Here is a 144,179-nt window from a genome sequence, read left to right on the forward strand (position 1 = left end):
ACCACAGCATCAACAGATTTAGTGGTTGGGGATTTGAACAAACTCTTTCAGCATTTAACTCCTTATCTTATAGTTGAAGGTGGATTTTTGACATATGAGTGAATATGCAACTGCATATCAACTCCCTAAAAAACTACTCAAAGCACCTTAGCATCCGCATTGCACGTTCAAATTAAATGGCAATTTTTGCACAGGTGTTTTTCATAAATGTGCAGTACAAACGCTGTATCTCTGTATTCGAGTTGCACAAATTTCTCCCAGATATTTTCTGGCCTGTGCTGTAACAGGTCAAAGAGCCGCTGCTGAAAATAGAGCAGGATTGTGTAATTCCTGCTTTTGACTTCAGAAGTCAATCAATAAGCCTTCATCACGTACTGTACGGAGAGAGAAAGAAGCATATTTCTCATGCATGGATCACTATGTGACTCACTAGCAAACAGAGACTGATGACAAATAAGACGGATGAGGGTCACAACGAGGCCAAAAGACACATAAGACAGTGAAAATGTGTTGCTGTGAAGCCTAAAGAGCTGTTAATGCCTGAAAAATGACCCTATTCTGACCAATTAACGGAAGCACCAGTCGTGTTTTGCACAAAAGTCAGCATTAAGCCAATCTTGCGTTGATTTTAATATCTGATAATAGATTAATGCAGGATTAAACAGTGCGCTCACCTTAACTAAACTGTAATTTCGTTACCTTGCCATCTTGTTTTTATTCTAGTCAAAGTCATTGATGTGCTGCCCAGATTGTCTTATATAACACAAGAGCATCTTTCTGTTTAACCCCTTGTGCAATAAATTGAACTGAGTGTTTGTAGTTGTAGGTTGTTTATGTACCATTACGGTGATGTATTCTACACTTATGGTACATCATTTGTTATAAAAATGATCTAGTGATGCTAAAAGTTTCCAGAGCATGTATGTACATTACTAAAAATACGTTTACATGGATATTTGCACATACCTGAGCATCGACACAGGTTCCTCTAACATAAGAATCCTGATTAAATTGGTTAACAGGTTTAGTTGAAATGCATGCAAGCTTTTAGAGTTGTTATTTTAAAAGCTTGTCCCCATCCCACCCCCCCACCCAAAAATGAATGGCTGTTCGAATCAAGGCATTGAGCGCAATGGACAGTCGCTTCGGATGAGTGTTTCCTATACAAAGGTTTTACGCTCCTCATATATCAACTGCAAGGAGATGCCGAGTATTAAGGCGAAACAAAACAGGTTATATATGAAGGGTTAAACACTATCAGAGCCTCTGCTATATAGGCTATGCGTCGGCCTCGTCCCGGCCTGTGAACGTTTCCAACGATCAGCAACGTTTCCAAGTCTCAAACTTAGGTCTTAGGTTTTTCTGGGCCCGTTATTTGAGTGAGTTTGTCTAGAGTCGTCCTCAAGCGACGCTGCGCGCTCGTTCCAGCGCGTCTCCGGTTGCGCGTCTCCAGTCTGCTTTCTCCTGGAGGACTGTGTTTTCTCTGCAGTCTGGCTGTCTGAGATGATGTCGCTGGGCATGTATGTGTAGAGATCCGCGGGTTCGGAGTGCGCACTTTTGGAGAGGGACCTGGCTGTCCGATCCAGAGACGCGTTGGTGCCGGTGGCGTTGATGTGGATCGGTGTCGCCAGCGTGCTGTTGCTCTCCGTTCCGTTGCCACTGTCGGTGGTGGGGATGGCGGTGGAGGTGTTGTTGGACTTGTTTGGTGACCAAAAGAAGCTGTAGTAGATGGCCAGGATGATCGCGGCCAGAGACACAGATAAAACATAGGCGAACACGGTGGCCAGTCTTACCCACTTCTTATTGGTCTTTGCAGCCATCTTTGCCTTCTTGTCGCCTGTGTAGGTGGCTGGTTTGCCCCTTTCCATGTTGGGCATGACGTCTCGGTCCCGATTGGCCCGGGTTTTCCCTCGATACTCCACGACTCCGTCCGTTTTGAAGGATGTTGAGGCTCTTTTACGCGCAGGTTAAATCGAGTCGCGTTCATCCATGGCGCTTGAGCCGACTCAGAAATCCGTCAGGATCATGCTGCGGCTCGGTGTGGTGCTGCTGATGCTTCTGGTGTTTTCCAGCATCCAGCACAGCTATTTTTTTCCCAAGGGCTGAGATGTTTCTGATCCAAATATCACGAGATGGATTAGAGAGGGCTGAGAATGAAGAGACGGATCATCATACTGTACACACATCTGCATGTGTGTGTGTGTTATTCAACTGAAGAAGAGGCTTCATCAGCTAAAAATACAGGAGAGGAGGAGGAGGAGGCTCTTAAAGGACCAGCGGAGACTGAAGAGAGAAAACACACCAACATCATGATCCTCATCACTTCACTCGAGGTCTGGAAACACTTTATGATAACTTTCATCAAAATGCATTTGAAAAATATTATAAAATGCTGTTCTGTGCATTCAGATATAAGAACGTATTTTATGAATCAAATATATATACAATTAATGACAAAATAAAACTGAAACAACTATTTAAAACATCTTAGCATCTGCATTCGAATTAAATGACAATTTTTGCACAGGTGTTTTCTTAATTAATTAAAACTGAAATAAAAAATAAAATAAATACTTTATTTAAAAAGCAAATACTACTAAAAATGACAAAATAGCACGACAAAATTATTAAAATTTTAACTAAAATTAAAATAAACACGGAAAATAATGAAACTGATTCAAAATGTATAGTTGATAACACTGGTAACATCTCAGATAACTGTTTAAAAAAATCATATCAACTTGAATGCAATAATTTTAATAACAGTCAAGAATAATGTTTTTTAGTGGAACACTTTACATATTAGACCTACATTTAATATTGATAAATATTATTATTATTATTAAATAAATAAATTATAAATAAAAATATTCTCACTTTGTACATCCGTTAATGATCTGTTATGACACATAATATTTGTTAAATACCTTTATTATAGATGACCAGATCTCGCTTCGGATGAATCCATCAGAACTCAACACCTGATGGACAAATGTGATCTGTCAATCAAACAATATCCCACTGCCCAAATACCTTAAAAATCATATCATTTTATTCAAAATAACCTGCAAAATAATATTATTTTAAATATGTTAATAATATAGGTCTAATATATATTGTGTGTTAACTCATTAAAATAAGAAAGCAGTGTTTTTATGACATTTATGATATCCACACCATTGCTGATACTTATAGAAATCCTACCACTAGGGCTTTTGATAAATAATAAATCATTTGTAAATGTGCAATGAATATTTGATATGAAATATTGAAGCCTTCTGATGTTATTTTCATTTACATCATTTATAGATCCATTAAAATAAATTATCTACTACATTATGCATCGACTGTATGTTTTGTTCTATGATAAATCATTTGTTTCCTTCATTTTGGATGAAAGCAAAATGATTTAACATTTGCAGTGAATGCAAATGTTTGTTTAATTGAACATGAAGTTGCATAAAGATGCATTTCCCTTAAGCATCCTCACTGATGGACTAAACATGCATAATCATTTGTTATTGATAATAGTCTGCTGTACTGACCTCTTTAACCCATCAGTTGCAGACCCCTCCCATCAGTAATTAAGTGGTTAATTGTGACATTCGAACAGATTCTCCTGCAGGGGCTGCTGGATGTTCGCCTGACTGTCCTCTGATGCCACAGGACCTGATTGACACCACATCACCTGGAAGTGCTGCTGCTGCAGGAGCCAATCCTGCACCATGATGTCCTGCTCTGATTGGCCGGCCGGTAGGAGCCAATCACTGCTGTCCAGCACTGATGGTCTGGTTCATCTCACTGAGCCGCTGTGAGACACTCTCAACCTCGTTCTAAAGGTGTATGATTATACCAAACCAAACATATGTTGCTTTATTACAGTATTTATGATTACCAGTAATTAGTTAACAGCTTTATTTTATAAATCTGTGTTTGTATTTATGTACTTACTACTAAAGCCACAACATTTAAATGATTATTTTATTGATTTTTGTTATTATTTTATGTTATTTTAGTGAACTTTTTTTGTTGAAGATTTAGGTCATGTGTGTGTGTGTAATATAAAGTGTATATATTAGCGCTGTCAAACGATTAATCATGATTAATTGCATCCAAAATAAAGGTTTTTGTTCACATAATATATTTGTGTGTACTGTGTATTTTTATAATGTATATATAAATATAAACACATGCATGTATATATTTAAGAGAAATATGTCATGTTTATATATTAATATAAATATATACATGTAAATACAAATACATATTTTATTTTATTGTAAATATTTTCTAAATATATGTGTGTGCTTTTATATATACATAATAAATGTACACACACATATATTATGTAAACAAAAACTTTTGGATGCGATTAATCGTTTGATATTTATATATATAAATGGCAGAAATAAATACTAAAATACATATAATAAAAAAGAATAATGTTATGTAAACAACAAAATATAATAAAAATGTTAAAAGTTTCTTTGTAGGGGTATGAACTTGTATATTGTATTTGTATTTTTTGTCTTTTAGGATTAAGATTGGGGTGGATTATATACACACACACATATAGAGTGTATAATTATATACATACAAAATAATAATAAAAATACAAAATTCATCATTTTTTAAAAGTAACCATTTTTATTACATTTTATTTAAAACAAAGCTTTATTTTAACACAGTTCAACTCTGTCATATCCATATTTGGCTAGATAAATGTGTATATGTGTGGCCACATAAAAGTATAATATTAATGAACACAACATCCTATTTAATAAAATGTGTACTTGACTCTTCTGATGTATTCTTGTTAAGTGAATATGTGTAGTTTAGGAAACAGCCTCATGTTAATGTGTTCTGTGATGATTTCCATGTGTCAGCTCATATTTGACTATTAGCCAAACGACATGAACATTGTTCTGAACCACAGTCCTAGACCAGATTCATCTCTAAACACTGATTTTACTCAAACTGAGCAGCTGAATGAACTCAAAGTATGAATGAATATAGTAATGAATCTATTTAACGTCAATCTGTGTGTCAAACCCATCAACGAGAGCCATGCTAATATTTACATATTCTAATCTTACATCATTAATATTGTCAAACCTTGTTCACGCAGGTGAAATTTGGTGCTTGCCATATGCTTGTCAAATAATAATCAATCATATACACTTTCAGAACGTTCTGGCAAAGTTATGAACAAACATTCCAGTAAATGTTCGCTCAGACACAATGTTACCACAGAAACATTATTTACACATTCTTTAAATGTAGCTACTTGTTTCAGAACGTTAAAAAGTAACATTCCAAATGTTTAGAAAGTTATAAAATGGAATGTTCCTTTAATATTCACATAACCAAGGCAAACATTTTAAAAAATTTGGAAGTTTTCAATAGTTAGAGAAATAATGCTTTCATAACTTGATTGTAACATTACCGAAACGTTGTTAGAACATACATTGTAAAAAAAAAATTGTTTCACCTTAAAAAAATGACTTAAAATATTTAGTTTAGTCAACTAAAATATCCCTTAAATTAACGTCAAGTTGCCTAAACTAAACATTAGTTTATTATTAGCTCACTTATTATTTATGCCTTGATTTAATATTTATTTATTTGAATTATATATAAATATGATGCATATTTTGTAAGTCATATGAAACAGGTCCGATTTCTGTAATAGTACTAATAAACTGAATGTGTTTTAAACACACAACAACCAGATTTATATATTTATTTATCATCAATAAATCTAATTTGTTTCAGTCTAACTAACTATAGCTTATTCCATATTTTAATTAAGTTCATACTTTTTAACTGAATACATTCATTTAATTTAATTTCACCGTGAACTGATTTATGCTGATTATTTAAATAAAATCAAATAGATGTAAATAGTTAATAATAAATTATAACATGAAGTATGACCTGTTTCATTTATGTATGACTGACAAATATGCATCACAAATGTATAAGTTTGTTTAGTTAAAAGTGTGTAATCCAAATGCATGGAAATTGATATTAAATTCATATACACAAATCTTATGAATCTATACATTCAATTCCGTCCTATGCTGCTCTATAGTTAGATTTTTGACATGCTAGCACAGATAAATGGTGTAAACGTGAGCAGGGTGGGTCCGGGCCGCTCTCGACGCTCATTTGCAATGCATATTGAAGGCTGGACGTCCTGCCAGCTCATTTTAGCCGAGTATCCCCAAACTCCATCATTCTCACCGGGGACAATGAGTTCAGGACTGAAGCTTTAGACCACATTAGTGTGGTGATCCGTCCAAAATGAACCGAAACCGCTACTCGCTTCAGGAGCCTGATGTCAAAGAGTATCTGGTGAAGGGAGACAGGTTCACAAAATGGAAAGAAGTAAGTGGACGGGATCAGAATTAGGATTCATATAAACATATGAGATTCTAGTCAATATTGGGTAATGGATTCATATTTGACTGCGCAACAGGCTGAAAATGATCCAGTGTTTTGGATAAAAACACATAATTCTTATGGGACAAAATAGTTTTTTTTATATATTTGTTTTTAATGAAAATGGGCCTCTTGAACAGTCAGATTTGTGTTTATGGTCCATTTCTGTGGTGTATGTTTTTCATTTGTATTATGTTGAGATATATTTTATAGTTCTATAATAAAAACTCTTGACAGGACTCCAAGAAAACCATACCAGTCACCATGAAGATGGATTCGAAAGGATTTTACCTGTACTGGATCAATCAGAGCAAGGTAAAATAGGAATTCAACTTTGTTTTTCTGCTGCTTCTACCAAAAAATAAAAACTTATACTCTATATTCAATATATGTGACCCTGGACAACAAAACCAGTCATAAGTAGACATTTTTTCGAAATTGAGATTTATGCATCATCTGAAAGCTGAATAAATAATCTTTCCATTGATGTATGGTTTGTTAGGACAATATTTGGCTGAGATGCAACTATTTGAAAATCTGGAATCTGAGGGTGCAAAAAAATCTAAATATTGAGAAAATCTCCTTTAAAGTTGTTCAAATGAAGTTCTTAGCAATGCATATTACTAATCAAAAATGAAGTTTTGATATATTTACAGTAGGAAATTGATAAAATATCTTCATGGAACATGATCTTTACTTAATACCCTCATGATTTTTGGCATAAAAGAAAAATGGATAATTTTGACCCATACAGTGTATTGTTGGCTATTGCTACAAATATACCTGTGCTACTCATGACTATATGATATAAAAACTAAGAATATTTCATCATATTTCACTTCTTACATTTATGCATTTTTGTTTTATGTTTATTAGTTAATGTAATTTGCAAGCCTTTCTTTGTCAGCTGAAACAAAATATATTAAATTATTACCTGAAATCCCACTTACACTCACAAAAATTACTGTACTACAGTACAGTGCTGGTAATACCACAGCATTTTGACATTTACTATGATACAGTATGATTACCATATCCATGTACCACAGTATTTACATGGTAATTCAAAGAGCACCATCATACTACCATGGTAGCATTTGCTCTAATAGCTGAAAAAATCATAATTTGATCATGTAATGATAATGTATATATTTTACATTTTAAATATACATGTATTAGATTAATTTTGCAATGCCCTGCCTGTTATGAGAGTAGCATCATTCAAACATAATATTCATAATAGCTGCAGGCCTCGCGCGCGCGCGCGTGTGTGTGTGTGTGTGTGTGTGTGTGTGTGTGTGTGTGTGTGAATATTGATTTGTGCTGATGAAGGTTTGCAGTGTGTCAGATCTTCTTCTGTGGGCAGAGAAACATTCTGGGCTGCTGGATATAAACATGCACAGATCTGACAGCATATTGTGTGAAAATGTACATTCAAACGCATCGAGCTCATAATCATCAACTTTATGTTTTTATCCATTTTTATCAATCAAGTTCACTTGGGTTTATATAATCACTCCTTTACCTTAAACAAAAAGCATATTTGGGGGTCAATATAATCCAGACCCAAAATCAGATTTTATTGTATGTATTACTAAAATATTAGTAGTAGTAGAGTAATAAAATTAAGTAAAACTGAAATAAAAATAAATGAAAGCTAAATAAATATTCAAAAATACATTATATATATATATATATGTGTGTGTGTGTGTGTGTGTGTGTGTGTGTGTGTGTGTGTGTGTGCATTTTAGTATTATATAAAATAGTGTGTATACTGTGTGTATGCGTGTGTGTGTATTATAGTATTTATTCATGTTTTGAATGAGCTTGTATTTTTATATGTTTAAATTTTAATTTGAAGTATTTGTATGTGTGTTATGTGCTTTTGTCATATTTATTTATTTATATTTAGTTGTTTTTATTTTGGTTTTAGTCATTTTAATTTTACTTCAACCTAAACCAAGGCAACATTTCTACGTTCCAATTTTTACATTTTAAGGTTCATTTATTATTATTTTTTAATGTAATATTTTAGCTTCATGTCAATTAACAAGAACGATTTGTAATAGTTTTAGTTTTATATTTTAGTTTTAGTTAACAATAAGACAATTTTACACAATATAATGTGATTTGTAAGGTCTTGTTTGTCGTTTTCTGTCTCCTCAACCCTTACATTTATGCTTTAAGCAGATGCTTTTCTTAAAACATGAAATTATACATTTGATCAGTTCATGTTTTCTCTAGAATCGAATTCATGACCTTGGTGTTGCTAACATCACGCTCTAGTGTTAGAACAACAGAAATTATGTATCCCGCATTATCTGTGATGTCACATCCTGTGTCTCTCCGTCCTGCAGGAAACTGAGTTTTTGGATATCGCCACCATCAGGGACACAAGAGCAGGAAAATATGCCAAACTCCCTAAAGTATGTGCCCTATCCATGTTATGTAATGTGTTTGTTGTTGCATGACTCAGAACTTTCTTTATGACTAAACAGACCTGCCGGCCTTCAGACGGAGTGTCAGTGTTTGAGGTCTCTGTTGCATTGAGCATTTGTGTGAATTTGCCTTGCAAACAGCAGCGTTCAGCAGAAACATCCACTTACACAGCAATCACATCAACCACAGCGGACTCATGTTCACATCGAAGAACCACAGCAACTACTGACATACAGCATTAACATACAAAAATACATTTAGATGTATGCATTTAGCAGATGCATTATCCAAAGCATCTCGCATCAGAGGAGCATTTTTGGCATGCACATTTTAAAATACTATTAGATAGGATGTTATTGAGATGTTATATTTGATATATGAATTTTTCTATATAAATGAAATGGTGTTCTTTGTCTCTCCACACACACACAGCTGTTCTCCCTTCACACATTTGCATGAAGCCGGATTTGTTTGCCAGTCTGGGTTTTTCTTGTTGATAGGTCATGTATGGAAAGCAGATGTCATGAATGAAATGTTTAGAGTTTCTAGAGCTTTCCCTCTTAAACGTCACTTGCTTTAATATTTTAACGTTTGATGGAGTGACTTTCAGAAATCTGAAGTGCTGTTTTAGTGTTCAGGTACTTTTTAGACAACGTTTCATATTCTCAAGCAATGTCGTATGATTGTCTTCCTCTTTCAGCATCCAAAGATTCGTAACGTCTTCAACATGGATTTCCCTGACAGCCATCATCTGGCCAAAGCGCTGACCATCGTGACAGGACCAGATACAGTCAACCTCACCTATCACAACTTCTTCGCTGCTAAAGAAGTGTCTCAGGTAGCATACTTCATAAATGTGTTTCATTTAACCATAATCACATACTTCAATACACTTGATAGATAGATAGATAGATAGATAGATAGATAGATAGATAGATAGATAGATAGATAGATAGATAGATAGATAGATAGATAGATAGATAGATAGATAGATAGATAGATAGATAGATAGATAGATAGATAGATAGATAGATAGATAGATAGATAGATAGATAGATAGATAGTGCACTCATAATGGTCTCTCGTGCTCTTGAGTGTTGAATGACTGCAGCCACATGTTTATCAGGACTAATGTTCCAATCAAAGCAGCCGCTGGTCTTTGTGGTTCGGAAATGGGTTTTATGAGTCTATGATTTTCATATCCTGCCACTAATAAGCTGCAGTGCAGATGAATTATGTTATTTCTGTGTGCCTCAAAGGTTTATCATACGCCCTCTGGTGGGTGAATGCATTATAAACACATCTGACTGAACTGAACGCAGGCTGGGTTTGTTATTAGTGCTGTTTGTTCAGTAAAGCAACACTATTGTTATTGATTTAAACAAAGTATTAAAGGAATAGTTCACTCCAAAATAAAATTTGGCTGAGCTTTTACTCACTCTAAGGCCTTCCAAGAGTTTGTTTCTTCATCAGATTTGGAGAAATGTAGCATTGCATCACTTGCTCTGCAGTGAATGGGTGCCGTCAGAATGAGAGTCCAAACAGCTGATAAAAACATCACAATAATCCACACCACTCCAGTCCATCAGTTAACATCTGGAGAAGACAAAAGCTGAAACAAATCCAGCATTAAGAGGTTTTTAACTAAAATATGAGTCCATAATCCATAATAACGCTTCCTCCACACTGTAAAAAAAAAAAGTTGAGCAAACTTAAAAATTTAAGGCAATCAGCTTCAGTAGATTTTTTAGTTCTCTCAACTTATTGTTGTATAAACTTAAAACAACAAGTTGAGAAAACAATACTGTAAAAAATCAGAAGTTGAGAGAACTTTAAAGCAACCAGCTTTAGCAGATTTTTGAGTTTTCTCAACTTGTTGTTTTAACTTTATACAACAAAAAGTTGAGAGAACTCAAAAAATTCTCAACTTTTTTTTTTTTTTTTTTTTTTTTTTTTTTTTTTTTTTTCAGTGCAATGTAAAAGTGGTTTGGCCTGAATCAGGAGAGAAATCTGCACAGATCAATTTACAAGCCAAAACAGCTCTAAACAAATATGTGGCTGGATTGTGGTGTGAGAGACAACGGGAGATGGACTTTTTCACTGGAGGAAGCATTATTATGGAATATGCACTCATCATTTTAGACAGAAGCGATGGTTTAAAGTTAAAACGTCTTGATGGATTTGTTTCTTACTGGAGTGTGTGGTTTATTGTGATGTTTTATCAGCTGTTTGGACTCTCATTCTGACGGCACCCATTCACTGCAGAGGACCATTTTCAGATGATCATGTTTTTCTAATCTAAGTTTCTTTGTGGCACAGACATGGGCAGATGACATCCTGGCGATAGCATATAACACAATGAGAGCAAACGCCTGCAGACAGGTCTTCCTGGAGAAAGTGTGAGGATCAATTTCAGACTAGTCATGACATGACAAATATTCCTGATAGGCTTCTGATAATTATTACATTGACGTTTTTCTTGTTTCTGTCTTCTTTATAGGTATGTCCGCCTTTCATTGCAGACCAACAAAGATGGAAAAATTCCTGTTAAAAAGTAAGAAAAATATTGCTAATAATCAGAAATGTTTCTTGAGCAGTAAATCAGTATATTATTATGATTTCTGAAGATCATGTGACACTGAAGACTGGAGTAATGATGCTGGAAATACAGCTTTGATCACAGCAATCAATTATACTTGACATAATATTATTCACATAGAAAACCGTTCTTCTATAATAATTTCATTATTGTTGTTTTTGTCTTTTTTTTTTATCAAATAAATGCAACGTTGGTGAGCATAAAAATCTTACTGACCCCAAACTTTTGAACGGTACAGCATTTGGGATTCAAGTTTCTCTTAGGAAAATGTGCTAATGGGTTTATTGTCGCTCATTAAAATGATACTTGTCATATCAGGTTAATATTTTATGTGAGATCTTCTCATAATGATCTTTCATCTCAGCATCTTAAAGATGTTTCCAGCAGACAAGAAAAGAGTGGAAGCTGCTCTGGCTGCAGCAAATCTCCCGAAAGGAAAGGTGTGTGTGTGTGTGTGTGTGTGCGCGCGCGCGCGTGTGTGTGTGTTTATATTATGTTTGTATATGAGTGTGTTTATACAGTATTTAACCATCAGTCGTCTTGTGTTGTCAGTTTGACACCATTAAGCCTGATGTGTTCACTGAAGCGGCGTTCAAGACCTTCATCCTGAATCTCTGTCCCAGACCTGAAATCAATGAAATCTTCACATCCTTGTGAGTGAATACACTGCATATGTTCATTTGACACATGCACAATTAAAAAAATTCTCATGAATCAGTGTTTGATTACGACCTCCATAGCACCAAAGGAAAGGGTTTCATGACGAAGGAGATGATGACCAAGTTTCTGAACGAGAAACAGCGAGATTCCCGTCTCAATGAGGAGCTGTTTCCACTCATCAGAACCGAGCAGGTGAAGAATCTCATAGACAAATATGAACCGAGCTCGTCCAACGCCAGCCGCGGTGAGTTCAGTTTAATTATTCATTTTTTACAATAAAACATATCTAAACATGCAAGATGAATGTATCTGAGATGCAGTGTTACTTTAGTATTATTGATTTAATTAATCATTAATTTTGAATTAGCTTTTTTATGTTTTCAGTTTTATTTATTTTTGTGCCTTTGTCTGATTTTTTTATATAGCTTTAATTTTAATTTAGTAATTTTTTATTTATGTTTTTAATGTATCTTTCATTAACATTACAATTCTTACATTTATAGTATTCTTACATTTATGGATTTATGATCCACTGGCAACACTTTTATTCATGTTTAAAATAAAATATAATAAATTAAAATACAATACAATACAAATAAAATTAAATAATAAAATAAAAATATTTTTCCAAAATTTAAAATGTAAAATTTGAATATACTGTAACAGCTCCAAATATTAATAAATATTATAATACAGTATAAAATAATAATAATAATAATATAAAATTTATGAAAACTATATATACATTTAAAGAACATAACTAATAAAATGACAAAAATACACAATAAAATTAATAAAACTTTAACATAAAATTAAAATAAAATAAAAACTATAATAATATAATATAATATAATAAAAAAACTGTATAAAAGATCCGTGAATTATCAGCCTGTAAGCCAGTCAGCTTAAAAAACAAAACTGAGCCTGGTTGAACCAGAGGCTGTGTGACTGTATATTTGTGAAGATTCATTCAAGCTTTTGCTGCTGCTGCAGGTCAGATTTCTCCAGAGGGTTTGATGTTTTACCTGATGGGATCTGAGACATCAGTGGTGAAACTGGACAAACTGGCCCAAAGTCATGATATGACCCAACCAATCCCACATTACTTCGTCAAATCCTCCCACAACACCTATCTCACAGGTGAGGAAAAAAACTAAACACTGAGGATTTTACAGACATTGATTTGAAACTGATTGCTTTTATTGTTTTTAACTTGAAATGTGAAATTTCACAATCCTTGATACCCATTTATGATAACAGAAATAACTAATACATATAAAGTTCAAACACTAAAGACAAGTATACAGTTAATAATAAAAAATGAGAACAAATAAACTTATTACAAGCACTAACACAAATAAATACAATAAACAAAGATAGCTTAAATAAACAGTACTCTACAATGCTTGTGAAAACTGTATTACTGTATGAAGTAAATATACACAGATACCTATTAAAGCTACATAAGACCAGAGAGAGATTCTTCCTTTTCTTTTATTGTTTGATTAACTTTAAGGAAACAGAAGGAGGCTGCTGTACGAATGCACGGATATTGACACATTTTCTTAACTGTTTACATTCACTTAAGTCATTACTGACAGTGTTTACATGGATACTCATTGAGACGTGCATTTTCGCTCAATTTTGTCTGTATTTGCTCAAAAAGACGTAACAGAGACTTCAACTCAGTACGTGAGCGCACAGAAATCTTGCACTTGAATGGCTTAAAATCACTATAAAATCACATTAATGTTTAAACTGAAGACTTAAAAACACTTATGTAATCAGATTACTTTTTTAAAGTAACTAGTAAAGTAATGCATTAATTTTTAATTTAGAAGGAAATATCTGAGTTACTTTTTCAAAAAAATAATGACAGCTCTTGTGTTGCCATATTGAGAGAAATCAGGAGTAAGTGCAGAGCGTTGTGTGTGAACATGATCATATTTAGTCTAGAACTACAGTAAGATCATGTATTTAATCATCTCACTTGCACAAAAACACATTCAGTATTCCTCAAAATCAATAAAAACAGTCAAATGCAAACTCGTAATGTTATACAAACCTGCGATAATTAAATATGTTAAATAAGACAAATATCATTGTGTATTTAATCCCATTATATTAACCCATGTCTTTGCTACTGACCTTCGATGATCATATTCTTCATGAGCTGCGTCTTCTACTGTACAGATGTGAATCTACATTTCCTTCAGCCTGAGGCGCATTCATTTCACTTTTGGTGTGAAAGGGCTTTTACATTTGTAAAAGAATAACTTTTTTATATTAAAAACAAACAAGCAAGACCTGCCCAGATTTAAAAAGTAACTCAAAAGTAATGTAACTCATTACTTTCCATAAAAAGTAACTAAGTAATATAATTAGTTACATTTTAGGGAGCAATGCACTGTTGTAATGCATTACTTTTAAAAGTAACTTTCTCCGACACTGATTATAAACACTTGAAAATGATAAATTTTTCTGATTGAGTTCAGATAGGTGATTATAGTTTCAAAATGATGATAGATTCAAAAGTTTGGGATAATTAAGACTTTTACCCCCAGTTTCACAGGCAAGGCTTAAGCCTTGTCCCTGACTAAAATGTAAGTCTGAGCTGTTTTAACTGAAAGAAACTTGTACTGATTGATCTTGAAATATGTCAGTGCCCTTGTTTTGTCTCAAGATGCACACCAGTAATGTTTTTTTTCTAAGGCATGTCTATAAAAATTACTTTAAAATCCTAATTGAAATATGGCCTAGTCCTGGCTTAAGTTAAGCCCTGTCTGTCAAACCGGGACCTTAATGTTTTTAATGGAGTCTCTTATGCTCAACAAGGCTGTATTTATTTGATCAAAAATAGAGAAAAAAACTGTAATATTATGAAATATTATTGCAATTTCTAACATTGGTTTCCCATTTTAATATACTTATGATTATATAATTAAATTAAAATATAATTTATTCCTGTGATCAAAGCTGAATTTTCAGCATCATTACTCCAGTCTTCAGTGTCATATGATCCTTCAGAAATAATAATATGCTGATTTATTATCAGTGTTGAAATTTATGTGCTGCTTAATTTTTCTCTTTTTTTGAACCAGTGATACTTTTTTCTTAAAAAGAACAGCATTTATTAAAAATTCTAACAATATAAGGCTTTACTATCACTTATGATCCATTTAGCACATCCTTGCTGAATAAAAGTTAATTTCTTTAAAAAAAAAGAAAAAAGAAAAAAATAAATAAAACATTTAATGACCGCAAACATTTGAATAGTAGTGTATATTGTAACACAAAATTTATATTTTGAGTAAATTCTGTTCTTTTTAACTTTTTATTTATCAAAGAATCCTAAAAGAAGTATTACAGGTACCCAAAAAATATTAAGCGGCACAAATGCTTCCAACACTGATTATAAATCAGTATATTAGAATTATTTCTGAAGGATCATGTGACAATGAAGACTGGACTAATGATGCTGAAAATTCAGCTTTGATAACAGAAATAAATTACATTTAAAATGGAAAACCGTTATTTTAAATTGCAATAATTTTTCACAAAATTGCAGTTTTTGATCAAATAGATACAGCCTTGATGAGCATAAAAAGCTTCTTTAAAACACATAAAATATCTTACTGATCTCAAACTTTTGAACAGCAGTGTACCTCTGGCCCTGGCTTTAACACTTCTTCAGCAGGTACCGTTAGTTTAGTTTTTTGATAAATAAATAGATCAAACCCAGTAAAGCGTGTGTTGTGTGCAGCGGGGCAGCTGACGGGCGTCTCGTCTCCGGAGATGTACCGCCAGTGTCTCCTCGCCGGGTGCCGCTGTCTGGAGCTCGACTGCTGGAAGGGCAAACCGCCGGATGAAGAGCCAATCATCACCCACGGCTTCACCATGACAACCGAGATCCTCTTCAAGGTCGGTTCCTCCAATCAGAGCTCTCGCTGTGATTATGGGATGCACAGTGGAGGCTCATTATAAAAAGTAGAAGCTACATTTGACAGAAATCAAGACAGGTCAACTACAGCTTTACAGCAGATTATTAATTGCTTTGATTTACTGAATCAAAACCTAAATATGCATAAATTACCTCAGGAAGAAGAAGCACCCTTTAGAATACTTTTCAAAAGAGTACTTATTATAGAAATAACATACTTTAAAGAAATATACTTAAGTGCAAAATAAGTGCATTGTTTTTGGGCATTTAATTTACATGTTAGTTGCACCGGTAACACTTTACAGTAGGCTTCCATTTGTTAACATTAGTTAACTATATTAGTTAACATCAACTAACAGTAAAAAGATACTTCAAAGCACTTATTTATCTTAGTTATTTTTAATTTGAACATTTATTAAAACATTAAAATCAAAATCATTAAAACATAGCTATTTAAAATGTCCTTTAAAATAAAAAACCTAATTTGACATATTATGGTTTTTAAGTATACTTAAGTTTGTTAAGAAACAATCATGAAAGTGTCTCTTTTTTAGTTACTTAACTGACCTTTCATTTCATTAATATTATACTATCTAATTTTTTTTTTTTTTAAATATACTTTTTAACATTTGTTATCTCTCTATTGTAACTATTGTATCTCTCTCTATTAGTGCTACTGGGTATTAACGCTGCGTTCGACACTATCAACCACAACATTCTTTTGAATAGACTAGAACACTTTGTTGGCATTAGTGGAAGTGCATTTGCATGGTTCAAATCGTACTTATCTGACCGCCATCAATTCATAGCAGTGAATGAAGAGGTATCATATCGATCACAAGTGCAGTATGGAGTACCTCAAGGCTCAGTACTAGGGCCGGTACTTTTTCACGCTTTACATGTTACCCTTGGGAGATATTATCAGGAAGACATGGTGTTAGCTTTCACTGTTATGCTAGCATCTGTAAAACTGCATTTTTCAATCTCAAAAATATATCTAAATTGCGACCTATGCTCTCATTGTCAAATGTATAAACGTTAATTCATGCGTTCATGACCTCGAGGCTAGATTATTGCGATGCTTTATTGGGTGGTTGTTCTGCACGCTTAATAAACAAACTCCAGCTGGTCCAAAAATACAGCAGCTAGAGTCCTTACTAGAACCAGGAAGTATGGTTCTGTCAACACTGGCCCCCTATTAAACGTCGTATAGATTTTAAAATCTTGCTAATTACTTATAAAACCCTGAATGGTTTAGCACCTCAGTAGTTGAGCAAGGTCTTATCACATTATATTTATATACTTTACTTTATTTGACATTTGAACAAGTGCACATTCAATATGATTAAGCACACTCCTTTTTCACAATGATGAGGAAGGAAATTTAATTAAAATGTTCTTATTTTATGACTTTAGGATGTGATTGAAGCGATTGCTGAGAGTGCCTTCAAAACATCCAAGTATCCTGTTGTCCTTTCGTTTGAGAACCACGTTGATTCGTAAGACACGTTTTTCTCCTCATACGGCAGGTTTGATGCGGTGATATTTCTGATATGATATAAATGAGATCACGTGTTTGTTTCAGAGTGAAGCAGCAGGAGAAGATGGCCAGCTACTGCAGGACGATCTTTGGAGACGCTCTGCTCGTTGATGTACTGGAAAAATATCCTGTGAGTTCAGATGTGGAGACACATTTTGTTGGATTCAAACTAGTGCTGTCAAACTATTAATCACATCCAAAATAAAAGTTTTTATTTACATAGTAAATGTGTATGTACTGTGTATATTTATTATATACACATGCATGTATATATTTAAGAAAAATGTTACATTTATATATTAAATATATTTATATATAATATAAATTATATGAATAGAAATATATACATGTAAATATTTTCAAAATATATACTGTATGGGTGTGTATTTATATATACATAATAACTATACACAGTATACACAGATATATACGGAAGTTCTAAGCGGCCATGCATTATTATAATTTTTCTGTCTTGTTTTCTCGTGATCACGACTTAATTTTCTCGTGATCTCGACATAACGAAAGTTGTTTTGTCGTTATCACGACTTAATTTTCTCGTGATCTCGACATAACGAAAGTTGTTTTGTCGTTATCACGACTTAATTTTCTCTGTGTATTCGGCATGAGAAAATGCTATAGAAGCAGCAGCATCATCGCAGCATCATGGATGATCGTATTCGCTTTTACTTTGATCAGGGACTCACTCAAACTGAAATAATAAAAATATGGTATAAGTACCATCCCAAATATTGAAGGTGTTGTGTGTGTGACCGACTACATTGATCCATGATAGAATAGTACTTGTCATGCATATTCATACTCGGACATTTTAGCTCTGTGTCTGTCAGTGATTGAGGACTTACACATAAGTGTTCGACACTTGAGAAGGAGGCTGTCGGGTCTGCAACTTTATCGTCGAAGACAATTATAGCAACCCTGATTTTCTCATGATAGCTACAATTACGTCGTGAGAAAACGGTTTTTAGGTTGAGATCAACAACTTTCGTTATGTCCAGATAACCACAAAACAAATTTCGTTATGTCGAGATCACGAGAAAATTAAGTCGTGATAACGACAAAACAACTTTCGTTATGTCGAGATCACGAGAAAATTAAGTCGTGATAACGACAAAACAACTTTCGTTATGTCGAGATCACGAGAAAATTAAGTCGTGATAACGACAAAACAACTTTCTTTATGTCGAGATCACGAGAAATTTAAGTCGTGATAACGACAAAACAACTTTCGTTATGTCGAGATCACGAGAAAATTAAGTCGTGATAACGACAAAACAACTTTCGTTATGTCGAGATCACGAGAAAATTAAGTCGTGATAACGACAAAACAACTTTCTTTATGTCGAGATCACGAGAAAATTAAGTCGTGATAACGACAAAACAACTTTCGTTATGTCGAGATCACGAGAAAATTAAGTCGTGATAACGACAAAACAACTTTCGTTATGTCGAGATCACGAGAAAATTAAGTCGTGATAACGACAAAACAACTTTCTTTATGTCGAGATCACGAGAAAATTAAGTCGTGATAACGACAAAACAACTTTCGTTATGTCGAGATCACGAGAAAATTAAGTCGTGATAACGACAAAACAACTTTCGTTATGTCGAGATCACGAGAAAATTAAGTCGTGATAACGACAAAACAACTTTCGTTATGTCGAGATCACGAGAAAATTAAGTCGTGATAACGACAAAACAACTTTCGTTATGTCGAGATCACGAGAAAATTAAGTCGTGATAACGACAAAACAACTTTCGTTATGTCGAGATCACGAGAAAATTAAGTCGTGATAACGACAAAACAACTTTCGTTATGTCGAGATCACGAGAAAATTAAGTCGTGATAACGACAAAACAACTTTCGTTATGTCGAGATCACGAGAAAATTAAGTCGTGATAACGACAAAACAACTTTCGTTATGTCGAGATCACGAGAAAATTAAGTCGTGATAACGACAAAACAACTTTCGTTATGTCGAGATCACGAGAAAATTAAGTCGTGATAATGACAAAACAACTCGTTATGTCGTGATCACGAGAAAACAAGACAGAAAAATTATAATAATGCATGGCCGCTTAGAACTTCCGTAGATATATTATGTAAACAGAAACTTTTATTTTGGATGCAATTAATTGTTTGGCAGCACTAATTCAAACACTTGTGATATATACAGTATATCTACACTGGGCCAATTATTATTTTAACGTTATTCAGCAAATATATAAAGAGTTGAAATACATTTAGAAAGTTGATGTTATACTCCACCTAATACTATTTAAAAAAAGCATTTGAACAATTCTGTTATATGAGCTCAAATTAATTGAGAGACAACACAGAACATCTGAAAATTATTTTTATTAATAAAAAATGTAATTTGTCACACCACAGGATCATTTGAGATTGAGTGGTGAAGATAAAAATGTGATTAAAAATAATAAAATAGACCACTTTTCAAGAAGGATCCATTTTCTGACTATAAGAGTTAACATGAACTACAAATAAAAAATAATAATTCTAAGGTATTGACAAGTGGTGCCAAAAAATGTGATCAAAAATGAGAAAAAAAACAAAGGGGAACCAGTTTACATTAAGGTTCTGTTTGTTAACATTAGATAAGTTAACTATATTAGTTAATATGAACTAACAATAAAAAATACTTCTAAAGTAAAATAAATGGTGATCAGTTGCATTAACTAAAATGAACAATGTACAATAAAGATCCATTAGTTAACTACATTAGTTAATATGAGCTAATAATAAAAACATTTATAAAGCATTTCATATGGACTAGTGGAGAAGAAAATGTGAACAGAAATTATAAATTAAATAAAATACAATACTAAAATAAAATATAAAATTCAATAAAAGGTAACCAGTTAGAAAAATAAACCAGTAACACTTTGCAATGAGGTTAAATTTGTTTATATTAGTTAACTATATTAGTCAATGGATGATGCTTATAAAGCAATCGTTAATCTTCGTTGTTGTTGAATTAAATGTTCATTAAAACATAATTAAAAGTTTTATTTTTAATATTTTTCAACAGACCTGGGCTAACAATGAATGGTTGTGCTTTTATTAATTAACGTTAACAAAGATGAATAAATACTGTAAGTTAATGAACATTAACTAATGGGACCTTACTGTAAAGTGTTATCAATAATGTTGTATTACACGCTGTTAGTAGTAATTCTGTTTACTATCTCATCTGATCTTCTGTGGTTTTGTTTTTCAGCTGAAGGCAGGTCATCCAGTGCCGAGTCCATCTGAGCTGATGGGTAAAATACTGATCAAGAACAAGAAAAGCAGCGCACCTCCCAGCAAACCAGAACAGGCCAAGAAACCGTCCGGTCCAGAACAAGCAAACGGACCTGCGGACGATTCTGAGTCCAACCAACCCGCCGATCCAAACCAACCCGCTCCAGCTAACCCAGAGGCCAGCGACCCGCCGCATGCAACCGGTCAGTTCATCCATTAACCAGTCCTCAGACTAGTTTTCTATGAAGCGTCCAAATACTTTTGGTGCTTGCTGTGTTTGTGAAGATTATTTGATGGGCCGGCTTTAGTGTCAAAAAACAAAAAGGCAGGAAATAACAGTATTTTGTGTCTAACCGATCTAACAGATGACCATCATGAAGAGCATGATGACCACGATGATCAGGACGAAGAGAAGATGAAGAACTCTGATGAGGTGAAGTAGATCACTTCTGGCCTCTTTTGAGGAACTTTTGAGGCTGATAATTATAAGATTGAAGGCTCAAATCCCAGAAATTCAGAAATGCACATTTTAAAGCTTATAAATGTCTCCTCTGCTCACCAAGGCTGCATTTATTTGACCAAAATAAAAACAGCACAATTTGTGAAATATTATTACAATTTAAAATAACCTTTTCTATGTGAATATCTGATAAAGTGTAATTTATTTCTGTGATCAAAGCTGAATTTTCAGCATCATTCCTCCAGTCTTCAGTGTCACATGATCTTCAGAAATCATCCTAATATGATGATTTTCTGCTCAAGAAACATTTCTGATTATTATCAATGTTGAAAACAGTTATATTTTTGTGAAACCTGTGATACATGTTATTCTTCAAGATTCTTTGATGAATAGAAAGCTCAAAAGAACAGCAATTATTTTGTCTTTTATTATGCAATTTATTATGTATTTATTGGCACTTTTTGATCATTTTAATGCATCCTTGCTGAATAAAATTATTAATTTATATATAATTAATAAAAATTTAAAAAGCAGTGTATGCTGCAGTGAAACTGTCCATGCAGTAAAGACACTCCAATTTGCTTTTCATAAGTAATCGTTTGCTAAAAGAAATCAACATCTATTGAGTCTGCATTATTTGTCCTTGCCTCTCAGGGAACCGCTGGACAGGAAGTGACCGCGTACGAGGAGATGTCCGCTCTGGTCAATTACGTACAGCCTAACAAATTCATCTCTTTTGAGAATGCAGCCAGTGAGTTCACGCTCATATGTGTGTGATGAATACATAAATGCACCTGAAACCTTCTCTTAGGCCATATTACACAATAAATATGAGCTTTTTTGGCAAATGATTCCCCTTTGAGCTATAAATATGCTAAATCAAATGTATAAACCAATAAAATGTAGTGAAATGATTTAAAGGTGCTGTATATTTATATATATATATATATATATATATATATATATATATATATTTACTTTACTTTTATTATAAGACATGAAAATGTGCTGCATAGTAGGACTGGATCTGTTGTTTTTCTTTCCATCCCATGATGCTTGTATAAAGCTGACAAATCTCTAAACTTGTAAAAAAAAGTATTTCATATTGATGTGTTTTCACCATCTGATTCTGTCCCAATTTAGAAAAAAACAAGAGTTTTGTCATCTCTTCCTTCGTGGAAACCAAAGGGGAGAGTCTGATCGCTAAGAACGCTGTGGACTGGGTGGAGTATCCTTTTCTCTCAGTTAGACTTAGATTCAGTGTTTTCTGGTGTTTGGATGTCAGTGCTTTCCTAAACTGATGACTGTAGATATAATAAGAGGCAGATGAGCCGTATCTACCCTAAAGGAACCCGTGTGGACTCTTCAAACTACAGTCCTCAGCCCTTCTGGACCGCCGGCTGCCAGTTTGTGGCGCTCAACTACCAGACTATGGGTGAGACGAGCCAAATCACAGCGAACACTGGCAGTTTGTGTCCATAAAATGATTTGTTCTTGTAAAAACGTCATTACATTAGCACAGGGTTTCCCAAAACTGGGGTTCTTGAGTTGATGAAAAGTAATATTTACTACTATTTAACTTTAATATAACTACATTTACATTTATTCATTTAGCTGACGCTTTTATCCAAAGCGACTTACAATTGCTATATATGTCAGAGGTCGCACGCCTCTGGAGCAACTAGGGGGTTAAGTGTCTTGCTCAGGGACACATTGGTGTCTCACAGTGGATTCGAACCCGGGTCTCTCACACCAACGGCATGTGTCTTATCCACTGCGCCATCACCACCCCTAACTAATATTTAGTTAAATCATAAAAATGTAGAATACCAAAAATTATTTAAAATAACTATCACAATTATAAAAAAAAATAAACATATATATTTAAAATGTATTTTTTAGTAATTTGTAATATTTCTACATTTTATAAAACTATTTTTATTTGTTCACCTGAAAGTCATGTGACCATCAACTGAATTGTGAGCATGCATATGTGTTGTTAAATTATTGAAATATTACATTTCAGGGATTTTACAAGTAAATATTTTAGGTCAAAGGGATTGAGCTGATAGAAAAGTTTGAAAATCCCTGCAAATCTTTTCTCTTTGTTAACCTTCACTTGTCTTTAATATTTTAATATGACGAGTAACCACAAGTGTAAAATGTATAATTTGCAAATTTGTGCATTTAAAAGCTGTCCACCAAGCACATGAACTCTTTGTTATTAATAAGACTGATGTGTCTGTGGGTTTAATGGTGTGATCTGTATTTGGTGCTATAGATTTCCCCATGCAGCTCAACATGGCTCTGTTTGAGTTTAACGGCAGGACGGGTTACATCCTCAAACATGACGTGATCCGTCGCAGCGATAAGAAGTTTGATCCCTTCTGTGACAGAATTGACACCATTATCGCCAGCACTCTCACCATTAAGGTAATGCAGAAAAATGCATTGGGACTTGTATAGAGGATTCTATAATATATCGATACTTTGGCAGGTATATATATATATATATATATATATATATATATATATATACAAGTATCTGCCAAATGCATTGTTATAGAATATATTATATTTATATATTATATTATATTTATATTTTATATTTTTTTATTTATTTTTTTACTATTATAATTATTTAAAAAAATATATATAATATATATATATAAATAGTTACGTTTATGTGTCTGCTTAGTTTCCTGTTTGCCCTTATTTGGTTTGTTCCCTGTCATTAGTTAATTATCGTTCAGTCTGTTCACCTGAGTTTTCCTGTTTGCTCCTTTGTTCCATGTCTTTATAAGCCTTCAGTTTCTGTCTAGTCTTTGTTTCGGTTTAATGTTGTTGTTTAATTGGAATATGTGTGTTGATGCCTATTAAAACTCTTTTCGTCTACTCCTTCGTCTTCGTGCTGTATCTACAACCACATCCCGTAACAGAACCCGAGAACCTGTCTTACTGACAGTAAGACAGCGCTTCTTTTTTCCCCGTGTTTGTTTTCCGGGGTTTTTTTTTTTTTTGCCTTTTCCCTCCTTTCTGCGGCATGGAAGTCGCCGAACTGTTCTCCGCTCTGGCTCGCAGTGTGTACAGCTCTTGATGACGTCACCCTCAACTCCCTGTTCTGCCCCGATCCAGAACCAGCTCGCTGTCCAGTCTGTCTTCCATTCCCCAGTCAAGCCTGTCAGTCGCCGCTCACTAAAGCCCGCTGCCGTTTGCGGCGAAATCGCCGCCGCCGTCCGCGGCTCCCTCAAGCCCGCCGTCCACGAGGAAATCCCTGCCGCCGTCCACGGCTCCCTCAAGCCCACCGTCCGTGGCCACCACAAGCAAGCCGTCCGTGAGGAAGTCAACCTGCCGTTCATGGCTCATGTGGCCCGTCGTCCACCATACATGTGCCCCTGGGACTATTAATTCAATTTGAGAGGATGTCTTGGAGTCCTGTTGCCGCTCCTCCAGTTCCCACTCCTCCAATGCCTGCTCCTCCAGTGCCCACTCCTAGAAAGCGCCCTCCAGTGCCTGCCTCTCCAGGGCCTGTTCCTCCAGTGCCAGCTTCTCCAGGGCCCGTTCCTCCAGTGCCCGCTTCTCCAGTGCCTGCTCCTCACAAGCGCCCTCCAGTGCCCGCTCCTCACGGGCCCGCTTCTCCAGTGCCCACCCCTTGCAAGCACCCTCCAGTGCCCGCCTCTCCTCTAGTGCACACTCCTAGCAAGCGCCTTCCAGTGCCCGCTCCTCGTGGGCCCGTTCCTCCAGGGCCCGTTCCTCCAGGGCCCGCTTCTCCAGTGCCCGCTTCTCCAGTGCCCACTCCTAGCAAGCGCCCTCCAGTGCCTGCCTCTCCATGGCCCGTTCCTCCAGTGCCCACTCCTCGCAAGCGACCTCCAGTGCCCGCTCCTCGCGGGCCCATTCCTCCAGGTGCCCATAGTGGCCGGGCTATATGGCTCCCCGAGACCCCTGATCTGCCATGGCCACCTGAATCCTCTGATCCGCCCTGGAGGCCTCCCTTGTGCTCGCCCCCCCTCCCCGATGGGACCGTTACGGCGGGATACGCGTCCTCCGGGAGAGGGGTGATATCTGTAACATATATATATATTTTTTTATAGCTTTATATTTTGTTAGTAAGCTTTAATGGTTCCCTGCATTTTTTTGTTTGGTGGTTTAATGTTTAATGTAATAAATTAGGAAATTAGAAGTATTGTTATTATACAATATGCAGTGTAAAATAAAAAGACGATTATTATTATTTTCTTCAATACTTGATTTTTAGTTTTACAGTGAAATATTAAAGTAGTAATAAAAGATAATAATTAAATCACAAAAATTTTTAATTAAAAAGAAAATTATAATATAAATAGTAATTTAAAAGAAAAGTAATGCAATTTAATTTATTTTCGTAAATATTAGATTCTTTATTTTACAATAGTAATAAAGCAGCAATACAATATATAAATATTTGTATTGTCATTTAATAATAATAATAATAATAATAGCCATATTTTTATTTTTTAATCCAAATTATGCAGCTCTACATATCAAACCTGGAATTTATTTTAGCGCATTTTAAATCTAAATCACAATCAGAATCTTTTTTTTTTTTTGCATGGAAATCCTAAAAAAGGATGGCCTTTGTTTTATTTTTTTAGTTATTATTATCTATCTATATATATATATGTTTTATTCAAGCAAATAAGTTGCTATAATGTACCTATGGACACACAAAAATACTAAATGAATATATATATATATATATATATATAATTAACTTATTTAACTTATCTTAATAATTTACACACACCATTAAGAACAAAAAATTTCCAATTCATTATGTGCAGTCTTTTCGCTACCAGTGAATATCTTCACGTCTAATTTGATCTCATCTTTCTTGACTTGTACATGTACATGTGACTGTCAACTGTTACCTGTGTTCAGATTTACTCCGGTCAGTTCCTGTCGGATAAGAATGTGAAAACCGGAGTGGAGGTCGAGCTCATCGGTTTGCCCAAAGACCCCAAACGCAAATACCGCACCAAATGGAGCACGACGCCCAACGCCATCAACCCCGAGTGGAACGAGGAGCCTTTTGTCTTCGAGAAGGTCAGATCCCACAGCTCTCATATCGTTCATGACTCAGGTGTGTTTGAGCTGCCCAGAGACTGAAGTCTGTGTGATGTTGAGCAGATCTTGCTGCCAGAGATGGCCTACCTCAGATTTGTGGTTCAGGAGGAGGGCGGCAAGTTCTTGGGTCACCGAATCATCCCTCTGGATGCTCTGCAGACAGGTGAGACCAGCACATCTGTGACCCTGGAGCACAAAAGCAGTCATGAGTAGCACAGGTATATTTGTAGCAATAGCCAACAATACATTTTATGGGTCAAAATTATCCATTTTTCTTTTATGCCAAAAATTATTAGGATATTAAGTAGATATCATGTTCCATGAAGATATTTTGTAAATTTCTTACCGTAAATATATCAAAACTGTTTTTATTAGTAATATTAGATTAGATTAGATTAGATTAGATTAGATTAGATTAGATTCAACTTTATTGTCTTTGCACATGTGGGTACAAGGCAACGAAATACAATAGAGAAGAAGAATACAGCATAACATGAGGAAGGAGAGGAGAAAAAAATAATCCCCATACTATGCTCCTTCGGGAGTACAGTGTGAGAACAAGAAAAACACCTCAGCAACAAAAGCACAATCAATACAGAGACACAGGACTTGCAAGAGGAGGGGGAGGTAATCCAGCTCAGACGAGCAGCCATCCGGACCTGCAGCCTCTCAGCGCTAATCACAGACCCGCTTGTCAGACTGGCAGTACAAAGCGGCAAAGGCGTTGGATGGGGGTTTGGGAGGTGAATGCATATCTGTATATATGTGCGTATGTGTGTGTGTATGTTAGTTCGTGTATTTGTAGGCCTGGAGATCCGCCACGCTGGTATTCAAAACAAGTTGTCTCAGTCCGCAGATTGTGATAGCGACACAGCAAATGCCATGGAAACGGCCTTGATCGGGACCCAGACGGAGTCGACAATCACCAGGTGTCTCTGTGGGAGGGGTCAGGAAGCAAGAGACAATAGACAAGACGAGACGAGAAAGCAAGCAGGGAAGATAAGGGGAGGAGAGGAGAGAAAAAGCGTCCGCCTTCGCAGAGAGCCAAACTCCATTAATTTGCATTGCTAAGAACTTCATTTGAACAACTTTAAAGGAGATTTTCTGAATATTTAGATTTTTTTGCACCCTCAGATTCCAGATTTTCAAATAGTTGTATCTCAGACAAATATTATCCTATCCTAACAAACCATACATCAATGGAAAGCGCATTTATTAAGCTTCAGATGATTTTTAAATCTCAATTAAAAATAATTGACCCTTATGACTGGTTTTGTGGTCCAGAGTCACATATGAGGAAAAAACAAGTTTGTCAAATGCTGTGATGGTTTGCAGGTTTCCAGCACATCTGTCTGCGCAGCGAGAGCAACATGCCGCTCACGCTGCCGTCTCTGTTCGTTCACATCGAGGTGAAGGACTACATCCCCGCTGCGTTTGCCGGTACTGACCTACAAACCTACAGTAACATGCTTTTATTGAACGCAACATCAAATAACCTCTCAATGATTGTGTTTCTGCTAGATTTCTCGGATGCACTTTTCAATCCTGTGAAGACTTCAAAGCCACCGAAGACTGAGGTAGAATTAAATGCACAGATAGTAATAGATGCATGTTCAAGTGCTCTCCAAAGGCATTAGTGCACTATTGAGTCAAGCAGTTTCTTTGGGTTGACCTGCAATGTACAAACATGAAGGATCTCCTATAAAAACCTGAATATAAATTAACTGCTGCATTTTTTGTGTAACAACCAGGATTATTATAGTTAACTAAAACTAAAAGTCAACTGAAACAAAATACAGAAAATGTATGTTATTTTAGCTTGATGCCAAGGCAACATTTCTTATTTCATGTAGTTTAACTTGATGTACTAAAATAATAATAATAAAAAAAAAAAAATTATAAAAACTATATAGACATTTAAAGAAAATAAAAACTAATAAAAATCACACAAAAAACACCACTACAAAATTACTAAAAATGTAATTAAATTTAAAGTGAAAACTAATTCAAAATAATAGTATAGTAGTATAAGAAGATCTCAATGATACCAAAATGACATTGATAACTACCACAGTTATTATAGTTAACTAAAATTAAAACAAACAAAAATATTTTGAATAAACATTAGCTGAAATAAAATAGAATATGAAAAACTTAGAAGTATTTTATGTCAGCTAGTTGCCAAGGCAACATTTCTCATTTTATTTATATTAAGTTAAAATAACTAAAACTAAAATGGAAATTAAATGTATAAAAAATTATGTAGACATTTAAAAATAATTAATACAAATGATAAAAACATACAAAAAATACTAAAACTAAAATATAAAAATAAAAACTAATTTAAAATAATAAGAACTATATTCTTATTAAGATCATAAGATAAGATATTATGATGCTAAAATAACACTGATGACAACCAAGGTTATTACAGTTATAACTCAAACTAAATATGAATAAATTATGTAAAAATAAAAAGTAATAAAAAATGATAAAAACACAAATTACTTAAACTTTAATAAAAAAGAAAAAAACGCAATAATAATAAAAAACAATAATTGTACCTCTGATATTAAAATAATATTGATAACTTCTAAACCGCATAATTGACTATTAACTGAGATAATTGATTTCCTTCATAGCTGTGCTAAATTTTATATATCTTGTAATAATTCAAATCTAGTATTTCATGAATTTATTTGTTAAGAAGCCATGTAAAAAGTGTGATAGTACAATCATTCAGTAATTTTTGAAAAATACACACAATCGTCCTGTGCTTCACGTCGGGCTCCTGATCTTTCTGTCTATCTCTGCGCTGTCTCTGGCTTAACCATGTAATCTTCAGCTGTTGTAAATGCTAAAAGATGGAAAAGCACGTCTCACACAGATCTCACTGTACTCTCGTCTTCAGAGTTTAACATACGTGTGTGAATATGAGCTACCTCTCGCTGACGGAGCTCAGACGCCGGCCGCTCCTGCAGCTGCTGCAGGTGAATAACACACACGTGATGACATCATCTCTTACACAAACACTGACAGGCTGTGGTTTCTAACAAATCCATCATAGTACTCTATGAAATACCTGACTCTACTAATAAATATAAACTAATTAACAATTTGACTGGACTCGTGTGAGTGGGGGAGAACATATATATATTTGTTTTCTCTTTTGAATTTGATTTTAATTTATTTTTAAATGTAATGTTAGTCATTTTAGTTCTTAAACTTATTTTATTTCATTTTATTTTTGTGTTGTGTGTTTTGTCAGTTTTAGTATTTTTTTAAAGTATTTTAATACATTTTCTATGAATTAACTTTAATTTTATATTTGCACTTTTCAGTTTTAATTTTTTATAATTTTATCTGATTTTGCCGTTTTTATTTTTAGATTTTTTTATTTGCTTTTGTCATTTTTATTATTTTATTATTATTTTAATTGAGCTAAATAACAACACTATTGTTTTCTGTAGAACTACACCTAAAACTAAAGACCTTCGAATTCATTGAATTTGTTTCATAATTTATGCATTTTACTCCATTAACAATTTGACTGCTTTAAAAAAATCTGAATTATATAAAGCGCAATATAAAAAATAATGTGACTTATGAATTACATATGAATTTGGTACCAAACATATTAAAGTATGATGGTAATTGTATCTGATACCATCACTGTACTGATTTGTCATATTTATTGAAGTGAAATGGATGATAATTTATACTTGTCTATCTGTCTATGACTCTATCATATAATAAGAACCGAAGGCCGCAGAAGCAGCTCCAGCATCATCAGAGGCTGAACCTGCAGAGACTCCAGCAGAGGGCGACGCTGCACCTCCGGCTGAACCAAAACCAGAGGAAAAAACAGAACCTGAGCCCAAACCAGAGGAAAAACCAGAACCTGAGCCCAAACCAGAGGAAAAACCAGAGCCAGAACCCAAACCAGAGGAAAAACCAGAACCTGAGCCCAAACCAGAGGAAAAACCAGAGCCAGAACCCAAACCAGAGGAAAAACCAGAACCTGAGCCCAAACCAGAGGAAAAACCAGAGCCAGAACCCAAACCAGAGGAAAAACCAGAGCCAGAACCCAAACCAGAGGAAAAACCAGAACCTGAGCCCGAAGCCAAACCAGAGGAGAAAACTGAACCAGACCCTGAACCAAAATCAGAAGAAAACACAGAAGCAGCTGCAGATGCTGTCGTCACGGAGACCAAAGAATCCAGTGAGGAAACCTCATCTGATGCATCAGGTGATCTGCATCTGTCACATGACTTTACATGATACACTAGGTGCGTTCGACTTCATGCAGCACTTAGCAGACCGATCGGCGGCTGACTTGAAGCAGTGCATGCCGGTTAGAAATTTAGTCCGACTTGAACCGGCGCCGACCACACGTCACTGTCACGTGTGGCATCAAAGTACCGCGATAGCGTTTCGAGAGCAGCCGGCTGACTCAGCCGGCGCAATTTCTCCAGAGCGACTGCGGGAGCGCTGATGACGACACAGCTGTTTCACGATTGGCCAAATTCATCACATGACAACAAGGACGTGTATTTCGGGTTTATTCTGACAACTTCAGTCCCACTAATGCTCATATACGGACTTTCAAAAAAAAAAAAAAAAATTAACTTTTCATGTCATCTTCATCTCGTAAATCATGTTTATTAAAAGATTACAATTATTTTTACTGCAATCACTTTTTTGTTAATTCGTTTATATAGGTTTTGTGCATAGGTTTATTTTAGACCTTTTTCATACAGACCCTTTACAGTATTAAGCTGCATAACCTATTTAGATACTTTTTTTATGGAATAAATCAAGTGTCAATCTTACAGACTTTTAATATAATGTGGTCATCATGGATTCTGATTGATACTAATTGTCTAGTTGCTGGGTTCATCCATCTTCACTTGCATGTGATTACTACCAACAACTCTGGCTGGATGTCAACTTAATACAACATTCAGACCACTTTCATAAGATGGTATAAATCATAATAGAAAGGCAAATAAATTGGGCTTATCCGTAGGCCTGTTCATGGTGTTCACGTATGTTCATGGTGTTTTGTCTTACTAAAATGTGCTTACCTAACTGGAGAAATAGTAAAATAAGTAAACAAATATGTAACATCCTAATTCTTTTATCTGTAATGAAAACCACATTTAGTACATACAATTATTATCTTCATAGATTATTTTTATTAAGTTGCAGTAGCAAAAACACACATAATGAATCATACTGCACAAGTCAAATTTTCAATATGTTCTATTTATTTACTTAAAACTTGTTTCTGTCGTGATGACACCCTTTCAAAATATTACATACATCTTAAAGGTTTATTAAAACATAAACCAACATAGTAATAAAAAAAGAATCACTTCTAATGAAAATTGTTAAGTATAATTGCATTGATTGGTTAGTATTAGAAATAACGAGTCACACTGGTGTTGGGTATGGTCCCATGTCCCTTTGGATATATAAAAACAATACTTATTACATTGAACCTTTACTCACTTTCGTTGCTCATTGTGCTCAATTTCATACAACAATAACGGCAATTCTATAGCTTCCAGTTCGTCTGCAATAAAGCAAGCAAACGCCACGTGATCTGCCATGACTGAGGTAGATGCAGCAAACTACGAGAGCCCCGAAGTGTCCGACTTGACGACTCCGTTTTCAACTCCGCCCCTGACTGCAAGCGGCTACTCTCGTTGACCACCGTCTGCAGCCGTGCTTCAAGTCGAACGCACCTATTATAACATCATCACACTGACTCGCCAAAATACAACTCATCCACAACTATCATCAAAACATTACAAAATCTTCATTTCAATATAAATTCTAATTTTAAAATTGCTTCATTTTATAATATGTAATATTTCTATTCCTTTAAAACAATTGCTTTATTCTGTTAATACTCTTAAAAAGGTTTAAAAAAACAATTTATTTTTTAAATACACATATTTACACCCACACAGATTATGTACAGTATACATTATAGAAACATTAAAATAATAAGTATTGTTTTTTTTATGAAAATAGAAACTTCCGTGGTGTTAACAAACAAACAAACGAGCTCTGCAGTAAAGAGAATTCAGTCTGATTGATGGGGTTGTTTTTCAGATATCACCTCTGTGACCTGTGAAGAACTGCAGCAGCACAAGAACTTCCTGAAAGTCACCAAGAAACAGGAGAAAGACCTGAAAGACATGGAGAAGAAGTTTCAGAAGAAACGAGAAGAACTGATTCAGCAATACAGCGACCAGTTCAAAGCCTTGAAGAAGAAGAACGCGGGCAAGAAGTAAATATTTTGTTTAATTTTTTTGTAATTTTGTGATTTGCTTTTGTCATTTTTATTTTTAAAATACTATTTAGCTTTCATTTTTATTTGTTTTAGTTGACAACTACTGAGAAGCAAAACTATGTAAGATAAGTCTTTTTCAGATGATATATCTTATATATTCAAGATTCAAGATTCAAGATTTTTATTTGTCACATACACAATTATACAGAGTATAACCAGCAGAGAAATGTAGATCAGGTCCACTCCAAGGACAGTGCAATTATATAGAATACAAAAAAAAAAAAAAAAAAAAGTCAAAGATAAAAAATATAAATATAAATGTGCAGGTCAGTATGTTGTTGACTTAGATAGTAATATAAGAGGAATGTGCAAAAAGAATGTACAAAAAGTTGTACAGGGTATTTAAATAGCTGCAATATGAGGTAGAAAAAATTATGAATAGCTTATTGATATAGTGATATTTACATGGAGTCAAGTGATGTTATGACACAGAGTTAGAGTTTAGGAGCCTGATGGCCTGGGGGAAGAAGCTCCTCCTAAGTCTCTCAGTTTTTGCCATCAGGCTACGGAAGCGCTTACCAGATGGAAGCAAAGTGAATAGACGGTTACCAGGGTGATTTGAGTCCTTGATTATTTTGACAGCTCTATTTTTGCAGCGTTTGAGGTAGATGTCCTGCAGAGAGGGGAGAGCAGACCCTGAGATGCGCTTAGCTAAGCGCACAACTCTCTGTAGTGCTTTGCAGTCCTGATTGGAGCTGTTTCCATACCACACTGAGATGCACTGAGTCAATACACTTTCTATGGTCCCTGAATAGAAAGTTTTCAGGATTGCTGGTGAGACCCTGAATTTTCTCAGCTGTCGCAGATGGTACAGTCTTTGCCTGGCTTTCTTGACCTGTGTTTGGATGTGTGTAGTCCAAGTCAGGTTCTCGGAAATGTTTACACCGAGGTACTTGAAGCTACTCACCCTCTCCACAGGGGTCCCACTGATCATAAGAGGAGTGTAGGGCTGCTGCTGTCTCTTCCTAAAGTCCATGATCAGCTCTTTAGTTTTGCTCACGTGCAGAGAGACACAGTTGTCCTGGCACCATGATGTGAGACTCTCTACCTCATCCAAGTATGCAGTCTCATCGTTGTTGGAGATGAGGCCCAGAACCACAGTATCATCAGCGAATTTGACAATAGATGTGGAGCTGTGAGAGGACACGCAGTCATGCGTGTAGAGAGAGTAGAGTAGGGGACTCAGGACACAGCCCTGTGGGGCTCCTACGTTCAGAGTGATGAGTTTGAGATGAACTGGCCATAATATTAGTTTAAGTTTTTATATATATATATATATTATTTTAAGTCATTTTGTTATCTACATTTGTGATTTTTATTCGTTTTTGATTTTTAAATATTGCTTTTTCTCATCATTTTAGTACTTAATCTTATTTTATTTCATTTAGTTGCCACAGCAGCATTTCTCATTTTTATTTAAGTTTAAGTTTTTCATCTAATATTTACTTTCCATTTCAGTTTTATTTCAATTAAAGAAAAGTATTTTTTAACAGGTTTGTTTTAGTTAACAGTATGCATACTGATGATCGGCTGGTTCTCTCCAGATCAGTTGACCTAGGAAGTCTTGCTGGTTAAACTGGAAAAGAAATCCAGTATGCATCTACTTTTGAGCCGGGAAACACATCTGTTGAACTTTAATATTTCATGTTTATGTCCCTGAGATGTGTGTTGGGTGTTGATCTCTGGTTAAGTGTTTGTTTCCATGTGATTGTCCAGGTCTGGAGATGATCCAGGTGACCAGATGAATGAACTCAAGCAGAAGCTGAAGTCGGAGCTCAGGGCTATGCTGGTGGAGCAACACGATCAAATCAAGAAGAAGAAAGAACAACACAACACTGAGGTACAGACACAGACATTATGACTGTACAGTGTAGCTAATGATCGACAATCTTGATGAGGTGTTTTAAGAGTCACACAGACATGCTTTTATTCCCACTGCTGTAAGGTTTTTAAATTTGTAGGATGTTGTGTCTGCCGTTTGTTTTGTTTGTGTGTTTTGTATGATATGTCAACAAACTTGATGCTGCACCAAAAATTGCAGCCATACTGAGGAGCGTCTTGCTGCAGCCCACAAGATCCAGATCCAACTCCTCCCACCTTACATATACCTAAACCTACCCATCTCCACCCACTGATCCCTAAACCCACCCCATCTCTACCCCTAAACCTACCAATCTCCACCCCCTGATCCCTAAACCCACCCCATCTCTACCCCTAAACCTACCCATCTCCACCCACTGATCCCTAAACCCACCCCATCTCTACCCCTAAACCTACCCATCTCCACCCACTGATCCCTAAACCCACCCCATCTCTACGCCTAAACTTACCAATCTCCACCCCCTGATCCCTAAACCCACCCCATCTCTACCCCTAAACCTACCAATCTCCACCCCCTGATCCCTAAACCCACCCCATCTCTACCCCTAAACCTACCCATCTCCACCAACTGATCCCTAAACCCACCCCATCTCTACCCCTAAACCTACCCCTCTCCACCCACTGATCCCTAAACCCACCCCATCTCTACCCCTAAACCTACCAATCTCCACCCACTGATCCCTAAACCCACCCCATCTCTACCCCTAAACCTACCCATCTCCACCCACTGATCCCTAAACCCACCCCATCTCTACCCCTAAACCTACCAATCTCCACCCCCTGATCCCTAAACCCACCCCATCTCTACCCCTAAACATATCAATCTCCACCCACTGATCCCTAAACCCACCCCATCTCTACCCCTAAACCTACCCATCTCCACCCACTGATCCCTAAACCCACCCCATCTCTACCCCTAAACCTACCCATCTCCACCCACTGATCCGTAAACCCACCCCATCTCTACCCCTAAACCTACCAATCTCCACCCACTGATCCCTAAACCCACCCCATCTCTACCCCTAAACCTACCCATCTCCACCCCCTGATCCCTAAACCCACCCCATCTCTACCCCTAAACCTACCAATCTCCACCCCCTGATCCCTAAACCCACCCCATCTCTACCCCTAAACCTACCAATCTCCACCCACTGATCCCTAAACCCACCCCATCTCTACCCCTAAACCTACCCATCTCCACCCACTGATCCCTAAACCCACCCCATCTCTACCCCTAAACCTACCCATCTCCACCCACTGATCCCTAAACCCACCCCATCTCTACCCCTAAACCTACCAATCTCCACCCCCTGATCCCTAAACCCACCCCATCTCTACCTCTAAACCTACCAATCTCCACCCACTGATCCCTAAACCCACCCCATCTCTACCCCTAAACCTACCCATCTCCACCCACTGATCCCTAAACCCACCCCATCTCTACCCCTAAACCTACCCATCTCCACCCACTGATCCCTAAACCCACCCCATCTCTACCCCTAAACCTACCAATCTCCACCCCCTGATCCCTAAACCCACCCCATCTCTACCCCTAAACCTACCAATCTCCACCCACTGATCCCTAAACCCACCCCATCTCTACCCCTAAACCTACCCATCTCCACCCACTGATCCCTAAACCCACCCCATCTCTACCCCTAAACCTACCAATCTCCACCCCCTGATCCCTAAACCCACCCCATCTCTACCCCTAAACCTACCAATCTCCACCCACTGATCCCTAAACCTACCCCATCTCTACCCCTAAACCTACCAATCTCCACCCCTAGATATGGATGCAACCACGCCTCCTGGATCTTGTGGACTGCAGCGAGCCCTACTTGGCCATACTGAGTGTTTCAATGAGCTAAATACTATTATTATATTATTAATTTTTTTTCTTGTATTAAGAATGTCAATTTATTATTATTATTATTAATCAGATTTTATTATTGCAGCCATACTGTGTTACAGTGATCTAAATACAATTATTCTTTTATTTTAATTTATTAATGATTTTTTTGTACTAAGAATTTCAATGTATAATTATTATTATTATTATTATCATCTGATTTTATATTGCAGCCATACTGAGTGTTTCAATTAGCCAAATACTATTATTTTATTTCTTATTTAATTCTTGTACTACGAATTTCAATTTATTATTACTATTATTATTATTATCATTATTATATGAAATCTTTTTTTCAGCCATACTGAGCATTTCAATTATTCAATTACTATTATTTTTTAATTTAATTTTTTGATTGATTTCAGCCATGATGAGCATTTTATTTTATTTTTTTATTTTATTATTTTTAACAAATTCTTGTTTGATTTTGGCCATACTGAGCATTTCAATGAGCCAATGAGCTGACAGTCCTACACTGTTCCTGCTGGTCGTGAGCCAGGACTCTCTCAGGTATTGATTAGCCATCAGCACTCTGCTGCTCTGTGTAGTCAGTTGATCTGCCTAGATCAGGGGTCAATCATGTCCCGTACTGGGAGAGCAAACCTGACTGGACCCACGACACCCTCTTACACTCATATCGACCACAGTCACCTCTGAACGGATCTGTGCTCGTGCTCCGAGGAAAGACAAAAGCCTCCTGCTTATATTTAATCAGTCATGATCTGGTACTAGTGCTCCTGTGATGTGATGAAACTGCTGACAAACACTAAGTATTAAAGTTCAGTGTATGCGTTACCCAGCAGCGTTTGTGCTCCAGACATAAGATTTCTCAAATCATGTGTCCTGTTAGGGAGACACCCTAGCAACAACACATCAACACTCCGAAACACTTAGAACAACCTAAAAACCACATGGCAACACTCTGAAATAGTAAGAATAACCTAGAAACCCCATAGCAACACTCAGAAAATAGCAATCGCACAGTAATGTTCTAAAATACTCAAAGTAACCTAGCAACCACATAGCAACACTCTAAAACACACAGAACAACATAGAAACTGCATAGCAACACTTCAAAACACTCAAAATATCCTAGCAACCACATAGCAACACTCAATAAAACACAGAAACTGACTAGCAACACATCAGAGCACCCAGAATAACCTAGCAACTGCATAGCAACACTCTATAGCACTCGGAAAAACACAAAAACTGAATGGCAACTCTAGAACACTCTAGAACAACATAGAAACTGCATAGCAACACTGTAAAACATTCAAAATATCCTAGCAACCATATAGCAACACTTTAAAACGCTCATTACAACACAGAAACTGATTAGCAACACCCAGAATAACCATAGCAACATTCAGAACATCATAGAAATCACATAGCAACACTTTAAAACCACTCAGAACAACTTAGCAACCCCATAGCAACACTCTAAAAATGTAAAACATATCAACTGCATAGCCAAACTCTAAAACCATCTCAACAACCGTATGACTACACTCATAACTTTATACTGCATAGCAACACTCAGAACAACAAAGAGACCGCATCACAGCACTCGACAGCACTCAGAATATCCTAGCAACACTTTAAAACACTCAAAGTAACCTAGAACCCGCATAACAACACTCTAATACACTCAGAACAATACAGAAACTGCACAGCAACATTCGGAATAACCTGGCAACTGCATTGCAACACTCTAAAACACTCAGAACAATGTAGCAACCACATACTAACACTCTACAATACTCAGAACAAGTTAGTAACATTCTGGAATGTCTAGAACATCATAGAATAATGTAGAAACTGCAAAGCAACACTGTAAACCACTCAGAATAACCAAGCAACCACATAGCAACAGTCTAAAACCACTCAAACAACTTAAAACACTCAGAATAACCTAGCAACCACATAGCAACAGTCTAAAAGCATGAGTGGCATTTCCATAAGTGATCAGATGCATCATTTTCACCTGCTGGAGCAGAAAACAGGTGCTAAAGATTTCTTTCTTGGAAGTGACAGGAAGTGCTTGCATTCATTTCCTCTGTGTGTCAGCGCAGCAGAGCTCAGAGCGAGGGCCAGCTGGTGCGTTCTGTTCTGATATGTGTAAGTGACACTTCCTGTGTTCTCTCCTGTATTTCCTGTGTGACAGCAATTGACCAAACTCCTGGAAATGGCCACAGAGAAGCACTGCAGTGAGACCAAGGCGCTCAACAGGTGTGTGTGTGTGTGTGTGTGTGTGTGTGTGTGTGTGTGTGTGTGTGTGTGTGTGTGTATGTGTGTGTGCATGTTTATGTGGTTTATGAGGACACAAATTTGTATAATGACATGGGTATGACAGAGGTATAACAATATGAAGGTGGTTTATGAGGACACTGCCTATGTCCCCGTAATTCAAAAGGCTTAAAAACATACTAAATGGTGTTTTTTTGAAAATCTAAAAATGCACAAAGTCTCCTGTGAGGGCTAAGTTTAGGTGTAGGGTTGGTGTAGGGCAATAGCACACACAGTTTGTTCAGTATAAAAACCATTACGCCTATGGAGAGTCCCCATAAACCACAAAAACCAACATGTGTGTGTGTGTGTGTGTGTGTGTGTGTGTGTGTGTGTGTTTGCCTTGGGATTCATAATGATGTTTCACGTCTAACCAAACCAGGGGGCGGTGACCTTTTCTACATGGAGCGCAGTTTGTTTGTTAATTATTCGGTTAATGATTATTGTTCTGAGAGCAGAAGCAGAGTAAATGAGCGCCGTGAGCATGAGTGGGACTGATCACATCTGTTTACCTACACAAACCACTGACAGAAACAAACCAAACTTGTCTGCTGCTCAGTATCTGGATCTTTAGTAGCTTTGCTTCTCAAAATGAAATAAAACAGCTCGTATGAGGAATGACTGTTGTATGAGATTATTTGGCTTGATGGGATGTAAATATTTCTAATATAAACTACTAACAACAACTAAATTAAATAAAATGCATGTAATATTCATGATATCGCCATCCTTATAATCTGTTTTTTTCTTTTTCAGTGAGCCCAAGAAGAAAGACAAGTAAGTTTTTACATAAAAAGTACAATTAAAATAAATAAATAATAATTTATTTATAATTTATGTTTTAATGTTTTAGAAAGAAGTATTTTATGTTCACCAGGGCTGCATTTATTTGTTTATAAAAAGGTGAAATTAATGTAAAAAAAAGTCTTTAATGTTAAAATAATTGATTTTGAATCAATCAAAATAAAATGATTATTAGTAATAATTTAAATCATAAAAATGTAAAATAAAAATAATATTTTTGGTTTTGAAAGACATCCCTCACCAACAATCCATTTATTTAATCATAAAAAAAATTAAATGAATGTAAAATAAAAATGTAAAACCAAAATAAGTAATTTTAAATTAGTCAAAATAAAACACTTACTATTAATTAATTAATTATTAATCTTAAAAATGTTAAATTAAAATAAATAATTAGATGAATCTTTAGCTCACAAAGGCTGCATTTATGTAAAATTAATGTAAAATAAAAATATCAAAATGACCCTTATTAATAATTAATTAAATAATAAAAAGGGAAAATTAAAATAAAGAAAAATCTTTTTTTTTTAAATGTCTCATCAAGATGTCTCACTGAGACTGCGTTAATTTTATCAAAATTACAATAAAAACAGGAATATTGTGAAATATTATTACAATTTAAAATAACTTTTATGTGAATATAGTGTAAAATGTAATTTATTGCAGTGATCAAAGCTGAATTTTCAGCATCCAGTCTTCAGTGTCACATGATATACGTTGATATATGTTGAAATATGTTGTAAAAGTATTCATTAAAAAAACTGACCCTATACCCTTCTGGAATAATGTATAGAATTTATACATTTATAATTTTTAGGAGAACTATAGCATTTTAGCTTTACTAGACCTAGTTTGTATTGCATTAAACATGATTATTATTGTTTAATGTACAAATCTTCATGTTTCTCTATTTCAGAATGAAGAAATGCAAAAGTACGGAGCAGCTTGACAATGATAGCGCTCAGGTAAAACACCACATGAACGCAGATCGAGCATGTCGAACACACGAGGAAAAATAGATGGACGGCAGCTGAATGAGAAGCACAATTGAGATGAGAGCCGTAACCATGGCGACGGTCGGACACAAAGCCGTGGTTTAGGTTGAGTTTTAACAAACGCAGACTAACATGTGCTCGCTCTCTCTCTCATGATGTTTACAGCAGGCGAGCGATTGAAACATGTGCGTAATGACTCACTCACTTCTGTTCACATGCGGCCCCTCCAAATTCATCCACTCTTCTGTTTATTTCAGAACAGAATGTCATTAGAGTTTCAGATGCAAAGATCATAGAAAATGTGTTTACAGATGTATTTATAAAGCCAGAGACTCTGAAAATACTCTACGTGAGTATATGTGAGCGCAAACGCTCAGCTTCATGCATCATTCCGTTAATTAATATAATTAAAAACTCTTATACTCAATATTTATGCTTTTTAGAGTATTGTGTCATCAGTTGACCAACATACTAATGTCAACCTCTACAACGGGTAATAATTCAAAAATTTAAATGAATAATTATAAACCAAAAAGACTCTAAATAAAACACTTACTAATATTTAAATGTAAAATTAAAATAAATATATAATTTTTATTTTGAATAAAAACTAAACCTATCCAAATGGAGCGGTTAATTAAATCATACAAATGTAAAGTTAATATAAATAATTTTAAAGTAAGCAATCAATTTAAAACATCTACTAATAATTAATTAAATATTTTAAAAAATATCAAAATAAATCACTTACTAATAATTCCTTCAATCATTTTAAAATAAAAACAATCCAAATAAAAGATGAAATAATTTATTTGTTTGATGAAAAGTTTTATTTTTTAACCTGCATGTTGTGAACATTATCCAACAGTAGAGAACCATAAACATGCAAATTTGTTAAGTTATTGAAATATGAACTATATTGAAATGAATTAACTTTAAATCTCAGTGGGACTTCACATAAATATTTTAGCTCAAAGACTGATGAAGTTTTGTTCCTGATCTGTAAGAATAAATTGTGAGTTGAAACTCATGAGTCTTTATGGTTTTGTAACAGATGCATAGTCTAGGAATGAGCTTTGGTTTGGTGCAGCTGCACAAAGCACCTCAAGTTAAAGTGAAAGGTCGCTGTAGTTTATCTTTTCCACTATAATTGAGCTTCAGAACTGAGTCACAGAGTCTCCTCAGATGTTCAGCAGCTGTATGGAGTGTCGGCTCAACGTGATGTGCGAATAATAGAAGCACATGGACTCTCTTTTCTCTTCTGTCTCACTGACACACACACGTTCATGCGCATAACCTGGAGAGCAATGCAACACGCCTGTTGAACACTGGATATTACCATGCATATGTGCTGCACATGTATGTATGCGCACATGACGTCAAGGTGTGCTCAGTTGTGTGATCATGTGATGCTGGCAGATGTGGTTTGAACACGTGTGTGTGTGTGTGTGTGTGTGTGTGTGTGTGCTGATAAGGCATGTAATGTCACACTCGTTCAGTCGGCAGATAACAGCAGCGCTGATGGTTCACTTCAGGAACAGAGTCTGAAGAAGAAACAGGCCGCAACGCTGGCCAGCATCAGAGAACTGATCAGTCAGGTAAATACTGAGCCTGTTTTCTGTCCTGCAACATGCTGCTGTCTGAATCTGAATCTGTACATTACACACAGCCGTTTAAAAGTTTGGGGTCAAAGATTTTTTTCATAAGAAATCAGTCATTTTATTCAGCAAAGGTGCATTAAATTGATCAAAAGTGACCAAAAATAAAATGTGTAATGTTACAAAATATTTATATTTACATTTCATTGACTTGAAGAGAAGGTATAGCAATTAATTAAATCCTAAAAATGTCAAATTAAAATAAATTATTAATTTAAAAATAAATAATAATAATAATAAAGCAATTACTGATCATTAATTAAATCCTAAAAAAAATTAAATTAATCGATTTAAAAAAAAAATTGGATTCAGAAAGGATGCATTAAATTGATCAAAACTGAAAATGAAATTATGTTACAAAAATGTTACTATTTCCATTTCAGTGACTTGAAAAGGTAATAATTAATGAAATTATAAAAATGCAAATAATTTTAAAAACAATCAAAATAAAACACTAATAATTGATTAAATCATAAATATGTAAAATTAAATGTTTTATTTTTGTTATTATTTTATGCAGCTCTAAATCGCTCTTTAATTGCTCTAAAAAACAGTAAAGACATTTATAATATTGCAAAAGATTTCTATTTCAAGTAAATGCTGTTCTTTAGAACTTTCCCTTTATCTGTGAATCCTGAAAAATAAAAATGCATCAATGTATTAATAAATATTTTTTGTGTTCAGCATTGATGATAATCAGAAATGTTTCTTGAGCAGCAAATCAGCATATAAGACTGGAGTAATGATGCTGAAAATTCAGCTGCAGATCACAACAGTCAATTACATTTGAACAGATATTCACACAGAAAACAGCTATTTTTAAATTGTAACAATATTTCACAATATTACTGTTTTATTGCAATTTTTATCAAATAGATGCAGCCTTGATGAGCAGAAGAGTCTTCATTAAAAACCAAACTTTTGGGGACTTTTATTATAATTACATAAAGGGGATTTTATTTTAACCAGACTTTATTAAAACCATCAAAATAACTTTCTCTGCCTATTCCCACTGAATATCAGTTTTCACTCAGAATTGTGTCAGATTATGAAAGTTAAATGCATTAACCATGCCGTTTCATTAAGTCAGATTTGGCCTTTTCATTTTTCAGGAAAGAGATTTCTGAATTTAATAATGCTGTAATGCTGGAAGAGAAGCCAATGACTAATTGAGCATCTGAATCATACAGCTGGATAGTGAATGGAGTTTTTCTCCTGCAGATGTGTTTTAGTTTGACATGTTTTGGTCTCAGACTCTTGCTGACGTGTGTTTCTGTAGGACGGGTTTTTAAATCTCTCAGGACTTATAGATCTGGAGCTGCTCGTGACACTTCAGATGAACCATCTGTCTTCAGAGCACTTTAAGCTTGCTGTCATCAGCTCCTCACAGTTTTTTGTGATCATTTCAGAATTTTAACAAGTATTTAAGACTTTAAGGATGGCCTTAGCAACCACATAGCAACCACATAGCAGTACACTAAAACCACTTTGCAACTATAGATATTAATAATATTATTTAGCGAAGCTGCATTAATTTGATCAAAAATATGAAATACAAACAATAAAAATTATACAATTACTAATCATTTATTCAATCATAAAAAATTTAATTAATTTATAAATAAATAATTTTAAAACAAAAACTATCGAAATCAAACACTTTTAATAATCAAATTATAAATATGTCAAATTCAAATAAATAAATAAATATATTTAAATAAATGTTTTCTGATTTCAAATAAATGCTTTTAAACATTTTTATACAAATTTAGGTATTAAGGAATATTTTGTTGCTTTACTAAGTGAACAGACTTTGGGATAGTTTACCCAAAAATGAAAATTCTCTCTTCATTTACTCACCCTCAAGTTTCCTGAATGAGTTTCTTTTTTGTTGTTGTTGTTGAACACAAAAGATGGGACACAAACAGTTGCCGGTAGCCATCGACTTGCATAGTACAGAAAAAATACTATGGAAGTCAATGGGTACCGTCAACTGTTTAGTTACCAACATTCTTCAAAACATCTTCTGATGTGTTCAACAGAAGAAAGAAACTCATACAGGTTTGGAACAACTTTGAGAGTAGAGTAAATGACTCTTTATTCCTCCTGTGAGGTTTGTCTTTAGATCCCGTTGATGCTAAGGTAGCTCATTTCTTGACCTCTGTGTGCAGCTGAATAAAGACACCGTGGCCGTGCACGCGAAGAAGATGTGGTCTCTGCCCGGTGACCTGTCCGAGGCCGTCAACTCCTGCATCCAGCCGCATTTCCCAGAGCATGTGGAGAAGGCCAGCGAGAGCCGCTCGGAAAACACCGGACAGTACAGCCATGTGTTCGTAGGATAAGCTCCATCATAACAGGAGTTCAAATGAACTCAACATTATTATTTATCAATTTAATTTCATTGACATTTGTTTGTATTTTAGTATATACTTTAGTATAGACAAAACTAAGGGCATGTTTGCTTTAATGCAAATTAGTACTCAAAATCAGGAGAAAATTAGTGTATAAAATAAAAAATCTCATGAGATCACAGGGCCGTATTTCACTTCAAAATAAAGAGGAAAAAACAAGAAATTTTGCTATGAAAATTACGGGAGTTTTAGAACTTTTTTGCATTGTGGCTGATATTTTTAGATTTTTTCCCACCAAATTCTCATTACTATAATACAAAAATAAATATATTTAATACATCATCTATGTGATAGGTTTTTATATGTATTCTTCTTATTCTATATATTCTTCTTCTTACTTTATTTTATTGTATTAGATGAAATTATGCCTGTTTTAGGACAGGATTGATATTTCTTGCATTGTGATTCATGTTTTAGATTTTGCCCACTAATTGTCATACATATATGTATATATGTGTATATATATATACATGTGTGTAGATTTTATTAGATTTCTTTTCTTTTTCTGCTTATTATGAAGTGAAAAATTATTTTAAATTAAATTAACCCTGTTTTAAGATAAGTTTATTTATTTATTAATTTTAACTATAAGGTGAAATATGATTTTAAAATCATTTAAGCTTGTTTAGGACCATACATTTTTTTTGCATTTTGACATTTTCTCATTTTGCCCACCAATTGTTGTACTGTAATACATATACATACACACATTTATATTTTATACTTATATGTAATATTTATTACATGAGCTTAAGTCGAAGAGATCAGTCTAATGTAATTTAAGGCTATATGTCATTGACATTTATTTGAGCAACCAAATTCACATAAACAAATATACTTTTCTGAGACATGCACTTTGGTTTGTAGGAGTATTGTCCTGGTGGAGGTGATGTAAAAATGTAAAAATGGGCATTGACAGCAAGCATATTCACTCTGGTGTGGTACAGTATCTGCTTTTAGTGGCAAGACTTCAAGTAATGATGTTCAGGTAGTTTGATTGAGCTGGAGTGAGGAAATGAGTTCAGTACTTGTGTTTTCACTCAGAAAATGATAAGGAGAGGACAGGGAATGACAGTGAGTCAGTCCGTCCATCAGCGATCGACCCACACGCTATTATTCAGATGATTTGGTTGAGTCTGTGTCCTAAATAACACTTACAGTTCACAGTTGGACAGTCAATATCACTAAATAAACCCGCTGACTGTATCTCGCTTTTACACACATACTGACCCAATAAATAAATGTGAAATACTGAAGTGAGTGAAAATGGTTTTATTATGCAAGTATAGAGCATGTGGAGTGATGCTTTCCGCCTCTAATTTTACAGCTGTGAAGATTTCAATGAGGGTCTTAAAATAGCAGAATGGATTCTGGATGGACGGGGGGTTTATTTTTGGCGGAGACCGGGTATTATAGTTAACTCAAACTAAAACCATAAAAACAATATTGAAAAACTTTTCTTAAATTGAAATAAAATATATCTAAAAAAAAAAAACAATTATATTCATATTATTCATTTTAATTCAGCTAGTTGCCAAGCAACATTTCTTTTTCATTTTTTTATTTTGTTTAACCTGATGTCCCAAAATAAGTAAAACTGTATAACGTTTTTTTCTTTCTTGAAATAAAATAAACTTTAACTGAAATAAGATCATTTTAAAATTTTACCTCCGCCAAGGCAACATTTCTCATTTTCATTTAGTTTAACTTTGTGTACTAAAATGAATAATAAAAATAAATAAATAATGAAACAAAAACATTCCATAATTAAAACTGAAATGAATAAAAAACTAAAATCAAAAAAATATTTTTTTAAATAAAAAAATAAAAATAAATAAAAATATATCAAGATAAAACAAAAAATATTAAAAACTATAATAGTATCTCTATGATACTTTAGTAGTTTTATTGTATCTCACGAAGACAAGATCACATCCATCCGTGTGTGTGTATATACAGTATATATATATAAATTATTGATTTTTCTTATTAGGATATTAAGTAAAGATCATGTTCCATGGAGATATTTTGTAATTTTCCTACCGTAAATATATAAAAACTTAATTTTTGATTAGTAATATGCATTGCTAAGAACTTAATTTGAACAACTTTAAAGGAGATTTTCTCAATATTTAGATTTTTTTGTATTTTTCAAATAGTTGTATCTCAGACAAATATTGTCCGATCATAACAAACCATACATCAATGGAAAGATTATTTATTCAGATGTTGTATAAATCTCAATTGTGGTCCAGGGTCACATATGAGGTCAAATATGATTTGAAATCAAATTAAGCATGTTTTAGGACCATTCATATTTTTTTGCTTTGTGACATATTTCAATGATACTAAAACTCCCCTGGGCTGGACTAACCTATCAGATATAAGAGCAATAGCTAGTTCTCCTTTGTGATGAAGTGTTTGGTGATGTTTGTGAACTCTGACACACGGATGTGTGATTGAATGTCCTCACACACTCACACTCACACTGAGATCTTCACTGACTCATGATGGGCTCTCCTGCCCGCTGTCAGATAAAATACTCATCTAGTCTGGTGCATGTGTGAGCGAGAACGAGATAGTACAGAGGAGAACGGCTATGCTTTAACTTTAACCACATGAAAATGTAAAAATTGTAACTTGAATGCAATGTAAGTCGCTTTGGATAAAAGCGTCTGCTAAATGCATAAATGTAAATGTAAATGTAAATGAACTCTGCTTATAACTGGATCATATTTGATACATTCATTTCTAAGGCCTCTAAACGATCAAACTTTGCTGGTAAATGTTTCGCACACAATCTCCTCCATGCCTTCAGTCGTCAGTTTTATCCAGTACAAGCTCTTTTAATGTAGTTGTACAAATGTCCAGATTCAGCTGGTGCTTCTCGTGTCAAATCTTGACTGATTTTTATCAAGTAAACATCAGAATAACTGTAGTCATATTTCCAGATGAACTCTTACTGGACTGAAGCAGCTCAGCTTTACTTGATTCTCCATCAATCATTTTTTAGTAAAATCAGTGCGTCTCAAATCTGACCATCAGGATCTTTTGAGGAGCGTTTGTTTCCAGAAGCTTTACTTTCACTGTTCCTCAGCGGAGGAATGATCTTCACAAGCCTCCAAAACATCTCACATCTTCTGAGAAAAAGGGAAAGGGAAGTGGAGTGTGGCCAAGTATGGTACTCTGAATTTGTGCTCTGCATTTAACCCATCCAAGTGTGCACACAGTAGTGAACATACACCTGGAGCAGTTTATTTCTTCATCTCTCAACCAGCATTGCATTGTTATATGTTTGGATCATTTCAATCTCATCTTACTAAGACATTACTGGAGATATAGAATGATTATTTTGTGTCAGTATCTGCTCTACTGTTATAAAGATCTCATTGATTTACACTACAAGCATCCGAGTTTCACCATATAAGTCTCTGAATAACACATATGCATATAATAATAAACACACACAAATACAACTTGTGTGTGTGTGTGTGTGTGTGTGTGTGTACTTTTATGCTACATTGTAAGGACCAAATGTCCCCACAAGGATAGTAAAACCTGAAATTCTTGACTGCGGTCCCCACGAGGGAATTTTATATCTGAAAGTGTAAAAATGCAAATAGGTTTCTTGTAAGAGGTAGGTTTAGGGTTAGGGGATAGAAAATATTGTTTGGTCAGTATAAAAGTAATAGAAGTCTATGGAAAGTCCCCACAATTCACAGAAACGCGTGTGTGTGTGTGCGTGCGTGCGTGCATGTGTGTGTGTTGAAGGCAGTGATAGTCTGTTTTGTGCTGGAATGTGTGTGTTATCAGTCGGTCCGTTGGCACTGGGCTTCACATGTTAATATTCACATGCACAGAGGAGTGAAGTGTGTAATGAACTAATTAGCATGTCCGTCTGATCGCTCTGCCCACACACACACAGAGATCTCCCATCTGCCCTTCACTCATGTCTCTTCTCACAGGCCGTTTTAAGTCTCACTATCATTTGTGCACTAATCGTCCACAGGACTGGAGTTGATTTTCATGTTCAGGTTTATTTGCATTTTTTATGCATAGAAATTAATATTCAGTCGTATCCGTAGCCAAATATAATGTTCTGTTATATTTAGTAGTTCACATCATATATATATGTGTGTGTGTGTGTGTGTGTGTGTGTGTGTGTGTGTGTGTGTGTGTGTGTGTGTGTGTGTGCCTTTTATTTAATTTCAAGGAATTTAGTTTTTTTTTATGGTTTTAGTTTTATTGATAATAACCCTGGTGTGGAAAAGAGCAGCATGATGTATGTATATGTACACACACACACACACACACATACACACATACTGTATATATATATATATATATATATACACAGAATTATATGGCAATGTTTACTAAATTCATATTTGTGTAATGAAAAAGCATTAATTTGCGATTTTTGTTTTCGTTAATTTAATTTACTTAGAATGTCAAGTAACGTTACTAAATAATATGTGTTTATAAAGCACATTTAAGATTTTTGAAAAACTATTAGTCTACTATAGCATTACTGAATATAATGAAAATATTTGAAATAATTGAAAACATTACTGTTGTAACCTTTTAAAGAAATCGCCTAAACCTGTTGTATTACTTTTTATTAATATTCTATTATTATTATTTTTCCATTTAATTCCTAGTTTCACATCATTATCGGGTGCTTTAATTATATAATTGGGTATGTGACAGCATTGCATGATTGCATAAATGAGCTAGTGAACTGAAACGAATCAGATTCCCCGTTTGTCTGAGGCTCTGGATTACAGGTAATAATGCTGTAAATAATGTTCAGTTTCTTGCACAGACTGATCATTTAATTTCATAAGACATCAATATATCATCAGGAGTCACGGGTATTCATTTTGTGTTCCTTGGAATGCTTTTTTATTCTCAATAACAGGCAGCCGCTGACTTGCATTTTATGAATCACCTAGGAGCACAGATTCAGCTAAAAAATCTTCTACTGAAGAATAAAGTCATCTACATCTTGGATGAACTGAGGGTGAGTAAATTAACAGCAGATTTACATTTTGGGGTGAACTGTCCCTTTAAATGATCAGAAACAGCCAGGTTTGTAATAACACGAGGGCATTTTCCTGATGTGGGTAAACTGTTCCTTTAAGAGTTAGGCATATCCATTAATATTTGTATTTTATGCTACCATCTAAAGAATCCGTTAACGTGTGTAATGCCTGATGAGAATCTGATATGATGTCTATCCGAGAACTGAACTAAAAATTCTTCCTCTTTTTGTTCATAGGCCTGAAATGACGGGAATCTGTGCAAACAACTGCATGTACCGTGGTGCCCTCCAAGCCATTAGAGTAAATCTGAGTATTTTCTGGGAAATAAGCATGTAATTTGCGAAGCAAGGCGGCGCTGAGTCACCGGCCTCAGTTTCCCTGTAAACGCATGTGATCTGCTGCTCCTGATGCTCCTCCAGACCTCCAGCCACCTGCTCAGATCCTCCCACCTCCTCCAGCGGCTCCGCTTCTTGCTCCGAATCCCCGCGTCGTATCCCGGGACACTAATGCAGGGTTTCTGCCAGATTGGCGCATGTCGAAAGGGTTTGCCTCTTCCATTAGAGCGGCCGCCCCGGTGCCATCTGCTCCCGCTGATGCCTCCCAAATTATTTCACATTTCACTCCATCTCTGAGGCAGGGACACATTAAACACTAAAATTGCATCAGTTTAATTTTCAGATTGACGCTGCATGATTTCTGACAAGAGGTCATGTTAGATATTAAGTGAGGTGATTCCTGTTTTACATGCTTATGTGATATTAATATGAAGTGAAGTGACATACTGCCAAGTATGGTGGCCCATACTCGGAATTCGTGCTCTGCATTTAACCCATCCAACGTGCACACACACAGCAGTGAACACACACAGCAGTGAACACACACACACAGCAGTGAACACACACACACCGTGAACACACACCCGGAGCAGTGGGGGTTCGGTGCCTTGCTCAAGGGCACCTCAGTCGTGGTATTGAGGGTGGAGAGAGCGCTGGACATTCACTCCCCCCACCTACAATCCCTGCCGGCCCGAGACTCGAACCCACAACCTTTGGATTACGAGTCCGACTCTCTAACCATTAGGCCATGACTTCCCCTGTGTGTCTGTCAATATGTCTGTCAGGTTGCAGTATGTCAAGCATCTTTTAGAGTTAAAGTAGGCCTATAAAACTTTAGTATGCAACTAGTTCAAATCAAATTGAATGAAGAAGTTTTAAAAACAACCACAGAGCAACATCCTGGCAACCACCCACAACAACCCAAGAACTGTATCATTGCATTAAGGACCACTCAAGTTACTGACCTGTGAGGTCAGTATAAGATTTATTTGTAATGACTTTTATTATGCATTAATGTCGGTTTCCGCCACAGAATTTTTAAAAAGTAAATGTAATTGCCACATTTTACCTCTCAATTCTGACTTCTTTCTCGCAATTCTGAAATAATTGTCAGAAAAAGTCTGAATTGTGAGAGAAAACGTCACAATTACTTTGTGTTGGAAATAAAATAAGAATTGCAAGATGTAAACTCAGAATTCAGATTTTCTCTCAATTCTTTTTCTGCCACAAAATAAAAAAATTAAATAGGTAATTGCAACCTTTTTATCTCATCGTTCTGACTCGTTTTCTCATAATTGGAGATTTATATCTCACAATTCAAACTCAGAACTCAGAATTGTGAAGCAAAACTCGCAATTTCCTTTATTTTTTATCCCTCTGCTCACCAAGGGTGCGTTTATTTATTCAAATATGCATTAAAAATTTGAAATATTATAAAATTTTTAAAGAACTTTTTTCTATGCAAATTGTAACGGAGCCGAAGAGACATGAGGCAAACGGATCCAAGTGCAAGCTTTTATTAATAAACATCACAGGCAGGGTCAAACAACAGCAAACGGGTATGGCACGGGCAAGACACGGGTAATTCTAGGGCAAGCGTGGGTCTTTGATCGGCAAACAATATCCAGAGGGCTTGAAAAGAGGGGTAATCCGAGTACACGAGCAATAGTCCAAACAGGGGCAAACAGTCCAAACAGAAAGACAAAGGGTAAATCCAAGATACACAGGCAGGAATCAGGAAACAGGAAACACGGAATGACAAGACTAACTAGAACTGGACACTAGACTCAGTAAAGCAGCTATCACTAGGTGAATGATAAACGCAGAACATTACATGAGACTAAACAGAAACACAGAATGGCTCGGTAAGGCAGCTAACACTAGGGGAGTGCTATACGCAGAACAATACTCGGCAATGACAGAGATGAAGTCCAAGGCTTATAAAGCATGTGTGATTGTGTGATCAGCTGTGTAATCAGTGCAATCAGCTGTGTGCGTGTTGTCAGTGCAATGGATGATGGGAACTGTAGTCCAATGGTGAAGTGCAACAGTAGTATAGTGCAAGAGTCCATACGGTGAGCGGGTGACCTCTGGTGGTGAGTGAACGGAAGTTCATGGACCGGATTCGTGACAGAAATATACTGTAAAATGTAATGGATTTCTGTGATCAAAGCTGAATTTTCAGCATCATTACTCCAGTCTTCAGTGTCACATGATTCAGAATTCATTCTAATATGCTGCTCAAGAAACATTTCTGATTATTATCAATGTTGTAAACAGTTGAAACGGATATTTATGTTTTTTATCTCATAATTATAGTATATAACATTTTTTACTTATCTCATTATGATTTATTATGTCATAATTTCACATTTTTATTTAATAATTATGTCTTAGTATATTGGAGCTTTTATATCAGAATTTTTACTTTTTATCTCATAATTTCGACTTTATCTCATAATTATGACTTTTTATCATTACTATGGCATTTTGTATTATAATTTTAACTTTTTATCTCATGTTTTGAACAGGCATTTTTTAGGATTCTCTGAAGTTTATTTGAAATAGAAGTCTTTAGCAACACAACAAATGTCTTTACTGTCACGTGAACAACATGGTTTGTAATAAATTAAGAATTTATTACAATTCCCATCCCAGTGTCCATCTGTGAGTCAGCGCTTATGATCACAAGGCCAGAATATTCTTAGAAGCAGAGATTGAACCCTACAATCCTTCAGAAAGTAACTTCAGTTATCTGTGACCTGAATTGTTCAATAATTGTGTCCTTCGGAGAAGCTGAAGCTAAAGATGTGTGAAAGGACAGGGTCTGCAGGAATAAAAGCTATTTTACGCGGGCAAGCTTTTATTCTTTATTCAAGGTTCTGTCAGACTGTGAAAGTGAGCGCTTCTGCTATAAAAAGCAACTTGCTTTTGTGTCCGAACTGCTTGAGTGGCTCTCTGGCAAAATAACCACAGCATCTGGTCTCAGCGAGGGTCCTGACGAGCCAAAAATACATCCACCGAGAAAAACATATTCCATGACAATGTACCAAGTATTCTGCTGGATTGATCTGAGAATGTGAATTCATGTTTTCATGTCATCTGTCGCTCGAGGTTTCAACACCAGCGTTTAAAAGAAGAAGGTCACCGACTTCACAGCCACATGCAGCACAGTAAAAGAACAACAAAGTAAAAATACTAAGTCATCATTGTGAGATAAAAAGTTGAAAACATGACATACTAAGTCATAATTATGACATAAATTGAAATTGAAGCTAGAATTGTGGCATACTACATCAATTTTTGAGTTTTTATGAGAAAGATGAAATTGACAAGTCATAATTATGACATACTAAGTCATTAGATAAAAATTTGCTATCATGACATTAAGTCATAATTATGAGATAAAAAGTCGAAACTGACATACTAAGTTGTAATTATGAGATAAAGTCAAAATCATGACATAGTAAGTCATAATTGTGACATAAATCGAAGTTCTGACATAGAAAGTCATAATTATGAGATGTCGAAATTGACAAAATGTTATATTTATGACATACTACATCATAATTGAGATAAAAAGTCAAAATTATTACATACTATGTCATAATTTTGAAAGGACATACCAGGTTATAATGAGATAGAAAAAAAGTTCAAATGACTATATAAAAAATTACAGTTGTGACATAGAAAGTAATAATTATGGGGGAAAAAATCAAAATCATGACATACTAAGTCTTTATTCAGACATAAAAAGTTATAATAATGACATTAGGACATAAGTCATGATTATGAAATAAAATGTCAAAATACTGACATAATGAGATAAAGTTGAAATTATGATAAAACGTTACAGTTGTTACATTGTGATAATTATGAGATAAAAAGCTGAAATTATAACATGAAGTGATAATTAAAATATAATAAAAAGTTGAAATTATGATATAAAATGTTATAATTATGGCATAAAAATAATTATGGCATACTAAATCAAGTTAAAATTATGATATGGTAAAACCTAAGTATGAGATAAAAAAGGCACAATTACATACTAAGCCATAATTATGGGATTAAATTAGAACTTTTTTCCATAATTTTGCTTTTTATCTCATAATTATGATTTAATAAGCCACAATTTTTAAAATGTCATAATTACAATTCACCAAAGCATTTTTTTTTATGTGGTGGAAATAGGCCTCCATAACCTTGTAATACATTGAATAACGCTCAGAACTCAGATGCCCAACTTCAAAACTAATGTGGACGGACCTCAAACCTCTATAATATCCGAGGAAATGTATACTGCATCCCTGCTCTTGTTTGCTTTACCCAGAATTCCACCTGTTTTTAATAGCTAAATTAGATGGCTTTATTACTTCGTTCTTTTGGACGCACCTGTTGATCCTTGGCTCTGCGCGGGAGTCCTCATCCCTTAAGTGTTCATTTCCAGTTGCATCACCCCAGCGGCTTTTTCCTTAAAAACAATTTAGTATCCCCAATGACTTCACAGAACAAAACAAGGCACTGAGCAGTAACAGCGCTCTGTTGCTTTATGGCCAATTATAGTTCATTTTTGCATCTATAAACAGTGAGTGTTACATGAGTTCAAATGCAGAGAAACGTGAGGCCTGGAAGTGTGTTGCAGGGAAATGCGAGTCCTGTGACTCGTTCAGCGGAGCTTTTCAATCCGTGCAAAGGATTAGGTTCTCACATCTCGCATTTTGTTCGAGTTTTAAACAGAATTATTTTGCCTTCTTAAAAAAATCTGATTTAATTTAGTCATGATTATGAGATAAAAGTTACAATTATTACATATTAAGCCATAATTATGAGATAAAATGTTGAAATCATGACAAACTAAGTCATAATGAGATTAAAAAATGGTAATGAAATTATTATATAAAATATTACAATTATGGGATTTAAAAAATCGAAAACATGACATAGTAAATCATAATGATAACATATTAAGTCATAATTATGAAGTCATAATCATAACAAATGAATTGAAACATGAAATTGACAAGTTATTACAACATATTAAGTCATGATTATGTGAAAAAGTATAACATACTGTCATAATTATGAAAAAAATGTTGAAATTATGCCATAAGATTTAAAAAGTTTAAATTATGATACAAATGTTACAATTATGAATAATTATGAGATACAAAGTCGAAATGATAACATACAAAGTGATAACAGGTAAAGCTGAAATTATGATATAAAGAGTTAAAATTATGACATAAAATGTTATTATTGTGAAATAAAATGCCAGGATATGATGTCATAATGAGAGAAAAAGTCCAAATTATGATGTAAAATGTCATAATTATGAAATAAAAACAACGTTTTTCATATGACAAGTAATAATGAAATACAAATGTGACATAATGATATAAAACATTTTAATTTTGACAATAAGAGTCATAATTACCTAATTAAAGCTCTAAATTATAACATGCAGAGTGAACTACATAACAACAGTAATATTGTGAAATATTATTACAATTTAAAATAACTGTTTTCTATATAAATATGAAGTATAGTTTATTTCTGTATTACTCCAGTCTTCAGTGTCACATGATCTTCAGAAATCATTATAATATACTGATTTGCTGCTCAAGAAACATTTCTGATTATTATCAATGTTGAACACAGTTGTGCTGCATAATATGTTTTGTGTAAACCGTGATACATTTGACTTCAAGCTGCTGTAATCTGCATGTCTTCTGTGTTAACTCAAGGTTTCTGTTCTCTTCAGGCCCGAGGCGTCTGCTGTTACTGCGCTAATAAAAGACAAAGATCCAGCAAGGCCATTAGCTGGAAAAACAGGCCCGTTTCAGAGCGACGAGGACATGAAAGACATACATCTGCCATCCAAACGTCCGATTTATTGAGCTGTCAGAGGTGAGCAGCTCCCAACGGCCTAGATCTGGTGCTCAGCAGATTGAAAGAAGGTTTTCGCTCGTCTGATCACAGAATTTGAATGAGACCGTGTTCGGATCTGAGGATCGAGGCCGCAGGTGCTGCTTCAGACGCTCCTTTGATTTAGAGTTTACCGGATGTTTATCAATAGAGATCAAATGCACTTATAGTATTTACATTTATTTTTATAATCACATGTGAAAAAGGATTACACTTTAGCATTCTTTTAAAAAAAGAGTACTTATTACAGCCATATTTTAAAAGAATATGTATTTGTAAAATATATCATATTTATATATTATAGCAGTGTTCTGGATGAGCTGCAGCTGTCTAATGGTCTTCTTGGGAAGGCCGGTGAGGAGAACATTACAATAATCTACCCTGTTTCTCCAAGTCTTGACTGGAAACAAAAGTCAAAAGTGTTTTAAACAGTTATAATTTCTTTTGTAGTTTTGATTTCTGCATCATCTATGTGAATATTAAAATCCCCTGCAATAGCAAAACAGTCAAACTCTGAGGAAATCATTGATAACAGTTCAGTGAGCTCTTCAACAAAGGCTGTTATTGGAGGATAGAGTGTCAGTAATGCATAATAATAAGATTAAACACTCAATTTTCAGTTAAAGGCATTTCATTATTGAATTCAGTGATGTCATTGTCTAGCTCAGTTTAGTTTAAATAGTATCTGTGAAATTGATGATAATCGCTAGAAATCAAGTGTTTTGTAATGTGGGTCTTTCCTCAGTGAAGTGTTCAGGAGCTGTATTTGCATGACGTAGGAGGTTTTAATAAGGACTTTGTCCGCTGAGACACACTGCAGCTGTGAGCGGGAAATCTCCAACCATTACATAATGAGACAAACAGAGGAGCTCCACCGGACAGTGCACCTCAGACGAAGGCAAGCAGATATTAGCGATGACAGTCGTCCCGGTCGTGGGAGTTGGTAATTGATGGTTCCGAAGGGAAAAGAGGGTCTTTGGTCTCTTCTGTCTCCAGCATTGGCAGCGTCTCATTCTGATTGTCGTCCTGCTGGGATAATAGTCACATCGCTGATGGACTCGAGCTCACATTGAACGGCTGCTTACTGAGTGCTTTTATATGATGCATATTTGCCTTTTCAATGCACAGAGTGAACATGAATACATTATTCATTTACAAGCATGCTTTATTTAGTTTCTTTGTCGAATTTTCAGATACTCACACTCCAGAAACTCTATATGCTACTAAATAAAGCCAATTTGCATCTGCAATGATAAATATTGCAAAAACTGTAAAAGTAAAAAAAAAAACATTTTTCAATTTAAAAATTTACGTTCAGTTGCTTCCTTAAATTTTAAGTATAATCAAATGAAATCAACATATTAAATTATATTACTTTAAAATATTATTACTGTATAATATATTTATACTAAAATATGTGACATTATATTACTTAAATTATATTAACTGGCTAAAGAATGGAGTTGAATCTAGTATAATACTACAGTTCATTTACACCTAATAAACTACCTAAAGTTTGTTGAGTTAAAATAATGGAAAAACATGTTTCCACAATATTATTTCCTCAATGACATTAAAATAACATTTTCTTTTATATCAATGCAATTATTTGAACTTTAGAGTGTTTTTTTATCCACTTCAGTTCATCTTTATATGTAATTTCATTATAAATTGTATTGTCTTTGTAATAGGTTTAAAGCTTACTGCAGCATTTATGGTCAAATAAAATATACCTCAATGTCACAATATACTATATATACTACTTACTAAAAAATTAGTCAAATAAAATCAATTTCAGTTTTATTGAACTGGTTTAAAAATTTAGTTCAATCTTGTATACCTTAAAAAACTAAGTTGAAATTGGTTACATTATTTTGATGAGTTAAATTAATGGAAACATATGTGTTGCTATATATACAGCATGTTTAATCTGTCCTTTTGTGTGTCATCTAGTGCCTAATTAATATATTGGACATGAAAATTATTGAAAAGTATTTTTTTTATGTTTGTACAAACGCATATTGCAGAAATAATATGTTAGTATGAATTATGAACTCTTGTCTGTGCTGCAGTGGGCGTGGCCTGTGGGTAATGAGGAATCAATCACTGAGCCTCGCTGACCAATCACAGAGATGTTCTCATTATTATTCTCAATCACTGGCCGGTTTATAAAGACTCTTGAACAGGTTCAGGTGTGGAAATGCTGCATGAACGCTGGTGGATTGAGTAGCTGGTGCGTCAACGCTGCATTTCCCTCATCTTTTGTTTTCCATTGTATGTTTTCAAATTTGTTTATTGTTTGTATGCTTCTTTTTAAATCAATTCACTTTTGTTTCTATAGCGCTTTAAATAATACAGATTATTTCAAAGCAGCTTTATATACATAAACATCAAAATAGAAGAATCAATGAAGCAAACCTCTTCAAACATGAGAAATTCCAATTGTGCTGTAAAGCAGCTCTAAAAAAGACAATAGTGTTATTATTCATATGAAGTTCTTACAGTGTTGATTCGGTCCAATAACTGTAGAGTTAATCAGTCATGAAATGAGTTCAGTTCAGCACTAAGCAGTTCTACAGAAGACAACAGTTCAGCTCAATTCGGTTCAATGTTGATTCAGTTCAGTGTGTAACTGAGTTGATTATGTAGCTCTTTAGTAAATGAGGAATTGAAATTTGTTACTTAAAGTCATTATATAGGCTGCAACGGGTTGTTACTGTGCATAGATGTGCAAATAAAAAAATACTAGTCAGCTTTTGACTGTCAGCATGATGTTTTTTTCACCATGTTTTTCAATGCATATGCTTTTTTGACATTTGTTTTCGGATGCTTTTTTCCGCAGTTTTTATGCATGGGTTTTTATTTTAATTTTTATGTTTTTTCAGCATGTTTTTGGATGCTTATGTGTTGTGTTTTTTTCTAACACGTTTTTGGATGCATATGCTCTTTTGACATTTGTTTTTGGATGCATATGCTTTTTTTGTTATGTTTTGTACATAAATTATATTAAATTATTTTGCTATTTAGTGAGCAATTCACATTTATTTGTATTGCATTTTCAGAATATTTATTGTTTCAAAGCAACTTCACAGAAAAATAAACGATTTAATGAATTTAACTGAAATGGCTAATGGCACAATTACAGAAAACTCAAATCAATGCACAATACTGAACAGTTGCGGAGGGGGGAAGCGTTTCTGCCCAGTACAAGTTTCTCAAGTTTTTCAAAGATTTTTGCTTTGATGCCAGTGAGATTAAAAAAAGGAAAAAAATGCAGCAATTAGTTCTTCTTGGAAAGTGGTTGTTGCATCAAACCAGGTGGAAGCTAGTGAACAGATCATATTGAGTACATGTGGTTGTCCTTGCCCGTCTGACCTGCCCTCTCATGTCTTTTCTGGTTCCTGCGAGGACACACGGAGCGAATGACTGACATTGACCCAGCTGCTCACTCTCATTCCACATGACAAAGTGTGAAGCGTCCGCCCGAATAAAGCTGTTGTATGTCCTTGAATCAAACCAAAGGACGCTAAAGAGTGTGAATGTGATCGAGTCTGTCAGCTGCTTAAACACACACACACACACACACACATTCAAAGCTGTTACGAAAGATCTGCCTGATAATAGAACAGAAATCTGTCTGAATTATATAAACCGTCCTGATTTACAGTGTTTTCAATTGTTCTGAACGTGCACAAAGCTTCTTGCTGTCCCTGTATTTTCTGTCTCTTCAGAAAGACTGAATAACAGATGCAACATGAGGAAATTGCTGTAATACAGCGGCAGCAGAATGACTCTCGTCAAAGGCCTGTATTTTATGGCGATTGTGTTGCCTTCAGTCATGTCGCAGTGATTGTATGAGATGAGTGCATGTGAATGTTGTAATTATCAGTGGGGGAACTCAAGATTTTCTTTGAGTTCAGAGTTGAGGGCGTCAGTTAATGAGTCACGGCGGAAGCTGTTAGCTGTAATGGTGAATTGTTGACTGTACAGATTATTTTGTTCATATTTTGAGTGCTGTTGTTGAAGAAAGAAGGTGACTGATGTGTGATAACTACATTTCCCATCCATCCCTGTGGTAGAATGCAAAAATACACAAATGGCACCAATTACACACCCAATCTGTGATCTTTGCTCTCAGTTTTGGTAAAAATAACTAGTCTACATACTGCTATCATGTTGCTTAATCCGTTTTCGTTTTCATTTTCCACACCCCCGTGCATGCTTTTTTTTATGCATATGTTTTTGACACATTTTTGAATGCATGCTTTTTCAAAACATTTTTGGATGCATATGTCTTTTTTTAACGTGAGTTTTTGGATGTATAAGCTTTTTTAACATTCATGTTTTTTTGAACGCATGCTTTTTTTCAAAATGTTTTTAGACGCATGTTTTTTTAACATGTTTTTGAATGTATATGCTTTTTGACACATTTTTAGATGCATGTTTTTTTACATGTTTTGGATGCATATGCCTTTTTCAACATACATTTTTAGTTGCATGTTTTTTTCATATTTTTGATGCATGTTTTTTCAACATGCTTTTTGGCACATTTTTAGATGCATTTCAACCTTTTTTGAATGCATATGCTTTTTTCAACATACATTTTTAGATGCATGTTTTTTTATGGACATGTTTTAGATACATATGCTTTTTTCCAAAATGTTCTTGGATGCATATTCTTTTTTTATCATGTTTTAAAATCCTGATACCTCAGGATGCATTGTGTGCAAATTGGGTTTGAGTTTTGCAGCTACTTTCTGTCTTTTGAACTTATGTTGAACTTATTAAACTGCTGAATGTTTTACATATGAAATCCATGTTCACATTAACATACCCAAGTCATCTCTCTGTGAAAATGAAAAGTCCAGGTTATTCCAGCAAGGTGTTTTGAACTCACTTCGGTTCACGTTTGCGTTTCTATAAATGTCTCCTTTTAGAATCAGTCGGTCTTGCTGAGCAGAAACTTCCATTTGTGGTGATCACAGTCAATCCTGACTGATGATCAGGCATTAACTCAGAATCAACCTTAATTTCTAATTGACTATTCCGTGCATTGAGCTTCAGGTCCGATCTGCGTGGGGAATGAGACGCTGGGTATTTATGTGGTCATTTCTCATTTCTGCATCCATCTGCCCAATTATGCGCACCCCCTCGCTTAAGATGTTTGCATAATAAGACATTTATTTTTAAACCCTGATTTACATGGTCTCCCTTCACCAGGAATTGTTTTTTTATTTATTTTATTTGATAGGGACAACGCATGTTAATGGACATTATAGTAATACAAAATGTAAACAGGCCGGATTATACCAGTATTGCTCATTTACATCCGCAGTCCCTAGGCAGGTGCACACAAAAACACAAATTTAAATACACATACAACAGTACATAAAAACTAATATCCCAACACATTTTAAAATGTAAAATGTTTACACAACTGATTCGTCATAAGCCAGTTTTTTAAATGATCTTTGAAAGAACATTGTCTTATCAACCGCGGTAGGCTATTCCAATATTTACTCCCTATTACAGATAATACTTTCTGTCCAAAAGACGTATTACAATCTTACAATTTATCCTCGGTTTTATAAATACTTTTAACGGAGGGGGAGCAAGCCTATGCAAGAACTTATAATAAAACATGCATATTTAAAAAAAATTATAATTTTCAAAACTCAATAGATTGTTTTTGTAAAATGTTACAATGATGAAATGACAGGGGAACACATTTATCGCCTTCTTATACAATGATTCTGTTGTCTTTAGAGTTGTCACTTATGAATGACCAACTATTAAAGCAATATTCATTATAAGAAAAGATCATTGAGTGTAAATACAATACCTAGCAGCATTAACTGTCAAAAATGGCCTAATGTACCTAAAATTCTTTAAATTGAACTACAATATTAGACAACTTAATTTAATTAATTAATTAAAGAACAAACTCAAGAATTCTTCAATGGAGGTTTTATTGAGTCGATTATATATGGAGGTTTACTTGTCAGTATCGGCCTTCATTTAGGCCAAATCTAAAAAACGATAATTTCCCATTCAAAATTTATTTATTTAGAAATTTATTTATGTAGAATTTAGACAATTAGACAATTTATTTAGACTATGTTTGACATCCATGTAACATTAAATTAGCTTAATTTACACTCAACAGCTCGATTCTCATTCACGCTGCTTCTGTATATTCAAACACATCACAGTTGGTTACAAGAAACATAAAACCAATGCTTTTACGTTTACCAGACACTTTTATCCAAAGAGACTTTCATTGCATTCAAGATACACATGCATTCTCTCGAAATCGAACTCATGACTTTGGCATTGCACCAAGTCTACAAAAAATGTATATTTGTACCAAAAAATACTGTATCCCGCATCAAAATACTACAACAGATGAACAAAACAAAGTCTTAAATCATGTATGAATTGCTGTTCACAGTTTGAATGCATGGATCATATTCATAAGATCATCAAGAGCTACTGCGATCTGAACACTCGCTGATTTTTAATTACACTCTTATCTTTTAATATGAAACACTGTGAGAATGAAGCAGGTCCAAGCTGTGCTTTAGCCGTAAGTGAGAAAATCCCAGCAGGATCCACACATGCTTCCGTCCGTCCATACGGTCCAAACGTGCTCTGAGCGCCGCTGAAGGAGAAATCAATGACAGCTGAGTCACAGACGTTTACATCTGCTCTCAAACAAGACAACAAGAGAGAGAGTTTATCACTAATGATTTGTCTTGGTTTCATTTATGCATCAACATGCAACAACAAGAGTCTTCAGAAAAGAATCTGCCAATCAATCAATCAATCAATGCTGCTTCTGCTAAAATACAGCCATGAAAGAGTTAAAAAGTTAGTCAATTATCTTGATTTTAGTGTTTTAAATATTTGTGAGTGAGTTTAATTAATCTTGTGCCCCAGGACAGATTTTTACTCCATCGTCACATCCGGCTCAATATTTAGATGAGCTCTAAGATGGTTCATTTAGTGGATCATTACAGTGATTGAATCAAAATTGGTCTGAAACTGTAAAAAAAAAAAAAAAGAGGTCAAAGTTGATCTCCAAATATACCTAATACAAATTTTAGGAATAAATATTAAATAATAATTGTATAATAAATGTCTAAATAAATAAATAATTTCCAAATAAACAAAACATAAATAAATGTCTAGAATAAAATTGAAATAATAAATAAATAATAAATAGGTTTAAAAACAAATGTATAAATAAATTACATTTATTAACATATTTCTTTATTTCTTAATAAATTACAAAAGCTCTACATCTACAGACAAATAGCTGCATAACTCAGTCTAAAAAACTTTCTGAATAAACATAAAGATTTGAATAGATACATTTATAAAGAATCAGTTTCTATTTTAGTTGTTTATGTATTTATATCAATTCCATATGTTCTACATCTGCAAACTCAGTCCCAGTTTGCACACCATGCATCTTAAATAATATCAGGATTAATGCATCTAAAAACGTACATTGCTTCTGAGATGAATTGAGGTTAATTTAGTGCAATAATTGCTTCTGTAATTACGAAGCTGCATGGTTTAAAAATATGCCAAACTAATTTTGTGATGCATTGGACAACAGTGCAGACAAATACAGTACATGTCAAACATGAGCTGAAGAGAATGTGAAAGCAGTGAAGGTGTGATTATTAAAGGACTGTACTGGGTGAAGTGCTCACAGCTCTCCTCACTCTCTATTTCAGCCTTTTACTCGTCCAAAAAAAGCCCTTTGAATCTTTGCAGGCAGCCACTCGGCTTCAAGTGAGTTATTGTGTTGGTTCAGTCGGTTTGGACGACAGGAGATAATCTATGACCGACCGTGCTGGACTCAAGGAGAGACTGTTACTATATTAGGATCTGTGGTTCTGACGGGCATTATAAACATCTATCTGTGAAATTCTGGATTCTGATAATGACTAGTGTACAGTACATTGAATTTACCTAAACTGAATCACTCCAATGGTAGCATATGTGACCCTGGACCACAAAACCAGTCATAAGGGTCAATTGTTTTCAATTAAGATTTATGCATCATCTGAATAAATAATATTTCCATTGATGTATGGTTTGTTATGATAGGACAATATTTAGCTGAGATACAACTATTTGAAAATCTAGAATCTGAGGGTGCAAAAAAATCTAAATATTGAGAAAATCGCCTTTAAAATTGTCCAAATTAAGTTCTTAGCAATGCATATTACTAATCAGAAGTTTTGATATATTTACTGTAAGAAAATAAATTTGTTATTTACAAAATAAATAAATAAATAATTTCCAGAATTGGAATTTATTTGGAAACTAAAATGTATAAATAAATTTATAAATACATACATTTATAAATAATTTCCAAATAAATATGGAAAATGTGTACATAAACAAATTTCTAAATAAATAAATTTCTAAAATAAATAAAAAACAGAATTTTAAACACAGTTTGAGATTTGGCCTCAAATGTATAAATAGATTTCTAGTATGTATGAGCATTGAAACAATATGTATTGTGAAAAGTGCAATACAAATTAAATTGTATTGGGGAAACAATTATTGGATTTAAACAAACACAAAGTCTTCTGAAATCATATTTGATTTTTCTTCATGTGCATCATATTTACAAGATATGATGCATGAGAAATTAGATACAGTATATGTCAAGTCTTCCAAAGTTATATTTGTTTTATGTGAGTAATAGACTGAAATTAAAGTAGTTTTTCACTGAAAATTGAATTTTTGACTCAACCATTAGTTTTTCTGCTTGCAACAATGTACTGGAAATATAAACATCAGGACTGGATTAGCTTTATTTCATCTCTCTTAATGGCAAATCACTGAACCGTTGTCAGAAACCAACTGATCCACATCTTCTTGAATCTTTCATATATTTAATCTTTCATATTATTCATATATATTCATAAATTTAGCTGTCACCTTCATCTCAGAGAGCAGCACATGTCGAGATCTCGCAGTTTTCTTTTCACGAGAGATTTTCAAGTGGAGATTATTTTGATCAGAAATTGAATTACCCAGCAGTGTCTCGCTGAAGCAGCTCCCATCCGCTCCACGTGTGTCATTATGTTGATAAAATCACTAACATCCAAGCAACAGGTCGTCCTGGTTATGGGAGATGCAATAACCCACAGCGAGAGTCTTGTGTCTGGTTTGGTGTGATCAAAGTGACCTCAGACGCAGGTAATGCGCCTGTGACTTTTGCTAAGGTGGATTTTCAGGGTGTCCTTGTTGATTGGATCATATTTATGGTTATTTGGCAGCTGCTTTTATTCAGAGCAACTTACATTGCATTCAAGGTACTCACCAGCACAATATTGGTGAGTTATGAATGGTTTGCTAAATCCAAACCTGTGATATATGATATATTAGATATGTTATAGGAAGAAATGATATATGATGCATGACATGATTTGTGAGATATGATGGATGAATAGTGAGATATGATATATGAGATATAATTAATGAGAAATTAGATATTTGACATATGAAATGTGAGATACAATGTATGAGATGAAGTGCATTAGAAATTAGATATTTGATGTATGAGAAATTAGCTGATGCATGAGATTTGATGTATGATATGAGATATGATGTATGAGATATGTATGAGAAATCAGATATTTGATGTGAGATGATTTATGAGATACAATATAAGAGAAATTAAATATTTTATGTATGAAAAATTAGATATATGATGAATGAGATGTATGAGAAATTATATTATGTTTGAGATTATATAATAAATATGAGATGATTTATGATGTTTGAGATGTACAGTAATATATGAGAAATTACATATTTGTCATATGAGATGTAATATATGAAATGTGGGATGTGATGCATGATATGAGAAATGATGTGAGATATGATGTATGAGATACGAGAAATGAGATGTGATGTATGAGAAATTAGATATTTGGTGTATGAGATATGAGAGATTTAAATGAGATATGATGAGAAATTATATAATGCATGAGATGACAATAAATATGAGATGATTTATGATGTGAGATATATTGAATGAGAAATTAGATATTTTATGTATGAAATATGATATATGATATGAGATATGAGACATTATGTATAAGATGTAATGTATGAGAAATTAGATATTTGATGTATGACATTTGATGTAATGAGATACGAAAAATTAGATGTGATATGATGTATGAGATATAATGTATGATATAATGTATGAAAAAAATGATATTTGATGTATGAGATATCATAAATAAGATGTGATGTATGACATATAATGTGTGACATATGAGATGATGTATGAGAAATTCTATATGTATTAGGTATGAGAGAATGTATGAGAAATATGAAATATGATGCATGATATGAGATATATGATGCATAATGATGTAGTATATGCAATGCATGGTATTATGAAATATGAGGATTGATGTATGATGTTATATATGATATGAGAGCTACTGTACAAAATGATCACTAAACTAATATGACCAGTAGATATAGTGATGTCTGACTTGAAAATAACACTTCTACTGAGTAATAATTAAAGCTAATTAAAAGTGTTGTGAAAATAAATCTTGTGTCTCTTTGTAAATGAGTTTTGGAGCAGATGTTGATGTGCACACTTGTGTCAGCCGGACTGAGTCAGAATGTGTGTTAATCTGCATACTAACGACCCGTCACTGCAGATTCATCAAGCATGACTCAGGGATTTAAACATCCATAATACACCCACTTGACCTTTATAAACCTTACAAAGCCCTCTGTGATTCTGTAAATGTATATATATTTTTTATATACCCAAAGAGAAGGCCATTAACACTGTTGCTCGGGCAACGGATCCTTTTATATCCAACCTGACAATAAAACAAACCTGTGTTTTTACCACTGAGTAATTCTTGTCATCGAATTAGTGCATCTCTCTCCCCTCCTGGCTGAGAAAAGAGGAGGTGATTGTGAATGGACCCATAGCAGCATCGCCGCTCTCGGATGGCTGTTTCTGTAGCAACAGGGGAAGGGCGTGCAGAGCGCTGAGGTATAAAAACACTGACAGTTTCTCAGACCAGACTCAGAAACTCTGAGCTGCCTGCCAATAACCACCACCAACTAACTCCAGATCATGATGCTGAGGCCGAAGGACTTGTGTCAGGGATCTGGCACCAAAACTTTCCTGGAAGCCATGCAGAGCGGGAAAGTCCACTTGGCTCGGTTTGTCCTGGACGCGTTGGATGGGCGCATCATCAACGGGAAAGCCGAAAACGGGCGTTCGCTCCTGATGCACGCCGTGTGCCTTCAAGAGCACGCAACCAGATGCAAATTCACCCAACTGCTTCTGGAAAAAGGCGCGGATGTGAACATCCAGGATGACCACGGACGCACGGCCTTGAGTCTGGCATGTGAACATGGACACTTGGATTCGGTGAAGCTCCTGGTGCAATTCAACGTTGATCCAGAGCTCACAGACACATGGGGAAACAGTGCCCTCATGTACGCCGCATGCAGAGGACACAGCCAAATCTTGGAGTTCCTAGTCCGGGCGTTCAAGAAGCTGGGTTTGCGACTGAACCACACGAATCACGCCGGCCACTCGGCCATCCAAGTTGCTGACTTCTTCGGGCACATCCAGTGTGTTCAAACCCTCAATGGATGCGGAAAGAAGACGGTGAGTCCGACGAACAGCACCGGAGAACCGACCGAAGACCTGCGGTGGCCCAATCGCCTCCCGAAGCAGGTTCTAGAGAGGTTCTCCAAACAAATCCAAAGCAAGCACGAGGAAATCTTCCCAGGCTTGTTTCAGAGACAACTGCGTGTCAGCGACAGCAGCGGCCTGCGGATCCGCTTCAGACGTCCAGACGCCAACCAAAGCCTCAGCAGATCCCAAGACGGAGCAGATCTGCTGTTCGCTTCCAAACAGATTCAAAACTCGGTGCTGAAAGAGGTCGGAAGCGCAGAATGCGAGACGGACGCCGATGCACCGCTTTGGGGGAAAACAAGGTCGTTTAATCTTGACCTCAGAACCGGAAGGAAACAATCCTATCAGGGCGACGTGCAAGAAACCAACATATCTGCGAGTAAATTCAAAAGAGCGTCGCTGCAAGACGAAAAACCGCTTGTGGCGAAGTTCTACAGCACAAAAATGACTGACAACTTCGATATTAGAAAAGAGGTGCAAAAGCACAGCAGCATTCCCAAAATGAGCAGGCAGAGCAAACTTCTGTTCAGTCGTGAAGAACTCGAACCTGAAAGGATCAAACCTCGCTCTTCTGGGCTCTCCGGATTCGGGAACAGACTCCTGCGCAGATTCACGGCTCCTGAATTCATGCGACACATCAGAGACTGTCCCAGCGACGCCGGACACGGTAGAGGGAAGATGTCTCGGTCCGAGACCTTCCCGCTCTCGCACACACACATGAGAGTGAACAGCCAGCCGAGTGTGGACAGCATCAGCGCGGTGAGATGCGAGTTTGAGAGCAATTCTGTTCTTAAATGAGCTTTTAAATGCACCATGTTTAGAGTAAAACACTCATGTGGGCATTTAGAAAGCTGCCCAGAGACATTATAAATAGCCGTGTACTTTATGAATGTAAAAACTCGAGCTCTTGAGACTTTTAACTGCTGCTGCTCTCAAGGTCTTTCACATCGTCTGTAGATTCATTAACGTACTGCGGCTAATTGACATTATTATGCACTGCTAAAGAGTGTTTGTGCATTAAGTACTTGCATGCTTTTATCAAGCATGCATGTTATAGCCTATTTTTATAAGCAAAGTGATTTGTGATTTGTATGCATTAAAATACATTTTTGTATATCTATGCATAGCCTATCTATGATGTAAATAGATTATATTCTGCATTCTTTGATAGACAAATATAATAAAGCAACTGTATAAACTGTATGAAAGAGACAAATATATGAATAAAGCATTTATGTACTCTTCAAGCATCTGTGTATAAGAAATAAAACCTAATATCAGTGTTTTTTTATATGCATGATTTATTCTTTAAAAAATTTAAACGTATAGTTCTCCTCATCAACAAACAACATACAAACAAGCACACGACACATGTTGTGGAAAGAAGGTTGATTATGAGTCATGTGTCCTCGGCTGCATCATGTACACAAACACAGAAGTGTGCAAACTAACGAGGGGCCGTTCACACCAGCTGCGTTCCTGCGCTCAAACACAGATGGAGTGTGACTTATAGAAACAAACGCAGGAGTTCGGAAATACTTTTCACTTGGCATGACACAGATTTGTGGCGTTATTTAAATCCCTTCTACTGCTGATTTCAAATCTCATTTGACTTCAAAAGCTTTTGAATACAGTGCATGAGTGATTTGCACGACTGTTTTGTTGTAAGTTGTTGGTGTTTTAAAAGAAAATATTATTTCAGTTTACGTTTATATTTTTAAAAAAAATTAGATAGTCCACTTTAGTCATTCTACTAACAGTAAGTAACTTTGCAACTACTGTATGTGTCAAGTAGCAGTCAGAGTATTAGTAGACTGTCTGCTTAATATCTTCTAACACTTTATTTTGATGGCTCCACAACATACTGACTATGAGAAACTTATTCTACTAACCCTAAACCTACCCTACTGAGAGTTAGTAGACATGTAGTTGCAAATTAATGAGAATTAGTTGACATGTAGTTACAAAGTTACTTATAGTTAGTAGAATCTTTAAAGTGGACTATCAAAATAAAGTGTAACCTAAAAATGTCATATTTAATTCAGTGTAATATTTGCCTTTTCTTTGTAATTGTTTGTGAAATTTACAGTTAGAGTATAACAATTTACAGTTTTCTGAGTAAAAACTGTTTCTACACATTTTTTTGTGTGTGTTTTGTAAAGGACATAAGGAAATAATAATAAAAAAGGTAATTGTGGCTTTTTATCTCACAATTTAGAAAAAAGTCAGAATTGTGAAATATAAACATAATTGTGAGGAAAAAAGTCAGGATTTTGACTTTACACGTTTACAATTCGTACATTTTATCTTTGAATTCTTAGTTTACATCTAGTGATTGTGCTTAGTTTATATCTCACAATTCTGCAAATCTGAGTTAATATTTTATAATTATGAGTTTGCATTGTAATTCTGAGTTTATTTCTCACAATTCTGAGAATTATTTTAATTTCTTTATTCCGTGGCAAAAAAATAAAAAATTCTTTGTGAGATGCAAACTCAGAAATCAAAGAAAAAACTCAGAATTGCAAATATAATATAAGCTAAGAATTAAACCTGTGGCAAAAACAAGCTGGCAAAAAAAAATAGCAATTAAATGTGACCCTGGAGCACAAACCCAGTCTTAAGTTACTGGGGTATATGTGTAGCAATAGCCAACAATACACTGTATGGGTCAAAATTATACATTTTTCTTTTATGCCAAAAATCATTAGGATATTAAGTAAATTTCCTACTGTAAATATATCAAAACTTAATTTTTGATTAGTAATATGCATTGCTAAGAACTTCATTTGAACAACTTTAAAGGAGATTTTCTCTATTTTTTTGCACCCTCAGATTCCAGATTTTCAAATAGTTGTATCTCAGCCAAATATTGTCCGATCATAAAGCTTATTTATTCAGCTTTCAGATGATGTATAAATCTCAATTTTGAAAAATGTACCCTTATGACTGGTTTTATGGTCCAGGGTCACAAATGATCTTAATTTTACATATGATGCACGTGTACATAAAGACCAACACTTAAACATAGTGTGACAAAATGTTTCCAGTGTGAACGGCTCCAAACACAAATCAACATCTCTCCAGCTCTCTTTTAATCTGTATCAGTATATGATCATTTAGGAAACATCACAGTGCAAGAATATCACAATGAACATTGCATCCAAAATGTAAACACACACACACACGCAAACAGACTTTTCCTTTCCTCTCTCATAATTAAACGAATGCAAATACGGGTCATTTCCCACTCTGTTATGTACATTATTTGTTCTTCTGACGCCTGACCGTCAAATCAGCAGTTTAAGAAATCAGGACTCGCCGGGTAAGCGCAGATGCATTATTTACACGGTTTACAAACCATTCACAGCACCCTTTCCAAAAGCAGGTGCTCGTCAATCCATTGAAAACTAATAATAAATCGGTCATTAAAATATATACAGTTGGTTACAATGGCTCATAAAAACATTTTGCAAATGTCAGTGCTGACAACAAATGACATCGTTTCACCGCCTTTTCTGAAGAAACGCTTTCGTTCCTCAGTTTAAGATTCAAGCCTCTGTATAGCCATGCAAGCCAGTCTTACAAGCTGAAATATGTGCCTTCTGCGGTGTAAAATCTCTCTTTCAGCCGGTCCAGACCGAATCTGAGGACATTCACATTTTCTGTGCTGATTCTGGATGAAATATTAGCATTTAAAACTGGTCAAATGTGTTAAACTGAGCTGAAAGTACCACTCCATCATTGCTTGTTTAAAGTAAAGACTTGCAATATGACCAAATACATAGTGCAAATAATTTTATATCACAGTAACACTACAATGATTTTTTGAAATTGTAAATAAAATGAGGATTATTGGAGTGCATTTTACAAGAAAATACTGTTTCGGTCTTTTGACTTTCATAATCTGTGTTACCAACGCTATGTCACGGCAATTCGTACGTATTTTACGAGGTGGCTAATTCGTACGAATTAATACGACCTCACTCGTACGATTTAGTATGATTTGTCGACGGGTAGGTCGTAAAATATGTCCGAATTGCCGTGAGATCGGGCTGGTGTTCTTGTTTCTTATTTTATTGTGAAATTTATTAGCAATTTCTGACGTTTGACCATTTTGATCTTTTTATGGAAACTCAACCCAAAAAGGTTTAGATTTCAATTCAAATAACAGCTTATTTTAAAATCTGATTGGATGCGCCACATTTAGAGCTGTTGATATTTATGCAATAATACATACACAAGTCGTAATGCGCATCAATTGAATTCTGCAGATTGTAGATAAATAAATATCGGTGTAATGCTTTACAATAAGTTTCAATTAGTTAATGTTGGTTAACTACATCACTGCCTTGTTACAACCAAAACATGAATGTTTTTCAACAGATAATTCAGTTTGGTTATTTATATTATTAATTAATTATATGGTGTGTTATTTTTATTTTATTTTTTAATTTAATTTATATAATTTAATTAATTAGAATCTGAAGCTGAGGTCACATTTTAAAGCTGTTGAAAATTTTTATTTTATTTTATTTTTTAATTGAATTTGTTATTTTAATTAAATTTTATTTTATTTTTTAATTAAATTACATTTATGTAATTTAATACATTCGAATCTGATTGGATGAGCCACATTTGAAGCTGTTGAAATTTAGCCAATACACACAACTTTTGATGCACATCAACTAAATTAATATACTCGATTTAAATATATAATTCCAGTTTGTAGATAATATTAAGGTGATGCTTTACAATGCATTTTAATACATTAACCAACATTTGTTACAGTATACGTTGTTAACAGTTAATACAACTGTTCATTGTTAATATTAATAGTTAATATTAGCACAGGTCCATTAAATAATATTAATATTAGCAAACGTTTTTAAATTCAATATTTTAATAAATTTTCAATTTAATAATGTATTAGCTAATGTTGAAGTCGACATCATATAAGATTAATAAATGCATTAGAAGTATTTTTCAGTGTTAGTTCATGTTAACTAATGGAACCTTATTGTAAATTGTTAACAATAATACGTTTTTGCAGCTGTAAAAACCAAAAGTGAGATGAAAGGATTATAAAATATTGAATATACGAACACAAGCATTCAAGATATGAGGCTTGTTCCAGGTCTCTGCGGCTGCAGATTCGATGTGAGTCACGATGACATGCTTCGAACAGAACATAAAACCCAGTGGCATTTCAGTCAGACGCACTTCTGCTCTAATTCACCGCCTTTTAAGCACCAATGAGACGTCCTCAGGTAGAAGAAAATGGCTTTATAGAGTTCACTTCTCCTAAAACAGCCATCTCAGTCCTGATTGCTCCGGGGAACGAGGTGCTTGTGACTCCGACAGGCCAGAAAAGCTGAGGCTTCAGCAGCGGGACATGCGCTTGCGGTACTGCTCCACCAGGGGCACCAGGCACTGCGGAGAGCTGGCCTGCAGGAGGAAGGGATGCTCCAGGAGGTCGGTGGCACTGGCCCGCTCCAGCGGATCCCGCATCAGCATGCGGTCCAAGAAGTCCTTCAGCACCGGGGACACCTGCGGAAGAATGGGCGGGACAAAACAACACATCAACGACCTGCAAATGCCTTGTTACAACCAAAACACAAGACATTTTTTTCAACAGACATGGACACCAGTTCAAATATTTTTGTATCAGTTTGTCCACAATGTGACTTCTTTATATTATCAATTATTTTATATGGTGTTTACATTATTTTATTTTATCTACCCAGAGCATCCACCCACACTTTAGCATCATAGAGGTGAGTTTTGCACTTCAGAAAATGTCAAAATCTAATTTTTTCTTTCACATATGACAGACGAGTTTAAAACCACATTTGAGATGCAGATTTTTTATTTATTTATTTTTTTTAATTAAATTGTTTGTCTAATTATTTTTCACGTTTTCTTTTGTATATTCATGACACTAGGTTTAGCTTGCTGTAAAGGAACGGTTCAGTTATTTTTTTATTATTATTATTCATATTTTTATTCATATAATTAAAAAACTGTTTGTATGGAAAAACTTTTTGAGATGCAGGCTTATTAATTTATTCATATATTCATATAATTGCATGTCAAACTAAATATCTTGAAATCAATTAGACAATTATTTTATTTTATGTTATATTTATGTGTTAGATTTTATTATTTAACCCATTTAATTTGTTGACCAATTATTTTTCACATTATTTCTTTTTGTATTCATGTCATTAAGTTTAGCCTGCTGTGAAGGATTATTTTCATTCATTTATTATGATTTGCATATTATTTACACATAGATAGATACAGATATCCACAGTTTTTGTGTGCATGTTTGTAAGAATTTGTTTTTCTTGTACCTGATGAACGTTGCGTACGGTGGGCGCCGGCTCGTCTCTCAGCCGCTTCATGGCAGCCACCGGCGTTTCACTGAAATACGGAGGCTCTCCGTCCACCATCTCCACCACCATGACGCCCAGAGACCAAACGTCCACCTGCAGATTCAGCACAGCAGTCCTGGTTTAATCTGACAGACACAGCGGCGTCTGACTGCGGGTGTGTTTTGTGGTGTTCAGCCGTACCTCCGTTCCATACGGTGATTTGGAGATGACCTCCGGAGCCATCCAGTACGGCGTTCCCACCAGAGACTTCCTCTTCGGGATATCTTTACTGATCTGAGCGCAGAAGCCGAAGTCTGACAGCTTGATCTGAGTCACAAACAAACACACAGCTAAGAGTTCGGAAATGGTTTAGACACATACAAGATAGATTTGCTCAAAAAACAAAATCTATCTATATATACTCTCTATATAGTGTATTGTTTTTTTTTGTTTCTGAAAGAAGTCTGTTCTGTTCACCAAGGCTGTATTATTTAAATACAAATACAGTAAATATTCTGAAATATCATTACAGTTTAAAATAACTTTTCTATTGTAAAGGCGCTTAAAGGGTTCTTCACAGCGATGTCATACATTGAAAAAAATAATACTAAATTTTTTTTTAAGGTAAATGGTTGCAAGCAATTTATTTTAGCTTATTTAAATAAAAAGAAATGTTGAAAGTTAGTCAACTAAAATTGTTTATTTAAATGTAGCTAAAATAAATCGATTGCAACCACTTACCTTATTTTTTTCAGTGTAGAAGAACCATTTTTGGTTCCACCAACAACCATTCAGTCACAGGTTCTTTACAGAACCATCTCTTTCTTACCTTTTTATAATCTGAAGAACCTTCTTTTGCCACAAAGAAGCTTTTGTGAAACAGAAAGGTTCTTCAGATGTTAAAGATTCTTTATGGAACCGTTTACACAAAAAGGTTCTTATATGGCATCGTGAAGCACCTTTATTTTTAAGAGTGTATATTTATTTTTCACTAGGGTGGTCCCATATCAGGTTCAGAGATGCACTCACGCGTCCGTCCAGCGAGAGCAGGATGGAGTCGCTCTTGATGTCTCGGTGAATGACGCCCTGCGAGTGGAGATACGCCAGCGCCTGCAGCACGGCCTCACACACGGTCGCGATCTGCTCCTCGCTCAGCCTGGACACAAGATCAGCGCACGCTTACACACGTGTCCTCAGCACTTCTTCATGCGTCTGCCGTTTGCTGTTTTTACATTAAAAACACCTGAGCTGCGTCTCTTGCATCTTGTGACATTAGGTTTAGCCTGCTAATAGATACTCAATAAATGCAACTTTTTGAGATGCAGGCTCATGGATTTATTCATGTCATATAATTGCTTGTCAAACAAAATATGTTCAAGTCAGTGGCCTGACTCTTGAATGCATGTGTCTCAGTTGTGCTAAACTTAACTAAAGCTGCTCTGCTCTGGGTTGTCGTAGCTCTCTGGCTCTGTGTGTAAAATCAATGGTGTTTGCAAACGTGTCGGTTCAGGGCCTGCTCCCAGGTCAGATCTCGTCCTTCTGCCGATTCCAGTTTGCCCTCTCGGGTCTGAGGAGACGTGACATACAGCTGTGTTTGTGTGTGATCATGTAAATCTAGTCCTTCACCGGACAAAGACAGAGATGCATTCACCAAACAGATTAGATCACTAATCATATTCCCCTGCGTGTCATCACAACATGTGCTGATCTGATTGTCTAATCAAATTAAAGTCGGCCGTAGAGTGTCAGAATACACACACAGCTCAGAGCAGATCAATGACTTAACTGTACATCACCCTCTTGTGGTATAAATAAAATACTACAGTAATACTACACGGAGTCAGTATCTGGATGAACTAAGAGCAGAGACACTTGAGAGCAGCCTGAGGTTGTGTTTTGCTCATCCAAACAGTGAATAAGCATTAAAAACTGTGACCTTACAGTGATATGACATGAAAATGATTTCCTTTAATCATCTTTCTGGTCTTATTGTAAAAGATTCATCATTACATGTCGTCTGTCTTCACCATCTTTCAACCATTAGCTGGCTGCAAATTATGTGCATATTATATTATATTATTATTTTAGAATAAATTATATGGTTTTGCATTATTTTATTTTAAATTATATATTTTATTACATTATTTTAAGTTATATTGGTTTTTGTATTAAATTATGTATTATGTTCTATTATATTTTATGATATATTATATTGAATTTGTATCATATTTTATTTTAAATTATGCTATATTATTATATGATATTAGTTTTTAATTTATTTTAAATTATATATTACATTATATAATTTTTTTTAAGTTCAATTTTATTTAATATTATATTGGAAACAAAATGTAAAATAAATCTGTTTATTTAAGATCCTTTATGCTTTTATTTTGATTTCATTTAAAAGGTCACGAATTAACTGTCATAAATTCAGAATTGATTTGATTTTAATTTGATTTTTAATTTTGGTCAAAAAGGGTATCTCATAGGGTCTTTAACTAGAAGACTAACCTACCCATGCTAAAGCACAATTCTCATAAATCCCATAGAGATCGCAATGAAAGCATAATCCTCAAGATTAGCTGGGTAAGAAGTCCAGTTCTCTCGTCTTTCATGAAACGGCTCTCCTAGATACATGCTGAGGTTGTGCTCTGGTACCTGGTCTCAGACACGATGTTTGTTAAAGCTCCTCCCTGCAGATACTCCATGATGACCCAGAGCTCCTCCTCCACCAGAGCGCTCTTGAACATCTCCACCACGTTCCTGTGCTGGTAATCTCTCATAATCACCACCTGAACACACACCAACACACTCTCATCAACGCTCATCATCACAGCCAATGGACAACAATAAACCGGTTTGTTTAAGCGTCAGAAAGTTACTGTTGATTTCGAAATGTTGCTGTTGAACTTTCCAGAAGTCATATCTCAATATATTCAAGTGGTCAAAGATGTTATTTTTGACATTCATAATCGTGAATGTCATAACATTCAGAAGAGACATTCATAATCGTGTTTACAGTGTTCCAAAATATAATTTAAATGTATATGTTTCATCTATTTATTTGAATATGACTAACTTAAAAAACTGAGTCAGTTCTAACAGTATCTGCTAGATTCTGTGCCTTGCAATAAATCATACACTGTGATTGCAACATACATTAATAACCCTAGACATTTCCCTTTCAAAACGTGTTTTTTTCATTCTAAACATTTTGAGACTCAATGTTCTGGGGTCAGTGTCATCTGAAATCCTTTTCGCTTAAGTAACATAATGCAACGCAATACTCAATGGGGAACAAATCAATGATGGGACACTTTTAGATCAACACATATGTGCATTTTAAATGGCCAGTTGGATATTGAATCTTATCACATGGACAGTGAATGCATAATATTTACATTTAAAAGAATAGTTCACACAAAAATGTCTTCACCCTCAGGCTGTTCAAGATCAGGATGAGTGTGTTTCTTCATCAGGTTTGTAGAAATGTGTCTCTGCATCAGTGTCTCAGCAATGGATGCTCTGCAGTGAATGGGTGCCGTCAGAATGAGAGTCCAAACAGCTGATAAAAACATTACAATCCAGCAGTGTCTGAGATTCATTCCGTAATTGTTTGGTGATCCGATTCTCTGACCGCTCACTCCACTTTCATCATGGATAAAGGCCTTTCTGCCATATCGGACGAAACAATAACATCAAATCAATAAGAAGATGCCGATCATGACAACTAATAGCAGAGATAGGTAAGAATCTTGTATTGCAGTTTTCTCGATTGTAACTGATTTTAGTTGGTCCATTTTCCCAAACCATTAATTCAGTTCTCAAAATAAGTTTAACAATGAGTAAGTTAAACATTAGCTAGCAAAACTGATGACACAAATCAGAATCTCTGCATCCTAACAACGGAGAGAGGAGAGAGCTGAACCAATCATTTACATGGGTTTACTTACACATTCACTATAATTACAGTACAGTTCAGACAATAAATCCCCCCAAAATATGCATGGGGGCTTGCTTTAGTGTTGCCACCCCTCATAGACCACATGCCACCCCTTTGCCACCCTAAAAATTATTTTCTAGATCCACCCCTGCACTCCAGTCCACCAGTTAACATCTGGAGAAGACAAAAGATTAAACAAATCCATCAAGACATTTTTAACTAAATTATGCGTCCATAATCCATAATAACGCTTCCTCCAGTGAAAAAGTCCATCTCCTGTTGTCTCTCACACCAGAATCCACCCCACATATTTGTTTAGAGCTGTTTTGTCTTGTAAACGCTGCTTGATCTGTGCAGATTTCTCTCCTGATTCAGACCAGAACACTTTTTCACTGGAGGAAGCGTTATTATGGATTATGGACTTGTCTTTTAGTTAAAAATGTCTTAATGCTGGATGTGTTTCAGCTTTTGTCTTCTCCAGATGTTAACTGATGGACTGGAGTGGTGTGGATTGTTTTTATCAGCTGTTTGGACTCTCATTCTGACGGCACCCATTCACTGCAGAGCATCCATTGCTGAGACACTGATGCAGAGACACATTTCTACAAACCTGATGAAGAACCACACTCATCTACATGTCGGATGGTCTGAAGGTGAGCACATTTTTCTCAATTTTGGATGAATTATTCCTAAAGCAATATTGGGGTTGTTTTTATTATGCTCGTTGGTTGTTTGACCTCATTGAAGAGCAGTTCTCTGCGCTGTTGTCTCCTGAGATCCATCATCTTGACCGCCACCACCCGTCCGCTGTGTTTCTCGCGGGCGATGCACACCACACCCGTCGAACCCTCGCCGATCTTCACGAAGTTCTCCAGATACGAGCGCGGATCTCCTTTATCCACCACCATCTGCAGCGCGGCCTTGAACTGCTCGTGGGTGACTTTGGGCGGGTCGGGCGGCGGTCGGGGCGAGGGGTACAGCGGGGGTCTGAATGCGGGGGAGCAGGTTCCCGGGGGGCTGTTGGCCAGAGACCCAGTGGGAGACGGCCGGGGCTGCGAAGGGCTGTCCTGTCTGGGGTAGAGACCCGGGTTGGGGCAGCCAGAGTGCCTCATGAAGGGGTCTGGCCCGGTGGGCCGGTAACTGATGTTGGGCGAGAGGCCGATGGTGTAGCTGGAGGAGGACCGGACCGTTCTGTGAGGCCTCACGAGGGGACTGCTGGTGCCGCTGTGCAGATATCCCGGCTGGTGTCTCATGGCTGCTTCGGCCTGTGTGCAATAAGAATAAAGATATGCACTCTTAAAAATAAAGAAGCACTGTTGGGTGTAATTAGTTACTGTAATTTAATTATTTGTCCATTGAAAAAGGGATTACTCTTATTTTTCTGTAATTTAATTACAGTTTCTTCTTATGTAGTGTCCAATTCTCACTATTAACTAGTTGGTTATTAGCATGAATATTACTGGGATACTGGCTGTTTATTATTACATATTAATGTCTTATTCTGCAAGACCTGATTCTAAATCCTTAATCCTTCCCAATTCTTAAACTTAACTACTACTTTACTAAGCATTAATAAGCAGTAATTAGGAGTATACTGAGGCAAAAGTCATAGTTAATAGTTAGATAAATAAATAAAAAAATTCTTATAATTTAGTAATTAGCTATTTGTTAATTACAAAACAGCCTGCAGCACAAAAGCAGTCATGAGTAACACAGGTATATTTGTAGCAATAGCCAACAATACATTGTATGGATCAAAATTATACATTTCTCTTTCATGCCAAAAATCATTAGGATATTAAAATCATGTTACATGAAGATATTTTGTAAATTTCCTACCGTAAATATATCAAAACTTCATTTCTGATTAGTAATATGCATTGCTAAGAACTTCATTTGAACAACTTTAAAGGAGATTTTCTCAATATTTAGATTTTTTTGCACCCTCAGATTCCAGATTTTCAAATAGTTGTATCTCGGCCAAATATTGTCCTATCCTAACAAATTTATTCAGCTTTCAGATGATGTATGAATCTCAATTTAAAAAAACTGACCCTTATGACTGGTTTTGTGGTCCCGGGTCACATATATTTATTCCGTGGCAGACTAATGAGCCTATTGTCAGGCGTCAGCCGTTTTTTACCTTCAGGTCGTATGAGGAGTACGGTCTCCCCGGGCTGTTTTGGGGATGAACCAGCAGTCTGTTGGTGCTCCTCATGTCCGGCGTCAGACCGTCTCCGTGTGGCATGGTGGGGCTGTAGAAGCAGGTGATGGGTCTCTGGTTGTGCGAGAACATGATGGGGAACTCTCGTCTCATCATGAGAGGCGGCTCTGGAACGGGGATGGACGGCGGAGGAGGAGGAGGCCCGTCCAGAGCACTCATGCTGACCTCATAGGTGGATTTGGCACGGGGCAGAACGCCGTTGGGCTGCAGCATCACGCTCTTCTTCAGGCCCATGTACGGCGTGCCGCTCTCGCTGTGGATGTTGCGTGATCTCTCGGCCCAGTGAGGGTCAGGCTCGTCCAGGGCTTCGTACTGATACACATCGGCCTCGCTGACCTCCCCGAGGCGGCCGAGCGACTGCGCTCTCTTGCGGGCCGAGGGGCTGCTCTTGCGCAGGGAGTTGGAGCTGGTGACGGACAGACGGCTCATGTCTGACAGCATGGCTGAGATATAGTCTCCGTGGCCGATCATGGTGCCGCGCACGATGGTCTGGGGAAAGAACAGAGGCAGGCTGTGATTAATGCGAACTGAAACCGGCCGCTATTTAAAGAGCGTGTGAATTCACCTGGGTGCAGATGAACTCCAAATCACACTTTCCTCCGAGGAGCCTATTTCTGGCTGATTTGTGTTTATGAAACACTGAATGACTCGTCTGAGCTATCGCAGGCCTGCTTCTCTTGCAAATGAAGACTAAAGCAAAGAGGCTTTTTGTTGATTATTGATGATGCCATTTATGTTACTTTTATGCAGGTTTTTTTTCTGTATTATTTATAACAATATAAAATGCATTTATTTATTTATAATAATATAAAATTGGCTTTTCTGCAAATCGGTCTAACAGACTAAGGACTTCTTTCTTGCAAATAAAGAGCAAGGCAAAGTAAAACCGTTTTATTAAAAAAAGGCTGTTTTGTTCATTTCTGATGATGCCATTTATGTCACCTGTATGTACTTTTATTATTATTATTTATAATAATATAAATGGCATTTATTTGTTTATTACACTATAAAATACATTATTTATAATAATACAAAATATTTTTACAATGTTATTTATATATTTTTGTTTACTGGTATTTATTTGTTATTTACGATTGCTTTTGTTTTTAGTTTTTTCTTTATAATAAAAAAAAGAAAGAAGAGAGAAAAATGGCATTTCTTCATACTGGACTGAGGGACAAAGCAAAGTAAAAATTATATTTTTTATAAAAATTTAATTGATATAAAATTTATATATTTATTTATACTAAAATGTAAATATATTATATTATAAAATATTATTACAATATTATCTATATTTTGTTTGTTTTTGTTTACTGCTGTTTAATTGTTATTTATAATTGTTTCTGTTTTGTTGTATTCTTTCGTTATAATAAAAAGTAAAAGTGAGCAAAATGATATTTTATTGTTATAAAGTAAAACCTTTTTAACAAAGAGCTTGTTTTGTTCATTATTGATGATGCCATTTATGCAGCCTTCATTTATATTCTTTATATGTTTTATAATAATATAAAATATTATTAGAGCATTGTATAGACTAATTGGTTGTTTATTAAATAGCACATATTCTTCTGTTCTTACTGTGACTGATTCATCAGTGCATGTTATTCTAAAATATGTGAAGAGCAATAAATATAAAATATAAAAATAAAAAATTTACTTCCAAAAGAATGACCCAATAAATTAAATATATGTTCAAACTGAGGAGGGAGCGCACAATGCTTACCGATACACAAAGAAAATATATCTCCTCATAAGTTTAACATACAGAATAATATATTCTGTTAATATGATACAATATATTGAATAATACATAAGGAATTGTCACTTTTCATATATTGAAAAATATATTACTGTGTCATTTTATATTCAATAATACACTTCATAATATTCATATAATTTTGTGTCTGAGTATAAATATATTTGAACCCGTATGTACTAAGCATACAGTATATTGTCCAAAAAACCTAAACCTTTAATATTTGTTTCAATTTTAGGCAAAATAATATCAGCTTTAAGTAAACCCATGCATGAACTCATGAAAATGTATTAATTGAGTGTTTCAATAAAGCTGTGACATGTAAAATATAGAGCAGTATTTGTCTTTATTGCTCTATATTTTTTATTTCTATCATGCACATACTGCAGTACATTGAAAAATGTGACCCTGGAGCACAAAACCAGTCTTAAATCGCTGGGGTATATTTGTAGCAATAGCCAAAAATACATTGTATGGGTCAAAATTATTGATTTTTCTTTTATACCAAAAATTATTAGGATATTAAGTAGATATCATGTTCCATGAAGATATTTTGTAAATTACCTACTGTAAATATATCAAAACTTCATTTTTGATTATTAATATGCATTGCTAAGAACTTCATTTGAACAACTTTAAAGGAGATTTTCTCAATATTTAGATTTTTTTGCTCCCTCAGATTCCAGATTTTCTAATAGTTGTATCTCAGACAAATATTGTCCGATCATAACAAACCATACATCAATGGAAAGATTATTTATTCAGATGATGTACAAATCTTGATAATTTTCGAAAAATTGACACTTAAGACTGGTTTTGTGGTCCAGGGTCACAAAAGTTTGTATTATCTAATATATTGCACTATATTTTCCAGTATATTCCCATATATTTTGGTTGCATAAGTATGTATTTATGCAATTGAGGAAAGACATGGCATTCATCAGCTGTCATGTGCTTCATTCGCAGTGGCTTTGACAGAAGTGACACGAGGTCCATCACTCGACGTGAAGACACGTCTGAGATGAGCTCAGGGCAGACAGAGACAGAAAATAAGATACAGAAACAACAAACGACAAGAGACTGAAGGTGCAAATCTCAAGCAAACACCCTAGCAACCACTTGGAACACCTTAGCAACTGCATCCTTGTGTAAAAAAGCAGTTGATTCTCTGACGTCTCTCTGAAATGAATTCTATGACAGCATATGTTTGTGCACAGAAGAACAGAGATCTTTAGATGTTGGAGAAGCTCGGTTCTTATGCTTGGAGTTGCAGTTTTTCCGCCTGACTCTCGCTGCGCTGGCGGGCCGCATGCATCATTATTAATTGCCAGCGTGAGGTAATAAATCTCTCGGCCCTCCGAGGATTCAGCGCTCTGAATCAGTGTTCACAGCAGGCCCGTGATAGATAAGAAGCCAATGTGACAGAGGAAAAAACATGTGTTTCTGAGCGGCCCTCGGGGAGAAACGCCTGGAACATCAAGGACTGAGATTAAAACCCGAGTCAGGCCAAAGCCAAAACTGGACCAGAGCAGCTGCTTTGCTGACACATTAAAGGAGGCTGTTGAGAATAAACTATAAGCATAATAATGAATCAAGAATCAGCATGATATTTATTTTTTCTATTTTTGTTATTCTACAAAAAGTGAACGGCATCAAATAAAAAAAAATGAAAAATGAAAATAAAAAAACTTTGAAAAAACTTTTTCAGTTTACAGGATCTTTTGAGTCACAAATATTAAGAAATGTAAATAACTTAAAACTAGGGTGTGAAAATGTATTTTTTGAAGTTGTAAACAAAGATTATTGAAGTACTTTTTAAAGAAATGCTTGTGAAAGCTGGTGAAAAATAAAAATGCATTAAAACGTTTGCTATATTACAAGAATATAATTTACAACAAGTCATAGACCTTTATTTTTATTTATTTTTTTCACCCGAACATACACTAGCAATGCAAAAACATGCTGTTGCCATGCTAAATTGTTCAATAAAACTGTTGTTACAAAAGCATGCATCATGTGACTTTAAAGTGACATAAATATAAAAAAAAATAATAATAATTATATATATATATATATATATATATATATATATATATATATATATATATATGCACACACAGTGGGGCAAATAAGTATTTGATACACTGCCGATTTTTCAAGTTTTCCCACTTACAAAGAATGGAGAGATCTGTAATTAGGTACATCTCAACTGTGAGACACAGAATATTAAAAAAAATCAGAAAATCACATTGTATGATTTTTAAATAATTAACTTCCATTTTATTGCATGAAATAAGTATTTGATCACCTACCAACCAACAAGAATTCTGGCTCTCACAGACCTGTTAGTTTGTCTTTAAGAAGCCCTCCTATCCTCCACTCATTACCTGTATTAATTGCACCTGTTTGAACTCGTTACCTGTATAAAAGACACCTGTTCACACACTCAATCAATCAGACTCCAACCTCTCCAATATGGGCAAGACCAAAGAGCTGTCTACGCACACTAGAGACAAAATTGTAGACCTGCACAAGTCTGGATGGGCTACAGGACAATAGGCAAACAGCTTGGTGAGAAGACAACAACTGTTGGCGCAATTATTAGAAAATGGAAGAAATTCAAGATGACTGTCAATCTCCCTCGGACTGGAGCTCCATGCAAGATCTCGCCTCGTGGAGTATCAATGATCATGAGAACAGTGAGGGATCAGCCTAGAACTACACGGGAGGACCTGGTCAATGACCTGAAGAGAGCTGGGACCACAGTCTCAACGGTTCCCATTAGTAACACACTACACCGTCATGGATTAAAATCCTGCAGCGCGCGCAAGGTCCCCCTGCTCAAGCCAGCACATGTCCAGGCCCGTCTGAAGTTTGCCAGAGACCATCTGGATGATCCAGAGGAGGCATGGGAGAAGGTCATGTGTCAGATGAGACCAAAATAGAACTTTTTGGTATAAACCGTCGTGTTTGGAGGAAGAAGGATGAGTACAACCCCAAGAACACCATCCCAACCGTGAAGCATGGGGGTGGAAACATCATGCTTTGGGGGTGCTTTTCTGCAAAGGGGACAGGACGACTGCACCGTATTGAGGGGAGGATGGATGGGGCCATGTATCACGAGATTTTGGGCAACAACCTCCTTCCCTCAGTAAGAGCATTGAAGATGGGTCGTGGCTGGGTCTTCCAGCATGACAATGACCCCAAACACACAGCAAGGGCAACTAAGGAGTGGCTCCGTAAGAAGCATTTCAAGGTCCTGGAGTGGCCTAGCCAGTCTCCAGACCTGAACCCAATAGAAAACCTATGGAGGGAGCTGAAACTCTGTGTTGCCCAGCGACAGCCCCAAAACCTGAAAGATCTGGAGAAGACCTGTATGGAGGAGTGGGCCAAAATCCCTCCTGCAGTGTGCAAACCTGCTCAAGAACTACAGGAAACGTCTGACCTCTGTAATTGTAAACACAGGTTTCTGTACCAAATATAAAGTTCTATTTTTCTATTGTATTGAAATAATATTTATTTCATGCAATAAAATGGAAATTCATTATTCAAAAATCATACAATGTGATTCTCTTTTTTTTTTTTTTTTTAGATTCTGTCTCTCACAGTTGAGGTGAACCTAAGATGAAAATTACAGATCTCTCCATTCTTTGTAAGTGGGGAAACTTGAAAAATCGGCAGTGTATCAAATACGTGTGTGTGTGTGAGTTAAATTTATTATCATTTCCATTTCAGGTTTGTTGTGAATAATTAATCTACAAAAAGTGAAGAGTATTAAATTTTTTTTTTATTAAAAAAAGCAACTTAAGTTTACAGGACCTTTTGGGTTACAAACACTAAGAAACGTAAATTACTTGCAGCTACGCTGTGAAAAGATTTTTTAAAGTTGTAAATAAAACAAAGATTATTGAAGAAGGTTTTACAAGAAAATATTATTTTATAAAACGTTTTTGCTATAATAGAAGAATATAATTTACAAGAAAAGTTTAATTTTAAACTCTAATTGTTTTTTTATTTGATCTATTTTTTTTTGTTTGTTTTTGTACCCGATCCACATCTTGCAACACAAAGACATACTGTTGTTGATGTATTTACAAATTGATCAATGAAATAATTGTTACAACAAAACTTCACCTGCAGAGAAGCAGTTTGATATAGTTCATGCATCACGTCACCTGGCTTAAAGTAGCATGAATTAAGAATGCAAATACAGTTTATTATCATTTTTGGGCTAAATGATTTTGAGAAGGTTTTGAAGCTTCTCAAAACAGTTTTTGTTTGTTTTCTCGGCAGAATATATTATTTGAATATACTGAAATGCAACATGTATGCAATATTTACTCAATTCACACAAAAATATTTGGGGAAAAATCTCAAAGCTTGGCAGTTATGCTGAAGTCGGCCCATGCTTACAGTGTTGCTATGCAGTTTCCAATCAACTCAAAATGAACTGGAAGTGAACTGAAATGGTCTGTCATGCTATTGTAGGATATTTCTTCACATTAATTGGATGTAACTCTGACCTTCTTTGGTTTGAGCTCCACCAGCGTGATCCGGGACGGGTCCACCATGGGTTTGGGTCTCCGGAGGTTTTCTATTAAACTCTGCCATTGTGTGGGAAGACCGACGAAGACTCCTCGCTTCGCATCGAACGACGTATGAACGCGATGCTCGAAGTTCTTCGGTGCTGAAATCTCCGGCCTCTTCTTCTTCTTTTTGCGAAACATTGTCAGATACTACAGCAGAGACCTTTCAAAACAGAGAAATATGAACACAATTAGGTAACGCTTTACTTGAAGCATTTACATTTCATTCATTGCAAAAGTATTTTAATGCATTAATTCTGCCTTTATAATGCATTATATATATATATATATATATATATATATATATATATATATATGGTAACACTTTACAATACGGTTCATTAGTTAACTACATTAGTAAACATGAACTAAAATTTAACAATAATTCTACAGCATTTATGAATCATAGTTAATGTTAATTTCAGCATTTACTAATGCATTATTAAAATCACAAGTTGTGTTTGTTAACATTAGTTAATGCACTGTGAACTAACAATGAATAACTGTATTTTCATTAACTAACATTAACAAAGATTAATAAATAGTGTACTATATGTGCTGATCATTGTTTGTTCATTAACACATTAACTAATGTTAACAAATGACAGCTTATTATATATAGTATGTTAATGCATTCATTATAATATAATACTTATCTATTCCTATTTACACAGAAAATACAATGCATTAAAACACATGACAACCAATTTCTGATGTAAAAACAAATCTGTAAGTATAACTTTAGCTATAATTATTGATGGAAATATATAATGCATCACCATGTACATTATGAATACGTTATAATGCATTATGAAGGCCTCAAGTAAAATAGATGATATTTTAAAATGAATAAAGTCACTACATTAAGCTATGTTTTGCCATCATTTTGGATATCATTTAGCATTTATTTACATGTTACTTTAAAGAATACAATAGTACTGCAGGGTTATTATAGTCAATTAATAATAAAACCATTAAAAAAAAAACACGTTTGTTACTTGAAATAAAAATGTCAGCTGAAATAAAATATTAAAACATTATTTTATCTATTTTCCAAAGAAACATCTCTCATTTTCATTTAGAATAACTAATACTAAAACAGAAATAAAAAACAAAAACTAATAAAAATGACAAAAACACACAATAAAATTACCAAAGCTTTTACAAAAAATTATAATGAAAATGGAAAATATAAAAACAAAAACTAATTCAAACTATTCTTAAAAATTATAATAGTATCTCACAACCAGAACACACTACAAAATTACTAAAACTTTAACAAAAAATTAAAAATAGAAGAGAAAGTTTAAAAATAAAAACTATAATTGTATCTCACAACACTGGTACTACCATGATACAAAAAAATAGTTTAAATTAAAATTCATTATTAAAAATAATGAATCATTTCCGTGTTTAAACATGTCTATTTCTGTCCTTTTGTTGCAGAGTTGCACTAAATCTGGCCAAAATGTGTTGCATTGCCTCAAAGCAAAAGAAATATCAAGTCATCTTTGTTCTTAAAATAGAAAAGCCAACACAGACGCATCTACTGATTCACTGTCAGCATTTCTCATGCAGTCTCTGACATCGAAGGCTGTTTTGTGCATGAGAGTGTGTGTGTTGAACTATATCTGCTCAATTAGGGCTTATTCATTCTCCCTGCCCTTTAAATGACAGACGGGGAACGCTGAAGGCCTCTGGCTCCTGCCTTTGGGTTCAAAGTGCATTAACTTGATAAAAGACTGAGAAAGCAGCTGACCTCCCCTCACACTGAAGGACTGCTAATAACCCTCGCTCTCTGCTCAGGAAAACATCCTTTCATGTCATTGTCTTCTTGCTGCTGAGCTTCTGAAAGGCAAGGACGTTGACTGACCTTGTAGATTTTATGTCGTTTTTGTCTAGTCTGGTTCAGGTAATGAATCTATTTTAAAATGACTTGAGTTTTGACAGACTTATGCACTGAAACAATGGTGTAGAATTTACTTAATTGAATAGAATTTTGTAAATTTCACAAATAATTACAATAAAATGGCAACACAACAAATTACTTCTCTGATGCATGAAAAATAGCTTAATTTTAAAATGAATAAAGTAAGTATTCTGTATATAAAACACAAATATAAAATAATAATTATTTTTATAAACATAAATCTATTTTTCCTTTAACAAAAATTCCTTAATTTTTTTTTTTAGGGAGATAAAAGCTTAAATTTATTTATTTAATTGTATTATATAATACACTTTTTTATTAACTTGTATAATTTTATAACACAATTTAATTATTTATGAAAAATAAATATAACATCCTCCATGTTATTTAAAACATTAAGCAAATTTTTCCTTTCTTTTTCCGTCCTAATTCAATAATTCATGTATCTTTTTCTCATTCTATTTCTCTAATAATTTAATTTGCAATTTCGAACAAATTTTTTTTGTGTGTGTATAATGTAGCATTTAAAAGGCTCATATTATACTTTCACTACTTTAGTTTTTTTCCTCCCTAAGATCCACTTATTATGTCAGAAAAGTTTTTGCACCAGTCATAATTTAGTTTAATAAAAAAACATTGAAATATAATTTGAATTTAATTTCAGTAAGTGCATCTTTTGGACTGCGTGGGACATTATGAGTCCTGAAAGTTGCATATATTTTCATGTTTTCCCACGGAGAAGGCGTGGGAAACGCAGCGGATTAATTGTCAGATTAAAGACTCATCTGCGAGCTGGTTTTTTACTCAACTCTACGTCTTGGCCACGGATTAAGGACTTGATCCGCTTCGCGGTTTGGCATTCGCCGGTCCCGTCAACTCGTTGGCTTATAGATACTCGGACTGATCTCCCTGCTCTTCCCGATCCTTCGGCTCGACTGCTACAGGATCCTGATTCACGGATTATCATTCGACCTCGCCCTGAGGGAGTAAACACTGCTAATCTTCGTCCTCTAAGGAAAGCCTCGGCCTCACGCAGCTCTCTACGCTCTCCAAAAATGGCGCTGGTCAACGCACACTCCTTGGTTAATAAGACATTTATTCTAAATGATTTTATCTCATCTTACAGTTTGGACTTCCTGTTTATCACTGAAACCTGGATGAAGGTAGGAGATCTGAGCCCTTATTCAGAACTTGTCCCAACAGACTATTGTTTTTATAATTCTCCACGTCCTGTTGGTAGGGGTGGAGGGTTAGCTGTCATTGCTAAAGAAAGCTTTAGATCACGCTGTCAACTGCTACCCTCCATCAATCCCACAAGCTTTGAAGTTCAGCTACTACTACTTGACTGGTCTCAACCTATTGTGTTAGCTCTAATATATCGACCACCACATCTGACGAAAGGTTTTATTGAAGAATTTTCTGAGTTTGTAGGGGATCTTATCACTACACATGATAGGATTCTTCTTTTAGGAGATTTTAATGTCCATGTATGCTGTCCTTCGAAACAACTAGCGGCGGCGTTTTTGAATGTCATTGACTCTTTTAATCTAATGCAATGGGTTAAAAAACCTACACATAATCAAGGTCACACTTTGGACTTAATTTTGTCTTTTGGTCTGTCTATAATTGATACTGATGTGATCGAATCTCCTATTTCTGATCATTTTCCTATCATGTTTAAAATGTCTCTTCCCGCAATCCCTCATATAACTGCCTCTGATATAAGACAAGTCCGAGTGTATTCACCACGATTCTGTGATGCCTTTACTGAACGATACAATGATATCAGTTCTTCTGTATCCCTTGAGTTTTTAGTATCTGATTTAGATGTCGAACAACATTTTGAATCGTTAAACACTGTATGGTTGGAGATATTAAATGCTATTGCACCTTATAGGTCACTAAAGCCGAAGCGTAAATCAGAGCCTTGGATAGATCAAGATATTCGTTCACTGAGACAATCATGTAGGAAAGCAGAAAGAAAGTGGAAGAAAGACAAACTGCAAATATCTTTTAATATATTTAAACACTGTTTATCGTTATACCAGAGAGCTGTTAAGAAAGCCAAGTCTCTCTATTTTTCTAATTTGATCGAGAAACATCATCAAACTCCTAGAGTTCTTTTCTCTGTTATAAACTCGGTACTAAATCCTTCTGTACAGACTTTCCAGAATCCTACCAGTGCATTATGTGAAGATTTCTTGAATCATTTTGGGGACAAAATTACTCATCTGAGAGCTCAAATACAAGTGACCAATGATGAAATGATGACGTTAATGAGTCCATCGGCCTCTTGGACCACTTTTAATTCTATCTCCCTGCAATCTTTAAAGGAAGTAATCACAAAACTAAAACCCTCCCCAAGCCCCCATGATATTATACACCCTCGCTACTTGAAGCAAATAATTGATACTGTAGGATCAGGGCTTGTATCTCTACTCAATAAATGTCTGCAATCAGGGTTCATCCCTGATAGTTTAAAAATGGCCACAGTCACCCCTGTGCTAAAGAAACCCTCACTGGATGCTTCTATTTTAGCAAATTTTCGGCCTGTTTCTGTTCTACCTTTCATCTCTAAGGTGATGGAAAAAATTGTCTCTTTACAACTCCAGTCGTTTTTAACTAATAATCACATCTATGAGACTTTTCAATCAGGCTTTAAATCACTGCATAGTACTGAAACTGCCCTTGTAAGAGTTCTTAATGATATTCTAATGGCCACTGATTCTGGTGATTCTGTCATTTTAGTTATGCTGGACCTGTCTTCAGCCTTCGACACTGTTGATCATGCAATTCTCATCTCTCGCTTGGAGTCTTATGTGGGTCTGGGAGGGGCGGTTTTAAATTGGTTCAAATCTTTCCTAACAAATAGAACTTTCTCAATTAAAATAGGAAATTTCTCTTCCTCTTTACGCAAGCTAACCTGTGGTGTACCCCAGGGGTCTGTTCTTGCACCTACTCTCTTTTCTCTCTATCTACTTCCCTTGGGGTCCATCTTTAGGAAACACGGCGTTTCTTTTCATTGTTACGCTGATGATATGCAAATCTATCTGCCTTTGACCACGGAAAAGAAGCATGTTCTTAATAGTTTATCAGCATGTCTGGATGACGTAAAATCATGGCTCTCAAAAAATTTCCTTTTTCTAAATTCAGATAAATCGGAAGTTATTGTTTTTGGCCCCTCTGAAACTAGAACACAAAATATACCTAATCTTGAGTTCTTAAATTTAGCTATTTCATCCCGAGTGCGAAATCTGGGTGTGGAAATCGACAACGGCTTGAAATTTGACAGACAAATCAGCTCTGTAGTAGGTTCTAGTTTCTTTTATCTTCGATCTCTCTCTAAAATTAAAACCTTTCTTTCTAACGCCTCTCTAGAGGTTGCTATCCATGCCTTTATTACATCTCGGCTGGATTACTGCAACTCTCTATATTACGGTGTTTCAAAGACTCAAATTTCCCGTTTACAAGTCGTTCAAAATGCAGCAGCTAGATTCCTGAAGGGATGTAAAAAATTTGATCATGTTACACCCCTTCTGTATAGAATTGAATATAAAATTCTATTACTTGTCTACAAATCTTTAAATAATCTTGCACCATCTTATCTGACGGACTTACTCCACCCATACACTCCTAAGCGAGGACTTAGATCGGGAAACAAATTCCTCCTTCAGATTCCCAGAACCCGCTTGAAAAAAAAGGGAAATAGAGCCTTTGAAGTGGCTGGCCCCACTCTCTGGAATAATCTCCCGACCCAAATTAAAATGGCTTCCACTTTATCTGAGTTTAAATCTGCTCTCAAAACTCATCTGTTTGTCTCGGCTTTTAACATGTAATTCATCCTGTTTTTATTGTTTCTAAGTGATTATTGATTGTGTTCTTTCTTGTGTATCTATATTGTAATTATTGTACAGCACTTTGGTCGGCTGGCGGCCGTTAGTAAATGTGCTTTAGAAATAAACGGAACTTGAACTTGAACTTGATGTTTTCAGAATACGACGAACTCTTATATCTCAAAAGATTGGTCTCTTATGATATTTATAGATATGCTATGTTTAAGGCGCAAAAGTCTTAATCTTTCCTCCTGTAAGATGACGTTTGCTCAGCTCTGGAGGAGATCGACTCGACACGCCTGGGAAGAGACGAGATGGTTTGTGTGCAAATCGGCAGAAAAGCACCTCTGATTCCCTTTGACTGGAGCGACGTCAGAAACCCTCTGATGCTCCAAAGCATTCAAACACATTTTACTCCCAGAATATGACATTCAATGAGACAAGCGGGTTGTGAGTTTGCTAAAACAATGCCTAGATAGACATTTGGCTGTTTAATGAATGACATCTGATTATGAAGCTGATGCAGTTCACATGAAAATAAGGAGGCCTTTCTCATTTAAAGTATGACACATCAGGCAAAATGTTTGGTCAGTTTTGATATTTTGATATTTTATTTTGATACTTTTTCAGACTAGTGGAAAGAAAGCATATAAAAAATGTATTTTAGTGTTTATTTTATTGCACTTTATCTCACAGCCTTTAAAGGTTAACATTTATTCCTAAAAATATGATGAAAATGTATATAAAAAGAGAAATCCAAAATCCTCTGTAAAAAGCTTTATGTCAGCAAAATTAAACAAGAATTTTGAACCTGGCTTTATCCAGCATTCATATTTTTGTTCTGGAAATGTATGCAAATGAGTGCATATTTAATTAGATAATGCCTCGTGTCAGAAAAATCCAACTACCCCTACATTTTCACATTGATGATACACTTTTGACCAGTTTCATGTCATGTAAAGTCTTTATTTAAAGTTATGGTACAGCTAACATACTCATAATTCATTAAGAGAGCTTTACATTTTAGCATATTCATCAGACAATAATTACACAGTAAAACCAACTACATTAAAGCAGCAGTTTTAAAGATGTTTCTTTGGATTGTTGTACTACTTAAAAGAGAATATATAATATAATTAATTAGCGTTTCCTGCCATAGCTAGATTTTACATACATTAACAAAAATCTGTCTCTGAACCTCTCTTTCCTTTATTCCAAGTTGATCTAGTCAAGTACATGGAAACTATAAACTCTATTAATCCTAAAGCAGTCAAAACTGCATCTCTATATTCATCCTGTGTGTCCTATTAACACTTGTTTGTTTTTGTTAACCTGGCAACAGATCCCTTATGAAAAAAAAGCTGCATGAACCCGATCCGAAGTTCTGATCTAAATCAAATGATTCATGAACCCACTCTTTTTTTTTGCTAGTTTAACGACGGAAAAAACGGTCGACGCACCAGGTGCATGGTCTAAAAGGGTTGTACCTATTCTCTTATTGAGTCATGGGTGTGTTTTGGGTGAAACGTGCAATAAACCAATCAGAGTCTCATCTCCTATTCCCTTTAAGAGCCAGTTGTGCTTGCATCATGGCGGATTCGCTATTTATTTCATGACTGAACGCTTCTGATACATGCAATGACGATCCAGGCATTGCAGACTATTTGTATCTTTATGTACACAATAATAATCTTTTACATTGTAATCCTTTCACTTTTAATATTTGGCATGTTTGTGTGCTGCTTCGTGTCTCTGTGTGTGTAATAAGCAGAGCGTACAGGCGTTGTGCATATTACTAACGTGCCCTTTAAAAAAATACTGCACCATCGACTTTAGACCAATGGTGCAATTGTTTTCAGTGACGTCAAATAGTAATGAATCTCATATTTTTTGGGCGTGTTCAAAAATACAGTCTTACTGGCATGAAGCGGCAGCTGAAACTGGGAAAATATTAGGGGAGGAGTTGGATTTTTCATTCATTACGCTGTACCTAGGAAAAATACTTAAAACCGTTCTAGACAGTGACAAACACTTATTAAAAATACTTTTAGCAAGCAGTCGGAAAGCCATAACACGTAAATGGTTTCGGGTTGACCCTCCCGAATTGGGAATTGTAAATGAAATATACTGCATGGAGAGACTTACATTTACTGTTAGACTTAACTTGGAAAAATGTATTAAGTATTGGGATAAATGGATTGTGTACACATACCATTAAGGATAAGTGTAAAACTATACTGCAAAGAATGTATGGAGATTGTATTGTCTTGACTTTGTAACACCCATGATGACCTATTTGTTCCTTGTTCTCAATTATAAAAGCATAAAAGTAAAAAATGCATTTGCTATTTACAGTTTTTTCAACTGCTTACACACATTTTCATAACTTTGCCTCTTTTTTCCAAACACACAAATCCAAGAGTTGCACACACAAAATGCAAAATGCCTCACATTTCATGCAAAACGAAGCACTGCATTCAAAATATCACAAACACATCTCAAAAGCAAACATTTGCAAACACCTTTGCCAGAATATTAATTCCTGTTAGATTCGTGTGTGCTACATAGAGAATTTTGTGTTGTGTTTTGCAAATAGTGTTTTATGAAATTGAAAAAGGACACAAATTAGTGTATTTTACTACAATTAGTTATAAAGTTGAGCCAACATAAAAGTTTAAGGCAACCAGCTTCAGCAGATTTTTGTGTTGTCCTAAAAAATAAGTTGAGAAAACGCAAAAATCTGCTGAAGCTGGTTGCCTTAAACTTTAAAGTTGGCTCAACTTTTTTTTTTTACAGTGTATAATTACTAGGTTTTGCAGGTTTGGTGTGTGCTTCTGCTGTTTGAGTGTAAGCTTTCAGAGCTTATGTGACAAGTAAAGATTTTGTGTGTAATTTAGTTAAAAAAAACTGGCGCTGGACATGAAAATGATAACTGCGTTGGGCTGAAACTAGCAAAAACACTTGCTTTGCACCTGGTGTCGCATTGCACTGAGTGTATTATAGGCCCCTGATCTAATACATGGTTTGAGGTCCCGATCTGAATCAAATGATTCGCGAGACACGATCCGATTGGAGTCGCGCTTCAAAACAGTGAATCATTTTGTGACGCAATGGTTTAACTAATTCAGAGTTTCTCCCACCACTAGATGCTTTTTAAAAGCATTACAAGCGATGTCCAAATTCGAAAATGATTGGCTCCTTCGATCTGGTTTTTGCTAGTGAATCGAGTTTGAATCCAGTGGAGCGTAAATGACTCATGTTTGTCTGTTCCTCCGCTTTTTGCACTCTCAGCCATGTTTGCACGACACTGCCAGTACTCATTAACTGAAATGTTTACAATTAAAATATCCATTACGAAGATAACTGCTCTCCACGACTAAACATTCAGCACAAATCAACGAACATATTCAGGTGTGGTAACCGGTTTACTGCTTCCAGACCAGAAACCTGATCTTTGGCTGAAGCCCAGTTCTAAATTCTCTTCATTTTGTTGTCATAATAAAAGTCATATTTTTGAATAACTATTTTTATCACTCTATAAATTAGAAAATATTGTCAGCAGCCAGAAAAAAACTACAATTGTCAGGATTGTGGACTGTTTTTGCTCCCCATGTGTTCTGTGACCTAGTTTCTCCCTCATGTTGATTGTTAATTTGATTCCAGGTGTGTCTCGTCTTCTTCTCCAATCATCCTGTGTTTAAAAGCCTGTCCTTGGAGTTAGTGTTTGTCAGGTCTCTATCGTCCATTGTGCTACATGTGTTTCTGTCTGCCCTGAGTATCCTGTGTTGGGAGGATTAAAAGACTGTAACTTGTATTTCATCCTTGCTCAGCTCCGTAGGCAATTGTGACAACAATCACCACGTTTAGATAAAATGTTACATGATATATTGTAACTGAAATGAGCGTTTGAAAAAAATTTATTAATAAAATAAACACTTAAATGTGCATTTTGTAGTTTTTCTTGCCACTAGTCTGAACATGTTATTTAAGCAAAACAGTCCAAAATATAAAAATTGATCCGTGCATGAAAAAACTATGTTTTTGCATGTAGTGCCTTGCTTTAAAGTTATTTCTCAGAGACAGATGACGCTGAAGATGTTTCAGATGTTTCTCCTTAAAATCCTCTTTGATCATTTGTTGTAAAAACTGACATTTTTTCAGCAGCATACATTTAGAAATTACAGTCATGCAGTCTATTACAAACTGACAATAGCAGTAAACACCCATTTAACTGATTGTCCTTGAGAAGAAGTGCTTCTCTAGACAGCAAGGCTATCTGTTTGTGTTTGCATGAGGACTCGGGGTGAATATTGATCTGTGTGTGTTACTGAATCCAGGAACTTCTTCTATCAGACACATCCTTAAAACAAAGACAGCATTGAGAAAACAGAGCTGTTTAATAGAACAGATCTGATGATATCGAGCACATGTTTGGTCAACACACATATGTGAGTCTGTGTTCCCTAAATGGATCGTCGTTTTGTTTTTACACCTATTGATTTTTTCACATAACCAAAACCAAAGCTGTCACTTTTCAAACCTCAACCACATCAAACTGAGAATTTTCAAAACAGTACATGCTTCACTAGCTTGACACACTCAACTCCAATCAGCTGTAATGGGATTTTACATGTCCTTTGGTATTAATGGTGAATCGGATACATCGTTGTTGTCTTAATCTTACTCTTAAACGCTGCTGTCAACGTTACTTCATCCATTAATCTCAGGAAAAGCACAATGTAAACATTTGTTGATCTACCTTAATATTGTCCAGGACTTCATCCCATGTGGATCATAATCAATTTAAACAGTGCAGCTAAAGCAGCAATATCAGCTTTCAAAAAGACTAATCCGTTTCACTGTCACAGCATTTAAATCCAGATTTGATATGACGACAGTGTTTGAGATGGAGCTGCGGCTGGACTGAGAGTGACCTGGAGGTTCAATGGGAAAAATAATGTGGTAATCGGTCCAAATGGATGTGTGTTGAGAACAGAATAGTGCATATTATCTGTCAGTCTGTTTGTTCTGTCAGCATATGCTTATTTAAAGGAATAGTTCAGCCTGCAGTGAATGGGTGCCGTCAGAATGAGAGTCTGATAAAAACATCACAATAATCCACACCACTCCAGTCCATCAGTTAACATCTGGAGAAGACAAAAGCTGAAACAAAACAGCTGTTTGGACTCTCGCTCTGACGGCACCCATTCACTGCAGAGCATCCATTGCTGAGCAACTGATGCAGAGACACATTTCTACAAATCTGATGAAGAAACAAACTCTTCCTGATCTTGGCTAGCCTGAGGGTGAACACCTTCTCAGAAAAAAAAAAAAAAAAGTTTTGGGGGGGGGAACTTTTCCTTTTATAAGTCAAATTCTTCATACAGATTTAGTTTTTTTCAGGTTTTTATTCTTGCCTGGGAAGCATTTCACATTGGAGTGCATGTTCAGGAGAGCATAAAATCCTCTGCTTGTCCCACAAGTCTCAATTTGAGGCCCATTTGTGTTGCCCTCAGGTAATATAATCCATTATCATTGACATAACTCATAGTCATGCTGATGTTCAGCTTTCTGTGATGACTGACTGATGCACTGAACCACAGGGGCTTTTTGTACTCAATATGAGATATAGAAGCATATAAGTGATGCAACCTGTGTTATTTTGTTTTTTTCGCTTTGTACTGTGTAACATTTGTCCAAACAATATCACATATCAGATATATAATTCATTGAAAAATAACTTCCATAAAGCAGCATATTTCATATTTTTGCTATTTGACAAATGAAATTCCATTACATTCTTTTCCAGTTGTTCATGATTACTGCATACAGATTTTCAAAAAAGCATTTAAAAATTGTAATTAAAGATAAAATATCATATATATATATATATATATATATAAAATTTAAATTTAATTTAGCCTCTGTATGCCACCAGAATAGAATTCAAATGAAACAATCAAGATGAGATTGTAGTGCAGACTTTAAGCTTTAATTCAAGGGGTTGAACAAAAATAAAACAATTAATCATAAATAAAATGTTAATTATTAATATTTTGTTGAGAATCCTATATATATATATATATATATATATATATATATATATATATATATATATATATATAATCCGATAATTTGGAAATAATTATCTATAATTGATAATTTACCCATAAAATAGCTTAAATATGAGAATAACTAGAAATAAACCCTATATTATTTTATATTTTATTTTCTTATATAAAATATAATGGTAATTGTAATGCTGCTAAAATTATTTTAAATATTAAAAATATATTTTATTTATTAATCTGGAAATATATAGAATATATATCATATAAAATAGCTTAGATATTAGTATAATCAGAAAAACTGAATTTAAAATAACATGCAAATTCTAAATTACAAAATGCATTAATGAATAGCACAACATATGTGAGTGTGTGAAAGGATACACAGATAGGGAAGATGCTGTGTGTTTATGATGTTTCTCATGGATTTGAGTGTTTTATTAATTTCTCTCAATAGTAGTGTTACACTCAGCGCAGTCTGGGCCTCTTAACAGAGCACGCCTCTTCACCGATCCAATTTTGGACGAGCGCTCAGCAGTAATTGTGTGAGGTTTTTCACCACGGGGGTGAGACACGAGCTAATCCTCTCTTTGTATTTGTCAATAGAGGAAAATGATCACATGTTTGAGATGCTGAAAGTCTCTGCTTGTGCTAGTGCCTGCAGTGCAGTACGGTGACTCCTGCATTCGATTCATTATGCTGTGTACAGCGTCCTCTCTGGAGCTCAAACAGCAGAATAAAGCCACAGCAAGGTCACGGCTTTGATTCCCAGCGAATGCATGAACTGATATAATATACAGCTTAAATGCAATGAAAATCGCTTCGGATAAAAGCATCTGCCAAATGCACGAATGTAAATCCTCTTACAGATGCTTTAAAATCAGACACAACAATGATAAATATGAGTCTTTTGTGGTGATTTTGGTTTCTCTGTTAGTTTATAAACAGTTCTATCAAGCTACAGAATATAAACTAGAAATGCATGCTCTGCATATTTGATCTGTCAAACATCTCCACATAATTCAACTTAAAAAGTTTAGTTGCTGCCTTAAATTTGAAGTATAATCAAATTGGCAGGTCATTTCAACACAAAATTATGTCTAGTTGAGTCGTGTATAACTTTTTAAAAAAATTGTTAAAGTGAGTTAAAGTAATGGAAAAACATATGCTGTCATGATTTATTAATCGTATCATTTTTACTATCTCATTATAACAGAATGGAAGAGTAAGCAGCATAATAATTGTAATACATTTATTAAAGCATTGTGCAGCCACCATCTGTCTCTCATTGAGTCTCGCTGTATTACTCACGTCCAAAACACCCAAACATGTAGATCTAAATCAGCAGAGAATGAAATTTACAGCTTTATTTTTATCACATCGCAGACTTGCAAGTAATTTGTGCCATTTTTGTTTTCTATAATTATTGCTCTCTGAACATTACACACATGATAATGTGTGAGATAAGAACATTCAGTATGTTACATTCCAGCCAAACAACACTTTACAGCAGAATTCAGAACAAATGTGACCCTGGAGCACAAAACCAGTCATAAGGGGCAATTTTTCAAAATTGAGATTTATACATATTCTGAAAGCTGAATAAATAATCTTTCCATTGATGTATGGCTTGTTATGATAGGACAATATTTGTCTGAGATACAACTATTTGAAAATCTGGAATCTGAGGATGCAAAAAAATCTAAATATTGAGAAAATCTCCTTTAAAGTTGTTCAAATGAAGTTCTTAGCAATGCATATTAATAATCAGAAATGAAGTTTTGATATATTTACAGTAGGAAATTTACTAAATATATTCATGGAACATGATCTTAATATCCTAATGATTTTTGTCATAAAAGAAAAATATATAATTTTGATCCATACAATGTATTGTTGGTTATTGCTACAAATATACCCCAGCGACTTAAGACTGCTTTTGTGCTCCAGGGTCACAAATGCATCTATATCTATGTAATCTATATATATATATTCTCTTCATGAGTGCAATCTTTTCAAATCAGTATGCAGTAAGAAAAGAATGCCATGCATTTTAAACGAAAATATATATCTGATAAGTGATAATAAATATAATTAAAAAAGATCAATGCCTTTTAATATCAGAAATTACTCAAAAAAAAGTGTTTGCAAGCCAAACATATGTACTTCAGTTGTGAGTGTTTGTAATCTGAGAATCAAGGTGAATTAATTTTTCAATTGTAATTATTTTTATTTTTTTTGTATATTGAGCTGAGGATGCGGAGAGTGTTTGATCTGGAGCTGGAGAGGGATTTTGAGGGCGAGGAGCGTTTGACAGCACAAATCCCAGTGACACGGATACGGCTTTCCAATGAGACAACCGAAGAGAGAATGTGTGGGTTTAAGCAGCTCCACACTCATGAGCAATACAGATATTCTTCTGAAGAAACACGAGAGAGCATCGCTTTCATGACTAAATGCATTTTTGCTTTTTTTGCCCTTGCAACTCATGAATTATGTTATCTGTCTAATTTTAATAATAATAATAATTCTCAATATAATTTCTATTACGTTAACACTGTGTGAAACGCTATATCCCACAATGCAATGTGCTCGACTTGAGTCGTTCACTCAGACTGCCAAACAATATTTTACACAAAATTTGAATAAAATGGAAAAATCAAAAATTAAGTGATAACAGGTTGCTTGTTTGTGAATTAAGCATGCAATATTGTGAGGTCATTGTATGCAAAGTGACCCACATTTAGTTTTGATCACTGAAAATGTGTCAAATTCAATAATTTACTCTTTGACCCACATTGAAATCCCATTATCTCTGGAAATGAACCAGATAGGGCCTTTAAACGTAAGAACCAACATCTAATAAGATATTAAGATTTTTTAACACTTCTTGAGTTACAGCCATGCAAACTTTGGGACTTTGGGCAAACTTTTTTGAATGGTCACCATTGGCTTATAATGCAACAAAGATTGCCAAGTCAACAGATTTTACTAACAGGTCTGCCATTCTCTGTGTAAAAATGATGTAATAATGCTGCCATCTTTCTAAGGTCATCTCCTGTAATTTGGCTCTGAATCTCAGGTGGAAATTTTCATTTTGACCCCCCTCTACAAGATAGTGGATTACTCAGTAAATATTCATTCATCACATTTAATATTTAAGCAGTCTTAAGTCGCTGGGGTATATTTGTAGCAATAGTCAACAATACATTGTATGGGTCAAAATTATATATTTTTCTGTTATGCCAAAAATCATTAGGATATTAAGATCATGTTCCATGAAGATATTTAGTAAATTACCTACCGTAAATATATCAAAACTTTTTGATTAGTAATATGCATTGCTAAGAACTTCATTTGAACAACTTTAAAGGAGATTTTCTCAATATTTAGATTTTTTTTGCTCCCTCAGATTCCAGATTTTCAAATAGATGTATCTCAGACAAATATTGTCCTATCATAACAAACCATAATCAATGGAAAGATTATTTATTCAGCTTTCAGATGATGTATAAATCTCAATTTCGAAAAATTTACCCTTATGACAGGTTTTGTGGCCAGAAAAAAATAAAATCAAAATGACCCACATAGATAATAGATAGGGTTAATTTTCATTTCATGCCAACGAAATGCATAACATTCATGCACTGTATGAGTATTTATGTTTGCATTTGCATGCTTGTGTAGAATGTGTTTCTGGGCTAAATGGAAAAAATATATGATTTTTATTATATATCTGCATGAAGACCCACAGCTAGAAGCCATCTTTACTTTCCAAATCCTAAACCAGGATATATTTTGAGTGTCAGTTTGCCATCTTCAGCCCTTGATGTGAATCTCTTGTTCTTTCTACCACCTCGTTCTCCAGGGGATGTTTGGACTCGGTCCCGGACAGAATCCAGTCCCCTGTTCCCCGTTCATGTTTGAGATCGTTTGTCTCAGACGTGACAGTAACGGCAGTGAAGTGAAGTGTGAAGCAGGACTTCAGATGATACGACCAAACCTAAACCGCGTGCGTCTGTCCTCATTCACATCCCCAGCGCTCACCTCCGCTCGGTCTCAAACTCTTTATTAACATCTCTAGTGCTCAGAAAAGAGTTTGTCGGTGGCTATATATAATAGTTTAAACTTAGGATGACAGAAATTAAGTTTTATGTTGATTACAACAAGCCTGGTGTGTCAAAATGCTCAAAGTTTGAATATGCACTATGCATTATGATACTTTTCTGCTTCTGTTAAATATTCAGTTCTCTTGTAAAATTAAGTTTTGCTCATATCAAGGAAAACGCTATTGCTCAACAGATTAACTTTCATAGTTGTAGAGAAAAACTACAAATTTGTCAGCTGTTGTCATACACTGAGGGCTTAAAATCAGGGTTATTATTATTAACTAAAACTAAAAGAAAAAAATCACTACTTGAAATAAAATAAGCATTAACAGAAACAAAATGTTTTCATTTTTGCACTGAAATAAAATATAAAAAAAATTAAACATTTTATTTAAACTAGATGACAGCAACATTTCTCATTGTTTAATAAATAAATTAATAAATAAAAATATAATTTTTAAAATTACAAAAACAACTAAATTTCAAAAACTAAAAATGAAAGTGAAAAAATTAAATATTCAAAATATTAATAAAAACTATAATAGTATAGCTTATATTAAATTAACTGCTTAAAATAAAAACAAATGTGGATAGCAGTTTAATTCTCAGTGAGTTCATACCGAATTCTGTGACTTCTGATTGTTGAATTTGATTTATTGGTAAATAAGCACAAATTATTAGCAGAAGTATCTGAGAAGTAGAATATAAGTGAAAAATCTCCATTTGATCTCATTGCTGTCTTGGGAAAATAATTGAGACATTAAAGGGACTTCATAGTATGACAGTAATCTGAATCCTGGCCTGGTTATAACATGCAACTAGTGATGCATATCACACATTGTACTTACTTGTTTTACACCTTCACTAAAAAACAAAGGCTAAAAGTTGCAATGGCACTAAAATAACTAGTGTAGGATTTACTTTTAAACAATTTTCACCCAGAAATTGCTATACAAATAATTACAAAGAAATGACAAGTAACATTGAATTAAACTTGAAATTTTGAAGTAGAAAGACTTAAACTATTTGATTCTAAAACATACTGCAATAATCTTCGAAAAATCATTTTAACAGTATGGTATTAGAGGTTTTATCACATCACTATCATGAGTACTGTAGTGCTAGGGATGCTTGTCTTAAATGCTACTAATGCTCTCATCCCACAGAGACTGAAAACACTGCAACAGGCATCGGGATGTTTTCTGGCGTTTGTGCATCTCACTGTCTAATATGATCAGTTCACATGATCGCTCGAGCCGGAACGACAATAAACACGGTCTGACAGCAGCAAACGGCCCACGAGGACGTTCACTTCCAAACATTCGGCCCGGGAAACACTCAATCCAACATCCAGACTCTGACGTCTCACCTCAACAACACCAAGACAGAGATGCGCACATGCACAGATATCTGGTGAACTAAATCAGCAAATTCCACAAATCTGCTGTTTATATGAACCCTAAACACTGCAATCTGATGAAAGAAGCATGCAATATGACATATTTATGGGCACCTAGTTCATCATTTTTGAGTCAATCACCACAAAAACACAACGTCTCAGAGCAGTGACGACGAGCTTATTTCAGAGCTTTAAAAGCCTGCAGAAACAATCTGCCACTGGTGAAACAACATGAATTGACATGTTGCTTGCAAAAAAAGTCATTTTGTCAGAATACACTGTTAATCTGCATGATCGTCAACTGGAAAAGATGCTTTTGCCCCATAATGGTGTAGTTACAACATCCACCAGCAGAGGCAAACTAACCCTTCCCTACTAACTAGTCAAACCCTAAAGAAGCTCATCATGAGTAATCGTTTGCCTTTCTAACATATCTGAAACTATCCCTAGAAAGAAAGCTTTCATGTTACTTATTTAACAAACAAGACAAGAATTAGTTGTGTTGCAAAATCCAGTTCAGGCTACAAAACATTGCACTGCGCAGATACAAACTGATCATGTTTTCACTATGACTTCATATATGTGCATTTTCTTATGTTCTTGGAGATATAAACGTATGACAGCATAGTTCATGCATTTGCAATTTTAGTTTTGATCATTTTTGACGATTCATGAAAATCTGTAGAATTATACAGAGTAGTTCACATTTTAGATTCTTTCAGCATGTTGCTGTATGTTTAAATGCAAGTGCACATATTTACTTGATGTATTCCAGTAAAGCATGGCGCTAGCAACACCAAAGTCATGGGTTTGAATCCCAGGGACGGCAAGAACTGATAACATGTAAATGTGTGCTTTGTGCAAGTTGCATTGGATAAAAGTGGCTGCCAAATGCATGTACATTTATATAAATATGACTAAGATCCTGGTATTTTTTAAAGTGCATGTAAAAGTATTCAGATTCAAAGATTAAAATACCAATTATTCCGTTTAACAGATTAAGATGTGCACAAGATCTTGCATTTGGAATGAAATATCATTATTGGTCAATCTGAGGTGTTGCATCATTCACTCTTAATAATAAAGGTTCTTCATTCACATGTAGTTCCACAAGCCTCCTTTATTATCATCAAACCTTTTAATTCCACAAAAGGTTCTTTATGGTGGAAAAAGGTTTGTTGAAATGTTCTTCACACTAAAAAATTGAAAGATTGTTCTTCTTAATTATAAAGGTTCTTCACTGGCATTGACGGTTCCATGAGGAACCTTTAACATCTATAGAATGCTTCCAAGGTTCTTTATAGTGGAAAACATTCTTTAGATTATTAAATGTTCTTCACGCAACTGAACTTTTTCAAATAAATGTTCCAAATGAGGGTTTTCCCAGTGATACCATTGACAAAGCATTTTTGGTTCCCCCAAAGAACCTTTCAATGATCAGTTCCTAAAAGCATGACAAATATTTTAATAATCTAAAGAACCTTTTATGCACGGGAAGGGTTCCATTGATGTTCCTCATAGAACCATCGATCCCTAAAGAGCCTTTATTTTTAAGAAAAATGGTTCTTTTAAAAACTGTTCATTGAAAGATTCTTTGGGGAACCAAAAATGGTTCTTCATTGGCATTGATGGTTCCGTGAAGAACCTTTAACATCTATGGAATGTTTACATTAGATTATTAAAATGTTTTTCACACTTGCACTCTTCAAAATAAAGGGTTCAAAAGAGGATTTTCACAGTGATGGTTCCCCAAAGAACACTTAAGTGATCAGTTCCTAAAAGAACCAGTTTTTTCTTAGTATGAAAGACCCTTTTCCACTATAAGGAGGCCTTTATGCAAGGGAAAGGTTCCATTGATTTTAAAAGTTCCTCAAGCATGGATGCCAAGAAAAAGCCTTTATTTTTAAGTAAGAATGGACAGCATACTGCTCCATTCGGGGTTCCTCGGATCACCCTGGAGAACATCTATGTGCTTCTGAAGGTCCTGAAGGAACTTTAATATATCAGCTCCATTATGGGATCCATTTTGTAAGTTCCTGCCATTTTTGAAAGATTGACTTTGAGTGACTTCAAGCATATGTTCATGTTTGCATGCAGATGCAGCGCGAGAGAGGAGGAGGAGGGGTTGCGTGAGGGTGAGGGAAGGTACAAGCATTTCCTCATCAGCACAGCTTTACCTTCTCATTGTCGTCTAGGCTTTGTGCTTTAGCGCGCTCTCTGCGCGTCTTATCCGGCGATGCGCGCAGCATCATTAGCTCGCATAGAGATGTCAAAACGCCGCTTTTCTTACCTTGCCGTTGTGTGATGAGGAATTTAGGAGCCTCTCCTGCTGGGAAGAGGTTTCGTGGTGCTGTATGAACCCAATCAGCCTCCCACTGCAGGCTGCCGTTCGCTTGAGAGAGTCCGATGCATTTCTGCCATCTCAGAGAGATGATGCTCCCTCCAAGCCGCGCATCTGATCTCCCAGCATCCCTTGCTACCAGTGCAGTGATGGTGCCATAAACAAGGTACAATCCACATCTAGAGCAAACGAGAACAGCCTGCCTCCTTCTCTCTCCTCCAGTGTGTGTGTGTGTGTGTGTGTGTGTGTGTGTGTGTGTTGCGGAGACGGTTCACGCCCCCTCTGTCTCCGTGGTGAAGCGTGTCCACGTGAGCGCGTGATTTGAGACGCAGGTATCTTCAGAAGAGACGAGGTGTCGCGCGCTGATAAATCAGTCAGCTCATTAATAATTCATGAGATGATGAGGAGGGTCATTACAGGCCAGAAGCTGAATCATTAAATATTTACCACGGTAAACATAGTTTCCAGTAGTAATACCAGAAATTGCGCTAATTTATTCATCACAATTAAAAAAAAAAGTATATATATTTGAGTGATTTAGGATGAATCGATTAACCTTCATTAGGTTTTAACAGGAGTTTAAGTCATTTTAATGCACCAGATCAGATACAACCCTTTTACTTTGTTTTAACTTAACAACTGCACATAAGTCTGCCTTTACTAATAAATGAACGTTTTATCAACGTGTCAGAATCAGCTCATGAATAATTAATGAGATTATAATGAGGGTCATCACAGGCTATGAAATATCAGACAGAAGATGAATCGTCAAATATTTACCACGTTAAACATAATTTCCAGCAGAAATATCAGCTCTAATTCAATAATCATAATTTAAGATAGCAATAATAATTTAAATGTGAAAATCTGAATATTGTCACTGTTTTTGGAGCACACTGGCTTTAAGACTAAGATATTGACACTAACAGCCAAAAAAATCATTTTGATTTCATGGGGACTTTAAAATCAAGCTAAATACTTGCATTTTAAGTCATTTTAATGTCAGATCAGGTACACATTACTCTGTTTTACTATTGGGATAGTATGTTTAATGTTTGTTTTTTTGTAGCATTTTTATATTTTTTAGTATTATATGATATTGTATTATTTAGTATTTTAATTTGATGGAATTAAAAGGTTTTCAAATATTGAGTATATTAAATATTTATAGAATATTTAATAAACCTTTATTCCAAACTGCTTTCAAAATCAATTTTTTTAAAGGAATTTTTAATCCAGCTTTTAATAAGACTTTCTTCAGTACTTCTGTACTTTTAGCTCCCCCAAAAAATTATTTTAATTTAAAAAAATTAAACATTCATGACATAGTTTTAGGCTAATTGTGAAGATCATGAAAGCCTCTGACAATACCCACCAATAATAATCAATAGCTTTAAAGTGTTAATCTACAACCATGAGACATTTGAATTTGAGAGACGTTTACATCTCAATTAGTAATAAAGTGCAAAGCAGATGCTGTTTGACCTCATTATGAGCTGAAGTCCCCTGAGAACAGCTCTTGAGCGCATGAAGAAGACCATCAATGCATCAGATCAAACATAACACTGCTGCAAAATTCCCTAATAAACACATCGATCGGGTCTGTAGTGTGATTTGCTCTGCTGCTTTTGGCCTTTTTGTTACGCAGGGCAGTTTAAGTCTATTCTGAAACAATGACGCCTGATGGGCTTTTGTTTTCTGTCTTTAGCGTATTAATAGAGCTGATGATCCTCCATTCACTGAAGGCTTCAGCTGATGATTTGGGCATCTTCCCCCAGAAAATACAAGTCTAACCTCACAATGCATGTATTTATTCACAGAGAAAAGAGCAAATTGTGAAGCGCTTGACTGTTTTGCCAATATTGTGGTCGTTTATGTGGTTATTAGTTAATAGTTTTTAATTAAAATCATGTTTTTTAATTACTACTGTAATACAAATGTTCTATAATAAAGTGAATTAGTAAAGAAGGTCAGGTTTATTAGACTAAAACAGCATCTTTCTCAGTCTGTTCCTACAGATGGACAAGCTTCTATGGTTTTATTTGAAACCACATCAAGAGAAATAAGAAATAAGGCACTTGAAAGTTGTCATTAGACATCAGCTGCTTTTAGAGGCTGATTTCTGGCTCCTTGTGTGTTTTGGCAGCGCCACCTGCTGATGTCTAGAGGTTTGTTTCAAGCAGGTCAGATCAGCAGAGAGCGGGCATATCTTATTTCAGTCATAGCATTTCTTATTTTGTTTAATTTAGGTACTAAAATACCTAAAACTGAATAGAAACTATATAGACGAGAGATTAAAAACAGTAAAAATGAAAAATATAAATAAATAATAAAACTTAGAATTAAAATGCAAACAGAAAATACAAAAATAAAAAACAATTAAAGATAACATTTATATATATAATAATATATTTTATAATACTAAAATAACACCGGCAGAGGGGTTTCCAAAACTAAAAACATTTTCTTTTTCATTTACTTAAAATAAATTGTATTTTTTTAAATTTAAATTTGAGTTTAACTTCAATAACTGAAATATAAACAGATAAAAATATAGACATGTAATTAAAAAAAAAAAGCGTAAAATTACAAAAACACAACAAAATTACTAAAACTTGTGTAAACAGAAAAATAATAATAAAATGGAAATAAAATATAAAAATTAATTAGTGCTGTCAAACGATTAATCGCATCCAAAATAAAAGTTTTTGTTTACATAATATATGTTAACTGTGTATATGTATGTATATATAAATACAAACACATGCATGTATATATTTAAGATAAATATATTATGTTTATATAATAAATATATTTATATACATGTAAATATTATCAAAATATATACATGCATGTGTGTATTTATATATGCATAATAAATATGCACCGTACACACACAATGTAAACAAAAACTTACTTTAGATGCGATTAATCGTTTGACAGCACTAAAATAAATACAAACTCAATAATTAAGAACTATATATTCTTGTTAATATATAAGTGAAACTAAAATAACACTGGAGCTGGACCATTAAAAACACTTTTTAGTAAATATTTACAAGCTAGTTGCCAAGGCAGCATTTCTCATTTTAATGTAGTTAAATTACTAAAATGGAAATAAAGACACGTTGAATTGCATATTAAACTTAAGTGTGTAACTCACCCTGCACTGTTTGTGCAATCAGAGACTATTATATTCCACATTAGCCTATTTCAGTTACAAATGACAAGTCCATTCAAATAAACTACTTTATCTTCTTCCATGTAAACTCTGCTGATAGTGTGTGTGACGGCAATGTAAGTGCAAATACAGTTCTTGAAGTCAAAGTACGAAAGCAGTTTGATATTATGGAACAGTTGCATTTATTGAAGCATTAATTACCACATGACAAAATAATGCTACTCTTGCAATATACAAAAAAAAAAATCCTAAAACAATGTGGCGTTACAAAAAGTATGTATATACAAAATAAAAAGTATGTACAAAAACACAGGAATGGTTATACGCGAAGACATCTACAACAAATAATGACAGCAAACAGCCTACTTTTTGAAACATCTAAGACTGATAGATGTCTAGATAGAAAGCGCTCAGTTCTGTCTGTTTCAGTTTGCACTGGTTTCCACAAGTTTTCCGTGGTCTGCAGCACCGCTGCTGGTCTGTAGTTGGTGAGCGTGTTTCTGACGGTAGCGCTCGGCCCGCAGCTCCTCGAAGCAGAACTCGCTGGCTCCGCTGTTGAGCAGCTCTCTGCAGTACATGCTCTGCTCTCGGCTCCTCCCGTCCTCCTGCACCTGGAGCTGCATCCTCTCCTGCAGCATCTTCAGCGGCGTCTGCTCCGGCCTGCAGGGCTTCCTGGCCGACAGCACCGAGTTCACCGCCGGGTTGATTTTACACGGAGTTCTGCAGGAAAAGATGACAGAAATGAGGTCAGTACACTGAAATGCTAAGCATGTGAACACATTAGTGCACTTCAGTTTCAGATGCATCCTCAGTGAAGTCAACATGAAATCTAAACTCATCCTCTTTTACTTTCTTAATGCATGTGCCCCATCTAATTGTGCACAGTTCATTAGTGCAGGGCAGGGTTATTATCAGTTTACCAAAACTGTGAAAAAACATCTGCAACTTTAAAAAAAATAAACATTAACTTAAGTGAAATATTAACAAAAAAAATCATTTTAACTTAAGGCAACATTCCTCATTTTCGTTTAGTTTAATTACTAAAATAACAAACAGAAATAAATTATAAAAACTATATAGATATAAAAAATAAAACAAAAACTAGTAAAAATGACAAGAAATACAGAAAAGAGAAACACAAATGAATTACAAAATATTATTTTAAATTATAAATAACATCATAATACACTAATGATAATAAAATAACCCTAGCACATGGGTTTCAAAACTAAAACCATTAAAAATATATTTTATTTTTCCATTTACTTTAATTAAAATAACCAGAAACTAAAATAATGAAATATTTAAAAGCTACAACAGTTCTCATATTTAGTTTAATAAATAAAAACTAAAATTGATATCAAATAAAAGCACATAAAAAATGACAGTAAAAATGCAAAAAAGAGAGCAAAATTATTAAATTAAAATACAAACCGAAAAAAAAAACTAAATATATTAATATGCAATCTTTTAGAGGCCACAGACCCAAAATACGATTAGCCTCATCTGAAAGTACAGAAAGTATGCTAGGCATCTAGTATATAAAAGACCACATTTATATTGTGAAAATGTTATATTATAAATGTGACTATAATACAATTTGGAAAATATGTATTCCATTAGGAACATACATTTACTGCATTTTTCTATTTAGCACTTATTCAAATTAAATCTTTTTTATATTTTTGACAGATTTTCTCAAAACGTTTCCATAGAGCCCAGTTTAAAAACCCATTTGTTATCATAAAAGAACAAAAACACAATCTTGCATGCGCTGAGACTCGATACGCGGCGTATCTCCTGATCACACTCACACAGCGGGAGGATGGTCGTCCTCTTCCACAAACGGCTGGAAGCTGGGTTTAGGAGGTGGAACGGCGACGCTGAGGCCCGATCTGGACTTCAGAGGCAACTAGAATTACAAACAAAACAACATTTACCTCATAATGAATGTTGATCTGTCAGATAACAGCCTCCGTTCTCCTTCAAACGCCTCCAGACACAAAGCTAGTCAAGTAACCGGTTAAACGGGTAACATTAGCATACTGCTCAGCACTCGTACCTTCACGTTGGTCCACTTCTCAGGTTTCTGTTCGTTCTCTTTGGCTCGGGCAGTAGGCGGCGCTGTCCAGATCTCAAATTTGGGCTCCTGTGGCTCAGTTTCAGAAGCTTTATTCTCATCAAAAATCAGCAGCCGACTGTTCTGTTTGGAGCCCAGCGGCTGTTTAAACTGGAGCCCGCGAGCATCTGTCACAAAACAACAGCGTGATCGCACCGGATTCCTGCATTTACTGCTTAACACAGAAAAACACAACACGCTTCTACTCACATCCGACCGACGCGTTCACTCTGTTGATGGGAACCACAGCCTTTTTCTTCCCTTTGGCTTTGAGCTCAGCCAGTGAGGCTCGCTGAGGCTCTGCGGGTCCTTCTTCATCATCATCTTCATCTCTCTGTTGATCTGTCACGGATGACATCATCTGTCTGCACGCTCGTGCCTGCAAAGCTCTGGAGATGAACACATTTCACGATGAGATGCGACGATCCACATCTTGAAAACACTACAATACATTGGCAGCAGTTTAAAGTGATATTTCAGATTGAGACAATATAATAAGCAGGAATTAATGTAGGGCAGGGTGTTAATTTTATGAATGAGGAATTTATTAAATTGATAAAATTGTCCATTTTTAGAATAACATGCACTGATTTAACCCTGTAAATATAACCTTGATATATAATAATAATAATAATAATAATAATAATAGGAAAAATGTAATGCAGTTTTTTTTTTTTTTAAGTTGACAACCTTTAGACCAAAATAGTAAACCTTAAAAAAAAAAAGATTGTATTATGAGATGCATCAGGCTTTTATGGCTCATATAGTCTGATATAGTGATAATATGGAGGAAAAAAACAGATCAGTTTTATTCAGATTCAAAATGAGCAAAAATATGTCGTTTGGTGCAGATGCCGATATTTATATGATGAAATTCTGATGCTTGTAATGCAAATCAATTAGATCTTTATAACAGTATAGCAGATACTATCAGTCGTCATGCTATATCTCCAATAATATGTCTTAGTAAGATGAGACTGAAATGATCCAAACATATGCAATGCTGATTGAGAGATGAAGAAATAAACGCTCCTCAGAAGATGTGAGGTCTACAAAATGATCAATGGAGAATCAAGTAAAGCTGAGCTGCTTCAGCAAGTGTTCATCTGGAAATATTACTAGTTATTCTGACGTTTACTTGATCAAAATCAGTCAATATTTGACACGAGAAGCAGCAGCTGAAACTGGACGTTTGTGCAATTAGACTTAAAGAGCTTTTACTGGATATAACACTCTAAACTATCAATCAGATGACATGGAGTAGATTGAGCGTGATACGTTTAACAGAAAGGTTTTGATTATGTTGATCATTAGGAGGCCTTAGAATTTCATGCATTTTCTGAGGACAGACAGAGATGTACTAAATATTCATTGGAAGCTTCCAAACCTGTGAAACACATGTAGTTTCTCAACAGGTTCTGCTCCACACTTGATGCCGTCCTGAAATACACTGTCAGCCATCTTTATATTTCCTCTCTTCTCGTACTCTTCAGACCAGGCGATGTAAAGAGCGGCTTGCATGGTTCCGATGCCTTGAGCTTGCATGTAGCGGTAGACGTCCATCGGGTCAGAACAGCCCTCCGCCTGCAAGGAAACATGTTTAAAACACTATAATGCCATCTGAGTATTCATCTAGCAGGTTCATCACTCACAAACTCGATCCAGAGCTCAACGTAGCGAACGTCATTGTGATATTTCTTATCAGCTGTGAAGAGTGTAACAGCTCTTTGAAGAAGCACGGATAAATTACTCTCCTTTCCACCCTGTGGATACGTCTGCTTTGTCCATTTGATGTACCTGCATTTTAAAAAAATAAGTATTTTGCATATCTGAAGCCAAAATGCAATGCATGGGTCATCATAATAATCCATACCTGACCCAAACATCTAGAGGATCGTCTCCATCGTACATCCGCAGCTCAGACTCAAACGCTCTAAAAAAGAAAGATAACATTAATGAATTGTTCAAGAGCAGGTCTATAGTTTTATTAAAACATCACTCACTGTTTCTTCTGATTGAGGGCCGTGTGGTTTCCCTCCTGCTGCTGACACAGAGCCTGGTGCAGGGCTGATACGGAGCGGCCTTGTCTCAAAGGCTGGATATTTTCTTTACACAATTCCCAATCAGCACCACACTCTGCCATGATCTACAAGAACAATAACAGATGCTACAGCCTGGCTACCATAGTTAAACATGATTAACTTCAAACTGACTTAAGTTACTTTATCTTTTCATTTCTTTAGATGGATTTTATTTATTTTGTCGTTATATATACATACATACATATATATATACACATATATACATATATATATATATATATATATATATGCTAATGCTTTGGCAACATTGCGTTACACAGTCATGCTAATAAAGCTGAAATGAACTGAATATACAATGGTGAGGTAACCGTAACTACAATGTCCTAAAAGCATCAAATCAAAGCTCTTGAAGAAATAAAGCAGTAAATCGTGGAAAAAGTCACAATAAAAGCACAGAAAAGTATCTGTCCGTGTGATATTGCACACAATCAAAGTCAAAACAAAACACATCAAAGTAATTTCACAGAAAACAAATATAACTTACATTTTCCTACCAGAAAGCTCCTTTATATGCTTCTCTCCGTCAAAACACGCGACTTTACGAAGCAAAAGTGCACAAATATGCGTTTATTTGCTATATTTCTCGCTCTTGTGTGATTGTGCTGTCTCTTCGTGTTCAAAGACGTTTGAACAAAAACCGGAAGCGCGCCAAAGAGACTCCGATTGGGCGAGCCGCTCACGTGACCACGCGGCAGCCATTTAGAGCGTCTCTAAAATAATAACAGGTTATTATTATTCTTTTTTCTAATAAGCGAAAAAAAAACATTTTTTTATGTATTATAATAGCGAGATTGTTTTTGACAGGTATTTTTGTTCGTCATAAATTTTCACTAAGCAAGAATGTTGCCGTCATGTTGCATTCTGGGAAAGGGAGTTTTCCTTCCCCGTTTCAACTTTAACAGTTTTGATTGTTCTATGCAAAATTACTTTTAAGGTACTTTCAGGTATTTATTATAATGTCTATAAGGCCTCTACACTTTTCCGCACGTGTTAACCATCTGAAACTACTTTTAATTTTAATTGCTTCAAGCGAGAAGACTACATTTCCCTACACATCCCAGTCCTCACGGCGCTTCCTGTGTTTACATGCTCTGATTCAAGAGAAATGGCATTGATACGAGTGCGTCTGAAATCACAATATACTCTAAAAGTATGCTTTTAATTATTATTATCTTGAGTATTTAAAGTGTCTGAAGAATCTCAGTATGGATAACCGCTGTTACGGCTGTGCATCAAAGTTCACTCTCTTCAGAAAAGAGGTTAGCGAATATAAACACAGTTTATCTCATTCCACCGCCTTAATTAAGAGTGTTTGACTCGGTTTTGTGTATTTGCAGTTGGGTTGTAAAAACTGCGGCCATTCGTTCTGCTCTGGATGTCTAATATTCAATGCTGTGGTGCTGAAATATGGAAACAGCCAGCAGAAAGTCTGCAAACAGTGTTATGGAAACTTAACAAGGTCTGGAAGCCAAACACAGTTTATATTCCGACTAAATACTGGTTGTATATTCACTAATGCACAACTGACAGGTCTTTCTGTGCAGTTCAGGCAACCAGACTGATGCTTCTGGCAGATGGTCCCCACCTGAAAACTACAAAAAGTAAGAATATGTAGGTGTATATTGTGAAATACAGCTGTATGTTAATGGAGTAACACAGATCTGTGGCGTCTTACAGGCGAGTTGCTGCTCTTGAAGCCAAACAAGCTCCGCAGAATCAGCCTCCCAGACCTACAGGAGCAAAAAGCAGCTCTGCGAGTCTGATTTCTACCAGAGGACTCAGTAAAGAGGACCAGATCATCGCAGAACGACTCAACAAGCTGAAAGAGGAAACCAAGCCAAGTAAGATCCGTCTGAAGATAACTTTATTATCATCCAGCTCTAATCTGCCAAATGCAACTATAATGCATGAAGATATTAAGATGTTATACACATTAACATCGTGATTTTCAGCTGCTTTAAAACATCTGAGAACCAGTGATGATGTTTTTCATTTTGTGTTAGATTATCCATAAACCATAATCTCTGTGGTTGCTGAAGGGCTCAATGTTGAATATTCATAAATAAAAGCGGTGGCTTTTAATCAGTAGTACTTGGTCAAATGTATGCTATACCTTGAATGCAATAATGCAATGAAAGTCACTTTAGATAAAAGCATCTGCAGGGGTTTTCAAAACAGGGTCTGGGGTCAAAAATGTAATAAATAAAACCAGTTCAAAATAAGTGAATAAAAATATAAAATTTGATTAAATTAAATAAATATATATATTTTTAAATAGATTAAAAATAATAATAATAATAATGTAAGTGAATGGAAACAAACATATTTTCCAAATAATATTTTAGGGATATTTATAATGTTAAACTTTTATTTTAGCTTTTAATAATTTTATTTCAGCTAGTTGCCAAGGCAACATATCTAATTTTTAGTCAGTTTTAAGTAAAAAAAATAAAATTAATAAACATTATACAATTTAAAAAATGTATATTAAATATGATTAACTATATATTACAAATATAAAAAAAGCTAATAAAAATGTCAAAATAAGAAATCAAAATATAAAAATACAAATAATTTAAAAAAATGTATAGTATGTCAGTGAAACGGTGGTAAAACTTATATAAATATATTCAGTTAATAATAACTTTAGTATAGCGCCTTTTATAAGTTGCTTTCTCAAAGCAAAAAACAATTACAGAAGAATAAAACAAGCACACCAATCTAAAATAAAGTGTCTCTCTGTTCTCTCAGAGTCCATTCCGTCAGAGAAGGAGCTGGAGTCTCGTCTCGCTGCCTTAAAAGCCCCGATTCAGCCGGTGCCGTCTGCTAAAGACATGGAGGAGCGTCTGGCTGCCTTACAGGGACGACCGCCGCCCTCTCAAGCCCCACGGCCTGTAATCCATATCAGCTTTCACCAGAAATATTGTTGAACAGAATATCGCCATAAGTAACACAACTGCATGCTTTCTGTGGATGTTTAATGTGTGCAGGTTCATCAGCCGCCCGACGGCAGAACTCAGACAGAACAGACCAATGATTTGATCACCCAGATGACAGAGGAAGTTGCTATTGATAACCAGCATCCATCTTCAGAGGGTACTTTCACCATTTATAATTGCCTAATTTATTTTCAGTTATGAATTTTAATATCCTGATGTAGATTAATGATGAATAATACATTGTAATGGTGCCTATTTAAATAGTTTTCAGGTTACAAGATAAATGATTAAAAATCTTTATTTTATTGAACAATAAACATTAGAAGTTTTATAAAGCAATAAGCATCACAACACCGTGTTATGATGATTTTACTGTGCTTGATGCAAAACATATCTTATCTAAAACCAGGGGAAAGAATTCAAAGTATTTAATTTATTGCACTTTTTCTATTGCATTAGTAAATTTGAGTTACAGTTCATATCTTTAAATGTTGTCAGTTTTTCCTGTACTTCAGCAGAATTTATATTATATATATTTATATATATATCCAGAAGAGTTTTATAGAGGGTGTTTGTTTATATATCATTCACTTTATATAACATTTTATTCATAAAAACATGGTGAAAATATATTTATTTTGTCTGTTGAATAAAATAAATGAAAAAAAAAATTATTAGAATAAATACAAATTTGACTAATTATATTATGTTGGATTAAATGAAATTAAAATTGATTAAAATAAATAAAAAAAATTATTTAAATAATTTAATAAATAAATAATTACTATAGTAAGTGGATAAATATAATTATGGGACTTAATGGAAGCTAAACATTTTCCAAATAATATTTTAGGTATATTTATAATATTAATTTATAATGTTGTTAATAGGCTAGTTTTTTCCCCGTCACACTGTGGCTGAGCAGTGTTATTATCTTAATCAAATTATCATCTTAAATTTAAAAATATTCTAAATATTCTCAACTAATAATAAAAGTAACAACTAGGGTTATTTTAGGGTTATTATAGTTAAGTTTTCACTTGAAATAAAATGAAATAATAAAATGAAATAAAAATACACTATTTTATTTTATCCCTAAAACATGCTGATAATGTATTTTGTTCAGTCAGTTGACAGAGTGATAAAAAGAGATAATCTAAATCCTTTCTGTGAAAACCTAAATAAGAGAGTTTTGAACTTGGAAATGTATGTGCATATTTAATTAGATCATTTGCATATTTAAGCAGAATATTTCAGAAAACCTGTCATGCAAAACATGTGTCTTATCATGCACTGTGATTAGTCAACTGGGGAAAGTGTGATGGCATTTCTCCATATTCTCTGAATTGTGTAGATATAGACGAACCATTAAACGATCTTAATAAACAAGAGGGCGGGGGTGTGAATGAGAACGTGGATGACGGCGAGCTGTCAATCAAACAGCTGGAGGCGGAGAAGAGCCGTGTGCTGGAGGAGGCCATGCAGGAGCTGAAGACAGACAAACACAACCAGCAGCAGATGCTGGAGATGGCCAAGAGACTGGCTTTACTGCAGGGACGGGATCCTGAGCAGGGTGCGTTCACATCCAGAGATCAAGCTTATGTACTGTAATGTAACAGGCTACCGTTAGCAAGGAGCTAACCATGTCCCTTTAGTGTCTCACATTATTTTATTAGAACATGTTATTTGCTCTCCGTGCCTTTCTGAATACAGACACTAACCCATCCCTGCACTTCACAGCCTGGAACATAACATTTATTTCCATTATCTGCCATTTTCTCTGTTGTCCTCGCTTGTTTCTTCACAATACCTGCAGAACTTCTGATTATTCGGCTGGTCTAGAACATGGGCGGGTTTATGCAAATATTGGGGGCGTAACTATTAATGATCCCAACTGTTACAGTCGGTGTTAAGTTCTGATTCGCCTATTTTTCAGTGGTCTTTTTTATTCAGGAGACTTACATAAGAAGGAGGAAATAATAGTGTTTGAGGCTCACTGCATGTCATTTCCACGAACAGAACTCTTATTATTCAATTATGCCAAGGTAAATACAGTTTTCCATTCTATGGCACCTTTAAAAAATAAAGACCTAAATATATGTATATAATGGGGAAAAAAATCATAGATGATGCATTCACAAAAAGTAACATGCATTATAAAAATAAATGGGCTCAATTTAAATTAATCCTGACTTTATGCCTAAATGCATGTTTTTGGTTTAAAGGAAAGTCTAAAAGTGACCCATTTATTAGTGCATCTTAAAAAAAAAATCATATTCTCTTCACAATCAAAAGCTCATAACTTTCTCAACATTCGACTTGCATTTTTTGATAAAGCATTACAGGGGATAGTAGGAGAGCAGTTTTCATCCAATCAGATCTTAATATATAGATCAGACCTTTTATTCGACTGAATTTTCTCTCAGATTAATGTTGCATGCATTGTGAATGATGCATCATGTTGTCTACAGCAATGTTTCTGTGTTTGTTCAGTCGGACTGTCAGATGTCCAGCAGCCTGACAGTGACGAGGAGACGGAGGAAGAGGCCATCAGCAGGGTGATGAAGAAGGTCTGTGATATTTATAATATCAAAACAAGATGTCCTACAAATAGTCTTTATGTGTGATGTGTGTGGATTCATCTAGAAATCACAGAAGACGGTGTTTACAGTGAAACTTTTTTTTTTTAAATCGCAAAACCATTGTGCAGTAAGTCATTGCAGAAATGAAAATATCTTACCATTCTGAAGTTTGGACGCACTGAACTCAATTTATTCATGAACTGCACTTTTTTTAATGTCCAGATTGAGCATAGCTGGAATCTAAACAAAGAAGCAGCTGGAATATAAGAACTTTCATTTGTCACGTTTTAATCACAACATCATTCCCAAACTTCTGACTGTTCTTTCAGAGTTTCATGACTTTACTGTCACTCTAACATGTGGAACGTGTATTCGAACAGGTTTTGACATTAACCTGTTACCCTGCGCCCCTATTTTTGAGCATTTTGTAAAAAACGATATAACCAAATAAAAATGTCTGTAGCTCTTGAACCCTAAGGTCTATATTTAAAAATCTGGTGTTGTTTGAAACTAGACACTTGATCCTTTGTTACTCTAGAGTCATAATAACTCAAAATTAGTATAGCAATAGAGTAAAACAAGGTAAAATATACATGAAATTGACTCGCGATATGTTTTAATGAAGCTCACTAAGGGAAAAATGGATGAGACTTTCATGCCAAAGGCCTGAAAACACCATAAAGATAAAGCTGAACATCTGACCATGTTTTGATTCAAATTTGAGGATGATACTCCCAAAAATGTAGTTTCTGTAAGCTTTTATTTAAAAAAAATCTAGGCGTCCTTTCAAAAAAGCCATTTGGAGACCCCAAATAGACACTTTGTAAACAAATGTCCAAATGAGTCAAAACTACATAATACATATATGTATATCAATTCAGAACTGCTCTGCCCACCAAAACACACAATAAAAAACTATTTCTGAACAGCATTTGTAGTGCTGACTCATTTAGTCATTTGGTTAGTCTACAAATGGCATTTTTGAAAAAAAACGCCTAAATATTTCCTGAAATAAAATATGAAATAATAAATTTTTTATAGGTAAAGACTTACAGAAAGTACATCTTTATGGTATTTCATTTCAAGAAAAGCTTTGGAAAAGTCATTTGGATATTTTATTTCAAGAAAAGTCTAGGAATCCTTTCAAAAATGCTATTTAGAGACTCCATAAGACACTGCATACTACATATGTATATCAATTCAGAACTGCTCTACCAATGAAACCACAAAAAAACACAAAACTATTTCAGAATTTGAACATAACTAAACAGTCTTTATTCTGAACAATTCCAATAATGAAAACAGTGAACCAAAACAGATTTGATCATTTTTGAACTAGTGAAAACACAAAACATGCAAAATTCATTGTTTTTACAACATTTGTATTTTTTATTTATTTTATATGGTGAATATTATGAATATTACTATTTTACTAATATAGTAATAGATTACTATTACTAATATTACTAAATAATAATAAAAAAAAACTATTTACAGTATTTACAGTGGAGGAAGACGCTCTAGCAGCCACTAAAATGGTTTTTTTTCTGACCATCTGGATTCACCAGACCTCTGAAAAGACAGGGAAGAGTGAGAGAAAAAGAGTGAGAAAGTGTGTAAGCAAAACAAATCAAACTTGCAACACTGTTTACATTTTGTACACACACACACACACGCGCGCACGCACACACACACACACAATAACCGGGACATACCCACAAACAAACACACCCACCCACCCACACGAACAAAACTCATGTAATCCCCTCATATTATCCCTCTCCGTTGTCATTTTTAGAATCTAAAACAGCTAACATGAAACAAAAGCTGCAAATACATGATAAAGACACATAAACATTCAAGAGGAGGGTGGAGACACTTACGTGCTAATGCTATCCACGCTTCCCAGCGATCTCAGCGCGTATTCGGCTACTAAATTAGCCATTTTTCTCCCCACGTCCTCCAAAACACCACCAAACGCCACAGAAACACTTCTCAAGTCGAAGATCCATGATGGAGAGATTCAGATGTGAGCTTTGGACAACATCTGTTCGCTGATAGCCAGTCTGTGTAGCGCCGCGACGCCATTATGTGTACGCTTCATGCGTAACCCGAGAGCGCACGAAAACACACGGACAATACGCCGAGCTATTCTCTAAACAATCTTACGTAAACTATTCAAACTGTCAATCACTTTAAACGTCCTTGTGGTTGGCTAACACTTCCATCCATCAAAACTGTGCTGGCGAGGCATTGGCTGGGTTCAAACACCCCTATTGTGATGTGTCCGGATTGACACCTCGCTGACCCATTCACGGACGCGCTTACTGTCCCGGGTTATAACAGCTCCTGCGATTGAAGGAGAGAGACGAGGGAGGGCTATTCTTACTCGGAAGAGACGATTCTGCTGGAAATAGATGGCGTTTCAAAGCTAGAATACGAATTATAATCGATATTTATTGGAAAATGGACGCTATCGATAACTATAACTCGAATCGCTTATGTAAACAAAGGAGGATCTATCGTGTTTTCCCCTATTTTTTCGTTGTTTTGGATTAAAAAGTGGATGCATTTTGAAGAGTGGACCCTTCTCTTGAAATGTATGCTGGTGTGTCTTGGAATAGTCTGAGCTGACCAGCGCTATTGGCGATCAAACGTGAGTACTGCGGTTCGCTTTGTTCATTTTAAATGGCCGGTCTTTCAGCATTTCTGTTAACCCTTTCCTCTCTGGTGTATTGATTTCAAAAACAAGCTCACATCGTTAATCTTGAGTGTTTTAGCTTTCAAATGATATATAGTTAATGATAATTGATTGAATATTGTTCTAAAACAAAGGTAATAAAAAGTCCGACCACGCCCGACCACGCCCTTCCGGCCCGCCCGCGGGCCGATGCGGGTTAACAGGTTAAAACGTCTATAAAGTGTGAAATAATAAATCATAATTATGAGATAACGAGTCAAATGAATGAAAAAAGTCAAAATACTAAATCATAACTATGAGATAGAACATTGAATTTGTCAACTATGAGATAAATAGTCATAATTATTGCATAAAAGTAAAACAATTATGACTGTTGTCATAATTTCGACTTTCCATCTCATAGTTATGACATACCAAGTCAACTATGAGATAAACAGTCATAATAATGACAAAAGTAAAAAAATTTAAATGTGTAGATTATAACACACTAAGTCATAACAATAAGATAGTCATAATTATGGCATAGAAATAATTAATGACATGCAAAGTCATATTTATGACAAAATTACAAATATGATTAAGTCATAATTGAGGTACAAGGTCAAAATTATGAAATACTAAGTCAGCTATGAGATAAAAACGATGAGATTTGTTTTAAAAGTAAAGCAAAAGTCATATTAAGTCATGATTATGAAATGTTGAAATTGACCTGTCAACTATGAGATAAATAGTAATAAGGATGACAAAAAGTAAAAAAATGACATTTTATAGTTAAAGAGTCATAATTTTGACAACTCAAAATTATGAAATACTGAGTCAACTATGAGACAAATAGTTCTTTAATTATGACAAAGTAAAAAAACATGACATATGACAGCTCAAAATTATGAAATACTAAGTCATAATTATGACATGAAAAGTCATGCTTATAAAATAAGTCAGATCTATGAGATAAATAGTCACAATTATGACAAAAATTCGGAAAGTCATAATCATGACATGAAAAGTTGATGTTAACTATGGTAGTGTACACTATTATAGCCTGTTTCTTTTGGCCTGTGGCACATCTCATAACAACCACCAGAGGTCGCTCTTCAGACAGAGCCATCAGAACTCAGTTTGATGGTGTCCTGTGTGTATTTTGTCTCTCGTTCAGTTATCAGAGGAGGCGGCTCTAGATGAGGCCAGCGGCTACAACATCCCACCAGAGCTCAGCGGCCCGATGAACAGAGAGAAGGACACGTCCAGCAGGAGACCGGTAACAGCCTTATACACACGTGTGCATCACACAAACACATGCTGAAGAAGGCCAGTGAGTCTGTAACCAAATGTGACCCTGGACCACAAAACCAGTCTTAAGTGTCAATTTTTTGAAATTGAGATTTCTACATCATCTGAAAGCGGAATAAATAATATTTTCATTGATGTATGGTTTGTTATGATAGGACAATATTTGGCCGAGATACTACTATTTCAAAATCTGGAATCTGAGGGTGCAAAAAAATCTAAATATTGAGAAAATCTACTTTAAAGTTGTCCAAATTAAGTTCTTAGTATATTGCATAATGCATATTACGTTTTGATATATTTACAGTAAGAAATTTACAAACTATCTTCATGGAAAATGGATAATTTTGACCCATACAATGTATTTTTGTCTATTGCTACAAATATACCCCAACGACTTCAGACTGCTTTTGTGCTCCAGGGTCACAAATAAACTTCTTCTGAGTTTTCTGAATTGTGCATTATTTATCTGTTTGTGTTTAAGCTCTCAGCGCCGCGGTCTAAATCAAAGCCAGCAGCTGCTGTCTCACAGATCCGGCGCTTAAACAATGGAGATAGTGATGAGGATGATGATGATGATGAAGAGCTGCCGTGGTGCTGCATCTGTAATCAGGACGCCACCGTTCGCTGCCACACGTGTGAGCGGGATCTGTACTGCGCCCGCTGCTTTAGGTACGATTGATCGCTGACGGGCGTCTCATTTCCTGTGTTGTTTTTAGTAGTGTTTACTACGATGAGCATCACTAGCACAAGTACTCATACTCACTAAACCTCTAGCACTGAGTATTCATAAGAATCATATTCTAGCATGCCATTCGTTACATTTTCAATTTACATTCTTTGCTCATAAGAAAAAAGTCAAGCTTTGGTAAATCATACTTCTAAGTCAAAATGATGAAATATTAAGTCATAATTATGACAAAAAGTCAAAATGATAGAAATAATCATTTGTGACTCTGGACCACAAAACCAGTCATAAGGGTCAATTTTTTATACATCATCTGAAGCTGAATAAATAATCTTTCCATTGATGTATGGTTTGTTATGATAGGACAATATTTGTCTGAGATACAACTATTTGAAAATCTGGAATCTGAGGGTGCAAAAAATCTAAATATTGAGAAAATCTCCTTTAAAGTTGTTCAAATGAAGTTCTTAGCAATGCATATTACTAATCAAAAATGAAGTTTTGATATATTTACAGTAGGAAATTTACTAAATATCTTCATGGAACATGATCTTTACTTAATATCCTAATGATTTTTGTCATAAAAGAAAAATCAATCATTTTGACCCAAACAATGTATTGTTGGCTATTGCTATAAATATACCCCAGCGACTTAAGACTGGTTTTGTGCTCCAGGGTCACATTTATATAAAACTATAATTATGGGATTAAAAGACAAAATTGACAAAAAAGTCAAAATTATGATGTACTAATTATTGTCATTAGTATGATATACATAAGTATTGACACAATCTATTTAGAAAAAAAGTCAAAAGATTAATAAAAGTTGAAAAGTCATAATTATGCCATCAAAAAACATAATTATGATATAGTTAGTCATAACTATGTGATATAATGTCAAAATTGATATACTAAGCCATAACTATGAGATAAAAATTGGTTTATTCATTATCAAAAAAGTAAAACAAAAGTTATAATTATGACATGACAAGTTGAAAAGTCTTAAACGTGACTTTAAAAATAAATATCATATAGTTAGTCATAAAATAATAATTAATAATAATACGTTTTATTTATATAGCACCTTTCCAGGGCTCAAGGACGCTTTACAATGTACGTTCAACAAGAAAAGAATAAGTCATAATTATCAAATAACTCATAATTATGACATTAAAGACATAATTATGACAGTCAAAACAAGATATACTAAGTTATAATTATGAGATAAAAAAAAGTCATAATTACCAAATAAGACCTAACAAGTTATAATAATGACAAAAAAAGTTGAAATTATGACTTAAGTAGTCATAATGGTTACGTATAAGTTATAATGCTTTGGTAAATCATGATTATGATTGTTTTATGTTAATTATATCTTACTATCTCATAATTGTGACTTTTTATGATATGTGGAATATGATTTACCAAAGCATGTTGTTTTTGTCTGATGTGGCAGAAATGGGCTTCCATACTAAACAGTTTTTCCAGCTTTATGCCATATCTTCCCCTGTCAGATTTATTATTTTGACTCTCATATTTGAATGTTAAACACTCGCTCTCATTCAGGAATCATTCACTGGGGTTTTCTTGCCGAGTGAAATGTGCTGTGTATACTGTACTTCTAATATTAATGAGTGTCATGTTTTCGTTGATTCTGCCACAGGGAAGGTCACGACAAATACGACAGAAAAGAGCATCGCACTTCCTCGTATGCGGCCCCGAAGAAAGGCAAGAAGAAAACCTGAAACCTTATGACTTAGCTGATTTAACTTATTCAATCGTAGCCAGCAGAAAATAATAATGTGCTTCAATATGTTTCTGCTAACGCAGCCGCCTTAGACTCCAGATTGTTCAAAGATTTAGTTAGACTCTTGTAAGCTTGAGAAATGATTGGTTTGGCTCAGCTTTAAAGGGTCAGGCTGTAATATGACTGTCTGTAAATATAAAACTGGACTTAAACCATCAATAAAACACTTGAACTGACAGCAGGTCATGTGAGAACTAGTTATTGTTTTATGATTTACCAGCATCGTTTGTGTTTTGCATTGCATCTGTTGTAAAGCAACTCACTCTCGTTCATTTACACACAACATATTTGCTATACAGTAATCTCTAATTGCATTATAATCAATGCATTCATAATTCTGAACATCACAGAAGGTTTTTTGAGAATTTCCTGTTTGAATGAATGAATGCTGACGTCTCTAAACTCATAAACGCTTCTCAGTTTTATTAGCTACTGGATTCTCTCTCTGCAGAGTCTGTTCTGAGCAGCTCTCGTCTCTGCTGGTATTTCCATGTTGTGATGAATAATTGAAAGGCGAGTATTGTCAGAGACGTATGGCAGGAAGTGCAGTGCATTAGTGTTTGAGAGCCATATACTGACATTTAAGACGCTACAGGACTCTATCGTCTCGTACTTACTGTGTTCTTGTTGGTTGTTTATTTGTTGGCATCAGCTTTGGCAGAGATAACAAAAACACAAAATTAAAATAAATGGAGAAACATTCAATGTACAAAGTTTGTTGGTGTGTGTGTGTGTGTGTACACTGAGTTAATTAAAGCACATATCAGAACATCAGCTGCATTACTGTGTTGTCACTTTATGACCTCGTTAACGTACGTGTGTGTGTGTGTGTGTGTGTGTGTGTGTGTATACAGTAAACCAGTGTTTGTCCTTCAGCCCACATAAACATTCTGTAATTATATCACACGCCAAGATGTAGTCGTGACCTTAAAAGCTGTCATGGATTTTATTTTAAGCATTGCACCTGTATTTTATTTTACTTTTTATTTAATTTAATGATATTTAGAGCATTACATCTGTATTTTGTTTTATTTTATATTACTTTTTACTTTATTTAGAGCATTACACCTGCATTTTATTTTATTTTGAACATTATACCTGATTTATTTTATTTTGAACATTGCACCTCTATTTCATTTTACTGTTTATTCTCAAAACACTGGGCAGTTCTGAATGTTTGTGCGAACATGATCGTCACACCTTCATCATCATCATCACAGAAAACAGCTGAGGTTAATGACCAAACCAAGAAACGTGGCATAAAAGCTAACCTTCAACAACCATCTTTACTCTTTATTACCACTCCATGCACTTTTGCTTTCTCCAGCCTTGCTGTTGTTTACTGGCGTGTTTTATAGTTCACTGGCCTCACGCACTGGAGTTTATGTTTGTTAAACTGTGTTTTCCCCATCTCCTTTAAAAATTCATATCATTTAAAGTACTTTAAAAGCTTTAATCAAATGTAAACATACATTAAAAGAATATTCTGGGTTATAGACAGAATCTGTGACATGCTGTTGATCACCGAACAAACATATTTATATTAAACATGTGAAGAATTTATAATTTTGTCTTCAGTAAAATGTTTGTTATTTGAGCCGTAAAGTGTGTAAATCGCCTTATTAGTGTTGCTGGGTGTGCAGATCATCTAAATATCATCAGGTTTACCAGACATGCATGTGCATGAGGTGAAATACTGGATAAATTAATGCAATGCAATGCATTTCATGCTGACGTGTGTGTTTTTGTTATATGTTATTGTATATAAGTGTTATGAAAGATGAATATTTTACCATTTTCTAACCTGGAGTATTCTGCACTTATGAGACGGTATTAATTGGCATGTAGTACATGTCATGTAGTAAATAAATTGTAAAATTGAAATCAGACAACGGCAAAATGTAAGAAAGATATCCTAGATTCTGAATTTATTATCACGAATTGTATCTATGCTCTTCATCTAAAATCTTGAAAAGAAATTGTTTATTACTACATACAACACTTGTCAGAACAAAATATATATAAATAGGGAACAAAATGTACGTCAAAAAAAAAAAAGCATCTCATTTGAGTCATAATAGGCAATACATTTGATCTGCAATGCTGGAGAAACTACAGAATTATTAGTGGTCAAAAACACTGTTTCTAGAAGTTTCCGTCACTGACCCATGTGTGCAGTGAATTATAGAAACATCCACAGACAGACACAACCTCTACAGACAGGGGGCGGGGCTTGCTGTTGTGGGCGGGGTCAGGGGTGGGGCCGGGTGCTTCACATTATCTTGAAAAATCCAGCCTTTGACCTAATACTATTTCTTCAGAGATCCTGACATCTTCCGCAGTCCCTTCATCCGGTACAGCAGACCGTTGATAAAGTCCTGCGGTCAGAGAGAGATCCTGGTTACGGTTTAGAGTGCTGTTAAAGTTTAAAAACAATGTTTTGCTTCATTTATTATGAAACACTGGCCGTTAAAAGCATCTATGGTAATGTAACAAAGTTTATCTATTAAAAGTTAGATGCACTTTCTTTTATATTAAATTTAAAATTTTAAGCCTTTTACATAAAAAAAAAAAAACTGATGTACTTATTACATTGTTCAAATATTTATTAATAGACTATGACATGATTTTTTTTTTTTTGTGCAGACATCTTTTATATATGACTGCCAAATATGAATCACATTAAGCTTATTGGTTTGTTTATGTTACAACTGTGTAATACAAATGGTTGGAAAATTTATATACAATCCAAATACATAAATCTGAAATTTAGGCCTAATTATTTTTTTGCAGTGCATCTGATTTTTAGGGGAATTTTCTTCATAATATCCATACAAAATAAATAATTACAAAAACTAAGATGAGAAATGCATATAACAAAATGACTAAAATGAAAACGGAAAATAGAAAACATAAAAGCAAATATTAAGACATACTCTAATACTCTTTAATAAATCAAATAAAACATATAATTATTAAATGAAAAACTTAAAAAATAAAATAATAGAAAAAATAGAAATTCCCTTGTTAGAAGTTCCATTGGTAACTAAGTGAAAATAAGCTATAATAAATAAAAGTAAGCTAAGTAAAATGACTAAAACTGAAAAAAAAGCTAAATAATTCTAAATAAATAATATAAAACATATATAAAAAACGGAAATTACTAAAATTAAAATAAAATAAAAAAATAAATAAAACTTAAATTAATATATATATATGTATATGTGTGTGTGTGTGTGTGTGTGTATATACACAGTGGTGTGAAAACACAAGTAAACACAACATGCCGTTTTTAAATGAAGGTTTTTTTTTAATGGAAAACATTAAAAAAACCTTCATAAAAACATACCAATCCCCCCCCCCCCCGCCACACCTGTTCACAATCAAGAAATCACTTAAATAGAACAAAGTGAAGTAGACCAAAAGATCCTCAAAAACTACAGATCATGTTGAGATCCAAAGAAATTCAGGAACAAATGAGAAAGAAAGTAATTGAGATCTATCAGTCTGGAGAAGGTTATAAAGCCATTTCTAAAGCTTTGGGACTCCAGCGAACCACAGTGAGAGCCATTATCCACAAAACATGGAGCAGTGGTGAACCTTCCCAGGAGTGGCCGCCCGACCAAAATTACCCCAAGAGCACAGCGACGACTCGTCCAAGAGGTCACAAAAGACCCCACAACAACATCTAAAGAACTGCAGGCCTCACTTGCCTCAGTTAAGGTCAGTGTTCATGACTCCACCATAAGAAAGAGACGGGGCAAAAATGGCCTGCATGGCAGAGCTCCAAGACGAAAACCGCTGCTGAGCAAAAAGAACATAAAGACTAATCTCAGTTTTGCCAGAAAACATCTTGATGATCCCCAAGACTTTTGGGAAAATACTCTGTGGACTGACGAGACAAAAGCTGAACTTTTTGGAAGGTGTGTGTCCCGTTACATCTGGCGTAAAAGTAATACAGCATTTCAGAAAAAGAACATCATAGCAACAGTAAAATATGGTGGTGGTAGTGTGATGGTCTGGGGCTGTTTTGCTGCTTCAGGACCTGGAAGACTTGCTGTGATAAATGAACCATGAATTCAGCTGTCTACCAAAAAATCCTGAAGGACAATGTCCGGCCATCTGTTGGTGACTTCAAGCTGAAGCGAACTTGGGTTCTGCAGCAGGACAATGATCCAAAACACACCAGCAAATCCACCTCTGAATGGCCGAAGAAAAACAAAATGAACACTTTGGAGTGGCCTAGTCAAAGTCCTGACCTGAATCCTATTGAGATGCTGTGGCATGACCTTAAAAAGGCGGTTCATGCTCAAACCCTCCAATGTGTCTGAATTACAACAATTCTGCCAAGATGAGTGGGCCAAAACTCCTCCACAGCGCTGTAACAGACTCATTGCAAGTTATCACAAACACTTGATTGCAGTTGTTGCTGCTAAGGGTGGCCCAACCAGGTATTAGGTTTAGGGGGCAAACACTTTTTCACACCACTGTATATATATTCAAGCAATATCACTTAATCCAAATGGATGGAAATTTTATATGCCATTGAAATACATACATCTTACATTTTGGCCTAAATATTTTTAGTGCTGTTTGTGGTTATTTCCAGGTCTGAGTTTTCTCTTACCTCCTTTGGTTTTCCACATTCTTGCAAAAGCTCCTGTTAAAACACAGAACAGCAGATACAACATCTGTACATGTTTATCCTAAAGTTATAGTCACATGATGCACTTTTGCACTGGTTATGTGTATGGTGTTATGATTGAGATGAAGCTGAACGCACATGCAGTCGAGATCTCTGCTCTGCATCTGTCAGCTCTAGAAGTTCATCGATGTCGATCTCCAGCTCAGGAATCTCCTCCTCCTGCACAGACAATCAATGACTCGTAACCCAGACACTGTGCATTTAATAATGCAACCACTCCTTTAATTGCAAAACAAATCTATTAATAATTACGAAAGATATTGGTCCAGAGATATTGCTGATGCAATCAAACTACAAACTGCAGTGTGTCCAACTGAGAAATGATGTTGGAAATGCAATAGCAGTAAGAGTCAGGCTATTAAAGTCTAGAAGAAAATCTAGCTGTGATAAAGATTTTAGGTGGCTGGATGCCATAAAGCATTCATACAGTATGATTCATTGACTCTCATGAGCGTTTCATTAATGCTAATGGCTGGATGATAGCCCATATGGCAATTAAATTAAATTAAATTAAATTAAATTAAATTAAATTAAATTAAATTAAATTAAATTAAATTAAATTAAATTAAATTAAATTAATATTTTCCAAATAAATATTTTTAAATACATTTCAAAGTATTTGAAGATTATCTTTATTTGTTGACCTTTTTCTTATTTGTAGGCAACTATTTTTTGTAGGCTACTACTGATTGGAAATGTATTTTCTTGCCACTTGAATAGATTTTGAAATACATTTGGTATATGATGGTTGAAACTAAATATATTTTCAATTTCAAAAATACATTTCATTGAGCTTCACTGGTTGCAATATATATATATATATATATATGTGTGTGTATGTGTATGTATATATTATTCTATATTTCACCATATTAACACCATATTTCTTTGTGATATGGTGGATAGTCCACTGTGTTCAGTGAGTAATTGATAATAAAAATCCATAGAAAAACAGATAATGTCCTGGAAAAGAATGACCAGTATATTTTCCAAATTTATGGACATTTCCTTCACTGCATAATACAATGCGTATAGTTCAAAGTACAGGTAAAACACCTGTAAAAAATCTATATGAGCAATTCCTTCATATTACATTGAGCCGTACTTTTACAGACTTTCCTTAGAGTGAATATAATTTATGTCAGATATCATATATGGAAGATTATATGTTGCAGTTGCTAATAGTCTTTGAGTTTGAAGCTCAAAGCGTCTCTGCTGGAGTGTTTTAATGACATCCGATCTTAAAAGCATCTCATATTAGACCAATGAGAGAAATGATGACCCCCAGAGTGACGCCGCATTAAAAACCACAGCATTGACTTTAAACTCGCCGCACTAATTGCTGCTCGCATGAATATTAGAGGAACCTCTGTGTTAGCAGCTGCTAATTACCCCACGGGGCAGTTATTACAGCTGCTGCTTCTGTTAGGCTGACTTTATATTGTTGTAGTAATTCTTGTCATTTGTTCACACATAACAGCTTGTTGCATATCATCTTAATGTTTATAGAGGCAAAATGCTGAATGGTGTCCATTTAGAAGCCATTCTCAATGTCCTGAAAGCTGTGTCGTTATTAACTTCAACTAAAACTATTAAAAATCATTTTTGTTCATTGAAATAAAGCTGAAATAATATAAGATAAAAATATTAGATGAAAAACATAAACATTAAAAACTTCAAAATAAAATGTTTCTTGACAACTAACTGAAAAAAAATAAATTGAAGTGCTGTATTATTACTAAAACTAAAACTGAAATATAAACAAATTAAAGCTAAATATATATTTTTTAAAACAAAAAAAAAATGACAAGCACAACAAAATTACTAAAACAGAAAAAAAAATATGACATGAAAAATAAAAAATAAAAATAGAATAAATAAAAAATTTAACTTAAAAATGTGTTGCCTTGACAACTAATTAAAATAATATAAGCTGAAATACTAAAATTAAAACAAATGAAAGCTAATTCATGAATATTTGTAATAAAAATGACAAAAGCACATTATAAAAATACTAAAACTTCAAATAAAATGATAAAATCAATATGGAAAATTCCTTCATATTACATGTCAGATATGACATAAATTATATTCGATGAAAACTTCAAATGAAATGCAAAATGAAAACTAAACTAAAAGCTAATTTAAATATTACACACATTAATATAAAGCTGAAATGAAATAACAAATATTCGATGAAAAACTTAAAAATACTTGCATGAAAATTAGCAATGTTTCTTTGACAACTAACTGAAATAAGTTGAAATGCTACTAAAATAAAAATAAAGCTAAATAGAAAAAAACGAAATGACAAAAGCACAAAATGACTAAAATTTAAACTAAAGTGAAATTCAAATGAAAGCTGAAAATATCAGAAATAAACGCTATTTAAAATATCATTGCATACTGAAATACAAAAAATAAAAATATGTTCTATCTTTATTTACTCAACCTCATGTAATTCTAAACCTGTATGACATTATTATTTTTTTTACTTTTATGGTCTTTGTCTTTTTTCTGCTTGGCAGCTCCTGATCTCTGTCTGCATTCATTAAATAGAGTCAGAGATCAGGTGAATTATGCTAATAATTGCACTAGAGGCACAGTAAAGCGTTAGTGTGTTGTGTCTGAATGAGATTTCACGGATGTCAGGCGGCGCTGAATCTCTAATGTGGATCCATTACTAATCTGATCTTCCTTCCTGGGTTTCCTGCCTCAGGCTCACTGCCATCAAAACACAAATACTGCAAGCTACATTCACTTATAATGTGGAAACCTTCTCCAGCAGCACTGATGCATTGGATCACTGACCCCAGAGAATATCAAGAGCTAATTAAATATACACTCATCTGCATACAGACATTTCAACGCTGGATAAAGCCAGGTTCAGAATTCTTTCATTTAGTTAAATCTTATTAAATTATTTTTTACAGAGGGTGATCTGATTTTGGATTTATTTTTTTATCACTCCATAAATCAGAAAAATATAAATTTCACCATGGTTTTAGGATTATAACATTGTATAAAATTAGTCAAATGATGTATGAACAAACCCCTCAGTAAAAACCATTCAGAAACTAGACTATATATAAGTGGTGCTAAGGTGGAGAAACAAACTTGAGAAAACAGCCTTTATATGTGTTTTAACTCAAATAGATCAAATGCAATGATAAAATCAGGTGAACGATATATAAACCCTTTTGTAGAAACCTTCAGAATATAGATAGGAATAACACTCTAAAATGTGGTGCATGTATTGTAAGTGGAGAAAATACTCTTTAAATATGTATTATAACTGAAATCTGCAGACGCAAAGATAAAGTACATTAAGTTGATGCATCAACCATCAACATTTTTTGATTTAAATGTAGCTAAAATAAATTGCTTTATCCAGTGTTAGATAAAGCCAGGTTCAGAATTCTTGTTACATTTTGTTGATCTGAAAGTATTTATAGTGGGGATTTTGGATATCTCTTTTTCATATAAATTGAAAAATATTGCCAAGAGCCAGAATTTTCTTTCTTTTTTTTCTTTTCTTTTTTTTACTATGTTTTTAGGAATAAAATGTGTGTGTGTGTGTGCGTGAGAGTGTGTGAGAGAGTGTGTGTGCGCGCATTTTTGTGACAAATGAGGAGATAAATTTGTATAATGACAAGGTGAAGGTGACTTTTCAGGACATTGACCCATGTCTCCACTTTTCAAAACGCTTATAAATCATCCAGAGTGAGTTTTTTTGGGGGAAAGTAGAAATGCAAAGTCTCCTGTGAGGGGTAAGTTTAGGTGTAGGGCAATAGAATATACAGTTTGTACAGTATAAAAACCATTACGCCTATGGGATGGCCCACTTTTCACAAAAACAAATGCGTGCGCGTGTGTGTGTGTGTGTGTGTGTGTGTGTGTTTGTGTGTGTGTGTGTGTGTGTGTGTGTGTGTGTGTGTGTTTTTGTGTGTGTGTGTGTGTGTGTGTTTGTGTGTTGTAAGGATTACAGAATCTCAGACACTGTGAACTCCTGAGATGGACAACACACACACACAGTGCATTAACATACAGACATCTGTCTCCACATCCCACTGGGAGAGAATACAAGAAAATGCCTCTCTCACATATGCATCAGTTCCTTTTCATCCCTTCCTTCCTTCCCCCATCCTTCACTCACTCAGAATGGTCAATAGAAGAATGTAATATTCTACATTAATGCAAGTGTTATTTACAGTCATGTTTGGTATCATTTGAATTGTCTCAGGGCGACTGGTATAATGGTCTCATTCTTATAAGAAGTAAACTAAAAGGTAATACAAATCCTAAGAGTTCAGAGACATTTTGCATACTGTAGAGGGCGGACCGCACCTAATGGTTTTCATGCAAATTACCTTCTGTCCCAAAAGGTGCCAACTCGACTTGATTAAATTGCAAATTACAATTGTTAGTTCCTGTCTCGAGTTTGGGGGATGTTTATTCTGGTCTGAAGTACTTAAAGAGAATGTGGCAAAAGGATCGGGGCGATTTCTGTAACCAGACGCCCGTAGTGTGGGTCTCAATGCTCACACTATGTATTTCTATAAAGTCAGGTATGCATTCTTTACTCATAGATTTATCTCTGAGAATTCGATGTTTTGTATTGATATGATTTGATCTCTTTGAATTGCTGTGGAATTGAAATAATACATACAGTATTTACCTGACTGATAATAAATTGTTACATTTGACCTTATTCTGTTTTACTCTGTAATTATTGACTCTAGTAGATTACGTTGCATCCTTGTTAAAGACATGAGCAACCGAATGAACGAGTAAATATAAAGTCAAGAGTTAACTAGAATAATCAAATATCAGAATAATAAATTAGAAACGGACAAGCAATCAATTTGTATTTCAAGTTAAATACGAGGTCATAAAGAAATGGAGTCAGATTAAATGATAAAATGGAGTCAGATTAAAGTTTAATTAAAATTGAAGAACTGTGCACACTGGAAAGACCGAGCACGCAGGAAACCTTCATCCACCACCGGAGACCTTCCTTGGGCCGGATGGGTGGAGCCTTACAGTGTGTTTGTTTGTGTGTGTGTGTGGGCGTGTTTAGCTATAGCAAAACCAACATGTGTGTGTGTGTGTGTGTGTGTGTGTGTGTGTGTTTGTGTGTGTGTGTGTGTGTGTGTGTGTGTGTGCATGTTTATGTGGTTTATGAGGACACAAATTTGTATAATGACATGGGTATGACAGAGGTATTACAATATGAAGGTGATTTATGAGGACACTGCCTATGTCCCTGTAATTCAAAAGGCTTAAAAAACATACTAAATGGTGTTTTTTTGAAATTGTAAAAATGCACAAAGTCTCCTGTGAGGGCTAAGTTTAGGTGTAGGGTTGGTGTAGGGCAATAGCACACACAGTTTGTTCAGTATAAAAACCATTACGCCTATGGAGAGTCAAAAACCAACGTGTGTGTGTGTGTGTGTGTGCTGTCTTGTCTTGTAGTGTGTGTGCTCCAGACAGTAAGAAAACACCTATTATCTAAGGGCTTAGAACAAAGAGCAACCCACTGCGAACATCTCATTTATCCTTTGAAACATATTCTTGAACCTCAACTCATATTCAACTATGTCATGTTAACAAAACCAAAAACGCATTATTTGAAGTCAGGGTTGGGCAGAGTAACTGCAGGATCCAGTGAGGTCACGCATATATTAGAGATGCTCATGAATAATGCAGCTGTTGACACAGGGGCCGGACTGTTACAGGCTTCCACACGGAAGCGTCAGAGAAGCCAGAGTGAAACCCTTCCGCCGGCCCATCAAATATTCATCATCATCACCAAAACGCCACTCCCAAACCACAGAGAGCTCAACTTTAGAAACCATGTGCCGTATATTCTGCTGCTTTAAAAGAGCCAGAAACTAACCAGGAGCATGTAATATGCCAATATAATCTTATGAATAATACTATCTTAGGCAAGACACTACATGTAAAACATTTTTCATTCTGGTCAATTTAGAAATGTTGGGTTATTTGGCTGTCCATAACATATTATTTTAGAATAGTGAAAAGAAAACATCCAAAATACACTTTCAAGTGTTTATTTTGTTGCACTTTTTATCTCCTGGCTTCAGTAGATTTCAATTATAATGCATATCTTTAAAGAGATTTATCTCCACTTCAGGAGCACTTACACCAAAATCTATATTCTGAAGGTTTTTACAGAAGGGGTCGTTCATATTTACACTGATTTTATTATTGCACTTTATCTATTTGTGTCTGTAGATTTTAATTACGAGATATATCTTTTAAGGCCATTCTCTCAAAATAAGTTTTCATGCTTTCAGCAGCACTTACATGCACCAAATAGAGTTTAATTCCTATCTAAAATATGAAGGGTTTTTTATAGAGGGATTTTTTATTTCAAACCTGGCTTTATCCAACACTGGGAAAAAAATGATACTACATTTCTTTAAGGTAAGTGGTTGCAAGCAATTTTTATCTACATTTAAAGAAAACGTTGGAAGTCAGCCAACTAAATTTGTTTATTTAAATGCAGCTAAAATACATTGATTGCAATCACTTACCTTAAAAAAATTTATATATTCAATGAATCATTTTTTCCAGTGAATGTTTAGATTTATTTTTTGGAAATGTGTGTATATTTAATTAGGTAACGCCTCATTTGCATCTTTAAACATAACATTTTAAAAAAACTTCTAATGCAAGAAAAATGTTTGCTACTCTTAATGTAATCAGTCAACTGAAGAAGTATGGAGATGTCTATTAGTTATATTTTTTTGAGTATTCACCTGGTGTGTCTTGTCTTAAGCGTATATCTTCAGATGGATTACATCAGTGAAATGCACAAGAGTATACCACAGTAAACACGAAAGTGTGTTCTTTAAATAGAGCTGCTTTAACATGTATTTAGGACACAACAGACGCCTTCCCCTCAAAGCCTGCTCCATTTAAATCCCCTTAAAAAATCCCAGAAGAGAAAGATATGTGTAAAGCAGTTCTTCTGTACAGTACATGCGTGTTTATCAGGAATCATTCAGTGCTGTGTCATCTGACGGCTACAGTAGAGTAAACACACACACCGATGCTGGACATCTGCCACTACCTTCAACACTGTCCCTCTCTCACACACACACCATGCTGAAAGATCTGCACCGCTGAATGCTTGAATGTCCCACGTGTCCTTGAGTTTAATAGTAACAGGTCGGGGTCAGATATTAACCACGACTGCTAGGTGAGCCGGATATTTCAAATGTGGAGGCAGAAATGATTTCCTCTGTTCTTGTAATCTGTAATCTAACATCTGGCATACTCTCTTCTATTCTAGTCTAGTCTGGTGATGGGTTTAGTGACCTGTAACTCACTGTTTCGGAGGTTGATGAAATAAATATTAATAAAACACTCAACTCTCCAACAACTCAAAAACCTGAAACAGCAATTACATTCAAATCTAAAGTTACAGTAAACAATAGAGAGCTAAATAATCAGTGACGTAGTTCACATATATTCTAACAGTGTTTGATATCTTGCTTTATTTACAGCTCTCTTTTGATGTTGAATTATATTCATTTCAGACTTAAATGTTCATATGAAGTATTTGTTTCTTGAGATATTTAATGCAGTTGCACGACCCACTGTGTGTTTTTATACGATTGCAAGAAAAATACAATAATAAAGGTAAAAATGCATAGGAAATCTTTCATTTCTGATACTGAAGCAATGAGAAATTAATACTGGTTCCTTGATACCGTAACTTACATTCATGCATTACATTTTGTTTTTCAACTCATGCATTGCCTTGCATCATGCTCTATTTTTTGAGTTACAGGAACTACCTGTATTTTTCTGGTATAATGTAAGACAGCTTTCCACCAGTGTACAGCTGTCATATGCAAGATATCATATCAGAAAAGCCCATGGTGCAGTTCAGCATGTTATCAGGGTGGGTTAAGATGGGAACTGAAATGCTGTAGGTTCAGTTATGACAAATTAACTCCTCAGTTACACCAGAGAGTAAATGACTAATTATTCCTGTAGAGCATGGCCAAGTTCAGTTTCCAGAGAATCTCATGGATGCAATGTAGGTAGTTTTTAGATAAAAGCATCTGCCAGATGCAATAATGTAAATTAGTCCTAAAACATATATTATCTGTTTTGGACATAGATGTGTTTGTCTAACCAGAAATCTCACTTTGCTGTATTAGAAATGCTGTTTTTAGTTTTGCTTTCCATAAAGTGCAAAAATACACTCAGCTTTGGTTTGATCTGGTTTAATATAAAGCCTTTTCACACCAAGGATGATGACTATAATGATAACTATAACTATAAAGTTAAATAATCCTTATGTCCACAACTATAGCAATAACAAACTTTTTAAAAAACTACTGAAATAAAGTATATGATGCTAAAATTGGAATCACTTTCAGAATGATTTTTCCAGCTGATGAACAATAAAACTTTAAAAGCCAAAAGATAATTATGGCACAGAAACGCTCGTTATCGCAGGTCGGAGTGGACGTTATATACAATTATTATATTTAGTGCGAGTCTCTCAACCGTAAAGGTGCATGCAAAACAGGCTAGGATTAGGATTGCAGATTTCAGGTGTTTGTTGCGTGTGGTGTTGGGTGAGATTGGCATTAGAGCAGCTGTCAGTCAGCGGCCTGTGGGTTATAATCAGCACATGTGGGCGTCTGGATCTCACAGAGGGAACGTGGAGGAAAAACAACTCGATCTGTTCAAATATCACCACCTTCCCTCCTCTAATGTCACTGTATCCTCAGCGCATTCGAGTAAATGTCAAGTGCGATCACACACACATCCCATCATGCTGAACCAGCCAGAATCCTGTTGCCATGGCAGCACAGGATGCAGCGGATGCAGCGGATACAGTCTCTCTGATGTAACGCGGCAGATGTTGCACGTCTCCAGATGTCCGTGACTCGTCAATCATGACGTCAGCTGGATGCTGATTAGAGTCTGATCTGTGCACGCTTTAAGCAATGTTCTGGGTTCAACAGAACTTAACCTACATGACCCTACATAACCTACTTTTTTTTTTTTTTTTTTTTTTTTTTTTTTAATCAGATGACAGTTCCTGTGAATACATGTAGTGTGAATATATAGAGGTAAATCTGAATATATAGCTATAAGTCTGAATGTATAAATGTAAAGCATGAGTAGTGATTATCACTTATAATAATTAATATAGTACAATATGTGCATTACATACAGGCTATAGGCATACTGTCTTAATAAAAAAAAAATATATATTATACATATATTTAGGTGTAAACAACATATATTCTGATTTGCATTTATATATATATATATGTGTGTGTGTGTGTGTGTGTATGTGTGTATATCTATATATCTATCTAATCTATATATATATATATATATATATATATATATATATATATATATATATATATATATATATATAAAAGTGCTTTCAAACTATTAATCGCGATTAATCTCATGCAAAATAAAAGTTTTTGTTTGCATTATATATGTGTGTTCTGTGTATATTTACTATATAAATACACACACATATGTTGTTTTGTATTGTATTTACATGTGTATATATATATATTCATATAATTTATATTATAAATAATAAATATGCACAGCACACATACATATATTACGTAAACAAAAACTTTTATTTTGGAATGCGATTGTTTGACAGCACTAATATATATATATATATATATATTTAATTCTAGTTTTGTTTATTTATCGGTGCATTGTCTTGCCTTGTAGACGTCAGTTATGAATGCATTACTATAGATTTGTGCTTGTTTTTTTTTCAGTCGAAATTATTTTCTGTGTTAATCCACATCATGTTAGATGCCAGCAGTAGTGGTTCATATAAAGGCACTGAGACATTCAGCACTGCTCATACAGAGCCAGTCAATCTATACAGAAAAACTAGTGCTTGTGATGTTCCTCATTTGTAAATCGATTTGGATTAAAGCATCTGCTAAATGAATGAATGTACGTGAAAAACTGCACAAGAAGGAAGATTTCAACACATTTCTGAAGCTTTAAGCCTTTAACTCTCTTGGCTCTTCATAGAATAAAGTCTTATAAATGGGATGGCAGATCTCTGATAGGGTTGAAGAATGACTCAAACAGTGAAATAAATATTAATTGTTAAAATATTAATCTACAATTATCATAATGTTCCTACTCAATTTCACAGTTCAAACTGACTTATATGATCAAACAAGACATGACCACATTTAGTGCATACAGTGGTGGTACCATGGTAAAATAATGTATCTCCTCTAAGAAACCTTCAACCGACTTCCCTCAGTTGTTCCTCCTGAGATTAAATAGAGATATTTACTAACATCTCCTGCTTCTCAGATGTTTCTCCAGAGAAAAAGAGATGTCTCTCAAAACAAAAGTCAGAGATCTCAATATGACCTCATTTCTCCTCAAATGATCTGAGCTGCTCCATATTCATGTCATAGGATGATAACTAGTGACTCGTTGAGGTCTCATGAGGAGTTTTAGGAGAAGCATTATTTTCTTGGGTCTGATCGTGCTGTAATGCGTCTCAGAGCGTCTGTCTCTCTGGATCTGTCTTACCTCGCAGTCGTACAGCAGGTGCAGCTGCCCGTCGATCCACTCCTCGATGTCCAGCCTCCTCTGGAGGTCTTTGCGGTTGTATTTGACCGTCAGTTTGCCCAGTTTGCGTTGGGCAGGCTCCTCCGCTTTGGTCTGAAACATCACTCTGGACTGGGTGCCGGGCTCCGACGCCATGCCTGCCACAACCTCACGCCGACGGGGAGAAGACCAAGAGACAGCAGCCTCTCTTTCTCTCTCTCTCTCTCTCTCTCTCTCTCTCTCTGTCTGTCTCACAGATTCAAACACAGACTCCTTCAGTCGCCGTCCTGCTGTTGTTTGCTCCTCAGTGTGTGTTTCTATACTGCAGTGTGTTTCTGACTCATGATCGTGGTGTTTCTATCCGACAGCCTCCTTTAGCGCCTGTCTTCTGTCTGCACTCTACTAACACTGACTCCCTCCCTCCCTCTCTATGTCTCTCTCTCGCTCTCGCTCTCTCTCTCTCTCTCACTCACTGTCTGCTGTCTTCATGTGTGTGTTAAGGAGGAACATAGTTCAACTTAAGACTGATAACATGCAGTAAGATTGGGGTCAGAGGCCAAAACACTTGTTTTAAAGCACTTGTTACTATTAATACCCACTAAGAACCACCCAGAACACCGTAGCAACATATTACCAACCACCTAGTACACCCTAGCAACCGTTTGGCAACCACCCAAACACCATAGCAATGCACTAACGGACACATCTTAACAACCTTGCACCAATCCCTAGCAACCACCCAGAAGTCCGCATAGCAACACCCTGGCAACCAAAAACAGTTTTGCACTGGCAAACAGCATATTTTCTTTACAAATCTATTAATAGCATACAATTAGTAAATTAAAACAATTTATTTAAAAATGAATAAAGATAGCTTAAATTCTTAAATTTTTTATTAATTATAATTATTAAAATTAAAATAAGTAAAATGTATTTTTTTTTATAAAAGCATTTGTTTAATGAATAAATATAAATGCCATTTAAGCTGTTGCTAGGGTGTTCTGTGTGGTTCCTAGGGGGTTACTAAGCTGTTGCTAGGGGGATCTTGTTCTGAATGGTTGCCAGGGTGTTGCTATGTGTTTGCCAGGATGTTCTGGGTGGTTTCTAGGGCATTGGTATAAGGTTGCTATAAGAGATTCTAAATGACAGTTAGAGTGTTAGTGTGCTCCTTGGTTTCTAAGGTGCTCTAGGTGGTTCCTGGGGGTTGCTAAACTGTTGCTAGGGTGTTCTTGATCTGAATGGTTGCCAGGGTGTTGCTATGTGTTTACTAGGCTGTTATGGGTGGTTGCTAGGGCATTGGTACAACATTACTAAGATATTCTGAGTGGCTGTTAGTGTGTTACTATGTGGTTTCTAGGGTGTTCTGGGTGCTTAGAGCTGTTGGGTGGTCACCACGGTGTTGCTATCCATTTTCTGTGGTTGTTGCTAAGGCATTAGTATAAGGTTGCTAAGATGTGTATGCTGTTAGTGTGTTGCTATGTGGGTGTTGCTAAGCTGTTGCTGTGGTGTTTTGGGTGGTTGCTAAAGTGTTGCTATGTGGTTGTTACAGTTTGCTAGGGTATTTTGCGTGGTTGCTAGGGCATTCGTTTAAAGTTGCTAAGATGTCCTGAGTGTCTGTTAGTGTGTTACTATGTGGTTTCTAGGGTGTTCTGGGTGCTTAGAGCTGTTGAGTGGTTTCCAGGGTGTGGCTAAACCATTGCTAGGGTGTTTTGGTTGATTATGAAGGGATTGCTAAGCTGATTCTTGGGTGTTTTGGGTGGTTGCTAAGATGTTGCTAGGGTGTTCTGAATGGTTGCCAAGGTGTTGCTATGTGGCTGTTACAGTTTGTTAGGGAATTATGCGTGGTTGCTAGGGCATTGGTTTAAAGTTGCTAAGATATTCTAAATGGCTGTTATTGTTTCTAGAGTGATCTAGGTGCTGGTTAGTGTGGCTAAGCTGTTGCTAGGTTGTTCTGGGTGGTTGCTTACTGTCTCAAGTGAAAAGAGTCTCTGTGATATTCACATAACTATATATTAGCAGCGTTGATTTTGGAGTGCACCTCGTTTGCTCAGACACTTTGCCCCATTATCAGAGGTAATGGTGCTTTCATTACGAGTGATATCCTGTGCCAGGAGAAAATGGAGAGTAATGGTTGTGACTTTGCCCCATTTCGATTAAATGGGGATCAGCAAAGAGCCATATATGTCAAAATAATCCTCTCTTAGCAGCTGATATGTCAGTTGTCACTTAGAGCTGCAGGCCAGATCATAAAGTTTCCATTTATCGCTACTGAGCTCATTTTCCCGTAAGGCTGATAGTGCACAGAGAGAAACACTTGTTATCAATTGATGTGCTTACAGGTTACTCACAATATTTCCAGGATATTACAATGATTAAATGATTAATATCAACAGTGCTAGGTATGTACTCCATTACTGATTCCGAATTACATGACAAAAATTGTAGTTAGTAACGTAATCCATTTCTTTACACATTTTAGGTAATATAATTGGTCTACTTTTGACCAAACTTGTTTATTAAATTGATTTAAATAGGATAATATTGTACCATACTGAGCTTTTAAAATGCAATATAATCTAATTATAGTACTAAATTTTTGGAATCAGATGAGATATTCTAGATTACATGTAATTAGTTACTACCCAGCACTATCGACAGATAACCGTTGAGCTACAGATATCAGAAAATAGCCAAAGAGAATGTAATAGTGTACTTGAATGTGTTTATTTTCTTTTGGGATCCATTTAAACCCATCAATAAGATCATGTAAGGCTTCTTTTTATCTAGTGTCCGTATCAGGCTCAAGTATGACAAAAGCGCGGTCACCTGTGTCTACCAGCGCAGATTATCTATAAACCCTCCAAACATGCATTAGAAATCAATCATGTCTTTTATAGCTGCCATTATCAGGAGTGTGAGTGATAAGGCCTGAAACTAAATGGGCGCACCTTGATAAATGATGGATGAGAAGACGCAGCAATGCAACAGACTGGAGTGCTTTGGACAGAACAAAATTTGATATGCGAGAAATATGTTTATGGTGCCCAGAGTGCATCAAACATTGCTTCAAGCTGTCAAA

General features: G+C 35.0%; 7 protein-coding genes across 10 annotated transcripts; 3 read left to right on the top strand and 4 right to left on the bottom strand.

Moving 5' to 3' along the window:
• Nucleotides 1-1,200: 1,200 nt before the first annotated feature.
• Nucleotides 1,201-2,137, bottom strand: LOC306850214 (uncharacterized protein). Its single transcript, XM_079385722.1, has one exon. The coding sequence runs from the start codon at nt 1,875-1,877 to the stop codon at nt 1,353-1,355; it is 525 nt and encodes a 174-aa protein (XP_079241848.1). The 5' UTR covers nt 1,878-2,137; the 3' UTR covers nt 1,201-1,352.
• Nucleotides 2,138-6,306: 4,169 nt separating this feature from the next.
• LOC306850483 (1-phosphatidylinositol 4,5-bisphosphate phosphodiesterase beta-2-like) lies at nt 6,307-56,059 on the top strand (the record flags this gene model as incomplete). The annotated part of the gene is made up of 37 exons (XM_079386136.1): nt 6,307-6,390; nt 6,682-6,759; nt 8,802-8,870; nt 9,584-9,721; nt 11,203-11,282; nt 11,384-11,437; nt 11,847-11,922; nt 12,035-12,135; nt 12,223-12,386; nt 13,136-13,282; nt 15,906-16,063; nt 17,499-17,581; nt 17,668-17,752; nt 20,880-21,105; nt 21,268-21,335; nt 22,017-22,113; nt 22,506-22,590; nt 22,673-22,797; nt 23,644-23,795; nt 26,280-26,444; nt 26,529-26,628; nt 27,801-27,905; nt 27,987-28,042; nt 29,377-29,455; nt 30,223-30,714; nt 32,589-32,766; nt 34,546-34,669; nt 37,171-37,347; nt 38,693-38,743; nt 38,790-38,854; nt 39,668-39,688; nt 40,632-40,680; nt 42,210-42,308; nt 44,540-44,685; nt 50,061-50,124; nt 50,244-50,398; nt 55,924-56,059. The coding sequence occupies 37 exons, from the start codon at nt 6,307-6,309 to the stop codon at nt 56,057-56,059; spliced, it is 4,332 nt and encodes a 1,443-aa protein (XP_079242262.1).
• Nucleotides 56,060-67,236: 11,177 nt separating this feature from the next.
• On the top strand, nt 67,237-68,604 carry LOC306850484 (uncharacterized protein; the record flags this gene model as incomplete). The annotated part of the gene is made up of 1 exon (XM_079386137.1): nt 67,237-68,604. One exon carries the CDS (start codon nt 67,237-67,239, stop codon nt 68,602-68,604), a length of 1,368 nt encoding a protein of 455 aa, XP_079242263.1.
• Nucleotides 68,605-73,188: 4,584 nt separating this feature from the next.
• Nucleotides 73,189-86,839, bottom strand: pak6 (p21 (RAC1) activated kinase 6; the record flags this gene model as incomplete). The annotated part of the gene is made up of 8 exons (XM_079385529.1): nt 73,189-73,356; nt 74,163-74,297; nt 74,385-74,510; nt 75,213-75,339; nt 76,845-76,978; nt 78,867-79,394; nt 80,273-80,842; nt 86,636-86,839. 8 exons carry the CDS (start codon nt 86,837-86,839, stop codon nt 73,189-73,191), a joined length of 1,992 nt encoding a protein of 663 aa, XP_079241655.1.
• A 22,881-nt stretch (nt 86,840-109,720) lies between these two features.
• On the bottom strand, nt 109,721-114,425 carry LOC306850846 (mitotic checkpoint serine/threonine-protein kinase BUB1 beta-like). Of its 2 annotated transcripts, none has more exons than XM_079386769.1 (9): nt 114,265-114,425; nt 113,682-113,824; nt 113,552-113,611; nt 113,331-113,475; nt 113,066-113,262; nt 111,889-112,067; nt 111,622-111,806; nt 111,374-111,471; nt 109,721-110,279 (listed from the first exon to the last, which is right to left on the bottom strand). In XM_079386769.1, the coding sequence occupies exons 2-9, from the start codon at nt 113,819-113,821 to the stop codon at nt 109,985-109,987; spliced, it is 1,299 nt and encodes a 432-aa protein (XP_079242895.1). In that variant the 5' UTR covers nt 113,822-113,824; nt 114,265-114,425; the 3' UTR covers nt 109,721-109,984. The 2 variants fall into 2 exon arrangements, with proteins under 2 accessions (XP_079242895.1, XP_079242896.1); XM_079386770.1 differs by having other exon boundaries at nt 114,275-114,412.
• A 423-nt stretch (nt 114,426-114,848) lies between these two features.
• Nucleotides 114,849-126,563, top strand: LOC306850847 (abscission/NoCut checkpoint regulator-like). 2 transcript variants are annotated; one of them, XM_079386771.1, is made up of 11 exons: nt 114,849-115,039; nt 115,118-115,239; nt 115,325-115,381; nt 115,458-115,621; nt 116,532-116,674; nt 116,771-116,876; nt 118,074-118,292; nt 119,213-119,289; nt 123,159-123,260; nt 123,774-123,961; nt 125,641-126,563. In XM_079386771.1, exons 1-11 carry the CDS (start codon nt 114,986-114,988, stop codon nt 125,720-125,722), a joined length of 1,314 nt encoding a protein of 437 aa, XP_079242897.1. In that variant the 5' UTR covers nt 114,849-114,985; the 3' UTR covers nt 125,723-126,563. The 2 variants fall into 2 exon arrangements, with proteins under 2 accessions (XP_079242897.1, XP_079242898.1); XM_079386772.1 differs by lacking the exon at nt 118,074-118,292.
• Nucleotides 126,564-127,045: 482 nt separating this feature from the next.
• On the bottom strand, nt 127,046-141,707 carry ppp1r14d (protein phosphatase 1 regulatory inhibitor subunit 14D). Of its 2 annotated transcripts, none has more exons than XM_079386774.1 (4): nt 141,083-141,707; nt 130,568-130,648; nt 130,412-130,444; nt 127,046-128,162 (listed from the first exon to the last, which is right to left on the bottom strand). In XM_079386774.1, exons 1-4 carry the CDS (start codon nt 141,254-141,256, stop codon nt 128,094-128,096), a joined length of 357 nt encoding a protein of 118 aa, XP_079242900.1. In that variant the 5' UTR covers nt 141,257-141,707; the 3' UTR covers nt 127,046-128,093. The 2 variants fall into 2 exon arrangements, with proteins under 2 accessions (XP_079242900.1, XP_079242899.1); XM_079386773.1 differs by having other exon boundaries at nt 127,219-128,181; nt 141,083-141,571.
• Between the last annotated feature and the right edge of the window lie 2,472 nt (nt 141,708-144,179).

The sequence above is a fragment of the Barbus barbus genome (assembly GCF_936440315.1).
Source record: "Barbus barbus genome assembly, chromosome: 30".
Classification (NCBI taxonomy): Eukaryota; Metazoa; Chordata; class Actinopteri; order Cypriniformes; family Cyprinidae; genus Barbus; species Barbus barbus.

Excerpts from the sequence above, each read along its gene's own strand:
- LOC306850214 (XM_079385722.1), bottom strand. The coding sequence starts at position 1,877 with ATGCCCAACATGGAAAGGGGCAAACCAGCCACCTACACAGGCGACAAG.
- LOC306850847 (XM_079386771.1), top strand. The coding sequence starts at position 114,986 with ATGGATAACCGCTGTTACGGCTGTGCATCAAAGTTCACTCTCTTCAGA. Across the intron at positions 115,382-115,457 it reads CCACCTGAAAACTACAAAAA|GCGAGTTGCTGCTCTTGAAG; the intron begins GTAAGAATATGT and ends GGCGTCTTACAG. Across the intron at positions 123,261-123,773 it reads ACACGTCCAGCAGGAGACCG|CTCTCAGCGCCGCGGTCTAA; the intron begins GTAACAGCCTTA and ends TTTGTGTTTAAG.
- ppp1r14d (XM_079386773.1), bottom strand. The coding sequence starts at position 141,256 with ATGGCGTCGGAGCCCGGCACCCAGTCCAGAGTGATGTTTCAGACCAAA. Across the intron at positions 130,649-141,082 it reads ACCTGCTGTACGACTGCGAG|GAGGAGGAGATTCCTGAGCT; the intron begins GTAAGACAGATC and ends TTGTCTGTGCAG. Across the intron at positions 128,182-130,411 it reads AATGTGGAAAACCAAAGGAG|GATCTCTCTCTGACCGCAGG; the intron begins GTAAGAGAAAAC and ends AACCGTAACCAG.
- LOC306850846 (XM_079386769.1), bottom strand. The coding sequence starts at position 113,821 with ATGGCAGAGTGTGGTGCTGATTGGGAATTGTGTAAAGAAAATATCCAG. Across the intron at positions 113,612-113,681 it reads GCCCTCAATCAGAAGAAACA|AGCGTTTGAGTCTGAGCTGC; the intron begins GTGAGTGATGTT and ends TTTCTTTTTTAG. Across the intron at positions 112,068-113,065 it reads AAACTACATGTGTTTCACAG|AGCTTTGCAGGCACGAGCGT; the intron begins GTTTGGAAGCTT and ends GTTCATCTCCAG.